This window comes from Gorilla gorilla, chromosome 17 (assembly GCF_029281585.2).
Source record: "Gorilla gorilla gorilla isolate KB3781 chromosome 17, NHGRI_mGorGor1-v2.1_pri, whole genome shotgun sequence".
NCBI classification, from domain to species: domain Eukaryota; kingdom Metazoa; phylum Chordata; class Mammalia; order Primates; family Hominidae; genus Gorilla; species Gorilla gorilla.
In genome coordinates this window covers 26,227,733-26,351,999 of record NC_073241.2, presented here as the reverse complement: position 1 = coordinate 26,351,999, position 124,267 = coordinate 26,227,733, and the positions used below count along the sequence as shown (strand labels likewise).

The 124,267-nt window shown below is 47.2% G+C and overlaps 2 protein-coding genes and 3 pseudogenes across 2 annotated transcripts; 4 read left to right on the top strand and 1 right to left on the bottom strand.

The window, feature by feature from the left end:
• Positions 1-10,576: 10,576 nt before the first annotated feature.
• LOC129528193 (immunoglobulin superfamily member 3-like) lies at positions 10,577-49,963 on the top strand. The gene is made up of 10 exons (XM_055368010.1): positions 10,577-10,948; positions 12,827-13,237; positions 18,680-19,069; positions 26,016-26,417; positions 29,690-30,094; positions 40,885-41,295; positions 46,671-46,740; positions 48,684-48,752; positions 49,077-49,250; positions 49,886-49,963. The coding sequence occupies exons 1-9, from the start codon at positions 10,750-10,752 to the stop codon at positions 49,147-49,149; spliced, it is 2,430 nt and encodes an 809-aa protein (XP_055223985.1). The 5' UTR covers positions 10,577-10,749; the 3' UTR covers positions 49,150-49,250; positions 49,886-49,963.
• LOC129528197 (N-lysine methyltransferase KMT5A-like) lies at positions 21,448-22,856 on the bottom strand (annotated as a pseudogene).
• On the top strand, positions 49,262-67,348 carry LOC129528198 (glutathione hydrolase 1 proenzyme-like; annotated as a pseudogene).
• Positions 67,349-79,851: 12,503 nt separating this feature from the next.
• LOC134757413 (eukaryotic translation initiation factor 3 subunit F-like) lies at positions 79,852-82,429 on the top strand. The gene is made up of 2 exons (XM_063699357.1): positions 79,852-79,871; positions 81,370-82,429. Exons 1-2 carry the CDS (start codon positions 79,852-79,854, stop codon positions 82,265-82,267), a joined length of 918 nt encoding a protein of 305 aa, XP_063555427.1. The 3' UTR covers positions 82,268-82,429.
• A 25,697-nt stretch (positions 82,430-108,126) lies between these two features.
• On the top strand, positions 108,127-109,356 carry LOC129528195 (putative vomeronasal receptor-like protein 4; annotated as a pseudogene).
• Positions 109,357-124,267: the final 14,911 nt, after the last annotated feature.

Genomic DNA, 124,267 nt, shown 5'->3' with positions numbered 1-124,267 from the left:
ACCTTTTATGAAATTAGGTGAGGCCCTTGCTTAGAATTTTTTAAAAGCTTAATATGAGTTTATATCTCTTTAAATATCAGTTTCTAATATTTTTTTAAAGGCCTATGTTTACAACAAATTTGGGAGATACCTATATGCACTACTAACTAGTGTTCTTTTGTGGTGCTTTAGAAATTCTGGCTTACTTGTATTTTTGCTGGCCTTCTAATGATTTCACTCATCAATCAGAAGATATTTGTGTCCACCTCCCTGCTTCCTCTCCGGTGATCTTGTCTATTCTTGGCCGTTTTAGAGTTGACTTAGCAGCCTTCACAAAACTGATTGGAATTTCCACTGGGATTAAATTGATAGGTCATTTTTGGGAGACCTTTGCAATACTGAACTTTCCAATCCATGAACTTTACTTATCTGCCCATTTATTATGTTTGTTTTTGGTAGATTACAAAATTATATGATCACTCCAAAAATTACCTTGCCTTTTATAGTAAAACCTTCCATTGTAAACTTCTGGCAATCACTGATCTGTGTTCCTCTAGCATTGCTTTTTTTTTTCAGAATTTTATACAAATGGAATCGTTCAGGATGTAGCCTTTTGAGTCTGGCTACTTTCATGTACTGTATCAACAGTTATTCCTTTTTATTGCCAAATAGTAATCCATTGTATAAATACTACATGGTTTGCTTATTGGTTTGTCATTGGAGGAATATGGACTATTTTCACTTTTTGGTAAATTATAAGTGGATTGGAATTCACAAAGTGCTTTTTTGTCTGAGCATAGGTTTTCATTTCACTTGTGCAAATGCCTAAGGGTAGGATTGCCGAGTCACATGGTCCATGTACGTTTGACTTTATCAGAACCTGCCAAATTGTCTTCCAAAGTGCTGTGCCACTTCTGTTTCTTTAATAAATACAGGGGTATTCAAGCTGTCTGTTTCTTCTTGAGTTTTGGTAGTCTGTCTTTCAAGGAATTGATCTATTTCACCTAATTTGTAGAATTTAGAAGCATATAGTTGTTTGTTTTGTTTTTGTAGTATCCATTATAGCCTTCTAGAGTCTACAGGATTTGGAATAATATTCCTTTCATTTCTGGTATTGGCAATTTGTGTTTTCTCTTCTTCCTTTGTCAGTCTGCTAGAGGCTTCCTCATTTGATTGATTTCCACCTCCCACCACCCCTGCAAAGAACCAACTTTGGATTTCGTTGAATTTTTTTCCTTTACTGTCTTTGTTTAAATATTACTGATTTACTCTGTTTTTCTTATGCCTGATTTGAGTTTATTTGGTTCTTTTTTTACTTAAAGTAAATGCTTACATTATTGATTTGATGCTTCATTTCTCATAATTTAGTGCTATAAATTGCCCTGTAAGCACATATTTTGATAAGATGATGTCATATTTATTAAGTTCAAACTGTTTTCCAGTTTGTCTTAAGATATTCTCTTTGACCTATGGGCCATTTAGAAGTACGCCATTTAACTTCTCATATTTGGGGATGTTCTAGAAATGTTCTAGATTCCTAGTTTAATTCTGTCATCAGAGAAAATAATTCACTGAATTTTAATTGTTTAACTTTAGGGTTTGTTTTATGACTTTTATGACGCAGAATATGATCTCTCACCACCGCCATCCAGATAATTCTTCAGGTTTTGACGTTTCCCAACCTGTCTGCTGGTTACTTTTCAGAGTACTTGGGTCATTGCTATTTATATTTTGTCCAGAGTTTCAAATTGTGATCAGTGGAAATGACAGGCCGTAGCATGCATATGCCATCCTGGCCAGCATCACAGGAGGTCAGCATATCTTTCTGTTGTTGTTTTGAGACAGGGTCTCACTCTGTTGCCCAGGCTGGAGCACAGTGGCATGATCAGGGATCACTGCATTCTCAACCTGCTAGGCTCAAGTGATCCTCCCACCTCAGCCTCCCAAATAGATGGGTCTATAGGTGTGCTGCCATGCCCAGCTAATTTATATATATATATATATATGTATTTTTTTTTTTTTTGAGACGGAGTCTCGCTTTGTCACCCAGGCTGGAGTGCAGTGGCGCAATCTTGGCTCACTGCAAGCTCCGCCTCCCAGGTTCACGCCATTCTCCTGCCTCAGCCTCCCGAGTAGCTGGGACTACAGGCGCCCGCCACCACGCCCGGCTAATTTTTTGTATTTTTAGTAGAGACGGGGTTTCACCGTGTTAGCCAGGATGGTCTCGATCTCTTGACCTCGTGATCCGCCCGCCTCGGCCTCCCAAAGTGCTGGGATTACAGGCGTGAGCCACCGTGCCCGGCCCAATTTTTGTATTTTTTATAAAGATGGGATTTTGCCTTGTTGCCCAGGCTGGTCTCAAACTCCTGAGCTCTGGCCATCCTCTCACTCGGGCCTCCCAAAATACTAGGATTATAGGCATGACCACCACACCTGGCCAGTACATCTTAAAAATAATTGCTGATCCATGTTGAATAATGATGGCCTGTAAATATTTTTTCTTGCACTTGCCTTGCTGGGTTTTGAATCAAGGTTATTTTTATTTTAACCTTGTAAAATGAACTGGGGAGTCTTCTTTTTTTATTCTCTGTTTGTGTTGGTGGCAGAGTTTTTTTTTTTTTGTTTGGTTGGTTGGTTTATTTCCCTTGTATGTTTCATGGAACTTTTTAGTGAAGGCACTTGGGCCTGGAAATTTCTTTATGGGGAGTTTTTTCATTACTGATTCAATATAGTTAATCTATGTAAGTTTTTTTTCTACTTTTTGAGTCAATTTTGATTTTTTTCCCTAGAAATTCATATCTCACCAAGTATGGTGGATTATGCTTGTAATCCCAGCACTTTGGGAGGCTCAGGTGGGAGGACCACTTGACTACAATAGTTCAAGACCAGCCTGGGCAATATAGTGAGACTCCATCTCTACAAAAAAAAATAAAAATTAGCTTGGTGTTGTGGTGGGTGCCTGTAGTGTGAGCTACTTGGAATGCTAAGGTGGGAGGATCATTTGAGCCTGGAAGGTCGAGACTGCAGTGAGCTGTGATTGTGCCACTGCACTCCAGCCTGAGCGACAGAATGAGACCTTGTCTCAAAAAAAAAAAAAAAGATTTTTCATCTATGCTTTAAAGTCTGTTGGCATAAAGGTATTCATAATTTTACATTATGAATTTGTTTATTTGAGACAGGGTCTCACTCTGTTGCCCAGGCTGGAGTACAGTGGTGCAATCATGGCTCACTGCAGCCTCCACCTCCCAGGCTCAAGCCACCATCTTGATTCAGCCTACCAAGTAGCTGGGACCACAGGCACGTGCCACCATGCCCAGCTAATTTTTGTATTTTTGGTAGAGACGGGGTTTTGCCATATTGCCCAGGCTGGTCTCAAACTCCTGAATTTGAGCATTCCTTCCACTTCGGTCTCCCAAAGTGCTGGGATTACAGGTGCGAGCCATCGTTCTTGGCCTGCAAGTTATGACTTCCTTTCAGAGTCTTTCTATCTGTAGTACAGTCCTCCTGTGCAAGATTGTTTTTTGAATGTTTTTTCTTGACAAATCTTGCTAAAGGTCTGTGAATTTTATAATGTATTTTTAAAGAACCAGGTTTTAGTAGGGCATGATGGCTCATACCTGTAATCCCAGCACTTTGAGAGGCACAGGTGGGAGGATCGCTTGAGCCTGTAAGGGGGAGGCTGTACTAAGCTGTGATTGAGCCACTGCACTCCAGCCTGGGCAACAGAATGAGACCCTATCTGAAAACCAAAAAAACCACAAGTTTTAGCTTGGCTGATTCTATTGTGTGTTTCTTTTGTATTTCATTTGTTTGTTATGTTTTTCCTTTTTCTTTCTTTGAATTTAACTTGTTCTTTGTCTGATTTATTGACTGATGCTTAGTTTTTGTTTTTGTTTTTTTTTTTTTTTTTGAGACGTAGTCTCACTCTTTCACCAGGCTGGAGTGCAGTGGCACAATCTCGGCTCACTGCAAGCTCCAGCTCCCAGGTTCAAGCGATTCTCCTGCCTCAGCCTCCCGAGTAGCTGGGACTACAGGTGTGTGCCACCACACCCAGCTAATTTTTGTATTTTTAGTAGAGCTGGGGATTCATCATGTTGGCCAGCACAAAGTGCTGGGATTACAGTCATGAGCCACTGTGCCTGGCCAGTGCAAGTGTCTTTAGCCAGCTTCATTTACTCCCTAACTCCTTGCCTCAGGTTCTGCATCCGTAAAGTGAGGTCACTAGGAGTATTTACCTCAGAGGGCTGTTGCCACGGAATAAGAAAACTTTTAGTCACATTCTGTGTCATGAGAAGGTTACTTAACCTTGAAAACCATTTCCTTGTCTGGTAAATGTGGCTGTAATGAAATCGACCCCATTCACTGTTGTGAGGATTAAATGAGATGATGTATGCAGAGCAACTAGGACAGTGCCTGGGAAAGTGCTAATCATGATCATTTATCTTCAGTTTAGAACAATATATACTTGCTTATTTAAAAAAGGAGATAATAGAGAAAAAGTATTGAGAAAAATAGGAGAGGAGAAAATCACTCATATTCTCACCATTCAGTGATTCAGCCCAGTATCATCAATGTTTTGTTTGGTTGTTTTTGTAGGTGTAGGATTTTTTTTTTTTTAAACGTAATTTTCCTGCATATGCAGTTTTGCATTTTTAACCCAAACTTAATGTTCTTTTTAATGTTCTTGTACTTACAAAGATTTATCCTGTTTTTAGATTGATATCTCACCTTGACAGAAATGAGATAAAATTTTAAAATATTCATTTGGTGGCTTTCACAGTATTATTTGATCTCTAGGGTCTCCTGTGAGTTTGCTATCTTATAGATGAAGAAAGATACTAGTGTGGCTGAGTCACATGCAGAATTTGGAGGAGCATGGTGCTGAATGGGCTTTGATGATTGTAGGGGCCACAACTGGAAAAGTAGATGTAAAATGGTGAGGTTGATCCCTCTGACACTTTCACATGCTCAGTCACGCATCTAGAACATGTAAGTTGGATCCTGTGCCTAGAGAGGTAGGTTTCTGAGCCAAGGCATATTCCAAAAATTGCATGAGAAGCTGGCTTTCCCAGGCACAGTGAGCCCTCCCAGCTCACTAACTCCTGAATCATACCTCCTGCCCCTAGCCAGGTTTATCTAGGACTTGAGCACAAAGAAAAAGTGGGAGCATCTGTGAACAAGAAATATCTTGAAAAACTAGTTAAGTGGTATCATATATTTGTGGGATGGGTGATTTCAAAACCAAGTCTAAAAGGACAGGACCTTGCTCATTGACAATTTATTGTCTGATGCAATGTTTCTTAATCTTTTTGGGTCTTGGCCTTTGAGAATCTTTTGAAGTTTATGGACTCTTTTCCCAGAAGAACACTCTCATGTGTATGTAACACAATTTTGCATCCAATCTTAGGGACATTAGTTATATATTGGTGTAAAAAAAAAAGCCCCAAACTTAAGGCTTAAAGGAACAATAGATGTTTATTATCTCACAGTTTCTGTGGTTCAGAAAGTCAGTAACATCTTAACTGGATACTTCTGACTCAGAGTCTCCCAGGAGGTTGCAATCAAGATGTTGTTGGGGGGAAAGGGGCAGGTTCAGTGGCTCATGCCTGTAATCTCTACACTCTGGGAAGCAAAGCCAGGAGGATTACTTGAGCCCAGGAGTTTGAGACCAGCCTGGGCAACACAGTGAGACCCTATGTATTAGTCAGTTCTCACATTGCTATAAATACATGAGACTGGAGAATTTATAAAGAAAAGAGGTTTAATTGTCTCACAGTTCCACAGGCTGTTCAGGGAGCATAATGCTGGCATCTGCTCGGCTTCTGGGGCAACCACAGGAAACTTTCAATCATGGTGGAAGGTGAAGGGGAAGCAGGCATGCCTTACATGGCCAAAGCAGGAGCAAGAGAGAGAGGGGGGAGGTGCCACACACTTTTAAACAATTAGATACTGTGAGAACTCTAATGAGCACAGCACCAAAAGGGTGATGCTAAATCATTCATGAAAGATCCATTCCTGTGATCCAGTCACCTCCCACCAGGCCCCACCTCTAACATTGGGGATTATAATTGAACCTGAGATTTAGGTGGGTACACAGACCCCAACCATATCATCCCATCTCTATAAGAAATAAAAAAGTTAGCCAGGCATGGTGGTGTGTGCTGGTGGTCCCAGATACTCAGGAGGCTGATGTGGGAGGATCACTTGAGCCTCGGAGGTCAAGGCTGCAGTGAGCTATGATTGCAGCACTGCACTCCAGCCTGGGTGACAGAGTGAGACCCTGTCTCAACAACAACAAAAAGATGCCTGGGGTTGACATTATCTGAAGGCTTGACTGAGTTGACTGAGGCTGGAGAATCTACTTCCAGTCACATGCTAGCAAGTTAGTGCTAGCTGTTGGCAGGAGGCCTCATGCAGTCCTCCCCATATGGCTGCTTTGATGTCCTCATAACATCATGCTTGTCTTTTTATGACCTAGCCCTGGAAGTCACATTCCACCATTTGTGCGTTTCCTATTGGTCACATAGGTCAGTCCTATTTAGTGCATAGGGCAAGGTCTGAGAGGGGAGTAGTGCTGACTGCCCATGCCCTCTCCTGGTGCACGCCGCTTCCAGCACCCAGAAGCTCTCCTAACTCCATTATTTAGGGTTTTCATATGGGATTTCATTACATGGGTATGACTGATCAAATCACTGACCAATGCTGATTGGATCAATCTGCGGTCCCCCTCTTGTCCTTGGAGGTCTAAGGGTGGGGCTGAAAACTCCACAACTCTAAGCGTGGCCAGCTCCTTCCTTGAAACTGCCTCCGTGCTCACCTTCAGTCACCTCATTAGCATAAACTCTGGGATGGCCAAAAGGGGCTTCTTATAAATAACAAAAGGTATTCCCATTGCTTAGGAAGTTCCAAGGGGTTTAGGAGCTCAGTGCCAGGAACTGGGGACAAAGACCAAATATGTATATATATATATAAATACTACAGTAGTGAATTTTATATAGCAAATATGCATTATTTTTCTTTTTGGCTAAAATTTTTTTCTAGTTATAAAACTGGTACACACTCATTGCAGAGGACTGGGGGAAGGAGTAAAATATTAAGAAAAAATAAAAATCACTTGCTATCCTGTCACCTAGTATTTTCTTTCTAGTTCTTTTCATGCAGTTATATATAACATTTTGATCTTTCTTTTTATGTTACAGAAGTCATATTCGCTTATTGCAGAGTAATCCAAAGAGTACAGAATGTCTAAAGTTAAAAAAGTTATTTAAAAAAAAGATCCTTGCCTGGGAGGAACTTTCTATTGTAGGTTGAGAGGGGAGATAGAGGGGCTGTGGGTCAGAGGATGCCCTGGTCAGGGTTGGGTGCCTGTGTCTCTTTGGAGGCAGCAGAGGTCTGCACAGCAGTGTATTACCATTATAGGGAAATGGGGGGTGGGGTGGGATGTGTGGAAGGGGAATTAAACTGCCAAGAAGAAAACAATTATTTTTATGTTGAGAAGCATTATTTTCAGGGGTCAGAAGCCCTTTGTGGGGCAGAGGGAAATTAAGGAGGTATTTGATAAACAGGTGCAGCTGAATGTGTGTGGTTAAAGTGCAATCCAGTAGTTATTTATTTGTCCGGATTGTTTATAACCTGCTTCCAGCCTAGACAAGTAGATTTGACCCTTCTGTCCTGGCTCATTCAGGCCACTTAACACTGTTTACCTTTGGGTGGGGAGGACATGCATGATCCGCTGGCCGAGTGCCTTTGTAAGGTCTGTAAATAGGTTGCATTCTGGTTAAACTCATTATTGCATCACAAAAGCCAGTATCTGATGGGTCTCAGCTCTTTTCTTTTGCACTGGGGAAGACTGGAGGAGAATGAAACTTCCTTGAACCAGTGATTGGGTCTCTACCAAAGAGAGAAACTTAAAGCTAGTGAGAGCCTTAAGATATTTCATTTGAGCACTTGGCCGGCACCATGTAGGTAGAGACACTTTAAAGTAACAGTGCTTTGCTACACCTGATTTGAATCATCTGTGGAGCTTCAAAAAAATCCTAATTAATCCTAAGACCAGTTATGTCAGGTGGGGTCCAGGCACTGTTATTTTTTTAAAGCTCCCCAGGTGATTCCAGTGTAGGTCCAGGACTGAGAAGCAGTCCTTGAAGATGCTGGTGTACCCTGACCTGCCTCCAGCCTTCTTTGCAGGAGATGGATGGGGGTTGGTTGTAGTTGCTCTGTCATAGAACACTGCAATTCAAAGGATACCTAATGTTATGAATGTAGGTAAAAGGTTTGCAAAATGTTCTGTGTTTCAGGAATACTGCAATCATTTGATTCAAATGTCACCATATGTGTGTGTGTATACAGTCATGGGTCACTTAATGATGGGGACATGTTTTAAAAAATGTGTCGTTAGGCAATTTCATTCTTGTGTGAACATCATAGGGTGTATTTCAACAAACCTAGATGGGATATATATTTTCATTTATATATTTTATTATGGAAAATCAAATGTCCCAGCACTGTTGCTAAATAGCAGTCATTTCCCCTACTTGATCTGCCACGCCAACATTAAGTGCCATATATTAGATCTCTATATATGCTCCATTATAATCTTACAGGATCACTGTTGCACATGTGTTTCCTCATTGACTGAAATGTTATTCAGTGCATGACTGTACATATAGTAAAAATGTTATGCAGCATATTTTAACATACTGATATTACTAATGAGTTGTCCTCATGGTGACTTTAAGTATCATAATTAATGCCATCAACCAGAATATATCAAATAAATTCAGATACCACTTGTTCTGTTTATTTCCTTCCCCTGCCAATTTTTTATTTTTCCTGATTCTGCTGAAGCCAAGATGGGGTTCTGTGTAAGATTTTGTTTGTGAGGAAAGGTTCTGCATGAATTAAAGTTTTGCAAGCCATGGGCATTTCATTGTATGGGCCGTTTTGAGGTCTGTCATCTTGCAGATTAGATTAGCTTACACTGAGGCACAGTCACCTGCTGGGCTGGGCAGAGAGCTGCACTCCACTAGTATTTGAGCTGTCCCGGCTGTTCACCAGCTGGATCCACTTCAGATAGGCATAGCCAGGGCAGCCGCCATTCCCATTTGTGGGGGAAAAGGGAAGCTATCACAAGAATGGGCTGCAGCTGTGGGATGAGGTGGGCAGCCCAGCGATGGTGTCATTGTCAAGGGGCCATTGAAATGTCCTTAAGCAGTCATTGGCCAAATCCTGTCCTCTATGGATCCAGAGCCACAGAATGTTCCAGCAGAAATATGTCTTAGCCAGCAGCTCTTTATTGAGGACTGATTGTGGGCTAGGCTCTGTGCTAGGGTCTTTACAGATGTTACTAAATCTTCTCAATAACCCTATGAGACAGGCATTATTATCCCAATCTTACTGATGAGAAAACTGAGGCTTAGAGAGGTTAAGCAGCTTATCCAAGACCACAGTTAATAAGTGACAAAGCCAGCATCGGAACCCATGCTAGTCCTCTCTAAAGCCTTCTTAGAAATCATGTGATAGATGAGAAGATCAAGGTCTGGAGAAGAAAAGCAAGTTGTCTGAGATGACACAACCAGCTCTAATTGGTGGCAAAGCTGCGCCTATAACTCACCTGCGCTTTTCACAACCTGCAGTACGTGACCACTGCCGAAATGAAGAGGCAGCGGTGTGCCCCTCCCACCTTCTGAGTGGCTCAGGCACAATCAGTGTTGAGTTGGCATGAAATGAGAACTTAAACTCACCATGCCACTTTAAGAAGAACATGGAGAAGGCAGGCAGAAGTGACCTTGGAGAACAGTATCTGAGCCAGAAGGCAGGAGGTCAGCGGGGGAGTCTTGAGTGGGAAACTCAAGGGTAGCCTGACTGTCCTTGTCACAGGTTTAGCTGGGCACTGTTAGTTCCCCCCTTTGTCAGTTTGTGGGAATCTGGGCATCAGGGATCTGTTTCAGCCCTTCACATTTGTATTTGGGTGTGCTCAGCTTAAAACGATAGCAGCCTGCAGGAGCTCAGCTCTGCCTCCATTTATGGAGGGAAGAGAAACTAAGGAATGCTCCTTGGGGTGGTGTTGGGGAGCAGCTACATGGGAAAATGAAGGGTGCAGCACCAGTAAAAAGGTGCTCCCAGGACTCCCTCCCAACAGCACTCGGACCAAGGAAGAAGCATTTATTTTCAGCCAGATTTCTAGATGGTTGCTTTTATTTGTTTTCATCTGAATTTGTGCCAAGGATTCAACTTTTCCTGCTTATTTTATTAAAAACTTTATACACAGCATTAATAAATAGATATAAACTGCCATATACATGACAAACAGAGGGGCTAAATGAAATTCCCAAGGGTCAGCTGTTGAGTAAGTAACAAAAGCACATCTTGGCATGATCAAATTCCCATATATGCAAATTAGGGACAGTGCTTTACCACAGAGTGTTTTAATTAATATTTATAAGTCACAGAGTGCCTTTGAAAGGGCCAGTAAGCTGTTTATATTATTATCATGTCACACAAATAACAAACCCTTTGGAGATTGCTGCCTACTTTGCATTTTGGTCTGAGAAGTAAGTCAGCATGTTGCGTGTGTTTCTCTCCCTTGTAGGTGTGGTATCAGCACAGCGGCAGGTCACCGTTCAGGAAGGACCCTTGTACCGCACGGAGGGCTCCCACATCACTATCTGGTGCAATGTGAGTGGCTACCAGGGACCTTCTGAGCAGAATTTCCAGTGGTCCATTTACCTGCCTTCGTCGCCAGAGCGAGAGGTGCAGATCGTCAGCACCATGGACTCTTCCTTCCCCTATGCCATCTACACCCAGCGCATCTGCGAAGGGAAGATCTTCATAGAAAGAGTCCAGGGGAACCCAACCCTATTGCACATCACAGATCTTCAGGCCCGGGATGCCGGAGAATATGAATGCCACACACCCAGCACCGATAAGCAATACTTTGGGATTTACAGTGCAAAGATGAACCTAGTGGGTAAGGAGAAGCTGTCTTCACGTTGCCAGCGTCTGGCCTGACTCAGTTCTTTAGTAGTGTAATTTTGCTTTATGCCATGCATTTGACTTTAAAAAAAATCCCAAAACTCCCAACATATTTTAGGGGTCAACAGATAGCACAAGGAAACTAAATTTCTGTGTTCACTTCTAAATAATAGGTGGTTGAGGGTGAAACTTTAAAAAGATCTAATACAGATGTTAAGAATTTCATAAGTCAACTAACTCTGTAACTGGTGAAAAGGGATATGAAAATATAAGGCAAGGACGTTTGTGGTTGATGATCTGAATGACAAGGAAGGTGAGACTTATGACATCAGTTGGAAGAGAGGAGAAACCTCTCGGAAGGATAGGCCTTTGGGTAGCTCTGAGACCCACGGGGCACTGCTGAAGCAGGAAGCACATGTGGCTGCGGGTCCTTGCTCAGACCTTGTACATTGAAGGTCCTTTGGCTCCATGCGTAAGGAACTATGAACTGGCTGTCTCCCTTGTTGCTCCTTAATGCTGAAGGAAACATGAGGAAGAGGGATGCAGGAGCTTCCAGTGTGGGCAGCACTGGTCACAGTGTTTGCCAGTGTCAAAGGGTTAACCATATCAAGGCTGTTCTGTTTTTCTGCCTATCTTAATGTCCAGTTTTTATTATCACAACTAAGCAGTGGGTGTTGCTAGTTCTTTTATTAATACACATACTATCATTTGTTTATTTTTTCCTTTCTCTAACTAGTCTGTGTCCCAGCAGGAGACCTTTTATTTTTCATGTGTGTGTGTGTGTGTGACAGAGTTTCACTCTTGTTGCCCAGGCTGGAGTGCAATGGGGCTCACTGCAACCTCCACCTCCCTGGTTCAAGCAGTTCTCCTGCCTCAGCTTCCCGAGTAGCTGGGATTAGAGGCATGCACTACCATGCCTGGCTAATTTTGTATTTTTAGTAGAGACGGGGTTTCTCCATGTTGGTCAGGCTGGTCTCGAACTCCCGACCTCAGGTGATCCGCCTCCCTCAGCCTCCCAAAGTATTAGGATTATAGGTGTGAGCCACTGCACTTGGCCGTTCCCAGCAGGAGACCTGTAAGACCCAATCCTTGGGTGAGAACAGGGAGAAAACACATACTAGTTGTGACTAGGGTACTCTCATCATACAGAGAGGTGGTGCTATTTAATCTCCAGAAAGGTGCAAGCAAGGATCAGGGTATGATTCTGACCAAGGGATCACGGAGAAAATCTCTTCTCTTGCCTGAATCTCTCCAGACTGTGGCTTCCTTCCAGTGAGGACCCCTTTGATCGATGAATTACGTGAAAATTAAACCCACTAAAAATAGGGTATGATGATTATTGTTTCTACCAAAAATGGTTTTTTAAAAAAATCATCTTCCTAGGGCTGCATTGCTGAAGTAAGTTACAGGATGGGGATGTGGGAAGGAAAGAAAGGATGTTGTATAGAAATGTAAAACTAAAAGTTCCAGGAGGTATTTCCATTAGAGGATCAGTCAGAAGTGAAGTTAAAGTATCTCAAAGCAGTGCCAGAATCAACAACAAATGTTCTTTGACCTATAAGACAATTGTTTAAAGACAGTATTTTCAGGGAGTTCATTTATTATGTAATATGAAATACACCCCATGTTTTATCCAAGTGTTATTAAAATTCGAGACAGGTAAGTGTAAGCACCAAATAATGCATTTCCAAATCTGAACAGAAAACTTTCTGTTTATGTGCATTTGGGGCTGTCTGTGGCCTTGAATCGATGGTTCAAGGATGACTGTTAGGGACGCAGTGCAGTGACACCTGCGTGGAATGGGAGCTTAGCCCCGGGAGTCTCAGATTCTGTGGCTTTGTGACTGCAGTCTCAGGACATTTCTGTGTTGCAGTGATCCCAGACTCCCTGCAGACCACTGCCATGCCCCAGACTCTGCACAGAGTGGAGCAGGACCCACTGGAGCTCACTTGTGAGGTGGCCTCGGAGACCGTTCAGCACAGCCACCTGTCTGTGGCCTGGCTCTGGCAGAAAGTTGGCGAGAAGCCCGTGGAGGTCATCTCCCTGAGCCGAGATTTCATGCTTCACTCCGGCAGCGAATATGCCCAGAGGCAGAGCCTGGGGGAGGTGCTGCTGGACAAGCTGGGGAGGACCACCTTCCGCCTCACCATCTTCCACCTGCAGCCTTCTGACCAGGGCGAGTTCTACTGCGAGGCCGCCGAGTGGATCCAGGATCCGGATGGGTCATGGTATGCTATGACCCGAAAGCGTTCCGAGGGAGCCGTGGTCAACGTCCAGCCAACTGGTCAGTCCCTCTGAGCCTCTTGTCCTGTCCTTTACTTGGTGGTGAAAGCTGTCAGATACTGGGAGAATGTGGAGACTCCTTCTTTGGGCACCTCTACCAGGATGGCAGGTTTTCATGTGAAGTTAAAGCCGGTCTTGTGTGCGGCCGGAGGGAGCTGAGGGATGTGCGGGACATAGGTATCCTAAGACCTGAGTCACAGGCAGGTGCCACACAGACTGAATCCTGCTTAGAGACATGCTTTCTTCCACCTATGTGGTGTTTACACTTTTATGAATTAGAAACTCATTTTAAAAATTGGGAGATTTCTGAGAAACCATTTGTATCTTAAAACTCTGGGCTTTCATTCCCATTAGCCACAGTTGCTGCCCCGTTTAATGATGTTGCCTTCCTTGGGTACCCATCTGGTTTCATTTGCAGAAGCCATTTGAGATAATGAGACTTCCATCCAAGGTCTAACATTATGAACTAGAGAAATTTTGGCTTAAGTTATTATTTTTTATCTAATAATAGTCTTTGGTGATATTTTGTAATTTCCAAAATGCTTTATCACGTATTACTTCACCATCCCCCAGACGTTCTGTGAGGTGAGTAGGTGGTAGTACTCCTATTTTGCAGGTGAGGATGCTGAATGCAGATTACTTTATGTTGGGGCTCAAGAGGAGTCATAGGGCATGTTGATGAGGCCAGTCTGAGAGTACCAAGTTCCACTGTAGATGTTTTCTTAAGTGAAGGCCTGGAAGCGGTCCTTAAGAGGTTGCATGATGTCTTTAGACACCATCATTTGTCTTGAGGCAAAATGATGGTGGCACAGCCAGCTGAAACCCTCCCTGACTTCTCTTGGTATCTCCTGTGGCCCCAGACTCTACTCCCCAGTCTCATGAGCCCACCAGGCTCCAGGCCAGAGCTGACAGCTGTTGCTGGCTGCCTCTGCTGGGCTGAGGGCAGGTTCTCACATGGGCCTTCAGTTCCCCCAGCTTTGATTGGAGCGTGGTTGTTGTGCCATCACTAAGTTGGTGATGAGTGGCCTGAAAGCCTTTCCTTGTGCGTATGCTCACTTCCAGTGAGGACTGTGGTGGTTCTGGTGAGTGAGTGTGGCTTTGTGGGAAATGAGCTGGTGAGTTGCAGTACAGGTGGGGTCCTTCTTCAGGACCTGTCTCTTGGGCTCCCTGTCCCATTTGCTGCAGTTAGTTGTCTGGGTCTTTGCATACTTTCTCTGCCATTCTAGAGTAATGCCTCAGACCCAGCTAACAGTACACATTTTGGGGCTTCTTCCCAGAAGTCTTCAATTGGAGGCTCCTGGGATGGGACCTGGGAAGCTGGATTTCTGGCATGCTTCCCAGGTGATTCTTCTGCTATCTACATTTTTTTCAAGCAAAGCTTCTAGGGCAGAAGCAATTCTCTGGACATCACTTTAATAAGTCATCTAATGGATGTGAAATCTTTTACCATAGGGGTTGGTAGGGATAGGGAGCAATTTATCTGCTCTGTAGGATATTTAGCTGCTTCTGGATTTTTCAGTATTAAAAAATCTATCCAAGGGGCTTTATTTTATATTTATCCTTTCCCTTCCTGGATAGTTTTAAGATCAACTTCAAAAATTTGGGCCAAATTTTGAGTCTTAATGCTTTTAAATTAGGTTGCATCAGTTAATCTTCTTTATTTTAATCTTACCAATTTGGAATTAGAACTTTTTGAATTTACCCTGAAAGTGTATCTAGACTAAGCCATCAAAAGGAAAACTAAGTGAAAAAAAGTTGATGACTTCACTCTGCATTCCTGTGCTGTTTAGGTTCAGCAGTTGCATCTCCAACTCTACCCTTCTCAGTTTATTTCAGTAAACATGTAGCCAGTCTCCACAGCATTGAAGGTGTGATGGTGATAGGCATTAAGGGCTTCAAAGATGACTAGCACTGGTCCCTGCACTTAGGCAGAGTCTCTGAGAACCAATGGACAAGTAAAATGTGCTAAGTGCATTGATAGCATTTGTATAGAGTGCTCTGGGAATACCGGAAATAGGAAGTGTTCTTGCAACGATAGTTTTCTCTGAATGGGATGGTTGATAAGACAAATCCAGGAACACCAATAAGTTTCTTGACTTGAACTGAGTCTGGAAGCTTGAGGAGTCAGCAGTAGAAGAAGCATAAAAGTGCAAAAGTGTTTGATATGTTTGGCAAGCAGAAAGGAGTCAAGTATGACTAGTTCCAGATGTTGAGTTCCAGATGTGTGTGATGAGAGGAAAGGGAGCCCAAAGCCCCAAATGCAGTGATATAGAGCCGGGGCTTGACTCTGTGGGCCAAGAGTTTTCAAGCTGTTCTTGGAACCCTGGAAGCCCCTCAAAGGTGCCTAGGAGGTTAGACATGGGTGTGTGTTGGTGTTCATGTGCACGTGTACATACCCAGGAGTGCAGGGAGAAGGCATGCGAGGGCCTGGGTGGTCCCCCCTTGCTTCAACTATGTTTGGCAGCAGAAGATTTTATATGAATAAAAAGTCCCCTTCCTTTGTCCTCTTCTTCATAAAGTTTGAAGACCTCTGCTGCAGACAGCTGGAGAGGAGGTAGAGATTTTTAAGCAGGGAGTAAGACAATCAGATCAGGGTTTCAGAAAGAAAAACCTATGGAGGCCACCTGGAGGTTGATTAAATCCGTTGCATCTGAAGCCAAGAGACCAGCTAGAAAAGACCTAATAAGAGCCAAGGCTAGGTCAGTGGGTGCCAGAGGTGAAAGAATAAAGAGCACAATGGAAGGAGGGGTCCAACTGTCTAGAAGCCCAGGGGCTGGGGCTGTGGCTCTGGGGGTTCCTTGAACTGTGGGAGGGAAGGAACAATAATGAGGACATGCTGGACCTTTGCATTTGTGGCAGCATTGGCTGCCTTTTCTTTTTGTAAATTCCAATGAAAGAGCCCATCCATCAGATAGACTCTGATAGAGATGCTCAGTATGCGAAACACCCAGTGGGTCCTCAGACATAGGGGTCTGGGGCTCAGAGACCGAGCCTGAGAGTGATCAGGGCCCTGGAAGAGCCCATGGGGTTAAAATGGGAAAGGCCCTGGGAGAACAGCAGCAGTAAGAGGTGACCAGAGAAACAGGTGAGAGAGTGGAACAGAGTGGGCAGGCCAGCAATAAGAAGAGCAGGAGAGAAGGGATCATAGAGCAGGCTCAGAGGCCTCAACCTGCTTGAGGAAAGCCTTTGGTTAGGATGGGGGTAGGGGTAGGGGTAGGGTGGATCATTCGTGACATTTGCTAAGTCAGTGAAGCCTAATTTCAGTGAAATGAAGTGGAAGGGGTATTGGAAAAAGCACAGGTCAGTTTCTAGAGAAGTAATTGACTGGGCATAACCAAGGGCAGAAACGGGGGTGATGCGGGTAAATCTTGTGTCTTCAACCTGGGAACATGAAGGTGTCACCAAGGCATGGGGGGATTCCCCTGAGATAAGCAGAGTCTTTGGCCGCTGAAAGAAGAAAGCCAGAGTTACAGCCAGGCTAACCTGGAGCAATGGAAAGGTCTGAGGTCTAGGGTACCCCTTGCACAGCTCCAGTGGTGTTTATGTGGAAGGAGTGCTTTTCTGCCATTGATGTCGGGTTATAAATGACTAATTGGGTTGACCTGAGAGATAATATCCAGCAGATAACACGGGGACTATCCCATATGGGTGTGTTCATCCAGGCAGATGGTGGCAGAGTGAAATGTGCTTCCTTCAATCCATGCCTCTTAAGACTGGTCTCTTGGGAGCTGGAAGCTGTGACGGCAGCTACTTCATTGGAGGGGAGGCCCTGGAGTTGATGACGTGGTTTTCCCTGTCAGGAAGTTTGGCTGCTAGAGGAAGTAGTTAGGTCACTGGAAAGGGGTGTTTGCAGCAGGACACTGGCCTATATCGGGGGGAGGGGCTGGAGAGCCTGAGGAGCGGGAGGGGTAAAGCTGAGCTGGGGCTGGAAAAGAGGAATGTGGATGCTGCTCATGCGTGACTCTTATGTTTTCTCGGGGAAACAGAAACCTCGTCTGCTTGAAGAGTGCCTAGGACGGGATGAATGGGCAAGATCTTGAAGATAGTGGGAAAGACTAGACATGCCAGTCTAGGGAAGGCAGACAAGGTCAGAGCTAATGAATCTACATGGAATTCAAACATCTCTGCCATGAGATTTTTTCCACCTCAGTGTTCTTTTTAGAGGAACAGAGCTAGAACTGGGCAGTGGTCACAGCTCCAGTCTCTAACCCTTAACTCCGTTTTCTTCCCCCTGACTTCTGCCCTGGGTGCCTATGAGATACGATAGCTGTCTAATGGGATTAATAGCCACTGTACACTGGTACATAGGTTGTGGTGATGCTGTTAGTGGTGATGAGGCCCTCTTTGGTCACCCCCTCACGCCTGGTTAAACACCCAACTCAACAAAAATTAGCCAGATATGGTGGCTACTCTGGAGGCTGAGGTGGGAGGATGGCTGGAGCCTGGGAAGTCGAGGCTGCAGTGAGCCATGATCATGCCACTACACTCCAGCCTGGGCAACAGAGCGAGACCCTGTCACAATAAATAAGTAAATAAATAAAAATTTAAAAAACACCTAGCTCTTTGGAGGCTGCTTGGGTTTAGTAATCATTTCAGAGGCTGTCTGGCTTTCAGCAGAAGTAGGTACTTTCCTACTAAAGTACCTACTAAGTACTTCCTAAGTGGGAAAGTACCTACTAAGGTTTAACCAGGCGTGAGTACTTTGTAGGTACTTTCCCACTAAAGTAGGTACTTTCCTACTAAAGTAAGTACTTAGTAGGTACTTCAGTGGGAAAGTACCTACTTCCATTGAAATCTGCCTAAAGATTTGATCTGACAGGTGGTAAACTAGTGAACAGACATTAGTTTTTATTTTTTCTCTGTAATTCTGTTAGGGTTTTGTCATAGCTACATCTTATTTCTAGTATTCACATGGCGGGGGGTAGAGAGGGAATTTTAATCTTTGAGCATTTGTTAGGATTGGGCCAGCACCTAGGCCACTCTGTAATTTTTTCCCACAGACCTCAGTGGGGTAAGTCTTACAATATCTGCTGAAAATGTTTATAATGTTGTTGCTTAAATAGAGTTCTGGGTGCATATATCAAGGCTAGATATTTGTAATCCACCATTTGAGTGATATTAGTAGCTTCTCACTGAACTGGGGGTCTCATGCAAGACATCTAAAGCTTCAGACTGAGCCCCATTGGTTTAACTGGGGTAACAGTTTGCTTAGACCGTCTGGGCTGAAGTAGTTTTGAATTCTGTCTGTGATATTCAGGCGTTTCTCTGGACCTCAGATAACCTGGGTCTGAGTTGGATTTTACTCTCAAGCCAAGTGCTGTGGTCCTCCCCGCAATTAGTATTGTAAAGAAGAGGAAGGATAGTGGGAATGTGCTAATGTGGTTTAGTTGGCTGGGGCCCTCATTCACCCAGAATGTGTCTCTTTTCTTAATTGTTCTCTCAGACAAAGAATTCACTGTTCGGCTGGAAACAGAGAAGCGGCTGCACACGGTGGGTGAGCCGGTGGAGTTCAGATGCATCCTGGAGGCTCAGAATGTTCCCGACCGTTACTTTGCTGTCTCCTGGGCCTTCAACAGCTCGCTCATCGCCACCATAGGCCCTAACGCTGTGCGTGTCCTCAACAGCGAATTTGCTCACCGGGAAGCCAGGGGACAGCTTAACGTGGCCAAAGAGAGCGACAGTGTCTTTGTGCTGAAGATCTACCACCTCCGCCAGGAAGATAGAGGGAAATACAACTGCCGGGTGACTGAGCGAGAGAAAACCGTGACGGGGGAATTCATTGATAAGGAGAGCAAGGGTCCCAAGAACATCCCCATCATAGTCCTCCCCCTCGGTAAGTGGAGAGATGTGCTGCTTTCTTCTCCTTTGGCTCAGCATCATTTAGGAGAGGTAGGGGGAGAGAGAATAGTGTGGTGAGGGTGAGGGGAGACAGATGGAACCCTCGAGGTTAATGCAGAGCTGGGGGAAAAACCGTTGAGCCTCTCTTCCCTGTTGTAGCCCACCTGCCTACATTTAGCAGTCTCCCCATAGCAGAGGATCAGGATCAGGGGTGTCCAGGATCAGGGTGCCCAGATAGGGCTGGGCATAGGCCTATCTGATTGCTAGCAGCCCTGTGCTTACACAAGCAGTGCCAACTCAGCTTGGAGGGAAACCAGGAATCCCAGAAAGCTGTTTGCTCTTGTGTGGGAATCAAGTCCCAGAAGAAGTGGGTAGATAGATGCCTGCCTTGAAATCTCACTTAAGGAGAGCTGGTCTTTTATGGGAGGATTTTAAATCATAAAGTGCATTATTAAGGATTTGCCATCTGGGTTTTTCAGGTATAAAGGCTGGCATTTCCCTAAATGGCTTTTCCCTGTTGAAATTGTGTTTCTAAAAGTCAGTGGATGGGACCTCTCACATCTTCCTGGAGCATAGCCTTTTAAGCTTAGCTGATTTCTGAGGCTGCCTCAGTGGGCTCCCAGCCTTCATGTAGACTGGCCTTGTGTGGGTGGGTAGTGGCCATTGCTAGGGATTCCAGAAACTACCGGTGTTTGCTTGTGTTGTGTTTAAACATTCATAGTATCAAGATATTCTTACTAATCTCATTCTCCCATAGTTCTGTTTTTAGTAAAGAGAATAAAAACCTATGATGCTCTGATTTTAAACAAGTGGTAAAGTTTTAAGACTAACCTTTAACCTTTTCTCAGCTGCTAAAACTATTCTTTCTCTGAGCCTTGTAATAATTTCCTTTACTTTTTATTTATATGTTTTAATATTTAAAATATTTCTCTTCAAGTGTGAAGTAAAAAGTAGCCATAGGGGTCCTCTTGCCAGTCTTTTCTTCTTTTCTCATCAACTGGATTATTTTCTTTTATGCTTATTATTATTTTGTTAAAAACCATGCACACACATACCTAATTATCTTTTTTTTCCTGGCAATACATATTTTAATTTGTTTCATTTTTATGATGACAAATAATTTTCAAGTTTATTTCCTTGTTTAAATACAAAGCTAAACCACAAACAGGTATAATCAAGACATTGTGTCTCACATTTATACTCCCGTCGGATCCTCTTCCAATTTGCTGACCACTGACCAGGCTAGCATGGGGGAGGGGGTGGGAGGGAAGACTTTCTTAGGTAACACCGTCGTAAGGCCCGAGGTGGGGTTGGGGGGAAAATCAAAGATGAGGACAGGCTCTCATACCTGTCTCCATTCACATTTACCTGGGACCAGGGTGGGCAGGAGACACCAGGTCATGGCTCCTGAGCCCCGGCCCCCTGGACTGAAGGGACAGTGTGTGAGAATCAGTTCTGTGAAGGGCGGGAGGAAGCAGCCACCTATTCCTCCTGCCTTCACTGTTAAGGTGAAAACCTTAGCCCTATCCTTGATTCCTGGGGGCTGCCGGGCCCTGTGTGCTCCCCTGCACACCTGGGTGCCTTTCTGAGGCTGGCAGCAGCGGCTGGGGTCAGGGATCCTGGGCTCCTAGGCTCACACCTCAGCTCAGTTCCATCCTTGCAGGAGGACACTGGGTATCTGACAAACACAAGGCCTCGACAGCAGGTCTGGAACTTTCAACCCCAGCAGGATGAGGGGGAATGGGGGTGGATGTCAGGTAAGTAATTTCTGGTTCCACTACAAAACTTTATTTTTGATTAGAGTACCATTCTCAATCTCTTCTACAAAAAGCCAAAAAAAGCAAAAAAAAAAAAAAAAAAAAAAAAAAAAAAAAAAGCAGCCACTTCACTCACTTCAAGACCTGTATACATGTAAGTTGTTTTCTGTGGTTTTTTTTTAAATTATTTTTAATTTTTATTATTATTTTTAAAATAAATTCAGTGTTCACATTTCTATAAAGAATTAACCTAGTTTCAGGAAACCCTGCCCCAGCAGGGCAGGTAAGCAACACTCTCCCTGCCCACATCTAGTTTGATTTCACGCCCTGATGCTTCAAGGTGCCCAGAAAAGCGGCAGCTTGTGGAATAGGAAATCTATGCCCGGCCCGTGCTTGGGGCCAAGGGCTCAGTAAGCTTTCGAGAAAACAGAGGGGAAGACTAGCTTACTGCAAAAACCTTTTTAAAAAATATTCATACACTTCAGTGAGCGCCTGTCGAGACGTTAGGAGAACAAGAGCTTGGAAACATCCCGTCCAGGCCATTGGGAGGCAGCGTCTTCCTCACACCCCGTCCCTGGATGTCGGGGGTGCAGGAGGAAGGTCCTGGCTCTTCCACTGGAGAAAGGAGACTCACCTAGCTTCCTAGTTCATGTTTGACTATTTCCTCTAAAACCTGTGCTGAGTCTTTGACTGCATGCACGGGAAGCACAAACGTTCGGCTTGTATGCAAAAGAAAGTACAAAAACAACTAGAATATAAAAGTTTTGGTAATATAAGGCCATCTGTTCAAGTCCACCTTGGAAACCTGTAACAGATATTTAAATACTACAGTGAAAAGGCATCTTAATATACTTTTTAAAAACATCTGAAGTAATCCGCTAAGATTAAGTGTGTAAAAAAAAATTCAATTCCCTTTGAGGGCACTTTGTCCTTTGAAGAAGGGAAAGTGGGGCGGGGAGGGCGCGGGGCCCACCGGTTAATGCTTCAGCCACGGGTGGGCTTCAATGGAAGCCTTGCTGCGGTCCCCATAGTCATACAGGAGCTCCTCCCCAGCCGCCATGTCTTGGGAGGCGATGAGGGTGAGGTGAGGTACGCCGTCGATGTCGTGCAGTTTGGTTTGGCAGTTCCCACATTTGCTGTGATTGATCGGTCTTCCTAGGCAATTTGTCTCTCTAGTTGCATCCACGCAGTAGGTTTTGCTCAGATACTGAAAATAGTACATGTAGCAGCACGTGGAAGGGTCCTGTGCGTACAGAGCCTCCCGTTTCTTGGAGTCGGTGATCTCGATGAGGTCCCCGTGGTATTCCACCACAAAGTCACCCCGGGAGAACTGCTTGGTGGCAATCACACCCCTGCCTTTGCCATCGATGAGGTCAATCTTCATTCCTTCTTCCTTCCCACTTTCAATCAATTCATCTATTCTTTTCCTTTCTTCAGACTGCAACTCGGCTTTGCTCTTCCTGGAGCTCCTTTGGACAGGGTAGAAATCCGTAAGTTTGCGATTCTGTTGCGTTTTTCCTTGAGCTTTTTTTCGGGGGGCCTGTTTGCCCTTGATGGGCTTTTTCAGGGCTTGCTTGGCGATGTCTGCATTGGTGGAATCACAAGATGAGGGTGGAGTTTTTGGAGGTTCTGCTGCTTCAGATTTTTGGTTTGGAAAAGGTACCAGGGGACCTCTCCTGGCGTCTTTGATCTTCTGTTCCTCGGACTTCATGGCGCTCCGTACTGCGTTCCCAGCATTTCTTTTCTCTTCTCGTTTCCTGTAGATTCCGGCTAATGGTTTCCCCTGGCATTTGACTTGGTGATGTGTAACTGAGTTCTCTTCCTGAAGGGGGAAACGCATTCCAGAGCATTTGTTCGGGCTCATGTAGGAATAGATCTTTGACTGCCCGGTAAATACCTTCTCCCGTCGGTGCGGGACCTCCCCGGGCCCCTCCGCTCCACCATCTCCGGGCCCGGAGCCGTCGCTGCCACCGCCACCGCCGCCGCCGCCGCCGCCGCCTCCACCGCGCGGGGCTTGGACATCTTCCTGCCTGCAGCCCGGCCAGGCCCATGGCAGCGCGCCCCGCGCCCTAGCTGCCGCCGCTACCGGGCCACCACCGCTGCCGCTGCCGCTGCTGCTGCTGCTGCCGCCGCCACCAGCGCTGCCGCGGCGCCCCGGGGAAGGGCCGGCAGCGCCCCATGGCGCCCCCTTCCCCCGTGGCCGGCAAGGCAGGGCCCGGCACCCGCGCACCGCGGCAGCCCCGGGCCGCCCGGGGTGAGGCACACAGGGAGGGAGGCGCAGGCGGTGCGTCCTCAGCAGCCCGCCCGCCCGCCCGCCCGCCCGCTCCACCTAATTATCTTGAAATTCTTTTGTTTCTTAGCCTTTTCCGCCCTGCAATGCCTTGCATGGTGCTTTGCATAGAGTAGGTGCTCGCTGAATACCGTACAACTGAAATTATTGAATTGAATGCCCACTGTCTTTACTATTTTCCTGTCAGTCTGTGCTTGCCTTAACCACGGACTCTCTACTTTTAAATCTGCAACTAATTCCTCATTGTTTTCTAAGGATCAAGTGAAGGGCAGCCACGCTGTTTACTTCCTATATTTTTTGTACTAAGATTTCCCCCAACCCCTTCTGAGAACTGGTTTGATTATCTGTGGCCTGCTATATTGCTTTTCCAGCAGATAACTGGGTAGTTAAAATCCCCCAGCACCACCAGATGCTGTCCCAAGGCCACTTGGGTAAGTCGGCTGAAGAACAACAACAATCACATCGGTAATGGTGATAATGCCTTGGATTTTAATGGCGCTTTTCCTCCTAAGAGACCAAAGTGCTTCTGCATATATCATCTTCTCCGCTCCCACCTCTCAAATCCTCGTAGAGGCCAATATGATATCCATCGAATGAATGAAGAAATCAGAGCACCACACAGGAAGTGACAGAGCTGATTGTTCAGTTAGTGGTTGAGCTTGCATTGCATTAGGAAATATTTGCTTCTAACTCCACACCCACCGCCCTGCGCTTAGCCTGTGCTACACCATCAACTTCCTGATTTGAAATTTCATTTGCGAATGTGTACTCAGATTTTTATTAGTTCTGTCCTAGTTTTCACTTAATCCAGAGAGTTTAAAATTGTCGGCTGCCTTTTCTCAGGCCTGGAGATTCTTGTAAATAGTGTTAGTGGGCAGTGAGGCACCAGGTCTGTAGTTGCCTTTGCCTCAGCTGCTGTAATAAAATAGCATTTCTTCTTGTAGCCCCACATTCTAACTATGTGGGTTTCCAGGCTTGCTCAAGCAACAGAGCACCACCAAACAGTAGCCCTTTCAATAAATGAGCTAGGACTTGCGTAAGAGTCCACTGGGATGACAGTAGGGGATGAGAGTAAGGTCCTGCAAGTCATTCTCCTACTTAAGACAAGTGAAAGGATTTTCTTCCTTGATGCTGCAGTTGCCCTTTTAATCCCTTATTTTGAATTGGTAACAGTGGGGATGAGTCTTTAATCTAAAGAGGAATATTGTTGTTATTAATGATGATGAAAAATAATTACCTCATCTAATCCTGTCAATGTCATGCCCTAAGAAGTAGGCACTATTAGTATCTCAATTTTTCACATGAGAAATTGGAGCTTTGGTAGGTTAAGGAAGAACCACAGGATTACAGAGTTAGGAAGTCTCCAAATGCATCCCCTTAACCATTAGTGCTATAGATGGTGACTGTTCAGGAGCCTGATTATCTCTATGAATCATCCTGGTATGACTCCTGGGGGAGGTTGCCCTCCTGGGAAAATTGCTATTCCCTGCCCCATCCAGACCTTTTATTTTTCACATAAAACACGCACATCCAGAATGGCTAGCAGGCATCCTCACTATAATAAGAGCTACATTTTGAGGCTCAGTGCTCGTCTTTGTTTCTGCTTGTTGGGGAAATAAAGGAGAGAAAAGATTTGATTCAAATGCATTGTTATGTGTATGTGTGTGTTTTCTCTAGGTAATTGGGTGTGCCTCTTAAAATCTGGGATTTGATTTAATTAATTGGTTTAAATTATTGCATGTATTTAATGTGGGTGGTAACCCAAAATTGGAGCCAAATTAGTTACTTTGTGTTCTTTAATACTTACAGACCTTCTGAACTCAATATAGATAATTATACAAAATACTACAGGCATAATTAAAACATATTAGGCTATCTGTGATGCTTATAAAAACAAAGAGTTATGTGGAATAGTAAAATTAATCATGATCATGATGACCAGTTTTTGAAAACCTACTATGTGTTAGGTGAATCTATACGCATCATCTCATTTACTTTTTAATATTTAAAGAATTCTACAATTAAAGGTGGCTCTCTACCTGTCTTACAGAAGAAGAGGCTGAGGCATGTCGAGTTTAAATAATTTGATTGAGTGAATTCAGATAGTTAAGTGAGCAGCAGAGGCTAGATGAGACAGAGAAGGGAGTGGAATCCTTATCCCAAACTTTTGATTGGCCGAATGTTTCTAGAAAGAGAGCAAAGGAGCCCCAGGGCTTACTGGACAGGCGGGAGAGTGGTGGATGACGAGCTGCTGGCTTTGTTTTCTTCCTGTGTGTTAATGAAAGAATGAAAGCCTGCTCCTCATGCACTCTGCGAAACTAGACCATCTGTGCTCCCTTATTACCCACACTTAAGCACACGTTATCATCCAAATACTTACTGTCAGTTTTTTTTTTCATATTTCCTAAATTGTCCTGAAGGACTCAAATGGCACATTATGGATGTTCAGCTTTTATTTGACTGCTGTAGTATCGAATGGTAGGAAGAGGGAAGTGAAGTAGGATTTTGGAGTTACTCTTCTTGCTGAAAATTCAACTTGAAAAACCCTGAACTCCAGCTGAATAGATTACCCAATAAATTGTTTTATGCCCTAATCATCATGCCACTATGTTGTATTTCTTAGGTTCTTATTCAGGCTCAGGTCTTAGAACCTCGTTATCACAGTTCTCTGCACACAGCAAAGAACATCCTAGATTATCAGATCTAAAACCACAGGGAGCAATGCCCAGAACCAGCCAGGGCTTACATCAGCTAGGGTCAGAGTGTTTTTGACCCTCTGAGGCTCACCGTACCTGAATATGATTCCATTTACACCCCTCCTCCTGTTTCCTCTGTGGGGAGGGCGCTGTGGAGACCATAAAGCCTCCAGGGTGTTTCTCTCTCCCTCTTCCTAGAGAGCAGCATCTCCGTGGAGGTGGCCAGCAATGCCAGCGTCATCCTTGAGGGCAAGGACCTGCGCTTCTCCTGCAGCGTCCGCATGGCAGGCAGGCTGCAGGGTCGCTTCTCTGTCATCTGGCAGCTTGTGGACAGGCAGAACCGCCGCAGCAATATCATGTGGCTAGACCGGGATGGCACCGTGCAGCCAGGCTCGTCCTACTGGGAGCGCAGCAGCTTTGGGAGCGTCCAGATGGAGCAGGTGCAGCCCAACTCATTCAGCCTGGGCATCTTCAACAGCAGGAAGGAGGACAAGGGCCAGTATGAATGCCATGTGACTGAATGGGTGCGGGTGGTGGATGGCGAGTGGCAGATTGTTGGGGAGCGCCGGGCCAGCACTCCCATCTCCATCATAGCTCTTGGTGAGTGAGCGGTGGGACTGGCAGTGGGTCTGGCATGGAGACAGCTTCAGTGTCAAACACCTTATCCTGACTTTTGTCTGTCAGAGTTCTAGCAGGAAACTATGGCCAGTCTTTTACCTATACAGTTTGAAGTACTTTCCTTTATATCTATTTTGTTTCTTATAAGGGTTTAATTAATTAAGATAGTGCTAGCAAGGACTAAGGGACCCACAGTGGATGATGGGGCTCCTGAGGGATAGCAATAGCTGGAAGCTGTGACTACTCCTCGTCTGGCTGGGAGAGAGTGATGTTATCAGAACTCCATCCATGTTAGTGAAGCCACCCAGCCATAGTGGTGGCCCCAGGTGGAGGAGCATGGCCACTGCCAGCCTGGCCTTAAAGAGAGCAGAGTGGCTGAGCACTGTGTGGCATGTCTTTCCTGCCCTGCTGCTCAGGGGCCAGCCTTCCTGAAAGAGAGCAGAGAAGGGTATAAAATTATCTGTTGTCATTTATTTAGCATTTACTATGTTCCTGGCTAATCCTTAACACTTAAGCTCAGTTGTCCCATTGAATCCCCACCTAGCCAAGTGACAGACACTTTCATTTTATGGAGGAAACTGAGACTGAGACACATTAAATACTTTGCCTAAGGCTAGAAGTTTCTACTACCTGATGGGGCCCATACCTAACAAAGCTATTCCCTCATTAGCATGGAATGAAAAGATACCTTGAGATTTGCTAAAACCAAGGAAGATTAGATTTGCTTCTCACTGGGGTAAAGAGGCTTCTATCAACATTTATCTGCCTCGATATAAACAGTATATTAGATTTTAAATGACCAGTCTGTGACTTTGCTGGGAAAGAAATTTGTTATGTCAGGTCTTCCTGTTTATCAGGAGACATCGGTTGTCCTCAGCAACTTTATGTCCCACTCCCTGGGACTGTGTCACCACCTTCCTTGCAGGTCGGGATGGTGGTGCTTTTGGATACTTCCAGTAAAGACGGCAGCCCCGAGTGGTTTTTGTCCTTGACAGAGTCCTCCATTTTCTTACCCCTTTGAGATTAGAATTACATTTGTTTTCTAAAGCTTAATCCTAAAGATTGACCTGCTTTTTGCAGTAATTATACGGCTCAGATTTCTGTCTTAGAAACTTCCTCCAGTGATTGTGTTTCCTGATCAGCTCAGTTCCTGTGTCCATACTCAGCAACTATGTGGACCCAGTGAGATGGAACTTGGGGGACAACTTTTGGATGTCCAGTACTGGTTTTTTTTTTTTAACCATCCTGGAAGGTTAGGAATGTCCAATGAGTGATTAGAGTTAGTGATGATTGTTTCTCTAGAAGTAATTTATGGTATCAGATTATCCCCTGAATTTTTTCTTACTCACCATATGTCTGGTGGTTCTCACAGCCAGGGGCACTGAGGGGCTCTGCCCTGGGATCTGGAGGCCAGCACTGTTCACCTGATCTCCACCACTGAGATACCTCTGGTTACAGCCATAATCAGGTGGCCCAAAGGACTAAACAAGGAAGAATGGGAGGGCACTCTAGATTAATTGAGGTTGTCTTTTCAGTCTAAAGTTAACAATGACACACATGAATTTTCATATCAGTATAATTAGATGCGGGTCCCAAATGTACAATGGGCCATTATGGCTGTTCAGTTAGAGCAGCTTGGGTGCTCTGTGACTGTGGCATGTGTCTGTGTCAGGACTAGACAAAGTCATTTGCTTGGGGAAGCTCTCTCCCCTTCAGGTGTGAGGCCAGGAGCACCTGTTGTGGGTCCTGTCCCTGAGGTTCTGTCCTACACCACCCTTATGCAACACCTACTACACACAGATGCACAGTGACTGTCAGAGATGCTTCATGTTTAAGGATGGGCCTCCGTGTCATAAACTTTTTTAAAAGGTATATAGAGATAGCCCATGAAATCCAAATCAAAGGTCCAGAGTTTTCAGCAAATTGTACCTACCTATTTGCCAACTTAACCTCCCCATAGAAAGCCAAAAGATTCATCCTGTGTCCAGTCTTTCACATTACAGTGTTTAAAGTACTTTTTTAAAATTTCTATTTCATTTTTTAACAAAATATTTAACAAAATATAGTATATCTCATGTGCCAGGTACTATTTGTAATATTTATAAACACTGATTTATTTAATCTTCACAGAGACTCATTTTACAGATTGGAAAACAGAGGCAGAGAGAAGTTAAGTAACTTTAATGTCACTTAGCTGGGAAGTATCAAAGGCTTGGCTGCTGGCTCCAGAGTCTGGACCTTTAACCACCGTGTTATGCTTTCCATGGGTAAAGTAACCTAAAAAGGCCCCTGGAATCAGTTACATGTGGTTGGAGACTAACTCTGTCATTGACTTACCAAATGCTTGATATTGAGCAATTTATCTAACCTCTCTCTGCATCAGTTTCTACATCTGCAGGAAGAGATGACAAGCCTGCCTGTTCTACAAGGTTGTTTTGGGGATTCAGTGGAGCATGATGAGAGCAAAGCAGTTGGCACCATGCTTGCACCTAGATAGTGCTCAATAAATACTGGCTACTGTTAGCTTTATGATTGTGATCAATGTATGAATATTAAACAGTATTTCCCGGCTGAAGGAACTCTGAGGTACTCATATTGAGGAGTCAGTATTAGAGCTTAGCAGTGCTGCCCATTCAATAAGGAATATTGAGAGACCCACAGCCACTGAGACTGCAGAACCCTGCATTTAGGACAATTGTCCCACCCCACTGGAGGTCCCCACCTGCTCTGTTCTTGGATTTCATGAGGGACGTGAGAAAGGGACTGGAGGCCGACTCCATCTGCTTCCCTTCTCGGCACCAGTGCACTAAGGGACCAGGAAAAGAGGTGTTGGGGCTGTGTGGTTGTGTTTTCCTCCTGTGCATTGGAGGAAATTGGCTTTGGGGTTTTCTTTTCCTGTTTTCTCATGGAATCTCAAGATTTCTAGGAGCAACCCTGCCTACATGCAATCAGTCCCTGAGAGGATTGTGATGTCTAATTCCAGGGGAGGAGCAAATGCACGAGGATCTCATTGGGAAGGGTTAGGCTAGTGCTGTTCAGGGGGAATTGTGGTGGGCCTTTCTTTGGAGTCTTGGAAACTCTTGGACTGGGCTTCAGCAGGATAGTAAAAGCAACACTAGCCTGAGAACCCAAAAGGGGCCCCGAGAGCCTCTGCTCCACACTGCTTGCTTTGCCAGCTGCCCCATTGCTGATGTCATACTGCCCTGAGAAAGCCACATGCCTCCTCTGGTTGAATCTCTCTGCTCTCTCTCCAGAAATGGGCTTCGCAGTCACAGCCATCTCCCGGACACCGGGGGTGACCTACAGCGACTCCTTTGACTTGCAGTGTATCATCAAACCCCACTACCCTGCCCAGGTCCCCGTGTCAGTGACATGGCGGTTCCAGCCGGTGGGCACGGTGGAGTTCCATGACTTGGTGACCTTCACCCGGGATGGAGGGGTCCAGTGGGGGAACAGGTCCTCCAGCTTCCGAACCCGAACTGCCACCGAGAAGGCTGAGTCCGGCAACAACGTCCGCCTAAGCATCAGCCGAGCCAGTGACACGCAAGCAGGCAAGTACCAGTGTGTGGCAGAGCTGTGGCGGAAGAACTACAACAACACCTGGACACAACTGGCAGAGAGGACCTCCAGCCTGCTGGTGATCAGGCTGCTGCAGCCAGGTGAGTGCTGAGGACCTGTGGGCTATGTGCCCATGCTGCCTGAGCAGACGTGAGGGAAAAAGAAAAGTGTGCATGGAGCCCTTAGCATCACTTCCCCCTTTCCCAGCTCTTCATTTAGAGACATTGCAAATCAACAGGAAGTTTTAAGAATCATGCAGTGGACACTTGTATTTCCTTTCCTTGATAGCCAGTTGTTGTCTGACGGCATTTGTTTTCTTCCTCTGTGTGTATGTTTGTTGTTGTTTTTGAGCCATTGGAGGCAAAGCTGTGGACATTGGGACACTTCCCCCTAAGTACTTCAGCATGTAACTCCTAAGAACCTACCCACCCACTGCACCATTATCACACCCTTGGGGTTTTACGTTAGTGTAGTCCTATCACCTACATTTCCCCAGTTGTCCCAATCATGCCCTTTATTTTTCCCTTTCAGATTAGGATCCAACCAGGGATCACACATCACATTTGTTACCCTGTCTCTTTAGACTCCTTTAATCTAGAACAATTCCCTAACCTGTGTGTTTGCGTGTGTGTGTGTGTGTGTATGTGTGTGTCTGTAGACATGGACATTTGTGAAATGCACAGGCCAATTGTTTTAAAGAAAGCCCTTTTCTTTACTTAACCTCATCTCCTGTAATCCTCATACAATTATGTGGAAGTGATATCATTGTCTCCTGTTCATAGACAAGGAAATTCTGAGTAAAGAGGGAGGGTAATGGGCACCTATTGAGCATCTTCTTTGCATGAGGTGCTGAAGGTCAGTTATTCTATTAGAATTGCACAACAACCCCAGGAAAGATTTAAGTGACTAGCTTAAGGTCATGTACCTAGTGTATGGTGGAGCCAGGATTTGAACTCCGGTTGTCTTTCTCCCACAATGTTGCCTGCACCCAGGCCCTGTCCAGTTGTATGGGCCCTGAATTTGAGCTCCTTTCTCTATGGAGGCTGAGTCTGTCTCAAAGCGGATCATCAGGATGGATTAATTTGGAGAGCATTAGTCAGTAGGGCTTTCTGCAAACACTCTCGCCTTCATCAGGCTCTTCCGCTGACATGCGGGAGGAGTTAAGTACATGCAGCTCTTATGGTTTTCCTCCATCTGTCCTTGTCTCCTGCCAGGTTAGAAGCTGGTGGAGGGTGGAGCCCAGGCGGTAGGCTCCTGTGTTCCTTCCCTCACCCAGCCTATGCCTCGGCTAGGACAGATACCTGTGCAGGCAAGGGCAAGGGTTTGACTTTGCAAAGATGGTTGGAACGTCTTGCCAAAGGGATTTTTCTGTCCACTAACAGCCATGGTTAGGGCCTGACCTGGTCTTCCCGACTACTTTAGGTGGCCACAGTGTTGTTTTCATCAACATGAGGTTAAATAACGGTAACCTTTGGGTTTCTCCTTCACCTCTTCCAACCCCATAACAGAGTTCTTTTCTGTACCAGATTTGGAACAAGTGAGTTGTATAAATGATGAGACTGTTCCCTTGGCCAACGAGAGCCTAAACTTTGACTGACAAGAGGCCCAGAGAAGAGGCTGTTTTACTTAAGTGGATTTTCAGGTTAGTGGAAGGTTAAGCAGAGACCCCATTTTATGTGAACCCTTGTTGTGGAAAATGTCGACGTACCTACTTGCCTGCGTTATTGAGTGGGACATTAGGATTGTAATTGCACCTTTTTTGGTCCCCTCTGGCTCTCAAAGTCAGTTTTCTGAGCAGCATTGCCCATCACATGGTTCTGCAGCTGTAGAAGGTAGAGGAGATGCTGACCTCAAGACCTTGTCTGACATTGCCTTTTTGAATCCATCCCTAGTATTTGCCTGTTTCTGGTACTACTTGGAATCTAAGACTGGAGTGCCTAAGGGAAGAATACAGAATGAGTTCATTGAAGGTTCTAATTATTTGGATTAATTTATGGTGTTACTAAAGGCAGACAGGGAAAAATATGTATGAAGTACCTCTTGGATGCCAGGTTTGTGCTTAGTGCTTTACTCATGTTTTCTTTTTTAAATTTATCCAACAACCTAATAATGTAGGTGTTTGTATCCCTATTTTGCTAATGAGGAAACCAAGGCTCAAAGTGGTCAGGAATCTTGATGGAGGCAAGCCAGCTGGTTAAGGGGCAAAACTGAGATTTGAACTGAGATTGGAGCCCAGGTATCTCTGACTTCCATAGAGCAAACCTTTTCCTTTATACCATAATTGCCTCCTGGGTAAAGTAGCTGGAGGGTTGGGAGACCCCAGATCTGCTCTGAGGTTGTCTTTGTGTCTTGGGTGTCTCGAGTTGGTTTCTGTTGTGTTTTCACTGTAAAATGAGAATGAACAGTGGTTGGCAGAGGAGACTTATGAGTATCACTGTACTTGGGCTGTTATGAGGCCTCTACTTAAAGGTGCACAGTAATATACTTTTATGGCCCTTTGGAGGCTAGGAAGAGCAAAGGTGGGTGCTTGAGGCCGTGCAGGACTCCCAGAGGACAGCTGAGGCACCAGGAGAGTGCATCCCCTTAAGTGTTACTGTCTCTCCTCTATTAAATATTTATGCATTTAGCACTTAATATTTTCCAGAGAGCTTCATAAGAGTTTTTACTCTTTCCTGTATACTTTGGTGCTGGCGCATTGATTTTGGGGAAATAGAAGTGGAAAAATACATGAGAGCTGACTGTGTGCTGGAGACTGTTGGACACTTGGTGTATATTATCTCACTTAATCTTCACTGCAACCCTGGGAGGAACATATTGCTTTCCCATTTTATAAATGAAGTAACAGAGGCTCTGAGAGGTTCTCAGTTCCTCAAATTAAACACCTAGTGAGTGGGGGAATTTGGGATTTGAATCCAGGTGTGCCTTGTTTAAAAGTAATTGCGGTAGGGAGACTTTGACCTTTTTAAAGGCTATGCAATCAGAGATTCTTCTTTCTGCATTCAGTTAATGCTGTCCTTTACAGAAGAATTTTCTCCTTGTAGATTGATGATGTGGAGGAGTTATGGCACTAGCGTTACTGGTAGTAACAACAGTAGCAGCTGATATTCACTGAGCATTTCTTGTAAACCACTGGGAATGCTTTACACATAATAACTTAGTTCCTTGTTTCTTAATCCATGCAGTGCTGTGAGGGGGACCGTTTTACCCAACTTCACAGATGAGGACACTGACACAGAAGTTACATAAATTGCCCAGTGTGCCATAGTAAGTGGCAAAGCCAGGATTCAAGTCCAGACAGGCAGTTTGGCTCCAGAGTCCAAGTTCCTAATTTTATTATTATATGTTCTAGGCAAGTGCTTTTCTTCTCAGGAATCTTCTTTGGTACCGTATGCTTGTATTTAAAGTTTCCTCTCTCTGGTTAACCACTCCTGATTTCCTAATCCCCTTTAGCAAATCCTTAAATTTGTTTTTTGGAAGTTGGGGTCATAAGACACTGGTAGAGGTTCCTCAAGACACAGTTTGCTGATGGTGTAGAAGTTTTATCTTGTGCCTCTTTTAACTCCTGATTCTTCCAGCTTCTGCCACAAGGTGGCTCTAAGACCTGGGGATACCAGCGCTATCCTCTCTTCTTTTGCTCTCCCTGCTTACCTTGCCCCTCAAAACACAGATTCTTAGCCCTGCTCTGTTGTCTTCCATAGAAGTGTCCCCTGCTACCCCCGTTTTAAAGAATATTGTGTTAAATATTCGTATTCCATCAGAATCAAATAGGAACCCAGGGACTGTTGACTCACTCATGCTGGTCCATTTACCATCAGCCTTCCACTGCTTTGATATCATTTATCACAGCAAGCTTCTTTGTGGTCTGTGCCCCAGACTCGTCCCTGCTGATCCTGCCCCCATATCAGTATTCATCAGAATCTCTGGTTGGATGGCACAGTTGACTTGTGGATCTGTTATTTGATCATGCCCTCTGTGTGCTTCCTGTTGTGTATGCACATCCCCAACAGAATCTTCAAGGAATGCCATCACTGTCATATTGCCATTGATCTAGCTTCGTCTGATCCCCATTGATCACATAGTGTGACCCCTCAAGGGGTGCTTAGGCAAGACTTTCAGCCAGTTCACATATTTGATTGTTAGCTCTTAATCAGTTTTCTCTTTTAATTGTAAAGCATAATTGCCTTGCTTCCTTCTGATTTTCTTTAGCTCAAAACGCCCTCCAATTACACATCCCTAAATACAGAAGCAGTAAGGGAAATGTCAGCACTCATTTTTCAAATGTTTACGACAATATCTTGGTTTGGCTATTAAAATTGACAAAGCCATAAACAAGCTCCCATGAGGACAGCCTCCAGTGGTGGAAAGCTGACTTGTCAGAGGGTGTATTCTGCTGGGATTTTACTGATGGGCACTCAGGATGAATATTTAATACCCTCTGGATGTTGCCAAATCGGTTTTCTTCTATTTCTTATTGCTGACCTGGCAGATTGGGATAGCAGAGGGCTTTTCTTTGACTTCCATGACTCCAGAGCATGTGAACACTGGCTCTCCTTTCACATTCTGAGGGATGACTGCCCCATCCCTCAGAGGACTGGCCTCTGCCTTCTTTCAGGGGAGTCTGGGGTTCTCCTTCTTCCATCCCAGGTGGCTTCTGCCTGTTGTCTGTGCCAAGATAGAATGGGCATGAGTGCAAGAGCCCTAAGATGAGAGCCCAGCCCCTCCCAGATGCCTCAGGCCTGTTGTCATGGTAACACCGGGGCACTTGTTATTGGCATCAACGAGCCAGGGTCACTGCCCTGTCTGCAGACAGGTAAGGCAGGGTAGGGCACATCTGGGTAACCTTCATTAGCTATTTCCACCTGCAGACTCTTGCTGCTTTCCCCTTGCCCCTCCCTCCCTGTCTCTCTGCATGCATTGAGCACCTACTAAGTGCCAGGTTGCCATGCTGGTGAGGCTGCTGAGATGGGTGTGTCACATTCCTGCCTTGCAGGCTCTGTGGGAGGCAGGAGGCCTAGGGACAGAGGAGAGCAGAAAAGCATTACAGGTGTGGAGGCAGAGCCAGCACAGGGCATGAACACGGGGCAGGGGGCAGGGGGCGTGAGGAGGGAATGGGGTAGGGGTGAGGGTGGGAGGTTGGGAAGGAGGAGTGGAGCATTTCAGGCTCAGAGAAGAGTGTGAATAAAGATAGTCATGGAGGGTGGGAGCAGCATGCTTATCTTGAGATGACTAAAGCATGGGGTCTGGGAGGGGTTCACCCCCAGGCAAGCTGGCAGGGATCAAGAAGTCCCTTTTGCACATGGGAGCATGGGGTGAGGGTGGGCATATGTAATAGCTAAAAGCAAGAACAGACCAGACGGCCTCGGTTTGAATCCCAGCTCTACCACTAAGCCAGCTGTGTGACCTTGGGCAAGTGTCTTTATAAAATTGGGAATAATATTTATTTCATAGGATTGGTGAGGACCAAATAGTTAATATCTATAAAGTGCTTAGAATAGTGCTGAGCACATAGGACCAGATGAAAGTTTGCTAAATAAATAAGAACATCCTAAACTCAGAAATTAGGACTTTAGCTCATACCCAGATCATATACTCCATTTTTGTAATAATTTATAATATTCCCTTTACCCAGAAATGAAATTCATATACAATATAACATTCCTAATCATATCTTTAAAATTTGCTATACTGTCCTAGTTGTGGGATAAAGAAAGTATTTTTTTTTATAAAGTAGTTCATAGTAAAATAATGTGTTTCAATGTGTAAATGCTCAGGACAGCTATGCTAGGAGGCACAGTCAGTCAACGCTGTCCCTAAATGCACACTAACAGTCACCGTATCAGACTTGGCACCATGAGCAGGACTGCCATCCTGACAGGGTTTCTGAAGTCCTGAGTAACTCTTGCTACAATTCTGAACAAAACAAAGGAAAATCCTCTCTTGACTGACCTGGCATATATTAAAACCATGCAAAATAAAAGTATTGTGATTATAGTAAAATGAAAGTAGGTTCTAGGCTCAGAGGCATAATTTTTGCCCACATGAATGTCATTTGAAAGTCACACAGGACACGAGGCAGAGTTTTGTTGCATGGAGTTGTCCCAGATATGATTTTACATCTTTAATGGCTTTATTCTATTGAATATATACCCCTCCCCAAATCAATATGGCAACCAGAGACCTGCTTGCAATTAGCTGCCTTATTGAGAACTGCTGTCATGGACTGTGGGGTGGGCAGCTGTGGGCAGTAGCATGCCCCATTTGCCATTTAGGGAAATCCCCTGGCTGTGGCTAGGCCGAGAGGGAGGGAGTGTCACATGCAGGCCAATTATAAGAGCCTGAGAAGGAGATCATTGAGGGCCCAAATAGGGAATGGTCATGTGGAGAGAGCAGGGAGCCAAGGGGTGTTAAGGACAGAGGGACTCAGGGGTAGTAACAGTTTGACTGGCAGGCGCCTGTGCCACTGGCTTCCCATGCAGCTCACCCTGCATTCTTTCCTTGTCTCTCATCTGACTTGCTTCTCTCCACTTGAAACATCTCTCCTGCCGCAGACACTGGCCGCCTCTATCTCTAGCATTACTGTCTGTTGTCTTTAATAAAGAGCAGTGTCTTCCTCCCTCAGTGCCCATCTCTTTGCACCTGCCACTCTGGCTGCTGCTCACACCACTGCACAGAAACCGCTTTCTCCAGACTTACCGGCAACCACCTCAGCAGCACAGCTGTTGCTTCTCAAACTTGAATGTGCATCAGAATCAATTGGAGGGCTCATGAGCCTGCAGGTTCCTGAGCCTTATTCGCAGTTTTTCTGACTTAGCAGGTGCTGGCAAATTCCCAGGTGATGCTGATCTGCAGATCCATGGCATGCACCCTGAGGGCCACAGGTGGTCAGGATCAAGTACAAGCTGCAGGCACCTTGCAGTGTGGCCGAAGCTTACCTTTCTAACCTCATCCACTACACCTGAGCACTTGCTCCTCCTTGAATAGAGTGCACAGGGTAGTTGTCATCTTTCTTCACTTGTCCCCTCTCTCTGGCATGCCCTTTCACTCTCCTTCTCCGCTTGTTTCTCAGGGCCTAGCTCAGAGGCCACATACCTTTTGAAATGTTCTCTTTTCTATCAAAATCAGAATTGCCCCTCCTTTTAAAAAGTAACCACAGTTATTCAACTATTCATTGATTAGTTTAACAATCATTGGGTCAGAGTCCCTGCCCTGCATATGCTTAGAATTTTGTAAGAAAGAGAAGACTTTAAAAATTACCTTCGTTGTAAGGCAGCAGTAACAGCTATAGTGGAACATAAGGGAATCCTTTATTGAAGAAATAAATGAGTTTTGAGTGAGAAGAGCACGCACAGAGTGGAATCTGAAGGGAGAGTAGGCTGGCTGAGAAAGCTGCTGCTGGTCTCCGCTGTGGAGTTCTTCCCTCTTCCTGATGTCTCACCTTGAAACCACCCTATCCTGGCTTGTAACAAACGCAACAGCCTCTCCTACCATACAAAACACAGATCTTCCAAGTTTTAATCACAAGCCTGGGAAGGAAACTCTCCAGCTGCAGAAAGAAAGGGCCACTCCCTCAAAGCAGGGCCTGGCCCCTGGGGGCTGCTGTGAAGGCAGCTGCTGGCGTGAGCAGGAGCAGCTCTCGGACCCTCTTCCTGTCTCTTGCTGGATTCTTTCTTCCTCCTGCCAATTCACTGTTGGGGGTTAACCAAGCCTCACTCTTTTCTTTCACGTCTGCATTTATGGCCTCTCAAAGCCCGTTCACTCACACGCCAAGTCCAGGGTTTCTCAGGCTTGAAGCTACTTGTGAATCACCTGGGGATCTTGTTAAAGTGCAGATTCTGACTTACTGGGTCTGGGGTGGGGCCTAAGAGTCTGCATTTCTAACAAGCTCCCAGTGCTGCTGGTCTGAGAACAGCACTTTGAGCAGGAAGATTACCACTTATGCTTGACAACTCCCAATCTAAGTGTTGAACTTTGAACTTGGGACAAGGCACAGAAACCAAAAAGGAATGAAAATAGCTAAAATTCACTGGGTGTTTGTTATATACCAGGTTCTGTGCTAAACTCTTTTTATAGACAATTGCTTTTAGTCTACACAAAACTCCTAATGGAGATAGAGACATTGTTCTTATTTTGCAGATGAAAACACCTGTGGTCTCTAAGCGGGCAGGGCTCTCCTAGCTCTGTGGAGGAAGGTGGTGCACGCAAGCTGTACACCACCCAGGGCAGGGCTCTGGCAGGACATGGGAGGGCTCCCTAATTATATGTGGAGATTCCAGTCTCCCCTGTGCCTCAGGAAAGGTCCTACCTGCCCTGGAGATGTGGGAGGAAATCCAGAGCATAGAATAAGAGCTGACCCCTTGCCCACCTGTCAGACATGCACCAAATTTAAAAAATGCCTCTCTTTCAAACTTCTCAACACTTCACAATATTTTGACACGGGAAGGAAAAAAAATGGAAATGCTTTGGAACATTTCTCTTCCTTGAATTCTTGTTCTCAGACCATGTGACTGAATAGAAGTTTACTCACAGGATTCCAGTTTAACATATGCAGTTACTATAGCAATTGAGGTTTCCTTAGTAACAGTTGCAAAAATAATCCAGACCCAATTAATAATACATTTTAAACCTCTTTCTACTCCATGCTGAACAACCCAGTTTTTTTGGCCAAGTACCAGATAATTCAGATGGTGTCATTTGCACTGATATAGATATCACTTGCATGCGGTGAATTGGGTTGGAAAAGAATGAAAAGGGAGCCGGTTGTTTCAAGTATTATAGGAATCCAATCTGAAAAGTCGACTGGCAAGTGAATGCAAATCTAACTTCGAGAGCTTGGGAGCTTAATGGTAAACCCTGTCCTGGATTCCTAGTGTGCCCTAGAGGACTTTCTGCATTTGAAGAAGGGAGAAGGCAGAAGATTGGACTTGCTAACAAAAAAGATGAACCCGGGAGGGTGGGGCCGTGGCACACAGGATTTCTCTCTAAGTGGTGCCTGGTGTGTTCTTGATGGCGTGAGAAGGTCTGTGGGTTTGTGAATTCAACAAGTCTTCCTGGAGAGAATGTCTGATTCACCGCCGGGAGATGCTTCGCAGTGTTGCTCAGTCATGGCATTGGGAATTGGACTTTGCCACACCTTGGCTTGCTAAATCCTTCCATCCATTCAGAACATTTGTCTGTATGTTACAGGGAGACCAAGTGGCAGTCTGTGGCTTTCACAAGTTTTGGTTCTGTGATGCATGGGACTCAATCAACCCTTGATGCTGCCAAACCAAGCTTAAGCCAGCTGGCAGGCCAGGGTCATGACCAGTGGGCTGGGTCCTGGGTCTGGATGCAGTTCTTGGGGTTGAGCTGGACTAAAGAGATAAGAGTCTGTCCAGCAGAGTGCTGGAGCCTGGCCAGGCATCCCTGCCCTGCCCCTGCCCCTGCCCTCCACACAAGCTCGGTTGGAGGAGGCCTAGGTTGCTGTCCCTGGGTGAAATCTGCACCTTGCCCCTGCTTTCCTTCTCAGCTGGGAAGTGGTTTGGTCCCTGTGGCGGAAAAACTAAGTGTGAAGAGAGTGGTGGAGGTGGAACAATGCTTGTGCTATTAGTTCCCTAAGAGGAACTTAGAATTGTTTTTTTTTTTTTTCATTTTTAGTAGCATGAGAGGCATGGGTGGGGGAATGCAGAGCCAAGGTTAATGATGATAGGGTGGGTGAGATCTCAAATCACCTTCCTAAGATGGATTTCATTAGACCTTGGCTTCTTGCCACTGGCAAGGTGAACATCGTCATTAATTAGCTGCTGGGGAGGCGCTCCACAGGCTGCCCTCTTGTCTGTTTTTGGAGCGGGACAGTGAGGAGAAGGGAGGATTGCAGTTGGCTTTGCCTTGTCCCGTGGTTTACTGTCTTCTCAGCCTTCTCTCTCACTCCCCTAGAGGAAGCCGCCTCTCCCCGCCCCCGCAGCATCCTCTAATTACCTGTTGCCGTGTTTCTCCAATGTGCTCTCATTCGCTCACCCACTCATTCACCTATTTCAGCAAACACTGATCAAATGCTTTCCTGGCCCAGGTGTTGTGCTAGGCTCTGGGGGTGCAGCGATAAGAATGTCCGCTAGGCCTTCCGCCACATGAGGGCTGGGACTCTGGCTTACTCTTCAGGGCATCCCCAGCACTTAGCATCCTGTGGGAAACTGAGTGGGCACTCCGTAAATACTGGTTGATTGAGTGGAAAGAGCTTGATCCCTGCCCTGCGGGAGCTCACCATCTAGGATATGGGAGAGAGATGTGAGGACACACAGCCCAAAGATATATAGAGGGTGCTGAGGAAGGGTATGGAGCCCAGGGGGATGGGAATGAGGTATAAGTGGAGAGAAGGGTGAGGGTGGGAGGTGGCAGAAGGAGACTGGCAGAGAGGACAGCAAGGGCAAAGGCCAGCACTCAGGGAAACTGCACCAGGGGCGTGCACTTGTGGAGGGTACCTGAGGGTGAGTCGTGAGAGATGAGTCAGGACACTTGGGTGAAGGCCAGATCCTGAAGGCACTTTGTGCTGTGAAAAGGAATTGTTTCTCTCTAGCCCGTAAGTAGTTCAGAGCCATTAAACTTTTCAAGCAGAGACCTGATATAGCTAGATTTGTACTTCAGCAGGATCACCCTCAGAGGCCCTGTGATGGTGGGCTGTGCAGGCAGTGGATAGGGGAGAGATGGTGAAGGCCTAAGCCAGGCACATGGCAAGGAGGAGACAGGGAAGGATATTTAGCGGTGGCCTGGGCTCCGTGCTGCCTTCCTCACACTGAAGCCAGTCGGTGTTAAATCCCCCAGGAACTGTGCTGGAAGAAAACTGACTCAGAGCCTCAAGGTGGATGGGCCACGTTTCTGGGAGTCTGTGGTGATTCCTGTGTTCCCCTTTCCTTTGCAGTGACAAAGCTACAGGTGAGCAAATCGAAGAGGACCCTCATCCTGGTGGAAAACAAGCCCATTCAGCTGAACTGCTCAGTCAAGTCTCAGACCAGCCAGAACTCCCACTTTGCGGTGCTCTGGTACGTCCACAAGCCCTCAGATGCCAACGGCAAGCTTATCCTGAAGACCGCCCACAACTCCGCCTTCGAATATGGTACTTACGCGGAGGAGGAGGGCCTGAGAGCCAGGCTCCAGTTTGAGAGGCCTGTGTCGGGGGGCCTGTTCAGCCTCACCGTCCAGAGAGCCGAGGTCAGTGACAGCGGCAGCTACTACTGCCACGTGGAGGAGTGGCTGCTGAGCCCCAACTATGCCTGGTACAAGCTGGCAGAGGAGGTTTCTGGGCGCACAGAAGTCACTGTGAAACAGCCAGGTAAGGCCGCAGGGCACGGCTGTCCTGGGCCAGTGGGTTTAGTGCAGAGACTGCCTGGGGGTTGGTGGGGCTCTGTGGGGCTGGTGTGGAGAGACTGTCTGCAAGGTGCATGCTGAGTGTGGGTGCAGATACACAGACCATCACCCTAGCACACTGCAATCCCATCCATTTTACCTGCAGTGGGTACTGATGCTGACGGCAGACTCATGGAAGCATCCTTGACCCTGCTTCTGTAGATAGCATCTTCACCAAGGAGCAGGGCAGCTGTGGTTAGCAAAATGTGGCAAGGCAGGGTTCATGGCAGCTCCTGAATCTTCTTCTGGGTTTGCAGTTTGCACCCTGAATCTTGGGCTGACACCAGCTCCACACCCAGAGTTCCTACCTAGAAGGCATTTTCTGGTCTTATGCATCTGCATCCCCCTTCTTCCTTAGCTCCCAGCCCAGCCCAGACAAGCCTTTCCTGTCTCCAAACTGAATCATTCCTCCTCTGGCCCTTCCTCGACCCCATGGTGTAGCCCTTATTCCTCTCCCTCACAGGTGGCACTCAACCTCTGCCAGAATGCTTCCAGGGAGGGAGAGCTACTCACTCTGCAAGCCTCAGTTCCACTTTTGGGCAGCTCTGATTGTTGAAAAGTTCACTTTCCTGTAATTTCCCTTTTGAGATCTGCCCATGGAAAAAACAAAGAGAAGTCTGCGTCATTTCCTTTCAAATACATGAAATGTATGCCCCTTCTCTGTTAAAAATCTCTAGTTCTTTCAACTTCTCACATAGTGTAGCCTTAAGTGCCTCTCCATCCCTCATTCTCACATCCCTACAATTCGTTGTTGTCTCTGCCTGTCCTTCCTGATGGGCCATGGAGGGTGCTGTGTTGCCACTCTTAGCCTTGCTAAGAGTGACAATTCTGGCAGGCTGCAGACCATGTGTGGACCTTGATCTGAGGGCTTAGAGGCTTCGGCCTGCCAGCCCTGTGGGGGCACCCACCCTATCTCATCTCATTGAATGGGGCAGAGCAGGTGAGGGCATGATGGACGGATGGGCCTCATCCCCCTGCTTCCGTTGCCTGGGGTCCTCGGTCAGCCTGTCTGCTCAGACCCCTGAAACTGGGGGTTGAGGAAGGACCCTCCTGGATCACGTGACTCCGTTCAGTCCAGGTGACCAGGGTCCTTGGAGTAACAGCTCCTAGAGCCCAGCCTATAGCCCTGAAAGTTGGGGAGAGGGCCTGTTAGGAGAAGCATCCCCTGCCTTGGGGTTGTAGAGGTGATCTAGGCTCCTCAGACCTTGTGGGGCCTCAGATGCTTACATCTCCAGCTCCTCCTGGCATGGGCATCTGGCTGCAGCCCAGCTCTGTGGCCCCATCTCCCAGGGAACCTTTGGTCTAATCTGCCTCCCGCTGAAACCCAGCCTCATTCAGCCCCACCGAGGCTTTCAGAGTTCAGGTCTCTCATTCAGGGTTTGAGACCCCACTGGGCTCAGAGAGACCTGCAGCCTGCAGCGGTCCCAGATCACACAGCCCCAGGGATGGGACCAGGAGCCAGCCCACATCCCACCTGCAGCAGTTCCTGTGCCTTTAAAGCCTCCCCTCCCCCCTGCCCCGCCCCCAGTCCACTGGGGGAGGGAAGGAGGAGCTGGGTCACAGCAGGGAATCTTAGCTTGGTTTTAGTGTGCTGCTGGACGACCAGACCGGGCGTCGGGTGAGCCCAGAAGTGAGAGCAGTTGGCTGCGCCCCAGTGCTGTGTGACCCAGAGGAGCCACTCACCCTCTCTGAGCTGGTGGACATCATAGGTGGGGAAGCTCAGGTCAGGGCACTCCCATGAGTGTCTGGAGTCCTGAGTCCCATTCTCAGCTCTGCCATATGCTTGCTGCGCTCTAGAGGAGTTCCTCTTCCTCTCCGAGCCTCGGTTTATGTACCCGTGCAGTGGGAGTGAGTTGCACTTTGGGGTGAAGGGGGCAAGACTTGTGTGGGCGCATCCTGCAGAGGGATCCCACAGAAGGGGAGAGCCCTGGGTTCTTTATCCGACTGGGTCTGGGCTGGGGGGGGCTCTGTTTCTTGGCTGATGAGTTTACGTGAGTTTGAGTGAGGTATGCGGGTGGGTGAAGGAGGGCTGGGGGAAGTCACCTGACTTGTGCGAAGAAGCTCTTGAGAGAGCCGTGGCTTCTTGGAATTAAGAGGAAAGAGTGCAGCATGAACAAACAGGCCCTGGAGGATCTGGCAGCCCTGAGTGGGGGTGGGGGGCCAGCTCTGGAGTACAGCCAGAGCTGTGATGGGGTTGGGGGACCTTGTGTCCTTGGGCCATGCTTGCCTCGCTCCTGGGTTCTGTTTGTGGCTGTGGATTGGTGTGGGGCAGGGCCAGTTGTGCGAGGGGTCATTGCCCAACTCCAGGGGGCACCTGCTACCTCTCAGCTATATATATAGGGATATATATAGTTCTTTCGACAGGTTTCCAGCAGGTAGTGGTTATTAAATCTTACTGAAGGGGTGTTTTTTCTGATTCTCAACTCTGTGCCGCAAGGGTGGAAACTGTGAGAGACAGATTCCATCTCCACATCTGGGTAGTAAGCATCCAGTCCAGGGGTGTAGACGGTCCTGGGGAAGCAGCCAGAGATCTGTACATTCTCATATCCAGGGATAGCGACTCCAGGCTGGGGGCTGGCAGGGTAAGGGGTGGGTGGGTCCTGGGCTCACCCGCAGGTCTGCAGACTTCCTGGAGCCAGCTGACCTTGGTAAATCCCTTTTGTCTAAGCTTCGGTTTCCTGCCTGTGAATGGGGTTGGGGCTGTGCTCTGGTTTCACCTTTGTGGCTCTGGGGTTGTGGTGACAAAGCCATCAAGCTGGGCTGAAGGATTAACCAGGAAACCTCAGACTGGCTGCCGTGTCTACCTCTTCCTCGTACTCCTCTCTCTGCTGCATCCTGGGAAGCTGCTCTGCTCAGCCTAGATGAGGCTCAGTTGTGTGTGTGTGCACGTGCTTGCACGTGTGTTGGAAGTGGGTGGTATTGATACCAGAGTCAGTGTCTCTGGGTGAGTGAGGCTTGCACATTTCTCGGGAAAGGGAACTCACTACCTTATGTGCCCAGGACAAGAGCTGTGGGGTCTGGAGAAGACTTCTAGGCCAGCCCCTGCAGTCTTTCCTCAGGTGACATGGCTTCTCCAGACCCACTTACCCCTAGGTGCCCTCTCTGCATTCAGGGGGTAGAGGGCTGACTTGGACAGAATGTGACACACTCAGCATGTGAGGAAATGCCTCCTTCATTCTGTAGGCCCTACCTCTATTAACATGTCCTTTGATAAAGTGCCTCCCCTCCTGTCTCCCCTCTCTGGAATCCTCAGTTGCTGCCAGGCTTCAGCTGTGCCCTGTTGAAGGCAGCTCTGTCTCCCTACTTTCCGCAGCCCAGGGTTTTCCTTTTGGGGTCAGCTGCAGGGATCTGGGCCATCCTTTACCCACTCAGACTTTCTTCCTGCCCACCTGCTGCTGTGAATCCTGTATGTCATATATATGTGTGTATATATATATATAATTATTATATTTATGTAATTTATATAATATATTATAATATATAAATATATAGTGTTATATATAAAATTATACTTTAAGTTCTAGGGTACATGTGCACAACGTACAGGTTTGTTACATATGTATACATGTGCCATGTTGGTGTGCTGCACCCATTAACTTGTCATTTACATTAGGTATATCTCCTAATGCTATCCCTCTCCCCTCCCCTCACCCCACGACAGGCCCCAGTGTGTGATGTTCCCCTTCCTGTGTCCAAGTGTTCTCATTGTTCAATTACAACCTATGAGTGAGAACATGCATGTCTTATATGCTCTCAGGCAGAGAGGAAACTGCTGAGCAGGGCAGGGGACAGAGCCCTGTGGCTCTCCACTTTAGACCCCTCCCAGCTGACTGCCATGGAATGCAGCCACTCAGCAGGGCCAAATCCCCTGATGTTCCTGTTGGCTGTCTAGCCTTCAGGGACAGGTCATGGGGCCTTGGTTCCTGCCCTGTCATCTTCCCAGTCACCCTGATCTTCAGGGGGAGGAATAGCCTGAGAAAGGGCTTGTTCATAGCACCTCCATCCTAGGGCTATTGAGGATCTCACAGTTGTGTGTCTGGTGGGTTCTGTCCAGAGCCCGTTTGAGAGCAGTGGATGACAGGACAGGCCTATGTGACCCAGGCAGGCAGCAATATTGGGTCAGCCTTCATGTCCCCTTCTGTCAGCTTGGGGCAGCCTGGAAGGATGATTGTGGGGTAGGTGTTATGGGCACGAAATAGACCTCAGGTGGAGGCTGCAGGGGCTCTCCAGCACTGTAGACACAGCAGGCCAGGATCAGGGGAGGAAGCCATGACTCATGGAGACTCTGGCCCATATCCTTGGCAGATGAGGGCCACAGGGGAATGGGCAGCACTGTCCAAAGTCCCCTGGGCTGGGTCCGCAGCTGTTCCTGGCTCAGACTTCTTGGTGGGCTGGTCAGAAACATGCAGTAACTTGGGGCAGTTACTAGGTGGCCAAGTCTGCACTGCTGGGCTCTGTGAGCTTGGGCCAGCTCAGGCCCTCTCTGGGCCCTGCCTTTCTGGGCCGTTCAGGTGGTTCCTTGGCTCTGGGGTGCTAATGTTTCTGGATGGGCAGCAGAACCAGTCTGCACTCAGGGCCCCAGGCCATGTTCCCGGAACACACTTTTAGCATTGACAGCAGCGTGTGGTGAGGCCCCTTAGTCTGGGTTCTGGTCTAGTGACAGGGGCACCACTATTCCACCACCTCCAGAGCCATCTCTGGGACACTGGCTGTGAGTTCAGATGTTCTGAACAGGGACAGGGAGAGCCAGAGGGACCGAGCCTGGGGCTCACTGGAGGGGCTCGTGGGCAGACAGTGCCCTTTGGAGGGAACTGAGTCTGAAAGGAAGGAAACCCTTTCCCCGGCTCATAGCACCTGCCATCCAGGGCCCTGCCAGGGCTGCGTGAACTTTAGTCATGTGGTGACAGGCCGAGTCACCGTGCCAAGTCACTGTGTGCCTCCTTGCTGCTGTGACGTCAGCTTCCCTATCCTCCCAGCCAGGCTGGATCTCTGTGAGAGGCCTGCCTGTCCTGCACCCTGTGCGGATGCCTCCCACTGTCCACCAGGGCTGCTGGGCACCCCCTGGCTGGTCTCTTGGACTAGGTAAGCTCATGGGTCCTCTGGCCGCTCCTGCTCTTTCCCTGCCTCTGCTCCTCCTCGGAGGTGGCCACCCCCAGATCCCACTCCCAATTCGGAGGCCCCCTGAGGAGTGCTGCAGGGGGCCGCAGGCGTGGCTCTGAGCCACTCTGGAGAGTGGGGGGGCCCAGCCAGTTCTGTGGCTGGGACTTTCCCAGGCAGACAAGTCTGTCTCTTCCTCCCCAGCGGGTGCAGCCCAGAACTGTCTTCTGAGGAAGAGGTGCTCTCCTGGGCCCCCACTGTCCCCAGGCCTCAGGTAAGCCCATCAGGGTCACAAGGAAGGGGTTCTGGGTTTGAGGCCAACCACGGCAGCTGACCTACTTTCTAGCCTCAGTTTCCCCTAGTGTGTGCAGCTCTCACACTGTTTGGGTGAGAACCAGGCCTCTGGGCTTGGACATTCTTTCAGTGAGTTTTGAGGGTGGAGGGATGGGAAATGGAAGCCCAGGACCTCAGCAGGGTGTCTTCCTCCGAGCCGGGGACATCTGCCTATGGGAGGCTGGGCCCACCCTCCCTTGCTGACCTGCCCTGGGAGGAAGGGACAGGGCCCAGCACTGCCTACTCCCCTCCCTGTTCTTCCCAGCAGTATAAGCCTGGCTGGGTGCCCCCTGCTCCTCCAGGTGCCTACTTGGGCCTTTGGGTAGACAAATTAACAGACAGGGGAGGCTGGGTCATGGTTGGACCACCCCAGGACCCTGACCGGGGGCTCAGCTCATGACCCTGAGCCTGGGAGAGATGAGGCCATGCCCTCCAGGGCACTCAGCATGACCCGGCCCAGTGGACGGGACTGGGTAGCTTCCTTGGTTCAGGGGGCTGTCATGCTAGGACAGGGTCACTCACCAGGCCAGGCCCCTGCCCCATGACTTGTGGTGGAAATGTCCTTTTGTTTTTGTTTTTTGCTTTTGTTTTTTTGAGACGGAGTTTTCCTCTTGTTGCCCAGGCTGCAGTGCAGTGGTGCAATCTTGCCTCACTGCAACCTCCACCTCCCGGGTTCAAGCAATTCTCCTGCCTCAGCTCCTGAGTAGCTGGGATTACAGGCACCTGTCACCATGCCTGGCTAACTTTTTGTATTTTTAGTGGAGATGGGGGTTTCACCATGTTGTCCAGGCTGGTCTCCAACTCTTCACCTCAGGTGATCCACCTGCCTCTACCTCCCACAGTGCTGGGATTATAGGCGTGAGCCACTGCACCCGGCCATGTGATGGGAATGTTCTGTGTCCATAATAGGTGCTGCATATTGCTGGCCCAGCTCCTGAGGCTCTTTGGACCTCCAGGAATCGGTGTCTCTATCAGGAACCCTTAATCCTGACCCGGACTCCCGGCTGGGACCCAGGGTGTTGGAGTGGCAAGAGCGCTGTCAGGCCTGGTGAAGGGTGTGAGCTGTCCAACGGGGCAAGGAGGAGGCAGGGCCTGTTCTGTAGTTGGACAGACAGAACCCTCTAGCTGCTTTCTGGAAGACTGAAGGGAAGGCGATGTTGGAGGGAGGGAGTGCAGGCAGCGGCTGTGAGGGAGTTCAGGTCAGAAACAGGTGGCACCTGGATTCACGCTGTGGTGGTCACGGTGGGGATGAGGGGCTGCTTTGGATTGTGCTGGGGATGTGGGGTGGTGTGCTGCTGCATGACTACTGCCAGGTCTCTCTGCTCTTGGTGTCTGCATCCAGGGCTGGGAGGCGGTCAAATGTATCACACTATCGGCCCCAGGCCCACCAAGCCTGGGGAGGTGGCCACACTTCCACGATGGCATCTGGATGTTCCCTGTGTGTGGGGAGGGCACAGGGACTCCATTCGTAGACCACCTCTTGGACAGTGTGTCTGCCTCTGAGGTCAGACGCTCTGCACTGGGACAGGGTGGAGTGGAGGGAAACCCAGCTTGGGGCTCATTGGAGGGGCTTGCTGGCAGACACCGCCCTTTGTGGGAAACTGACTGTGGGAGAGGGGAACTCCAACCTCTGTCACCACATCTCTCTTCCCTGTTGTCACACCTGTCACCTGCTGCCATAGCCATGAGACTTCCCAAGGGTCACTGCTGCCACTCACTGCACAGCCTGGAAGGGAGTCCACAGGGGACATAGAGTGAGCAAGAGACCTGTGCCACTCAGGCCTCCTGGGGGTGTCCCCAGTGCAGCCATGATGATAATCACAGCTACCATTCACCAAGTCCTGCCCACAGTCTAACCTACTCTATTCACAAAACTCCCAGCAGCAAGGCAAGTGAGGTGCTGCCGTCATCCAGGCTGGACAGTTCAGTGATTTGCCTGAGGCCCCACAGCAGGTGAGTGGCAAGTCCAGCGTCAGAGCAGGGCAGGCTGGCAGTGCCCCCTGAGCCCTCTTTGCCATGCTTACCACATGCACATCCTGGGCTTCTGCAGGAATGCCCTGTCCCCTACCTGCCCTGCTCCATGCAAAACCCTCTTTGAGCTGTGCCTGGGAGACGTGCTGAGAGAATTCATGGAAACAAATGTGTTACTGACAGCCTCTTTGCCTCCAGAGTTCAACTGGAGACAGAGAAACCAGCCAGAGGCAGAGGGAGGTAACACGGAGTCCCCCAGAAAGGTCTGGGCTGCGCGTGCTTCAGGTAACCTCCCTTGACCTTCAGGAGAACGAGAAGGCTGCCTGATCAGAGAGTCTCTGAAGAAGATCCTGTGGCTACAGGCTTCAGCAGAGTGTGAGGGAGACCCCAGTTATTTCCTCAGGTGTTTCCACCAAATCCTCCTGTCTTTCATGGCCAACACCCCAGGCAAGGCTTGGGGTCCCCGTCTGCTGCTGGACGGTAAGTCCTGGCCCCGTGGCAGCGAATCTGTGGGGTGTTCTGATTGTGGGCACTATGGAAGCTAAACCCCATGCTCCAGGTGGGGTGGAGGGTCTTCAGAGGACTCCTGGACAGTGCCTGGCTCTAGACTGAGGTGGGGGACACAGGAGAAACCAGGCCAGGCCCATCCCTACTGGAGCTTCTCCCTAAGCAGTGGAGGCTCAGCCACTGTGAGGAGGTAGGCAAGGCCCTGCAGAAAGAGGGGTGAGGAAATCTGGGGGCTCCCAGGAAGGGTCGCTGCTGGAGATGGGGTTCTTACCAGGATGGGCTCTGAAGATAAGCAGGGAGGATTTGGGAGGGCAGAGATGAGGCCCAGAGCTTCTGGCAGAGAGCATGGCCTGCGCAAAGGTCTGGGGGCCGGACAGCCTGTACGTATTCTGGGAAGCAGGAAGGAGACACAGGCCTTGTGTTTCTGAGCCCCGACTTTAGACTGTGCCCTGTTGGGGAGGGGCCAGGGAATGTCTGAGGCTGGGCCTGACCCTGCTCCTTACCCCGTGGGAGCAGCAGAGCCATGAAGAAGAAGTTAGTGGTGCTGGGCCTGCTGGCCGTGGTCCTGGTGCTGTTCATTGTCGTCCTCTGTCTCTGGCTGCCCTCAGCCTCCAAGGAACCTGACAACCATGTGTATACCAGGGCTGCCGTGGCTGCGGATGCCAAGCAGTGCTCGGAGATTGGGAGGTGAGTGGGGCAGGGCATGGGACATGGGCCCTGAAAACTGGGCAAGTGGACCAGAGCAATACCTTCACCCCTCTGAGACTCAGTTTCCCCACATGTAAGCTTTGCTTAGACTCTCTCAGTAGCCTTTGGGAAGGGGACGGTGACTCCAAGAGCAGGATGTGGGTCTCCTAGAGCCAAACAGGGCCCCTTTTCTCAGTTCTAAGAGTCTCTGTCTCTTTGGATAAACTCCACTGTTTTGTTGTTTGGTGGCTATTTTTACTTATTTCTTCCTATCTATCTATCTATCTATCTATCTATCTATCTATCTATCTATCTATCTTTCTATCTATCTATCTATCTATTTAGAGATGGAGTTTTGCTCTGTTGCCAGGCTGGAGTGCAGTGGTGCAATCTCAGTTAACTGCAACCTCCGCCTCCCAAGTTCAAGCGATTCTCATGCCTAAGCCTCCCAAGTAGCTGGGATTACAGACATGTGCCACCACGCTCAACAAATTTGTGTGTGTGTGTGTGTGTGTGTGTGTTTCTGAGACAGAGTATCACTCTGTTACCCAGGCTGGAGGGCAGTGGTGCAATCTTGGCTTACTGCAGCCTCCCCCTCCCAGGTTCAAGTGATTCTACTGCCTCAGCCTCCACATTAGCTGAGACTACAGGCATGTGCCACCATGCCCAGCTAATTTTTGTATTTTTAGTAGAGACAGGGTTTTGCTATGTTGGCCAGGCTGGTCTTGAACTCCTGACCTTGTGATCTTCCCACCTCTGCCTCTCAAAGTGCTGGGATTACAGGTGTGAGCCACTGTGCCTGGCCTAATTATCGTGTTTTTAGTAGAGATGGGGTTTCACCATGTTGGTCAGGCTGGTCTCGAACTCCTGACCTCAGGTAGTCCACCCACCTGGGCCTCCCAAAGTGTTGGGATTACAGGTGTGAGCCACCATGCCCAGCTTATTCTTTTCTGTTTTTTTTTTTTTTGGATAGGAGACAATTTCTTTCTTTCTTTTTTTTATTTTATTTTATTATTATTATACTTTAAGTTTTAGGGTACATGTGCACAATGTGCAGGTTTGTTACATATGTACACATGTGCCATGTTGGTGTGCTGCACCCACCAACTCGTCATTTAGCATTAGGTATATCTCCCAATGCCATCCCTCCCCCCTCCCCCCAAGGAACGCTGTTGCCCAAACAGGGACATGAAGGGCTTATTCTTTTTTTAAGGTGGAGTCTTACTCTGTCACCCAGGCTGGAGTATAGGGGAGCGATCATAGCCCACTGCAGCCTCAAACTCTTGGGTTTAAGTGATCCTCCCGCCTCAGCTTCCTAAAGTGCTGGGATTACAGGTGTGAGCCATGGTGCCTGGCTTCTACTGTTTTATTCTATTTTAGACTCTTATCTCATGTTATATATAAAGATCAGTTCCCTTCTAAAGACTTAAACAGAAAAAATATTATGTTTTTCATATTTTGAGACAGGGTCTTGTTCTGTCACCCAGGCTGGAGTGCAGTGGCATGATCATAGCTCACTGCAGCCTTGAACTCTTGGGCTTAAGCGATCCTCCCACCTCAGCCCCCTGAGTAGCTAGGACTACAGGCGTGCATCACACCTGACTAATTTAAAAAGACTGTTTTGTAGATATGGTCTCACTCTATTGCCCAGGCTGGTCTTGAACTCCTGGCCTCAAGTGATCCTCCACCTTGGCCTCCCAAAGTGCTGAGATTACAGGTGTAAGCCACCATCTCTAGCAGGGGAAAAAAATGTTATTAATGAAGTATAGCAATTTCCCTTTTTGTCCCAATTATAAAAATCATGTACATTTGTTTGCTTCATAAAGAGGAAACTGTCTGGGCAAGGTGGTCTACACCTGTAATCCCAGCACTTTGGGGGGTTGATGCGGGCAGACCACCCGAGGTCAGGAGTTTGAGACCAGCCTGGCCAACATGGTGCACTCTGTCCCTACTAAAAATATAAAAAGTTAGCGGGGCTTGGTGGTGTGCGCCTATAATCCCAGCTACTCAGGAGGCTGAGGCAGGAGAATCGCTTGAACCCAGGAGGCAGAGGTTGCAGTGAGCTAAGATCACGCCACTGCACTCCAGCCTGGGCAACTGAGTGAAACTCTGTCTCAGAAAAAAAAAAAAAGAAAAGAAAAAGAAGAAACTGTAATCCCAGCACTTTGGGAGGTTGAGGCGATAGGATTGCTTTAGACCGTGAGTTCGAGACCAGCCTGGGCAACATAGAAAGACCCTATCTCTACAAAAAAGACAAAAATTGCCCGGTGTGGTGGTTCTTACCTGTAGTCCCAGCTACTCAGGAGACTGAAGTGGGAGGATTGCTTGAGCCCAGGAGGTCAAAGCTGCATTGAGCCAAGACTGTGCCACTGCACTTCATCCTGGGTGACAAAGTGAGACCCTGTCTCATAAAACAAAGGCTGGGCACAGTGGCTCATGCCTGTAATACCAGCACTTTGGGAAGCCAAGGTGGGTGGATTACTTGAGCACAGGGGTTCTTGACCAGCCTGGGCAACATGATGAAACCCCATCTCTACAAAATACACAAACAAACAAAATTGGCTGGGCATGGTGGCATGTGCCCATAGTCCCAGCTACTTGGGAGGCTGAGATGGGAGTGTCATTTGAGCCCAGGAGACTGAGGCTGCAGTGATCTGAGATCACACCACTGCACTCCAGCCTGAGCAACAAAGAGAGACTTTGTCTCCAAAAAAAAAAAAAAGATGCCAAGGCAGGCGGATCATGAGGTCAAGAGATAGAGATCATCCTGGCCAACATGGTGAAACCCCGTCTCTACTAGAAATACAAAAATTAGCTGGGCATGGTGGCATGCACCTGTAGTCCCAGCTACTCAGGAGGCTGAGGCAGGAGAATGGCTTGAACCCGGGAGGCAGAGGTTGCAGTGAGCTGAGATCGTGCCACTGCACTCCAGCCTGGCAATAGAGCAAGACTCCATCTCAAAACAAAAAAGAAAGAAACTAAAAACAAAAACCCCAAAACTCGAATGGACTTCTCTTCCATCCTCCTTTGGGCAGGTGGGCAGCAGGGTGTGTATGAGGGGCCAGGGTGGAAGCCTGCAAGTTCTCATGCCTTTATGTGCCACGTGGCAGGGATGCACTGCGGGACGGTGGCTCTGCAGTGGATGCAGCCATTGCAGCCCTGTTGTGTGTGGGGCTCATGAATGCCCACAGCATGAGCATCGAGGGTGGCCTCTTCCTCACCATCTACAACAGCACCACCCATGAGTGCCTCGGAAGAGGAGAGGAAGAGGGGCAGGGGTTGTGGGTTGGGCCGAGGCACAGCTCCGTGGCCCCCAGGCTCACGTGGCATAAAGGGTTTGGGTGGGTGGGCCTGCCTACCTGCTTCTCCTTCTAGGAAAAGCTGAGGTCATCAATGCCCGCGAGGTGGCCCCCAGGCTGGCCTTTGCCAGCATGTTCAACAGCTCGGAGCAGTCCCAGAAGGGTAAGCCATGCTGCAGACTTGGGGCATGGGTGCAGAGCTGGCTGAGCCACCGGGAAGGGGCCTTGCCCACAGGAGCCTGCTCCCGTCAGGGTTCAGGGGCAGTTCTAGCACCCCCATCCCTTCCTGGCCCCATAGCACCGTCCCACAATGAGTGGTCAGGACCATCATCACCACGGTAAAGGGCCGGGAGCTTCTGTTATTTCTGCTAAGGCCTCCGGGGCCACTCTGTGCAGCACATGGAAAGAATAATTATTATGCTAGCAGACCTCATGGACCAGGGCTCACTGGGGCCCACGCTCTGCTCTGCGCTTTTCACCCACGAGCCTCTCACAACCCTCCCTGCTCCTTTGGGCTAGGGGATGCTGTGTGGATTCCCATTTTACAGGGTGGGGATGCTGAGGCTCAGACAGGTCATGCAAATCATCTGAGGTCACACAGCTGGGAGGTGGTGAAGCTAAAATTGAACCCAGGCTGTCTATATCCTGCCTTTTCAACAGGCATCCCATTCACTCATTTGTTCATTTGTGGGGATGGCGCTCTAGAATGTGAGGTGGAGTCTCTCTTTTCTAATCTGGTCTTAAGTGGAGAGGAGGCCCCCAAATTCCCCAGGTACCTGAAGGGAAGCCACTGTCCACCCAGGAAGCCACTGTCTGTCCCCAAAGGAGGCACAATAGATTGTGAGATAAAAGTTGGAGGATGGGAGGGTCTCAACAACTCAACGCCTCTAGTCCTAGCACTTTAGGAGGCCATGTCAGGAGGAGCACATGAGCCCAGGAGACCTGCCTGGACAACATAGCAAGACTCCATCTCTACAAAAAATGGGAAAAAAAAAATTAGCTAGGTATGGCGGTGTGTGCTTATGGTCCCAGCTACTCGGGAGGCTAAGGTGGGAGGATCACTTGAGCCCAGGAGGTTGAGGCTGCAGTGAGCCATGATTATACCACTACACTCTAGCTTGGGCAACAAAGTGAGACCCTGTCAAAAAAAAAAGGCTGGGCCTTTTTTTCACAGGCTCACGCCTGTAATCCCAGCAGTTTGGGAGGCTGTGGCAGATGGATCACCTAGGTCAGGAGTTCAAGACCTGCCTGGCCAACATAGTGAAACCCTTTCTCTATTAAAAGTACAATAAGTCGGGCATAGTGGCACAGGCCTGTAATATCCCAGCTACTCAGGAGGCTAAGGCAGGGGAATCGCTTGAACCCAGGAGGTGGAGATTGCAGTGAGCCGGGATCATGCCACTGCACTCCAGCCTGGGCAACAAGAACGAAGCTCCGTCTCAAAAAAAAAAAAAAAAAAAAACAAGTTGGAGGATGGAGGGGCAGGACACACTCACCATAGCAGGCCTTAGACTTCAGGTGGGGGTCCTGGGTGGCGCCCTTTGGAGTCTTCTGCAACATACTCAATCTTTGATTTTTTTTTCTTTTTTTTTTTTTTTGAGACGGAGTCTCACTCTGACGCCCAGGTTGGAGTGCAGTGGTGCGATCTCGGCTCACTGCAAGCTCTGCCTCCTGAGTTCACGCCTTTCTCCTGCCTCAGCCTCCCGAGTAGCTGGGACTACAGGTGCCTGCCACCACACCCGGCTAATTTTTTGTATTTTTTAGTAGAGACGGGTTTTCACTATGTTGCCCAGGCTGGTCCCTCGATCTCCTGACCTCGTGATCCCCCTGCCTCGGCCTCCCAAGGTGCTGGAATTACAGGCGTGAGCCACTGTGCCCCGCCAATCTTTCATTTGTTTTTAATACTCATTGAGAAACTCAGCATCTGTAGACATGAAGTTGCTCAGGGTAAGAGAATGCGGGAATCATAGGCTTGGCACCTTGTGGATGCTTAGAATCATTTATTTAACTAGAATGTATTGAGCATTGTCTTAAAGAATCAGCTGTTGTTCCTGAAGCTGGGGTGAAAAACAAAGATGGCAGATGAAATCTGTGACACTCCAGGTGGGAAAAGAAACTAGGCAGGTGCGGGTGTGTTACGGGCTGTAGAAAAACAGACCTGGAGGGCCTCAAAATCTGGGACTCTATGGAGGGTGACCCAGTCAGGGAAGGGGACATCTGAGCAAAGACCCAGAGGCAGAGATGGGGTCAGGGGAGTTATCTCCTGGTCTGCTATCCAGGTGTGATGGCAGGGACAGAGCCCTGTGGGGAGCTGGGGAGGCTGCAGCAAGTGACCCAAGGGAAATGGCCCAGGTTGTGTGGGATCTCTTAGGTTATGGTGAAGCCTCTGCTTCCTGTCTGAGGGAAGTGGGGGCTCGTGGAGTGTGTGAGTGGAAGGGGATGGATCTGGCCTACGGATTGCTGTGTAAGGGGCAGGGAGCATGTGGGGACCTGTCCAGAGGTCACTGCAGTAATTCGTGGAGAGGGTGCTGGGAAGTGGCTGATGCTGGACAGACACACTTGGAAGTGGAGCCTGTGGATTTGAGGATGGGTTGGGTGTGATGCTTGTGTAGGGAGTCCCCGGGGACCCCTGATCTTTTGTCTGTACCTGGAAGGATGGGGTGACCCTAATGGAGACAGGCAGGGTTCTCAGGGAGCAGGTTGAGCAGACACTCAGGAGCTCGGTTTTGGGCACGTTGAAGTTTGAGATGCTTTCTTCGAGCAGGCAGGTAGATACTCAGGTCTGGTGATCAGAGGAGCAGTCCAGGCCAGCAGGTCAATTTGGGAGTTAGTGCATAAGTGGAGGCTGAAGCTCAGATGTCAAGCAGACCACGAGGAGAGAGAACAAAGACAGAGGGGAGAGTAGGAGCTAGGATGGCAGGCGGGGGAGACTCGGGTGGAGCCAGGCGCTGGGATGCAGGGGCGGCTCTCAGGGAGAGTGATGAGCCCAGTAAAGCTGAGAGGGGCACTGGGTCTGGCAGTGTGGGGGTCACCAGAGAACTTGGCAAGTGTGGCGGCATGAGAGTCTGATTGGCCTGAGGTCAGGAGAAGATTTTTTTCTGATATTGATACATGATATTTTCTATATTTATGGGTACATGTGAGTGCTTGTTACATGCATAGAGTGTATAATGATCAAGGCAGGGTATTTGGAGTCTCCGTCACCTTGAATATTTTTCATTTCTGGGTGTTAGCACCATAGTCCTCTCTTCGTTACTTTGAAATATACAAAATACTGTTGCTAAGCATCATCACCCTGGTCTGCTATCAAAGATTAGAACTTCTCCTGTCTTGGCTGGGCACGGTGGCTCACGCCTGTCATCCCAGCACCTTGGAAGGCTGAGGTGGGTGGATGACCTGAGGTCAGGAGTTTGAAACCAGCCTGGCCAACAAGGCAAAACCCCATCTGTACTAAAAATACAAAAATTAGCCTGGTGTGCTGGCCTGTGCCTGTAAACCCAGCGACTCGGGAGGCTGAGGCAGGAGAATCGCTTGAACCTGGGAGGCGGAGGTTGTAGTGAGCTGAGATCATGCCACTGCACTGCAGTCTGGGAGACAGAGCAAGACTCCATCTCAAAAACAAACAAAAAACAAAACAAAACAGAAAAGAAGTTCTGTCTAACTACAAGGTGGAAGGAATCATGTGCTGGGTGTCAGACCTTCCGGGATGTATGTGCAGCTTCTAGGAATTGAAACCACCAGCTCTTGGAAACTTGTGCCAGGCTTCAGGGTGGGAGAGGCAGTTCTAGAGCCACAGCCGCCAAGCCAAGCCAAATAGCCCCAACATCTCTCGCAAGAGCAGGAGAGTACCTGGGGGCAGAGGCCATAGTTGTACCTTTCTGGGCAAAGGGTCAGTGTCTGTAGTGTCCATATGGGCAGTGGGGCTCAGGGGGAAGCAGGCCCAGGGGTCTGTTTCCAATGACCTCCTCAAAAGTCAGAACTGGAAGGCAAAACCCCTTATAGACTGGGTGCACCTGTAATCCCAGCATGTTGGGAGGCTGAGGTGGGAGGATTGCTTGAGGCCAGAGTTTGAGACCAGTCTTGGCAAAGTAGCAAGACCCCTGTCTCTACAAAAAATAAAAATAAAAAATTAGGCTGGGAGTGGTGGCTCACTCCTGTAATCCCAAAACTCTGAGAGGCTGAGGAGGATGGATCACCTGATATTAGGAGTTCAAGACCAGCCTGACCAACCTGGTAAAACCTGTCTCTACTAAAAATGCAAAAATTAGCAAGGCATGGTTGTACATGCCTGTAATCCCAGCTACTTGGGATGCTGAGGCAGGAGAATTACTTGAACTCGGGAGGTGGAGGTTGGAGTGAGCCAAGATTGTGCCATTGCACTCCAGCCTGGGCAACAAGAGTGAAACTCCATCTCAAAAAAAAAAAAAAAAAAAGCCACGTGTAGTGGGGTATGTCTGTAGTCTTAGGTACTTCAGAGGCTGAGGTGGGAGGATCGCTTGAGCCTGGGAAGCCAAGGCTGCAGTGAGCCATGATTGCACCACTGCACTCCAGCTGGGACAACAGAGTGAGACCCTGTCTCAAAACAGACAAACAAACAAAAACCCTTATAGTTGGATGGAGAAACTGAGGCTGCGAGAGGGGACAGGATGGAGGTTAAGGCTCAGTCTTGCCTCTCTGGGGCAGTAGAAAAGAGGAAGGGAGCCCTTTCTTGGGGCTGGCTGTGTCTTGAAGGTGGCCTGTGCTTGACCTGGGTCAGGGTGGGATCTGCTCTTGTTTTGGCACATTCTGGTGGAGCCCATGAGTCTTGCAGGATAAGCCCTTGTGGTCAGCGAGATGGGAGGGGGTCTGGCCTGGCACAGGATTTTAGACATGCAGGAAACTGCACAGACAGACACCTCATCCTGGGACAGCAAAACCCAGCCGCATGCTACTGCTTCCCCTCCTGTGCCCTCCTCAGACATCCCTGGTCCATGTACACTCCTACCTGCTGAGCCCCTCTTAAAAAAATTAAACATCCCCTCCTAAAAAAAAAATTAAAATTAAAAAATAAATAAAAAAATTAAAAATCCCCTTCTGCTGGGCGTGGTGTTCACGCCTGTAATCTCAGCTACTCAGGAGGCTGAGGTGGGAGGATTGCTTGAATCCAGGAGTTCGAGATCAGGCTGGGCAAGATGGAAAGACCCCAACTCAAAAAAGAAAAAAAAAATCTTTCCTCCTAAGCCTCATTGCCCCATCTGTAAAACGAGTCAGGGACTGTGCCTGGGATGCTGCCTGCGAGAGATCCCGATGTCCCCTACTCAGGGTCACTAAATGTGGCTCTCTCTCCCCAGGAGGGCTGTCGGTGGCGGTGCCTGGGGAGATCCGAGGCTATGAGCTGGCACACCAGCGGCATGGGCGGCTGCCCTGGGCTCGCCTCTTCCAACCCAGCATCCAGCTGGCCCGCCAGGGCTTCCCCGTGGGCAAGGGCTTGGCAGCAGCCCTGGAAAACAAGCGGACGGTCATCGAGCAGCAGCCTGTCTTGTGGTATGTCTGTGGGTGTGGCCCCCTGACCCAGGCAGGGCAGGCACAGCCCAAGGACCTTGCAGGCTGTAGCAGCAGTGGAGCGGCCCTCTGCCTTCAGGACCCTGCGCTGATAATGGGATGAGGAGATACAGACCCTTCCCACCACGTGTGGGGACACATTCTGAGCGTGGGGTCCCAGTGGCCACTGTGGCTGGCCATGTGTCCTGAGTGGCAAGGGACACTAGGAGGTCCCCGGAAGGGACACTAGGAGGACGAGTGCTGAGTGACGGGGCCACCCACCTGTGACAGGCGCCGCCCCTGCTTTGTGCTGGTCTCCCGTGTGGGCATGTGTGTGGTGTGGTCTGGCTAAGTCCACCCCACCTGCTGCCTCACATGAGCCCCCTCTGCCCCAGTGAGGTGTTCTGCCGGGATAGAAAGGTGCTTCGGGAGGGGGAGAGACTGACCCTGCCACGGCTGGCTGACACCTACGAGACGCTGGCCATTGAGGGTGCCCAGGCCTTCTACAACGGCAGCCTCACGGCCCAGATTGTGAAGGACATCCAGGCGGCCGGTGAGTGGGTAACCTCAAGGGCCTGGGTGAGGAACTCTGCAGTGGAAACCCTGAGCTGTAGCCCAGAGCCATGGGGTCCTCCTGTCTTGCCTGAGCCTGCAGGAAGTTCCTGGTGGAGGAGGGTCAGTGACTGGCCATGTGGGTCCACAGCTCCTGCTTATATCAAAACCAAGAGAGGCCACACAGTCCAGGAGAGCAAGTCCCTGTTGGGGTAAATGCAGGTGTAGGCAAGAGCCAAGGCTAGGGAAGCACTAGAATATAGCCTGAAGATCCAGGAGGACTTCTCGGAGGAGGTGGTGGCTGGGCTGCAGATAACTTCGTTAGGCAGAGAGAGGAAGGGATTCCTAGCAGAGGAACAGCTGGGCTAAGGCCCAGTAGAGGGGGCTTTGATTCACCAAGAGGGTTACAAGGGATGAGGGTCGCCTTGAGAGAGGCATGGGGAAGGGGATTTGTGGGGCAGGGGCCTGGAGCTTGGCTGTGGCTTTCTTCAGGTAATTTTTGTCACTGTTTCATGGAGGACGGTGATTAGCTTGTCGACCTTTACCACTGAGGCTGGAAATTGGCATGCCAATACCCTGTCTGTCTGGAGCTGACTCCAGGAGAATTAAGAGCCTCCCTCCCTCCCTCTATCCATTCATCGTGAGGAGAAGAGGCCAAGCAGCAGGGACGCTGGCAGGAATTCTCCAGTTAGAAAAGGCCCTCTGAGCCAGGTGCATGGCTCACGTCTGTAATCCCAGCACTTTGGGAGGCCCAGGCGGGTGGATCACCTGAGGTCAGGAGTTCAAGACCAGCCTGGCCAACATGGTGAAACCCTGTCTCTACTAAAAATGCAAAATTAGTCAGGCATGGTGGGTTGTGCCTGTAATCCCAGCTACTTGGGAGGCTGTGGCAGGAGAATCGCTAGAACCTGGGGGGCTGAGGTTGCAGTGAGCCGAGATTGCACCACTGCACTCCACAGAGTGAGACTCCATCTCATAAAAAAAAAAAAAAAGAAAGAAAAGGCCCTCTGAGGCCAAGCTTGGTGTCTCATGCCTGTAATCCCAACACTTTGGGAGGCTGAGGTAGAAGTTGAGGCCAGGAGGTCCAAGACAAGGCTGGGCAACATAGTGAGTCTACAAAAAAAATATTGAGAATCTACATAAATACAGTGGGGGTGGGGGTGGGGAACAAGAAAACAAAAAATTCAAAGCATAGTGAAAAGAAATATAGCAAAACCCGGCAGGGCATGGTGGCTCACGCCTGTAATCCCAGAACTTTGGGAGGCCGAGGCGTGTGGATACAGGGTCAGGAGATCGAGACCATCCTGGCTAACACAGTGAAACCTGTCTCTACTAAAAATACAAAAAAAATAGCCAGGTGTGGTGGTGGGTGCCTGCATTACCAGCTACTTGGGAGGCTGAGGCAGGAGAATGACATGAACCTGGGAAGCGGAGCTTGCAGTGAGCCGATATCACGCCACTGCACTCCAGCCTGGGCGATAGAGTGAGACTCCATCTCAAAAAAAAAAAAAAAAAAAAAAAAAGAAATATAGCAAAACACAACAAAAAAATTAAAATTTGCTGGGTGTAGTTGTGCCTTTAGTCTCAGCTACTGGGGAGGGTCTGCTGGAGGATCACTTGAGCCCAGGAGTTCAAGGCTGTGATTAAGCCACTGCACTCCAGCCTGAGTGACAGAGCAAGATCCTTTCTCCAAAAAAAAGAAAAAACAGAAAACACTCTCTGGCCACAGATGAGAGAAGGCAGACAGGAAGCCACTAAGCCAAGCAGGCAGAGGGCAGGTGGCCCCAGACTGGCTGTCAGGTGGTGAGCAGTGTCAGGGAGACAGGAGTGCCAGAGCTGGTGAGGTTCCCAAGGAGGTGAGGTTGCCTGTGGCCCCCTCCCAGGGCACAGTCCCACCCCTCCAGTAGTGCACTCTGTCCTCCCTGGTAGGTACAGGCTTTTCCCCACCACCATGGTGCAGCCATGCCTGCCCCCAACACCACTGGTGCAGCTCCATCCTCCACGCAGTGGTGCAGCCCCATCCCAGTGCCCATTCGAGCTGCTGTCCCATTGCAGGGGGCATTGTGACAGCTGAGGACCTGAATAACTACTGTGCTGAGCTGATCGAGCACCCGCTGAACATCAGCCGGGGAGACGCGGTGCTGTACATGCCCAGTGCGCCGCTCAGTGGGCCCGTGCTGGCCCTCATCCTCAACATCCTCAAAGGTGAGTGGTTGCACCACAGCCGTGTGGTAGGACCCATGACACTGCCTCTCTCTCCCCACGCCCCACCCCTGCTGCATCTCTGCTCGCCCCCCATGCCACATCTTTCCATCACTGAGCCCCCGAGGTGTGTCCCTGCGTCACAGCTCACCATGTCCTGAAGGAGGCAGTGCAGAGCGACAGGGCTGAAGCGGGCAATGCTCAAGGGTTGGAGGAGGAACAGGAGTCATCAGGAGGGAGAGAGGTGCAGGAGCTCAGGGCTGCAGGGCCTGGTCCAGAGGGTACCCTGGTCCAGTGGGTGACCCTGCCACTTGGTCACTGAATGGCCAGAGCTGATGCGTGACGTGAGGCCCAGGCTCGGGAGCCCTCACCTTACTTCACTCTCACCACAGCCTTCTGAAGCAGCTGCTGCTATTGGTTATTAAATGCTCCTTGAGGTGGGCAAAGTGGCTCAGGCAGTTGTTAACCCTCTCAGCCCCTCAGAGTCTCTGGGGCTCAGCAACATGCACCTGGCTCTGATCAACCAGGGTACAACTTCTCCTGGGAGAGCGTGGAGACCCCCGAGCAGAAGGGCCTGACGTACCACCGCATCGTAGAGGCTTTCCGGTTTGCCTACGCCAAGAGGACCCTGCTTGGGGACCCCAAGTTTGTGGATGTGACTGAAGTAAGGGGCACGGGCTGGCCCACTGTGGGTGTGGGGCCTGCTGTAGAGGCATCGGGTGGGCTCGCCAGGGTGGCTACAGCCTCACATATGCTTTATGAATCCATTCCTGTCACAAACTTTGATTGCGGGCCTACTGTGTGCTCAGATGGACTGGTGAGTGACCCCCAGTCTTGGCTTCTGCCCCACATAACTGACAGTGTGGGGAATTAGTGGTCACCCTCCTACCTCAGGTCCTTTGCACATGCTGTGGTTATCGAGTGCTCAGTGCTGAGATGAGGAACACATGGGGGCATTGCAGCCCTCGGGCATGGTGAGATGGATGGGTGAAAGGGAGAGGGCCAGGTGAACAGAGACCTCGGCCACCCACTCCCTGTCACTCCAAACTAACGCTTCCCAGATGCCACCCTCAGCCCTGCACCACCTGACCCACTCACTCAGTAGCTGCCCCAGCTCCACGCTGGGTCCCTATAAGACCCTGTCATATCCCTTCCTGCTGAGGATCCTCACATACCTCCTTACCTACTTGGGTCCTTGGCATTCCTGGGTGGATCTGCAGACCCCCCTACACTGACCAGTGGCCTCCCAGGAGGGGCGTCAGCTGCCGGGGTGGTGTCTTCTCTTTCCCCGTGAGCATTCTGCACCTCTGACTCCCGCTGCAGCCAGTGACCTGGTGTCTTGTCTCTCTGAGGGGACAGAGCCACTGCAGCGTGTCCCTCTGCCCTCCCTTTTGGCTAAGGCCAGCTCTTTCATCTACTTGCTGGCTCGGGGTGCTGTTCCCACAATGCTCCTTTCTGCCTCTGACGATTTACTTCTTTATCACGGATTATTCCCGAAAGAAAGGCAGCTGTTGTTGCTCTAGAAATTTCTATCTGCTGCCTCCTTCTGTCCTTTGCTCCTCTTAGAGCAAACATGGCTGGGCTATGTCCTCTCTCCCTTCAGGGTATCCCCTCCCCTGCTCTATCCCCATGCCACCAGATCTCCATGTCCAGCCTCAGTTTCCCCATCAGGCCCCACTCAGCAGCATCTCACACAGCTCACCACACTCTCCTCGAGTTTTCATTTTGCAAATTTTTCGCACCTACAAAAAATGTAAAAAAATCCCAAAACTGCCCAAGCATCAATGTTCCCTTTTCCTGGAGTCTGCAGTGTGGACGTTTCTGCCAGATTTCCTAACTCTCTCCGTCTCCACCCACATCTATTGGGATTCGTGTTTTTCTGAAGGATTCCACAGTAGGTTACTGATGTCACACCTCAGGGTGTGTCTCAAAAGTGAGACTTGAACATAGCACAGCAGGATGTTGGGGTGACACAACCTGCTGTCCCTTCTCTTTGCCTACAGTAGGCTCCCTTGGCTGTTTTGTTTTTGTTGTGTTTTTGTTTAGACACAGAGTCTCTGTCATCCAGGTTGGAGTGCAGTGGTGTGATCTTGGCTCACTGCAGCCTCAACCTCCAGGGCTCAAGCAATCCTCCCACTTCAGCCCCCTGAGCAGCTGGGACCAGAGGCACGTGCCACCAAACCTGGATAATTTTTGTATTTTTTTTAGAGACAGGGTCTTGCCCAGACTGGTCTCAAACTCCTGGGGTCAAACTATCTTCCCACCTCAGCCTCCCAAATTGCTGGGATTACAGGTGTGTTTTTTTGGTTTTTTTGTTTTTTTTTTTTTTTTTACAGAGTCTTGCTCTGTCACGGAGGCTGGAGTGCAGTGGCGCTATCTCAGCTCGCTACAAGCTCCGCCTCCTGGGTTCACGCCATTCTCCTGCCTCAGCCTCCCGAGTAGCTGGGACTACAGGCGCCTGCCACTGCGCCCAGCTAATTTTTTGTATTTTTAGTAGAGACGGGGTTTCACCATGATTGCGATCTCCTGACCTCGTGATCCGCCTGCCTCGGCCTCCCAAAGTGCTGGGATTACAGGCATGAGCCACCGTGCCTGGCCTGTTTTGTTGATTTTTAAAGCCCAGGGCAGTAGTCTTGGAAAATGTCCCACATCGTGGATTTGCCTTTCTGTTTCCTTGAGGGCAGTTTCAGACAGAACACCTTTCCCTGGGATTGGTCAACTAATCTGTGGGGTGTTGCTGAAACTTTATTTTATTTTATTATATTTTATATTTTATTTTTGAGACGGAGTCTCGCTCTGTCCCCCAGGCTGTCCCCCAGGCTGGAGTGCAGTGGCGGGATCTCGGCTCACTGCAAGCTCCGCCTCCCAGGTTCACGCCATTCTCCTGCCTCAGTCCCCCAAGTAGCTGGGACTACAGGTGCCCACCACTGCGCCCAGCTAACTTTTTGTATTTTTAGTAGAGACGGGGTTTCACTGTGTTAGCCAGGATGGTCTCTATCTCCTGACGTCGTGATCCGCCCTCCCAAAGTGCTGGGATTTCAGGCCTCGGCCTCCCAAAGTGCTGGGATTACAGGCATGAGCCACCGCGCCCGGTGTTGAAACTCTCTTGAGGCATTTTCTTCGGCCTTTGGATCCATCCTCTCTGTCTCCTCCTTGACCTCCTCATCTCCTCCTCGCCACTGCCTTGGGGACCTTGGCCAGGCTCATGGCATCCAGCAGCCACTCAATGTCAATACTTCCATGTTCATCTCTCAGCCTGCCCTTGCCTGTGAACCCATGTTTATTTATTTATTTTTTTTATACTTGCACCCATGCTCTTCAGGTCCGATGAAGTGTCCAATATCAAGCTTCTGACCATCCCCAAACCTGCCCCTTCTGCAGGGTTTACCTCGCTAGTCGGCACCATCCTTGATTCTTTTCTTTCTCCCACCGAGGCCATCATCTCTTGCCTGGTTGACACCCACAGCCTCCCCTTTGGGATTTATCCTTATCCCTGTCATAGCTGCCAGAGGGACCCTGTGAAAACACTCCCCAGCCTGCTCATTCCTCTGCCCTAAGCCTGCATGGCACAGAGCAAAAGCCAGTTTTTATGGGACCTAGGAGGTCCTGTGGGTTGGGCCCCAGCCTGCATCTTCATCCTCTTCTCCCCACCCCACTCCATTCACTCTCTGCCTATCGCTCACCAGCCCATACCACCTGCCTCAGGGCCTTTGCACTGACCATTTAGGCTGCATTCCAGGCTCTTTTCACACGTTGCCTCCTCTGAGAAGCCCTCCCTGACCACTCTGCCCATACCTCATGCCTCTTGATTCCCCTTACCTGGCTTGTGGTTTCAGCACTTTCCCTGTGTGTGTTTGTTTTTCTTGGCATGAGGGCAGGACCTAAGTGTCTGTTCCCTGTTGATTCCCCAATGCCAGGCATGCAGTGCAAACTCTAGAAATATTTTTTGCATGAAGGAATGAGTGATTGAATGCGGCAAGGGTCTGGAGGCTGAGGACCAGGCAGACAGACATTCAGAGTTGCTGAAACGCAACAGAGACAGGGAGTCAGACTGGTTGTGCAAGGTCCTGGGCCTGCCCTTGGGTCCTGGGGAGCCACGGAAGGTTGTGGGTGCTAGAAGGTTTTGGTCAGAGTCACAGTCAGGGGCCTTCTGAGACCTGTGCCCCCTCCTCACCCTCCCTCCCCACCTCATCAGGCCAGCTCTGGGGTCTCGACAGGTGGTCCGCAACATGACCTCTGAGTTCTTCGCTGCCCAGCTCCGGGCCCAGATCTCTGACAACACCACTCACCCGATCTCCTACTGCAAGCCCGAGTTCTACAAGCCGGATGACAGGGGCACTGCTCACCTGTCTGTCATCACAGAGGACGGCAGTGCTGTGTTCGCCACCAGCACCATCAACCTCTAGTAGGGGCTGCAGGGCCGCCTGGGTGGGAAAGTGCCAGAGGCGGGTGGCCCAGGGACCGCCCACTTATCCAGTAAGGTGGCTCCGTCACCTCTTTTCCTGGTGGGAAACTGAGGCCCAATCTTGGTAGCTTATCCTGGGCCTCTCAGTGAGTATGTTACAGCCTCATTGGGTGGATAGGGACCAGGCTGGGCCAGGCAAGGTCGGGCGCTGTCTGACCCGGCTGGGCGGTAGCTTTGGCTCCAAGGTCTGCTCCCTGGTCAGCGGGATCCTGTTCAATAATGAATGGACGACTTCAGCTCTCCCAGCATCACCAATGAGTTTGGGGTACCCCCCTCACCTGCCAATTTCATCCAGCCAGGTATGGGGTGGAAGTCCGGGGGTGGGGAACTGGGGTGGAGAGGGGCGGGTGTCCTGGGCAGGCAGCTGACGGGCATCCCTGTCTTCTCCCATCAGCCGCAGGGAAGCAGCCGCTCTCATCCATGTTCCCAACGATCATGGTGGGCCAGGACGGCCAGGTCCGGATGGTGGTGGGAGCTGCTGGGGGCACGCAGATCACCACAGCCACTGCACTGGTATGCGTCACCCCTTTTCTCCCTGGCCCTTCCCACTCCGCACAGCCCCCAAGCCATGCTGATCACACTCCCATGCCCCAGGCCATCATCTACAACCTCTGGTTCGGCTATGACGTGAAGCGGGCCATGGAGGAGCCCCGGCTGTACAACCAGCTTCTGCCCAACATCACGACAGTGGAGAGAAACATTGACCAGGTGGGCCAGGGGTTGGAGAAACTGAGTCACGGTGTGGGGCCCCAGGGCATCCTGGGCTGGAGGCCTGGATAATCACAGAGTGGACAATGGTTGGTGTCCTCTCTCTAGTGTCTGGGCCATCTGGAGCCCCTGTGCCATGAGGGCCAAACCCCCTGCTCCAATGAGACCCAGAAGGCCCCAACCTGCTCTTCTTGATGACCTGGCCTGAAATGGCACCACCTGGGCTGAGGCCTGTGACCACACAGGCGTGGTTCAGGTGGCATCTGGAGCCCTGCTCAGGCTTCCCCTCTCCTCCCACCCCCAGGCAGTGACTGCAGCCCTGGAGACCCGGCACCATCACACCCAGATCGCGTCCACCTTCATCGCTGTGGTGCAAGCCATCGTCCGCACGGCTGGTGGCTGGGCAGCTGCCTCGGACTCCAGGAAAGGCGGGGAACCTGCTGGCTACTGGTTGCTCCAGGCAGACAAGGCTGACAAGCAATCCAGGGACAAGATACTCACGAGGACGAGGAAGAGGACTTTGGGGGACGGGCTTCCCCTGTGAGCAGCAGAGCAGCATAATAAATGAGGCCACTGTGCCAGGCTCCAGGTGGCCTCCCTGGCCTGTCTCCCCACTCTCTGGGCCTCAGTGTATTGTGTGTGAAATGGAGCCATCTGGCTGGGGAGGAACAGAGAGGTGGGATTCGGAGATCTTCAAAATGCGGGCACTGGAACTAGCCTCAGCATCTTCAGCATGGGGGGAGCGGGGCACATGGCTGGGGGCCAGGGGAAGGTTCACACCAAGCCCTGCCCCTTCCCACCCTGATCCCTCGGACTTTGGGGCCAGGCCCTCCCTTACTGGGGCTGGGCAGTGACACTACCTAGGAGCAGCCACCAGGGGGTGTCACGACCCTGGCGCTTTCTTAGGCAGAGGGTGGCCAGCTGATGCTGGGAACTCGGGCGCCTTCTCAGACCCGTAGGCCTCCAGCTCACCCTGCCGATGACACTGGCGGTGAAGCTGAGGTCCGAGGAATGGGGACTGGGCAACAGGCTGGAGGAAAACATCTCGGTCAGAGCCACGCCCCTGGGGGATTCCCAAGAGCAAGCCCAGAGTGAAACCCAAGCTTGTGATCCTCTCCAGAGGGAGGCCTGGTTCTCAGGGAACAGCAAACGGGAAGATGTCCCCAGATCCCAGGGATCAGGGCTTGGTCCAGCCGGGGAGGCAGCCCAGAGGGAGTGGGTCCAGAAGGAAACAGCTAGACACAGCAGCCTTCACCATTGGCAGCCCCTCCAGGCCTCCCTCGGGGCCTGCTCCCTCCTCTGTGCACAGTTCCAACACCTGGAGCAGGGTTCTGGGAAGGGCTGGTGGAGGTGGGCTGGTGGGAGGCGGTGATCACAGCCCAGCACCTGGATATCACCAGGGGCACTGGGGCCAGGGGCCAGGTGAGGCCAGGTCAGGGCTATCCTTCAGGAGCCCCGAAAACCTGGTGATTCCAAAGGGCCCATAGACAAACAGGGTTTTATGCCTGTGGAGTCAAGTCCCACTGGGTCTGAGCTCTGGAGGGCTGTGTCTCTGGGGCTCTGCAAGGGTGAGGTGGAGGTAGGCTCAACTGGTGTACAAGTCACTCTTCAATCCTTATTTTATTTATTTAATTTTTTTTTAAAAAAAATTAAACCAATAGAGATGGGGTCTCACTATGTTGACCAGGCTGGTCTTAACTCCTGACTTCAAGCAGTCCCCACATCTCAGTCTCCCAAAGTGCTAGGATTACAGGGGTGAGCCACTGCACCCGGCCTCAATCCTTATTTTGGCCTGAGAGGAAAGGCTGTGACCCCATTTGCAGGGGAGAAGACTGAAGCTGGAGGGGCAGGCCTTGCTCTGGGTTGCACAGCAGCAAGAGAAGTGGGAGCTGGCCATGAGACTTCCTGGACCCGACATGCTGGTGGGGTACAGCCTGGTTCTCCAGGTCCCATGGGGCTCAGCCCAGGACTACCTCGGGAGGTGAGGGACTTAAATCCTCTCCTTCATTCTCATCACCCCTTCCCCCATTATTTCCTGAGGAAGGACATTCAGGGACCTGAAGGGGTGGCCTGCCCCTCCACACCTGTGGGTGTTTCTCATCAGGTGGGACAAGAGACTGAGAAAAGAAAGAGACACAGAGACAAAGTATAGAGAAAGAAAAGTGGGCCCAGGGGACCTGCACTCAGCATATGGAGGACCCACGCTGGCACCAGTCTCTGAGTTCCCTAGTATTTATTGATCATTATCTCTACCATCTCAGAGAGGGGGATGTGGCAGGACAATAGGGTAATAGTGGGGAGAGGGTCAGCAGGAAAACACATGAACAAATGTCTGTGTCATAAACAAGGTTAAGAAAAAGGTGCTGTGCTTTGATGTGCATATACATAAACATCTCAATGTATTAAAGAGCAATATTGCCACCAGCATGTCCCACCTCCAGCCCTAAGGCAGTTTTCTCCTATCTCAGTAGATGGAATATACAATCGGGTTTTACACCGAGACATTCCTTTGCCCAGGGACAATCAGGAGAGAGATGCCTTCCTCTTATCTCAACTGCAAAGAGGCCTTCCTCTTTTACTAATCCTCCTCAGCACAGACCCTTTATGGGTGTCGGGCTGTGGGATGGTCAGGTCTTTCCCTTCCCAGGAGGCCATATTTCAGACTGTCACATGGGGAGAAACCTTGGACAATACCTGGCTTTCCTAGGCAGAGGTCCCTGTGGCCTTCTGCAGTGTTTTGTGTCCCTGCTTACTTGAGATTAGGGAGTGGTGATGACTCTTAACAAGCATGCTGCCTTCAAGCATTTGTTTAACAAAGCACATCCTGCATAGCCCTAAATCCATTAAACCTTGAGTCGACACAGTACATGTTTCTGTGAGCACAGGGTTGGGGCTAGGGTTACAGATTAACAGCATCTCAAGGCAAAAGAATTTTTCTTACTACACAACAAAATGGAGCCTCTTATGTCTACTTCTTTCTACACAGACACAGTAACAGTCTGATATCTCTTTCTTTCCCCCACAGGGACCTTCCTGGCTGTGCCTCGGGTCAGGACCAGAATGACACCCATTCATTTCCCTGGGCCTTTGCTCGGGTGGTCCCTGCACCCTGGCCTCTGCCTGACGAGGATGGTGGGGAGAGGAGGGAGGACGTCCCCCACACTGCTGTCTCCACTGTTCCTGCTGCCCAGGCCTCTGGGCTTCCAGGACTGCAGCGGGTCGATGGGTGGGCTGGCCTGAGCCCAGGAATGCACTTCAGCTCCTGGTTGAGCAATGTCACTGAGGCTTGGGAGTCGCGTGGGGGCGGGAGGAGGCGTCCACAGGCCCCTATACCGTGAGAGGCAGCCGTGGGAACAGCCTACCTCTAAACAATCACTGCAGCCCAGGCTGACCAGGGGCTCTGGCCAGACATAGGGGCCTGGCAGGCTGTGTGGCCTGTAAGGACACAGTCTGTCTCTGTGCCTCAGTTTCTCTGCTACCCAGATGGAGGTGCCCGGACTCCAGGTGTAGACATCTGGAGCAGGCAGTGTTCAGCTAGGGAGGAAGCGGGGAGGACTGTGGGGGCCATGTGGGAAGGATTCCACCCCACATCACCTGCACCCCTGCTGAGGCTGGTCAACGGAGCCCCTCAGTGGGTCCTCACTCCCCTGGCTGCCTCCCATTTAGGCACCCTGAGGCCTGGGGAGAACAGAGCCAGGACAGTGTCCCCAGAGAGGCTGCGCTGCCAGCACAGTAGTAGCGGATTTGGATTCAGGGAAGCAGACCTGCAGCCAGGGTGGGGAAAGAGCTGCAGGTGGGGTGGGGCCCCCACATGGCACAGCCCCCCTCCCTGGAGGTCCATGCTGCATTTCCAGGACAGCAAGTCCCAGGGATGGATGGTGCCGGGTACCAAGGGCTAGAGGCATGGTCTGTCTGCATTTCCCACGTCAGTGTCTCGTAGTCACCAGCATTTGATGCTGTCAAGTCCCCCTGTCCTCTGTGCAGACTGGGAAGCCCTTGGCCACCCTGGGGGGGTTTGGGGACCCTGGCCAGGCTGCAGAAGCATAAGGACTTGAACCCGGGTCCCGAGTGACACCACCTTGGGTCCTCCTCCTTCTGCCTCTCTTCAGCTCCACCTTGATGCTGACTAGGCTGGGCCATGCGGAGAGGGTTAGGGGATAGAGATGGGAGCTGGGGAGCAGGGCTCCACTCTGGGAGGGGGGCAGCCTTGCCGGATCCAGGGCAGAGTTAAGCGGCCCCAGCTCTGCTTTCCCAGAGCTGCTGAGAACATGGGGAATGGTGTGGAGGTTCCAGGGAGCCCTGCCCCTACCTGGCAACAGCAGTGCAGCAGGCACCAAGTTCTCCTGCACATTGCGACAGTGTGACCATGGGCTCTGTCAGGCGGTAGGTGGGGCCTTTGGACCTACCAGCAGTGAGGGAGTTAACACAGCAGCTGACTTCTCTAGGCAAAGAAAACTCCCCTTAGACGCTTTGCTGCCTGGCCTCCTGCCAGGAACAAGCAGGAGCTGAAAACTAGAAGTTGAGGCGTGAGTTTGGCCACTCCGTAGTGTGCACTTGGTGAGGGCAGCAGCTCACCACAGCTGCCAGCCATCTGTCCATTCACCCATCTGTCCATCTGGCAGCCCGCTGTTCAGACCTGTCTGTCTGTCCGCCCATCTGTAAGCCCATCTCTGTCCCATTGTCTATCTGACCATCTTTCTCTTACTGTCCTCTTTTTCTAGCTATCTGGCCTGTCTGTCGATCCATCTTCGTGTCTGTCTTAAGCCCCCACCTGTTTGTCCATCTGTCCAATTACCTGTGAGTCTATCTATGCATCTTCTTGCCCATTCATCTGCCCAACCATCTGTCCCTCTGTCTGCCCACCGGCCTCCCCTCTCCTTCTGGGCCGCAGAGCCATGGCCCAGGACTGCGGAGCCATGGTTGACCTGGTCCTGCTGGGGCTGGGGCTGGGGCTGGCGCTGGCTGTGATTGTGCTGGCTGTGTTCCTCTCTCGACACCAGGCCCCAAGTGGCCCCCAGGCCTTTGTCCACACTGCTGTTGCTGCTGACTCCAAGGTCTGCTCAAATGTTGTACGGTGAGTGTGACGTGGGAGGAAGCTGGGTGGCCCTTGGCAGCCAGCCCCTCCTGGAGAAGGCGTGTGTGTGTGAGCATGTGTGTGTGTGTGTGAGATTATGTGTGAGTGTGAGTGTGTGTGGGTATATGTGTGAGTGTGTTTGTGGGGTGTGGGTTGGTGTGAATGTGTGTGATTGTGTTTGTGTGAGTGTGTGGGTGTGTGTGGGTGTGAGTATATGTGAGTGTGAGTGTGTGGGGGTGTGGGTGGGTGTGAATTTGTGTGATTGTGTTTTGCTGTGGGAGGGTGTGTGTGACTGTGAGTGTGTGAGTGTGAGTGTGTGGGTGTGTGTAAATGTGTGTGATTGTGTGTGTGAGTGTATGTGTGGGTGTTTGTGGGTGTGTGTGTGTGAGTGTGAGTATGGGGGGTGTGGGTATGTGTGAATGTGTGTGATTGTGTGTGGGTATGTATATGTGTGGGTGTGTGTGTGTGCGTGTGTGTGTGTGTGTGCACGTGCACTGGCCCAGGAAGCAGGAGCTGTGTGTGTGGGCTTCAGCACCTGCAGGGCTTGAGCGCAAGGAGACAGCCTCAGGGCCCTTGCACAGAACAGGTGGCAGGGTGTGCCCGTGGGGCAGATGGGGACTTTGGGACAATGGTGGTGTGTGAGTCCATACCTGGCTCCAGGATTCAGGAGGCCCATTTGCATATCCCAGGTGGGAACCTGTCTGGCCCCGCCTGACCCTGCTGGCTGGCGCAGGCCCCTTCAGTGAGGCCAATTCTCCAAGGCTGGGGTCTTCTCCCAGGGTCATGGGTGAAGGGGTTTGGAGGCTCCCTGCGTGGTACTGGCCTGCTGGGGTACACACAATGCTGCCATAGCCAGTCTGCCCCAACAACCAGCCCGGGGCCACATCTCAGATCTCTCAGTCCTGAGGAGCCCGGTGCCCCACCCCTCACATCCTCTCTTCCTGAGTCAGGGCCTGGGTCTCGTGAGCTGAGTGACTGATACTTGGTGTCCTGGATGAGGTCGTGATGGAGAGGGGCCACAGTGGGTGTTTCCTGATCCTCTTCCAGGAAGGTGCTGCTGCCACTGCAGGGAGGACACATACAGGATGCCCCTTCCTGCCCCCTGCCTCCCATTGGGCCCACAAAAGCCAGGGCAAGCCTCCCCTCCCTGCTAGCCACCTGGTCTGCTTCCCAGAAATTCTGTCTTGCAGGCTGTTGGGAGGATCTCAGTACTTTGTAAACTAAAGCAAGGGAAGAGTGGCCATTCTCTCTCTTTGTTCATTTATTCACCTTTTCATTCATTCCTTCTTCCCTCCATTCCCCCATCTGTCCATCCTTCCCTGTCCTGATTGCTCACGCCACCCCCCTAGCCCCTCCTGACCTGATCCTTTGGTTTCTGTTCAGGGCTTTCTGTCTCCTCCCACAGGGCTGAGAATGGCAGCTCAGGGACAAGTGGGGGCTGGGGACTGCTTAGTCTCCCCAGTGGCTCTCAGGGGATTTGAGGGTTTGACGCCAGCTGCCACCCCGGGCTGTGCCCCTCCTCTGCTCAGGAGGACATACAGGGATGCGACACCCACTTAAACTCGAAGTTGCAAAGATGCAAACGAGACTGGGGTATCAGGCACCAGAGATCACCCGTGGGCACGTGGCTTTTGGGAGTGGGGACCTGCTGCCACAGATCTCTGAAGAGTCTGGACCTGCTGGGTCTCACCGAGTGACTGTCTGGGGGTCTCCATAGCATGCCCTGCTGTGTGCGTGACGGTCACTGGTTGGGTAGGGGTCTCTACTCTAAAGCTCCCTCTGCCGGCATCCCCTCGAACTCTCCCTTGGTGAAGAGAGGATGTGGTTTGCCCCAGTGTTTTATCAAACAACTCTCTCCACTTCCAGTTTTAAGAAGCTGAGAGTGGAAGAGAGCCTGGGGCTGGCCCCAGTTGCTGCTGTGAAACAGGGGTCACTGGATGCTGGGACCCTGGCCGGGCTGGCTGGAGGCCTCAGGAAGAGGCCTGCTACAGCGTCATCCTGGCCAAGATTCCTCCCTGCAGAGGACCCTGGCCACGCTGCCACAGGGTCTGCTGGGGCCACCAGAAGCCCATGCTCCTGCCTCCATCTCTCCCCTCTGTGCTCACCTCTCACCAGGAGGCCCTCCCAGAGTTCAGTGTCCTGCTTTTTTTTTTTTTTTTTGAGACGGTGTCTCACTCTGTCACCAGGCTGGATTGCAGTGGCGCGATCTCAGCTCACTGAAACCTCTGATTCCTCGGTTCAAATGATTCTCCTGCCTCAGCCTCTTGAGTAGCTGGGACTACAGGTGCCAGCCACCATGCCCAGCTAATTTTTGTATTTTTAGTAGAGACGGGGTTTCACCATGTTGGCCAGATGTTCTCTATCTCTTGATTAGCCCGCCTTGGCCTCCCAAAGTGCTGGCATTACAGGAGTGAGTCATGGCGCCCGGCCTCATCTCCTACTCTTTCAGCACCAGGTTTTATTCTTAGGATTCTGCTACAGCCGGAGCCCCTGGGTGCGACCTCCTAAGATTTCTGTGAGTGTGGACCCAGCACCGTGCCTAGTAGACATACAAAAGGAGCATGGTGACAGTGAGGTCTGTCATCTCCAGCATAATGACTGCTTTGATCCTTGTGAAAAAGGTGATTTTTGGCTGGGTGTGGTGGCTCACACCTGTAATCCCAGCACTTTGGGAGGCCGAGGGGGTGGCTCACTTGAGGTCAGGAGTTGGAGACCAGCATGGGCAACATGGTGAAAACACGTCTCTACTAAAAATACAAAAATTAGCTGGGCATGGTAGCGGGTGCCTGTAATCCCAGCTACTTGGGAGGCTGAGACAGGAGAATCACTTGAACCCAGGAGGCAAAGGTTGCAGTAAGCCAAGATTGCACCACTGAGCTCCAGCCTGGATGACAGAGCAAGACTTGGTCTCAAAAAAAAAAAAAAAAAAGAAAGAAAAGTTTATATTTTTGTTCTAATGGTTATCTTAATATCTTCATTCTATAATTATATGTTTTATATAATTATAATAGCTATATAAGATATAATACCCCTAGTATGTTGTTTTTTGGATATTCTACTCATTCCTGACGGTTAATTTATGTGTCAACTTGGCTAAGCTATGGTGCCCCGTTGTTTGGTCAAATACTTGTCAATATCTTGCTGGGAGGTTATTTCATAGATGTGGTTAATACTGACAGTCAATTGACTTTAAGTAAAACAGATTACCCACCATAATATGGGTGGACCACCTCCAATCAGTTGAAGGCCTTAAGAACAAAAACAGGTTTCCCAGAGAAGCAGGAATTCTGCTTCAAGACTGTAACACACAAACCCTGCCTGAGTTTCTGGCCTCCTGACTGCTCTACAGATGTGAGGTTCCAGACTTCGAGATCAACTCTTACCTGAATTTATAGCCTGCTGGCTTGCCCTACAGATTTTAAACTTGCTAGTCCCCACAATCATGTGAGCCAATTCCTAAATAAATCTCTCTCTATGTATAATCTATTGGTTTAGTTTCTCTGAAAAGCTTTCACATCCAGTTTCCTGGATGTTAAAAATTACTGAAACTAGCTAGTAACTTTCTTTTTTTTTTTGAGACAGAGTTTTGCTCTTGTTGCCCAGGCTGGAATGCAATGGCACAATCTCAGCTCACCGCAACCTCCACTTCCTGGGTCCAAGCAATTCTCCTCCCTCAGCCTCCTGAGTAGCTGGGATTGCAGGCATGTGCCACCATGCTTGGCTAATTTTTGTATTTTTAGTAGAGACAGGGCTTCTCCATGTTGGTCAGGCTGGTCTTGAACTCCCAACCTCAGGTGATGCACCGCCTTGGCCTCACAAAGTGCTGGAATTACAGGCATGAGCCACTGCTCCTGGCTCCTAGTAAATTCTTCTTTTCCGTGATGTGTCTCTTACCGCTAATAATACTTTTCTTCTTAAAGTCTACTTCATTAAAAATAGTTATGCTGGGCATGGTGGCTCATGGCTGTAATCTTGGCACTTTGTTGGAGTTCGAGGTGGGTGGATCACTGAAGCCCAGGAGTTCAAGACCAACCTGGGCAACATGGCGAGACCCTGCCTCTATAAAAAATATGAAAATTAGCTGGCTGTGGCTATATGATATATTTTGTATCATATTTTAGATACTATATATCATATATGTTATATATCTTATGTTATATATCATATATTTTCTATAATATATATAATATTATATATATTATATAAGAAATATATTATATATGTGTTATATAATAAATGATATATAATATACAATATATCATATTAATATATTACATATTATATATTATATCATATATATTATATATGTAATATATAGCACATTATAATATGTAATATATATTATATATGTCATGTAATATAATATGTCATCTCATATATTATATATATGTAATATGACATATATTTTATATATCATATATATTATGACATATAATATGTATTATATGTTACATATATAATATATTATATCTTACATATATATTATATATGTATATAATTTTTTTTTAGACAGAATCTTGTTCTGTTGCACAGGCTGGAGTGCAATGGCACCATCTTGGCTCACTGCAACCTCTGCCTCATGGGTTCAAGCAATTGTCCTGCCTCAGCCTCCCAGGTAGCTGGGACTGCACCACACTGGGACTACACCAGCTGCCACCATGCCTGGCTAATTTTTTTGTATTTTTAGTAGAGACAGGGTTTCACTGTATTGGCCAGGATGGTCTTGATCTCCTCACCTTGTGATCCTCTTGCCTTGGCCTCCCAAAGTGCTGGGATTACAGGCCTTAGCCAAGATACATGTTTTTTAAATGAAGAAAAATTTCAAAGGTACTCTGCTTGGTACAATAATCAAATATGTAAATTGAGGAATAAAACATAACCATGAAACATATTTATAACTGCATATGGAAAATACAGAGGATAATTTTTTAAATAACATATTTTGAAAGCATTAACTATTAATTTGAAGAGTTCGCATTTGACAGGCCAGTATGAACATACCTTGAATGCAGCACACAGGTTCCCCATAAGAAATCAAAATCAGGGAAAATGAAACCACAAAGGTTCTATCTGCTCTGACCTTTGAAAAACTCAGCACAGACAGTGGCACTTAGCACCAAGGGCAGGAGATCCCTAATCCCATCACGATGGCGATAGGGCATAAACATTCCAGGGTGAAGGCACAATCCACATTGTGAAGTCCAACTGCTGCCATGTAGACAGGTGTGCTTTTACATGTATAGGAAGGTCATTGAAGGCTCAGTGTTTTGTTTCAAAAACTGAATCCCAAGCGCACTCATTATTTTGCTGTGCTTCTTAAAATAAGTTATGAGATGGGAAATAGGGCACCCCCAAATATAGCCAATAGTGGGAGTTTCAAATTGAAGAGTGGCACAACTGATACGTCGAGAATAAACAGAGATTCCATTCTGTTTTTTCTTTTTCAACTTTATGTTAGATTCAGGGTGTACATGTGGAGGTTTATTACCTGGGTATATTGTGTGGTTCTGAGGTTTGGGGTATGAATGATCCCAACATCCAGGTACTGAACATGGTACTCAGCAGTTTTTCAACCTTTCCTTCCTCCCTCCCCCTCCTAGCAGTCCCTAGTGTCTATTGTCACCATCTTCATGTCCATGGGTACTCAGAATTTAGCTCCTACTTATAGGAACATGAGGCGTTTGTTTTCTGTTACTACATTAGTTCACTTCCTGGATTCCAGCTCTATCCATTTTCCCTCAAAGAACGTAATTTTATTCTTTTTTGTAGCTGCATAGTATTCAATGGTCTATATGTACCACATTTTTATCCAGTCCACTGTTGATGGGCACCTAGGTTGATCCCATGTCTTTGCTAACGTGAATAGTGTTGCAATAAACAAACCAGTGCATATGTCTTTTTGGTGGAATGATTTGTTTTCTTTTGGATACATATTCGGTAATGAGACTGCTGAGTTGAATGTTAGTTCTGTTTTATGTTCTTTGAGAAATCTCCGAATTGCTTTCCACAGTGGCTGAACTAACTTACATTCCCACCAAAGGTGTATAAGCATTCCCTTTTCTCCTTATCCTTGCCAGTATCTGCTATTTTTTTTTTTTGACTTTTCAAAAATAGTCATTCTGACTGGTGTGAGATAATATCTCATTGTGGTTTTGATTTGCATTTCTCTCATGATTAGTGATGATGAACTTTTTTTCATGTTTGTTGGCTGCATGTATGTCTCCTTCTGAGAAGTGTCTATGTCTTTTGCCCCTTTTTAATGGGGTTGTGTTTTGCTTGTTGAATTATGTTCCTTATGGATTCTAAATATTAGACCTTTGTTGGATGCATAGTTTGTGAATAATTTCCCCCATTCTGTAGGTTGTTTACTCTGCTGATGTTTTCCTTTGCTGTGTGGCAGCTCTTTAGTTTAATTAGGTCCCATTTGTCAACTTTTGCTTTTGTTGCAATTTCTTTTGAAGACTTAGTCATGAATTATTTCCCATAGCCCATATCCAGAATGGTACTTTTGAAGTTTTTCTTCTCGGATTATTGTTGTTTGAGGTCTTAAATTTAAATCTTTAATCCAACCTGAGTTAATTTTTGTATATGGTGAAAAGGTGACCAGTTTTTTGTTTTTTTGTTTTTGTTTTTTGTTTGTTTGTTTTTTGAGAGGTAGTCTTCCTCTGTCACCAGGCTGTAGTGGAGTGGTGCCATCTCAGCTCACAGCAACCTCCACCAGTGGGTTCAAGCGATTATCCTGCCTCAGCTTCCTGAGTCGCTGGGATTACAGGCACGTGCCACCACACCCAGCTAATTTTTGTATTTTTAGAAGAGACAGGGTTTCACCATGTTGGCCAGGCTGGACTCGATCTTCTGACCTTGTGATCCTCCCACCTTGGCCTCCCAAAGTGCTGGGATCACAGTCATGTGCCACTGTGCCTGGCCAATAAGGTGCATTATTAACATCAATAAAGCTCTGGAACCAGCTTTCACCATATTTGTGTTTAATTTACAGTTTTTCTCAGAGTCTTTGGAATAGATTCCTCCCTCCATGAGCCAGAGAACTTACAGTGTTCACTGCAGTGTCTTTAAATGTAGCAGTAGCAGCTGTGGGTTGAGAACACAAGTCTTCCACTTTTCCTTTTAGAGCCAGCCATTCACGGTGCTCTGTGTTCTTATTCAGCATTGGGTAGGGGCATCTGGGTGCTGGGCATAGCACCAGTGCCCCATGGAGGAGGGAGGCAGGAAGCCCCTTTCTTCCTTCTCTAAAACCTTTTTTCTTTATGTAGATCCAAGTTTTTAGCCTATATCATTTTCTTCTCTCTGGATAACTTCTTTTAATATTTTGACAGATCTACTGACAGCAAATTTGTGTTTGTCTGAGAAAGTCTTTATTTTTCTTCACTTTGGAAAGATAATTTTGCAGGATACAGAATTTTAGGTTGGTGGAATTTTCTTGCTTGCTTGCATGGGTTCTGAAGAAAAGTTTGATGCAACTTTTATTCTTATTCTAACATGTGTTAGGCCCTGCTAAAGCCCAAGGTGGTTAGACTCTTGTGAAATAGTTTCCCTGGGGCAGGCTTTTGCTAAGGAGAACGGAACACCCAGGGCGTATTTCAAAGTAGTTACTTTTCCCCTTCCCTGTGGGAAGCAGGAGGGAATTTTTCTGTGGTGTGCATAACAGCGTCTGGCAGAGCTCTTGGAGGTTCATGAAAGTGTAGGGCCCCCTAAGACTGGGCTCCCTTAATTCTTAATTCTCAAGTTTATGCGCATGGAGCCTCCAGCGATTTGTTGTTTACATGTAAGTCTTCCCACCGTGGTTCTGGCTCCAGTGGCCAGCCTCCGATCCTGTTAGGCTAGGACTCACTGCCTCTTCAATTTGGGGGATAACGGTTTGCCCCGTTAACCTCAAGTCTCTGATGGATCTAAGAAAAGTTGTAATTTTCAGTTTGTTCAAGGTGTTTTTTGTTGTTGTTGTGAGGACAGGAGTGACAGCTTCCAAGCTGGAAAACATAAGTCACATTTGGGTTTTGTTTCAAGATATTTTTCCAATGACAGAGAATGATGCCACACACATTTCCATAGATGTCTTTTGATGCAGATGTGTGTGCGTTTCTGTTATCCTAAGAGTGAAATACCTGAGTCCTAAATGTGCTCCTTTCTAGAACCATTATTCAATGCCAAACACAGTATCCCCTCCAGCAGTGATGAGAGTTCTTGTTGCTCCAGATTCTCTCCAACACTTGGTGTTCTATCTTTTACATTTTAGCCGTTTTGGAGGATATGTTATCCTGTTGTGATGTTAATTTGCATTTACATGAATATTAAGAAAGCTGAACACATTCAAGTTTTGCTTTTATAAATTACACATTTAAGTGTTTTACCCATTGTTCTTTCTCTTAGTGATTTTTAAGAGCTCTTTACATATTGTTGATGTGAGCCCTCTGTCAGTTCTATGTGTTCATAGATCTGTTTCCACTCTGCAACTTGTCTTGTCACTTAGTGGTGTCTCTTAATAAACAGAAATTCTTAATTTGAATATAGTCTAATTTATCAATTTATTCCCTTAGAACTATGGCTCTTTGTGATCTGTTTAAGAAATCTGTCCCCATTCATGGTCATAAAAATCGGCTGAGCACGGTGGCTCACACCTGTAATCCCAGCACTTTGGGAGGTCAAGGTGGGCAGATCACCTGAGATCAGGAGTTCGAGACCAGCTGGCCAACATGGTGAAACCCTGTCTCTACTAAAAATACAAACATTAGCCAGGTGTGGTGGCAGGTGCCTGTAATCCCAGCTACTTGGGAGGCTGAGGCAGGAGAATCACTTGAGCCCAGGAGGTCAAGGCCGCAATGAGCAGTCATTGTACCACTGCATTCCAGCCTGGGTGACAGAGCAGGATGCTCTTTCAAAAATAAACATAAAAGTAAATCTAATGAGCTCTAGGATTTCTAATTTGAAGATAGAAGCAATAAACAAAATGAGAAACCAAAATACATTCGTTTTGATTAAAGCAGAGGTCAGCCATAACTCTGAACCTAAAAAGGAGGTCACCTGAAGCAGCTGTGAGTGAGCAGGGTAAGATAGGAAGCAGAGAACCGATGCTCATTGCCAGATCTTAGGAAAAAAATAATAAATTAGGATGACATACTTTTGCAAAATTAAAGAAATCCCCTGAGGTGCTAATACAAAATTTCATTTGTGATAGGACTAATAAAGAAATTCAGCTAGTAGTGCGATCTGTCATGGACTGAGCTTGATTCCAAGAACAGAAGAGGCAGGACCAGTGAGAAATAGCACAGACATATTTGCAAAAGCAGCCCTCCCACGTTAGGAAGAAGGGATACTTTTGCACAGTGAACAGCACTACAACTGCTCATCTCTTTCATGTACTATCACACATGGAATGACTGAGATAATCCTGTGTTCCACACATAGTCCTCCCCGCCCCTACTGAATAGAGAAACCCAATTTCACCTTGGCTATCTCTAGATCAATTACCTGTTAATAGGCCTGCTGTTTTCTTTACCGTTAGTTTCCAGAAGAACTAAATATCCCCAAATGGTATTTCAGCTTCCACTTAATGAAACCTGTCATCTAAAGCCAGACCCTGGCCTCAGTGCAAGCTCCAGCACAGACCCCAGCACCCGCTCTGCTTGGTCCTGCTCTTCCAGGGCCCTTCCCTGGTGGCCGTGTGGTCAGGCTGCATCCAGTCATTTTGGCCTCCACTGTGGACAGCTACGAGAGACGCAACAAGGGTGCTGCCCGAGTTATCGGGACCCTGTTGGGAACTGTCAACAAACACTCAGTGGAGGTCACCAATTGCTTTTCAGTGTCACACAATGAGTCAGATGAAGTGGCTGTTGACATGGAATTTGCTAAGAACATGTATGAACTGCATAAAAAAGTTTCTCCAAATGAGCTCATCTTGGGGTGGTACGCTGCAGGCCATGACATCACAGAGCACTCTGTGCTGATCCATGAGTACTGCAGCCGAGAGGCCCCCAACCCCATCCACCTCACTGTGGACACAAGTCTCCAGAACGGCCATATGAGCATCAAAGCCTATGTCAGCACTTTAATGGGTGTCCCTGGGAGGACCGTGGGAGTGTTCACACCTCTGACAGTGAAATACGCATACTATGACACGGAATGCATCAGAGTTGACCTGATCATGAAGACCTGCTTTAGCCCCAACAGAGTGGTTGGACTCTCAAGTGACTTGCAGCAAGTAGCAGGGGCATCAGCTCGCATCCAGAATGCCCTGAGCATAGTGTTGCAATATGCAGAGGATATACTATCTGGAAAGGTGTCAGCTGACAATACCATCAGGAAGGTGGGCCACTTCCTGATGAGCCTGGTTAACCAAGTACCAAAAATAGTTCCCGATGACTTCGAGACCATGCTCCACAGCAACATCAATGACCTGTTGATGGTGACCTACCTGGCCAACCTCACACAGTCACAGATTGCCCTCAATGAAAAACTTGTAAACCTGTGAAGGGACCCCAAGCAGTATGCTTGCTGGTCTAGGTCTTAACCCCAGGACTCAGAAGTGAAGGAAAAATGGTTTTTTTGTGGTCTTGAGTCACACTGAGACAGTCAACTGTGTGTGACTCTAATAAACGTAGCCTACCTTTTGTAAATTAAAAAAAAAAAAAAAGTTAGTTTCCTCCCTGGGGAATCAGTATCTCTAAATGAGGAGAACCCAAAGTTTCACAAAAGGGAAGAAAAAGTCTGCAAGGGCAAATTAGGCATAATAGTGCAGGGAGCCCCCTCCCCTTGACTTTCAGATTCATATGTTTATGTTGTAAGATAAATAACACTACACGGTGGTCACTGACTCTAAGTTTATACCACACACTGTAGGACAACATCCCAACCTCACTATGTGTTGTTTACCAGCTGGGAGCATTAACTGAGTTACATGATTCCATTCCATCATGTCAGATTCTTCTAGGTGATGGGGATTATGTTGTAAATCCAATGAATTGCACAAACATGAGCCTAATACCGTATTTTTTTTGCAGTGAAATGAATTCCTTAGTCAAAAACAATGTTGTATGGGATATCATGATGGTGAATAACAAATTATTTAAGTTCACTCATGGTAGTACCAGCAGAACAATTGCAAATGTAAGGGGTGAGTTCGTACCCAGAATAAGTGTCTATTTCGGTGAGAACAAAATCCCTGAGGGATGGGTTTCAATGTCGTCAATCTGCAAGTTGACTGGGTAGCCCCTGAGGGAAGGCTGTCATATTAGCCTTAGTTGTTCTACATTGGTCCAGATACAATTTGATTATGTAAAGTCGTGAATACCTTCTAACCTTAATATTATGTGCATTTGTCCATGAGCCCATTGAACAAGTATCAGCTGACTAACATCTATTATATAACATGTCATTGTATGCATATGATTACTCCTCTTCAGTGGATTCCCTCTAATAAGAATTTACTTGGGCTACAAGTATTTTCATACTTTGTGTCTATTTTAAGAAGTCATCTTCGGCTGGGCGTGGTGGCTCACATCTGTAATCCCAGCACTTTGGAAGGCCAAGGTGGGCGGATCACGAGGTCAGGAGATCAAGAACATCGTGGCTAATACGGTGAAATCCAGTCTCGACTAAAACTATAAAAAATTAGCTGGGCCTGGTGGTGGGCACCTGTAGTCCCAGCTACTCAGGAGGCTGAGGCAGGAGAATAGCATGAACCCAGAAGGTAGAGCTTGCGAGCTTGCAGTGAGCTGAGATCGCGCCACTGCACTCCAGCCTGGGCGACAGAGTGAGACTCTGTCTTGAAAAAAAAAAAAATCCAACTATTCAAAAGTAAAGAAAAAAATATGTCAATCCCCCATGTGTCCACTGCACAGCATCACAAATTTTAAACCATGCATGAGCTCACATTTTGAATAGAAGGATCTTGGGGACAGGGGATACTAAAAGCCCCAAATATGATCCTGTGTGGCATAATGGTTTTTTGGTAAATGCTATACTGCAAACAATGGTGGTCGCTTAAGATAACAGAGCTGAAAAATTCTTACCATCTAGTAACACTGTGGCCATGATGACATCATAGCACAACGCATTACTCATGTGTTTGCAGTGAGGCTGGTATAAGCAAACCCACTACATTTGTCAGTGGCATTAAAGGTTAGCACATCTAATTATGTACCATATGTCATACTTGGTAATGATAATAAATGACCATGTGACTAGTTTATGTACAGTTGCTCGTTGAACAGCATGGATTTGAAATGCACAAGTTCACTTATATGCAAATTTTCTTCTGCTTCTCCCACCCCTTAGACAACAGGATCAACTTCTCCTCTTCTCTTCCTCAGGCTGCTCAACATGAATATGCAGACGAAGACCTTTATGATGATCCGCTTTCACTTAATGAACAGTAAACATATTTTCTCCTCCTTATGATTTTCTTAATAGAATTTTCTTTTCTCTTTATTATAAGAATACAGTATACAATTAACAAAGTATGCATTAATTGTTTATTTGATCAGCAAAGCTTGCAGTTAATAGGCTATTAGTAGTTAAGTTTGGGGATAGCCCAGAGTTATATATGGATTTTCAACTGCACAGGAGCTGGTCCCCTAACCCTTGCACTGTCCAAGGATCAACAGTATTTACAATACTATACATTTTATTCATATTTTAGAGTGTAGTACTTCTACTCATTAAAAATAATTAACTATAAAACAGCGTCGGGAAGGTCTTTCAGGAGTTCTTCCAGAAGAAAGCCTTGTTATCATAGAAGATGACAGCTGCATGTATGTTATTGCCCTTGAAGACCCTGAAGACCTTTCACTGGGACAAGATTTGGAGATGGAAGACAGTGATATTGATTATCCTGACCCTTACAGGGCTAAGCTAGTGTGTGTGTTTGTATGTTTTTAATACAAAAAAGTTTAAAACATAAAAAATAAAAATAAATAAAGCTTATCGAATAAGGATATAAAGTATTTCTGTACAGTTGTTCAATGTGTTTTTGTTTTAAGATGTGTTATTATAAGAATCAAAAAGTTAAAAAAATTAAAAGTTTATAAAGTTACAATAAGCTAAGATGAACTTGTTAAAGAAAGAAAAATTTTAAATACATTTAGTGTAGCCTAAGTGTACAGTGCATATAAAGTCTATAGTTATGTACAGTAATATCCTAGGCCTTCGCATTTACTCACCAAGTACTCACTGACCCATCAGAGCAACTGCCAGTCCTGCAACCTCTGTTCATGCTAAGTGTCCTATACTGGTGTACCACTCTCTCTAACTTTTGTAATATATATATATTTCTTTCTTTCTTTCTTTTTTTTGAGAAGGAGTTTTATTTTGTTGCCCAGGCTGGAGTGCAATGGTACGATCTTGGCTCACTGCAACCTCTGCCTCTGGGGTTCAAGTGACTCTCCTGCCTCAGCCTAACGAGTAGCTGGGATTACAGGCCCACGCCAGCACGCCCAGCTAATTTTGTATTTTTAGTACAGATGGAGTTTCTCCATGTTGGTCAGGCTGGTCTCGAACTTCTGACCTCAGGTGATCCGCCCGCCTCGGTCTCCCAATGTACTATGTTTTTACTGTATCTTTTCCATGTTTAGATATTACTATTGTGATATAACTGCCTACAGTAGTGGTCCCCAAAGTTTTGACACCAGGGACTGGTTTTGTGAAAGATAATTTTTCCACGGAGTGGGGATGGCTTTGGGCTGAAACTGTTCCACCTCTGATCATCAGATCATCAGGCATTAGATTCTATTTTTTCTTTTTTTTTTTTTAGATTGAGTCTCCCACTGTCACCAGGCTGGAGTGCAGTGGCACAATCTCGGCTCACTGCAACCTCTGCTTCCCGGATTCAAGTGATTCTCCTGCCTCAGCCCCCTGAGTAGCTGGGACTACAGGCATGCGCCACCACACCCAGCTAATTTTTGTATTCTTAGTAGAGACGGGGTTTCCATGTTGGCCAGGATTGTCTTGACCTTGTGATCCACCTGCCTCGGCCTCCCAGAGTGTTGGGATTACAGGCATGAGCCACAGCACCCAGCCTAGTTAGATTCTTATAAGGAGAACACAACCTAGATCCCTTGTATGTGCAGTTCACAATAGGGTTTGCGCTCCTGTGAAGGTCTAATGCTGCTGCTGATCTGATAGGAGGTGGAGCTCAGGCAGTAATGCTCGGCTGGCCAGCCACTCATCTCCTGCTTTGTGCCCAGTTCCTAACAGGACACGAACCGGTGCTGGTCCATGGTTTGGGTGTTGGGGACTACTGGCCTACTGTATTCAGCACAGTGACATGCTGCACAGGTGTGTAGCCCAGGAGCAATAGGCTGTACGATATAGCCTAGGTATGTAGTAGTCTACACTGTCTAGGTTTGTATAAACTACACTCTATGGTGTCCGCACAGCCACAAAATCACGTAATGATGCATTTCTTGGAATATGTTACCATTAAATGAGATTTACCTGTATTAGTGTCATCTCAGGTTTATTGTCTAGTAATTTTAAAAGTATTTGTATATTCTTTCCCAGACACATCATCATACTCCGGTGCATATCTCTATTTTATTCCCTAGACCCACTCTTAATTTTTCTACGTTCTGCTTTTTTCCTTAGGAGACTCACCTGAATTGGATACTGCAGAGATCTCCCTTACCCTCATGCTTTTACTGGGGTTCAGCTAATGGAGGGGGTGACAGAAGATAGGTGAGAGAAGAGTGTGTTTATCCCCCACCTCTGCCCCTGCAGGGTCAGCACAGGCAGACTGTGTCCCTTTGCTGAAGATCACAGCTTCTGTCTGGGGCCTTCTTGGCAAGCTGGCACTGTCTCTAGTCAGGTGACTGCTTGGCCCCTTACTACTTACACTCTTCTGTCTGGTTCCTTTGTGTCTTTCCTGCTGTGCTGTAAGTAGTCCCTTTATTAGAATCCATCCACATTACCCAGTTATATAAAGACAAATGGTTGGTCACTGATCTAGTTCACTCCCTGAGAATCAGCCTTCATCAAAGATCCCTAGCAGTCAGATATTCTGTTGGCCACTCCATTCCTGCTCCCCATTATTCTAGTTGTGCCTTCCTTGTCTCTAGTGCAGTCACAAAGCATAAGCGCCTCCACTGTCACTTGTTCTTTGCAACTCTAGGATCACATCATTCCCCTTGAAATCAGAGAAACCTCAATCTCCCCAAGCCCACAAAATTCAGCCGTCACAGTACTTTTCAAGCATGCCAGCAGCCCTCCCCAACAAACGAATCCTTGATTTCTTAGAGAAATATCTTCTGGGGCTTCCTGTGGGACACAGTGGGGGTCGGCTTGGCATGTGGATCACACCTGATATTTTTACCCCCACCTCCTACTATTCCTATTCCTTTGTATGCACCTCTCTTTATTATGCTAGGAAAGCTCTGGCAACACAACCTCAAAATAAGCAGGCCAGTGTGGATTCACAGTTTCTGTCAGACAAACTTGAGCACCCCTTCTAACTTCCTGGGCTAAGACTTTAACTTCAGAATCTCTATGTATCCATGTTAATAAACTTAGCCTATGTCAAGATTATATTCTGCATGCCTTAGTCAAACACCATGTAAACCTATGCCTCATATATTCTCTAGGCTTTAGCTGATAGGGATTAGCAAAGTAGTGTGGTTGTTTTGGTCTTTAAACAATGTCCATTTTGTACCAGCTTTCCATTGCACTCTTTTTTTTTTTTTTTTGAGATGGAGTCTTGCTCTGTCGCCCAGGCTGGAGTGCAGTGGCACAATCTCGGCTCACTGCAAGCTCTGCCTTCTAGGTTCACGCCATTCTCCTGCCTCAGCCTCCCGAGTAGCTGGGACTACAGGCGTGTGCCACCACGCGTGGCTAATTTTTTGTATTTTTAGTAGAGACGGGGTCTCACTGTGTTAGCCAGGATGGTCTCCATCTCCTGACCTCATGATCGGCCCGCCTTGGCCTCCCAAAGTACTAGGATTACAGGCGTGAGCCACTGCGCCGGGCCGACTCCATTGCACTCTTACAGACCATGTTGACAAAATTATAACTGCAACAGTCAACTACAATAGCAATTTTACCTCTCATATACCACTTGAAAAAACACATCATTCCCGATAACCACATTTGATGATTTAAGTAATCGCAATACCACCGTACACTACAGATGATCAGGTTTCTGTCTCCTCCTGACAAGAAGGTCAGGAATTCATTCTGACTAAAACAGGTCAGCAAACCAGTTCCAGATTCTCATCTGTAAAGATCTATTTCTAGAGGTGTCCACCTGGAGCCTGGTGAACATTGGACATCAAACACCAGGTTGACACTGTTTCTTGATCTTCAACAAAAGCCACACAAACAAGCTTTGGAGAAAGAACTCCCTCCTCTCAATAGATGGTGCTGGGATAAAATGGCTAGCCAGTTGCAGAAGAAAAACTGTGGGCCCCTGTGTCTCACCATGTACAGAAATTAACTCAAGATGAATGAAAGCTGTAAATGCAAGACCTCAAACTATTAAAAGCCTGCAAGGGAACCTAGGAAATACACTTCCTGACAGAGGATTTGGCACAGCATGGATATGCCTAAGTCCCCAAAAGCAAGTGCAACTAAAACAATTATTGACAAGTGGGACCTAATATACAAAAGAGCTGCTGAACAGCAGAAGAAATTACCAACAGAGTAAACAGAAAGCCTACACAATGGGAGAAAATGTCCCCACATATGCATCTCATGAAGTCTGATATCCAGGATCTACCTCAAAAATGTTAAGCAAATAAATCAGCAAAACGAAAACTCAGTGAAGAAAGGGCAAAGGGCATGAAAACACACATCTCAAAGGAAGGTTTATAGCAACCAACGGACAGGACATTTTTCTACCTCAGTAATCATCAGAGAAATGCAAAGCAAAAGGCCCATGAGATAGTATTTCACACTGGTCAGAATGACAATTATGACACAGTCCACAAGAATGAATGCCAGCGAGGCAGAGGAGGAGAGGATGCTGGTCTGCTGTTGGTAGAAATGCAAACTAGTTCAGACACCATGGAAAACGATGTGGGGATTTCTCAAATAACTTTCTCGACATCACCAATCCTCACAAAAATGTCCACAAAAACCACACTAAGAGTCCATCTCATTCCACTCAGAATGAATACTACCAAAAACAAACAAAACACAAATTTTTAAAGGTGACAGCCAGTGTAGACTTACAGAAGAGAAACCTCTTAAATGCTATTGGTGGGGATGTAAATTAGTATACACACTATGAAAAACAGCTAGAGGTTCCTGAAAAAATTCACAGTACAACTACCATGTCAGCTAGAAGCCCCATCACTGGTTCCACAATTAAAGCACTTGAAATCCCTAGGTTGAAGAGAGTTACCCGCCTTCCCATGGGTACTAAAGCACTCCTAACTGTGGCCAAGGTACAAAACCAACCTACCTGTCCGTACACAGCTGCAGGGATGAAGAAACTGCCATACAGATACACCACGGAATATGTTTCAGCCATAAAGCTTTGGGAAATCCTGCCATCTGCAGCCACATGAAGAAACCTGGAGAACATTAGGTCCAACAAATGAGCCTGGTAGAGAAAGTCCCATGCCACGTGATCTCAGACATGTAGACTGAAAAAAGCTTTATCTCCTAGAAGTAGAAAGTTCAATAGGGATTACCAGAGGCTGCTGGGGAGGTGGAGAGGGTCTGGGAAGGAATCAGTAATGGGTACAAAGTTACTCTTAGATGACAGTAATCAATTCTGGTCTTCTATTCTACAGCAGAGTGACTAGCCTTAATAAAAATGTATCATATATTTCAAAGTAGCTAGAAGGAAAGATTCTGAATGTTGTCACCACTCAAAAAGTAGTAACTATGAGGTGAAGAGATGCTAAATAACCTGATTTTTTCATTACTCAACATATATATATATCGAAATCTTCCTTGTACCCTCTACTTATATACACTTAGTATACGGCAAATAGTGTTTTAAGAAATACAAAGAAACAACGCCAAAATTTATGTGGGAATATGAAACACCCTGAATTTCTAAAGCAATCCTGAGAAATACAAACCATATGGGCTGCATCACACTCCCTGAGCTCTAATTAAATGAAAATCCCTAGTTAACCAACCCATATGTTACTGGCATACACAGAGAAACACAGACCAGTGAGCAAAATGAGGGCGCTCAATAATAAACACAAATTTACACAGAGTGAACACATTTTTCGAAACACCACCAACACAACACAATGGGGAAGGTTTCCAAAACTAGATATCCATATGCAAAAGAATAATACAGGACTCTTATTGTACTAAATAATACAGGACTCTTGTGGTACCAAAAAAAAAACCACTTTAACTCAAAAGGATTAAAGATTATTCACAAAACTTGCAACCATAAATCTCTTATAAACACAACCTCGAGTGTGTGTATATTTAGGGAAACTTGGATGTATGCTTACGGTTTGCAAAAAGTGTGGTACTAAATAATACAAATAGTGTGTATTAAATAATAAAAAATATTTTTATTTTGTATTATTTTGTATTTATACTAAATAATACAAAATATATTTAGTGTACTAAATAATACAAAAAGTGTGGTACTAAATAATGCAGAAATAATTCACAAAACTTGCAACCATAAAGCTCTTATAAACACAACCTCGAGTGTGTGTATATTTAGGGAAACTTGGATGTATGCTCATGGTTTGCAAAAAGTAACAAAAATACAAGGGAAAAATCACTGACAATGGACTGCTTTGGCAGTGATTTTTTTTTCTTGATTAGTAACCAATAGCACACTAACCAAGAAATTATACACATGTGGGACCGCATCAAACTGAAGAATTTGTGCCCAAAAAAGGAAAGAAACAACGAACAAAATGAAAAGGCATACTAAAACTTATAAGAAAAGTTTGGGCAAACATACAGTGGATAACAGGTTACTTTTGAAAAGGCACAAGCCAGTAACACTAACAGCTGGCATAAAACCAAAACAACAGAGAAATAACCAGACCAAAATTGGGCAAATAACCTGAGTAGATATTTGTGCAAAGAAGACAGAAAACGGATTCAACATTTATAAAAACGTGGTTAACATTACTACTCATGAGAAAAATGTAGATCAAAACCACACTCAGATCTTATCTCACTCCAACTAGAATGAACATCACAAAAAGATTAAAATATTTAAAAAGAAAATTCCTGGTATGAATTTCCAGAAAGGGGGACTGTTTGTGGAAATGTAAATTGGTATTAACACTATAAAAAACAGTTGGGGGTCCTGCAAACAATAGGAAAAAAAAGAAATACCATACCATCTAGCAGTCCCACTACTGGCTATACATTCAACCTACCTGTTCACCCACAGATAAAGAGATCAAGAAACTCTCACATACATACACTGGGGAATATTCTTCGGCTATCAGAATAATCAAACAGTGTCATTTAGAGCAACCCAGATGAACCTGGAAAACATTATGTTAAATGTGATGAGCTAGGCCTAGAAAGACAAACACTGCATGATACCACTCATGTGAAATCTTAAGATGTTTATCTTAAAGAAGTAGAAAGCACAATATTGGTTACCAGAGTCTGGGAGACAGAAGGGGAATGGAGAAGGATTGGTTATGGAAACAAAGTTATCTTAACATTAAAGGAATAAATCTGAGTGTTCTCCTCAGCCTGGTGACTGGACTTAACCGTATTACATTTTTCTAAAGAGCAAGGAGAATTTTGAATGTTCTCTTTACACAAAAATAATACCTGTATGAGGGAATAGAGATCCTAAGTACCCTGATTTGATCATTACCCAATTTATATGTATAAAAATGTACCCCTAATTATGGCCCTTTATGTTGTAAAAAAATTAACAGAAATAAATACATAGTGCTAAAAATCACAGGGGACCACAAAAGCAATGAATATCTAAAGGAATCCTGAGAAATACAATCAAAGTGAGAACCCACAATCCTTGATATCAAATTAAATTGCCAAGTTGTAGTTATGCAGTAGATATATGGTACTTGCATAAAAAGAAATATCTAGAACTATGGACAAAAACAGGGAGGACAAAAACAACACAAATATGGACACAGTCAACTGACTTTGATAAAGAACACCACAACGTGGAAGGCAGAGTCTGATCAATGAATACCTTTGAGAAAAATGATATCCGGATGCAAAAGCCAGAAACAGGACCCTTATTTTACACGATGTATGAAAATCAACCGCCACCCCCCCCCCCACCAACTGAAGGCCAAAACAAAATACCATAAACCACAAAATGTTTTTAAGTAAAACACAGGTTGAGCATATATTTTGGGTCACTTGAATCTCTGCTAACCTTTGCAAAGAGGAAAAGAAACAAACACCCTGGAAGAAAAACCTCATTGAAAATTAAGTGCTTTGTTACTGATGCATATTTTCTAATATGGGTGACCGTTATGACACGCATAAAACGCAAAAAAAAAAAAAGCATATGAGACTACATCAAAGTGAAAAGTTTCTGCATAGCAAAGAAAACTACTTTCCAAATAAAACAGCATCCCATAGATTACGCAAAAATTTCAGGCAATCATGTAATTCACGAGGAGTTGTCAACTAACTTGTACACAAAAAACACTACAAAGTAGAAAAAGAATCCAATCTAATATTTCGCAAATAACCTGAACAGACAATTCTGCACAGATATAAAATCGAACAACAGATAAGAGATAAGGTCCTCAAAATTAACTATTCATTAGAATACTGTAATTCAAAACCACACGCAGATAATCTCACACTTATTGAATATTCCTAGAAAAATTTTTTAAAAATAGGAGGGGCTGGGAGCCGTGGCTCATGCCTGTAATCCCAGCACTTTGGGAGGCCAAGGCGGGCGGATCACCTGAGGTCACGAGTTTCAGACCAGCCTGAAAAATATCGTGCAACCCCGTCTCTACTAAAAATAAAAATACAAAAATTAGCCAGGCGTGGTGGCGGGCGCCTGTAGTCCCAGCTACACAGGAGGCTGAGACAGGAGAATTCCTTGAAACCGGGAGGTGGAGGTTGCAGTGAGCTGAGATCTTGCCACTGCACTCCAGCCTTGGAGACAGAGCAAGACTCCGTCTCAAAATAACAAAAACAAAAACAAATTGGAATGGGGGTTTGGTTTTGGAGAAAGGGGAACTCATACACTGTAGGTGGAAATGAAAATTAGGGTACACACCATGGAAAACAGTTAAATAGCTGGAAACTCCTCAAAGAATTGAAACTACAGATGTCCCCTGCTCTAGCGAGGTCTCTTTCTAAAGGTCCTGTGGCATAAAAAATAACCCTACACCCCAGCTCAGAGGCCCGTGGGGCTCGGAAGGACCCAGCCCAGCGCTTCACCGCCGGCTCTGGGCCAGGGCGCTCCTATAGGCTGGACGCGGGTCGGACAGGGGCATAGCCTTCCCGGCGGGGGTGTGGACGCTGCCGAGGCCAGGATCCCACAACCGCCCCAACGCTGATGACTCGGGCCCAGATGCCCACTTAGAAGTCAGGGCCCGAAAGCAGGGAGCGGCCGAGAAGGAGTAGGGAGACCCAGAGGGTTCCAGGTGGGGTTCATCCCCCTCCACTTACCGCCGAGGCCTGCCACCTCCTCCACCAACAAACGGAAGCCACCACATCTTCTCCGAGACTCGCTCTGACCACGCCGCCGATGCTGCCCGGGCCTCGCACGAAGCGCAGTCTCGGCTTCCGTCGGGGCCTGCGTGCTGGCAGCGTCCCTGGCGCCAGGCTGAAGCACCACCCCCTCTTAAAGGGGCCGCGGCTGGGACTGGGCAGAAGCGGCTTCGGGTTGCACAGGCTGAGCGTCTGCCCAGCCCCAGGGGTGGACGAAAGGCCCCCAGTCTCTCATCCTCCCGGGCACTAGGGCCCTAGAGGTCGCAGAAGCCCCTCCTGTGACCCCAGCCCCTAAATCGGCTCCCTTTGCCTGAGGAGCGCCCGGGACCTGCCCCTGCCCTCCTCGGGACCTCAGCTTCACATCCGCAAAGAAAGCGGCCTGGTTGCAGCTCTGGGGTCCCTCAAGCTCGGCGCCTCAGGATCCAGGGTTGACTCCCCTGCCCCTCTGCAGAGGGGACCCAATAGCCACGGAAAGCTGGGGGCTGGAGGGACAGTCCCGAGGGCAGCAGGACGTCCTTGGCCTCACCGTCTACATTCGTCCTGTGGGACCCCGGGGGCGTCGCTAGGGCCCAGACTCCTGCGGCCTCACCAGGGCTGCCTGGGTCGCCGGGCTCCCCAGGAGGCAGGCAGGGACCCTGGGGTCCAGCGGTGCCCCCACCTCAACTCCATTCTGCGTCAGCGTCCGCGAGGGGGTCGTGCGGACTGGACCCAGACCCACTCCTTCCCGGGGAGCGGGACCCGCATCGGTCTCTGTGACACCCACGGGAGGGGCCGTGCTGACCTCTCCCGGGGATCTGGGGGCGAGGTGGGGGAATCTCGGCCACCTCTTGAAGCTTGCTGAGCCCCCCACCCCAGAGAGCGCTCAGGAGCAAAGGAAAGGACGGAGAGCCCACACATTTTCTATCTTTCATTTCCGTTTTTTCTTTTTTCCCCACTCCAAAATGAAAGACATGTGTAGCTTTGTCCCCTGTACACCATCCATTCCCCAGGGCCGCTGTGCGGATCCAGACCGCTGGTTGCCTCTAGGGTCCTGGGCGCCCGGCGGTCCGCATGCAGCCCGGGGCCTGTCCAGGTGAGGTCTGCGGCCGCCACAGCGCTGAGGTCCCGCCTGGCCGGGGCGCACGGGCCGCTGGGGATGCTGGCTGCGAGGCTCCGGGGAGGTGGAGCGGGAGGTTGCCCCAGGCCCTGGCTGCAGAGCTCTTGATGTCACGCCTGACACCCTCCATCCACCGCCTCGGGGCAGCGCTTCAGAGCCCCGGCAGAGGCAAGAAGTCGATCACTTCGTTCTTCATTCGTTGGAAAAATGGAAAAGCACATTATAATCCCTGGAACAACCACTTCAGAGATAGAGCAAAACATTAAAATAGGATTGTAAATGACACACTGAAATAAGTTTATTTTAAAAATGGTAGTCAATGGAAAAACAGGATCAGAAGACAGGAGAGACAGGGAAAACAAGTAAGTTATCTGACTGAAACAGAATTAGAAACTAACAACAGTAAGAAATATTGGACATCTGAAAATATGTGAAAATTTAACAACCCACCTCTAAATCATTGGATCAAAAAAAATCACAAGATAAATTGGAAAGTATTTTGAGCTGCACCCCATTTTGGGTAACAGACTGAGACATTGTTTCTAAGAAAACAAAACAAACTTCAAAAAGCTATAAAATTAAATGCCAACTTTCCCCTTTACCCAAACTCTCCGTGGCTCTCCTTTGCCCTCAGAGTCAAGCCCATGCTTCTCACTGTGGGCTCCAGGACCTAGGTGGCCTGACCAGTGCACACCCTATCACAATCCCCTCCTCTGCCCACTTGCTCACTCTGTCCAGTCACACACACTCTATTTTTCCAAATGCCAAGCTCCTGATCACCGCTTGGCCTTTGCCACTGCAGTTCCGCCTGCCAGGACCAGTCTTTCCCTAGACCTTCCCATTCCTGCCTCTTCCTGGCTTGGCTGCCTCTTTCTGGTGCTTCAGGTCTCAGATCAAATGTCACCTCTTCAGAAAGGACTTCATTGAAATCTCTGCCTAACACAGCCCGTATCAAGGTCAACACTTTTCTCTTTTTAGACTTAGGTTTTGATATAAAGAAGTTTCATAAAAATGACTTGGGCAGCTATCATCTGTTTAAAAGGTCCGACTTTGTTGAAATAATTTGGGCTTTCCTGTTCTTTGAGTTTTGATAAAACAACTGTAAAACCATCTGCCTTTTTAAAAAAAGTTGAGATTGATGTATACTTTCCGTTATTACTTTTTTTTACATTCTGTCTCCCAGGCTGGAACACAGTTGCTCATAGCTCATTGAAGCTTCAAATTACCTTGCCTGTGTAACAGTAGGTCCTCATTCACCTTTCCCATCTACAGATGTTGGTTTACTTAAGCTTTCTAATTACTTGGAGGTCAGCTTAGCTCAGTGGTTAGCACAAGTTGCTAATAAATGCTCGAGTATGAGGGTGCAAAGAAAGGGGTAGGGAGGTGCAAGACTCTTGGCTTCAAATGCCCAGTCCCCTACTCATCTGCTCAGGCCCCTGTCTAGCCTCTGTATCTAAGCCAAACTACACGCCTCCTCCCCTGAGAAGCCCTCTTGGATTTCTCCTGTCCCATCTTCCCTGCTCTATCCTCGGGTGAGTGGATCCACCCATCTGCCTCTGTGCTGGGCAGATGCCACTGCTCTCTGCTTTCTGGCTGGACAAGGCAAGGGGGCAGGTGGGTGTGTAGAAGTCCCCCTAAACCTTGGCCTTTGCCTCATGCCTGGCACATTCAACCTTTGCTGACACCTCCATAGAAATACCAACCTCACCAACATCTGCAGAATGGGCCGCCAGGGTCTGTCTGGAGCTTGGGTGGGATTGTCACTTGACTACAAATACACACACATACACCCTAGGCTTCCAGGTCTGCATTCCTTGGCTGGCTCTTCACACTTGAGTCCAAGACAGGTCAATGGTTAGTGGCTGGATTTGCAAGCATGTGTGTTTCTGGGCAGGATATCAGCTGGGGCAGTCTGAGAGGAAGCTGTCAAGGGAAGCTAAAGAGGAGGGAGTCAGTCACGTCTCTCTTCACCTGTTGCACTTTCTAAATTTTACTGTCCACTCCTAGGCCTGATCTAGAGGGCTGTCTAGTCTAGGGGAGACAAAGTTGGATATATCTACTGCCAGCCCCATGGGGTCAGAACTACAGGGGAAGGATGGGGACTGTGGGATTCCAGAGGAACAACAGGGAGGGCTTCTTGGAGGAATGCTTGTTCTTGAGCTGAGTTTTTTTTTCCTCTGTAGCTCAGTCTGAAATGCAGTGGCACAATCACTGCTCACTGCAGCCTTGACCTTCCATGCTCAATTGATCCTCCTACTTCAGGGTGGGACTACAGGCACATGCCACCACACACAGCTAATTTTTGTATTTTTTGTAGAGATGGGGTTACATCATGTTGTTCAGGCTGGTCTCAAACTCCTGGGTTCAAGTAATCCTCCTGTCTTGGCCTCTCAGAGTGCTGGAATTACAGGCATGAACCACCTCGTCTGACCTGAGCTGAGTTCTGAAGTATGAATAGGAGTTGGCTAGGTGAAGAAGGGAAAAAAGGACCTTCTAGACAGAAATATTTGTCAAAGATAGAGAGAAGTAGGCAGGAGCTGATTAGGGCAAGGTGTTTGAATGTCAGGCTGGATGCAGAAATTTTCTTACAAGGCCAATGTGGAACCATGGAGAATGTGTGAGCAAGGGAGGCCATGATTAGAGCTTGATCTCTCAGGGGCAGAGTAGGGGACAGCTTGGTTCTTTGGTGATGGGATCAGGAGAGTTCCAGTGTCATGGGGGGTCAGGAGAGTTAAGCCCCGCATCAACTCATCTGCACCTGTCACCTCGCACCAGAGTTGGTGGGGGACCTCCTGATGTTCTGGAGGGCCAAATAAGCCGTGGGATCCAGTGACTTACAGTGTGAGGTACAGACCAGCACAGAGAGGGTACCGCCACAGGCTCTGTTCAGATGGACACAGCCCTGACCTCATCTCCAGCCTCCTGCCATCTCCACCCCAGCCCTGATAGTCCTGCTTTCCATGGTAGCCATGAGCTGCGTGTTAAAATGATAAATCAGCCCCATCCCTTCTCTCCTCAAAACCCTCTCATAGCTCGTCTTTGCTCTTAGACTAAAACCCAGAGCCTCCTGCAGCTCAGAAGGCCCAGTGTGGCCCAGCCTCTGCGGCCTCTTGCCCTCCCCACCCACTTCAACCTCACTGCTGTTTCTCTCCTCCTTGGGATCCTTGTAACTGCTGTTTCTTCTGCATGGAATTCACTTCCTGTCTCAGCTCTAGGACATCAGTCCAGAAAGGCCCCCAACTTCCTGCCTCTCGGGGTTCCCCTGTCACGTGACCTCTGCACAAGCCATAGTGTCCCTATAACTAAAATTGAGACAGATTGAGAAGGGGCTTAGTTGAGCCTTCTATGCTCAAGAGACTCAGGCCCAAGCTCAGCCCCAGTCCCTGCTCTCATGAGACCACAGGCATAGGGGTCATTTGGGGGATTATCTTGGCACTGGGTCCTGTGGGATGGTGTCACCTCCAGCCTCCAGGGACTCATCCTAGCCATGGGAATGTGTCCAATTCCTGCCCAGGATTAAAATTAGCCCTGGAGATTACATTTAGTAAGTCAAGCTGGAGGTCAGGGGCTGGAGCCCACAGCCTGGGCTCTGCAGAGCTGTGGCGGCTCAGAGACTCAGCCCAGAGAATATGGAGGTATGCTTAGGGTCACACAGTGGGCCACAAGTGCCACCTGAGGTGTCAGATACTTGTGGGCCTGGGACACCTGGATGATGAAGGGTCCAGCATGGGCTGGAGCAGTGCCAGGGGTTGGGGTTCTGAGAAGCATCTGTGGCCACTCCCAGCGAATGACCTGAATTTCCTGAGAGTTTGTTGCCAGGCCTTGTGGTGGGCGCTTGGCATTTCATGCCTGCCATAGAGGTCTGTTACCTGTCCCATTCACAGAACAGCACATAGAGGCCTAGAAATCAGCCTCCTGTGCTGAGAGCCACCTCAAGGGTCATAGAAGAGGCTGGGACCCAAGCATAGGCCCATGTGACTCTGGGGAGTCACTCATCTGAAGCCTCAAGTCATCTGTGACATGGCAGAGGCTGGGAGGTAGAGTGTATTCACACAGTTGGCAGAGCGGGGATGTCCCCTGGGGGTCTCAGGGGCCTGGGATGGCATGCCTGCTGTGCAATGGGCAACATGATTTCTTTCTATGGAGGAACCTTGCATGGGGGTGCCGGAGAAAGCCTTGTCCCTGCTGTGGCCCAGCAGCCTCCTGCTTCTGAGACCCCCACCAGGGGATCCAAGGTTCCTTGAGGTGGGGTCCAGGGTTTCTCCTGAGTCACCAAGTGGACCCCTGGACCTAAACTCTGGTCTGAGGGCTCTAAGCCAGAGTCTTTCCAGGGAATCCCTGTAGTCTCCCACTGGAACAGGGTGGGTTTCCATCATTCTCTTTTCAAAAACAAAAAATAATTAGCAGAAATAATTCACTGGTGGTTGGGGGGAATTGGAAGATTCAGATAATCAAAGAGTTAAAACAGGCTGGGCATGGTGGCTCATGCCTCTAACCCCAGCACTTTGGGAGGCTGAGGCAGACTGATCACCTGAGGTTGGGAGTTCGAGACCAGCCTGACCAACATGTAGAAACCCAGTCTCTACTAAAAGTACGTAATTAGCCAGGTGTGGTGGTGCATGCCTGTAGTCCCAACTACTTGGGAGGCTGAGGCAGCATAATTGCTTGAACCTGGGAGGTGGAGGTTGCAGTGAGCCAAGGTTGTGCCATTGAACTCCAGCCTGGGGGACAGAGCAAGACTCCATCTAAAAAAAAAAAAATTGGAAAAGTTGTTGGGAATATAATCCACACAAAAATATCCTCAATCACATTAGAGTGGTCAACATGCCAATTCAAGAAATTTAGAGTACCTTTGTGAAGTACTATACAGGACAACAATCACCAAGACACAGTTATCAGATTCTCCAAGGTCAACATGAAAATAAAAGCCTTAACAGGAGTTAGAGGAAAGGGTCAGGTCACTTTCGAAGGGAACTCTCTTAGGCTAACAGTAGACCTATCAGCAGAAACCTTACAATCCTTAAAATCTTAGGAGCCTATTTTCAGCATCCTTAAAGAAAATAAATTCCAACCAATAATTTCATATCCTGCCAAACTAAGCTTCATAAGCAAAGAAGAAATAAAATCCTTTCCCGGCAAGAAAATGCTAAGAGAATTTGTTATCATTACACTAGCCTTACAAGAGGTTCTTTAGGGAAATGAAAAATAAAACCTGCTAACATAAAACACACTTTAAATACATAGCCCAAAGACCATGTAAAGCAACTACCCAGTTGAATCTACAAAACAACCAGCTAACAAAACAATGACAAGATACAAATCTCACATATCGATATTAACCTTGAATGTAAATGGTCCAAACACCCCACTTAAGAGGGACAGAGTGGTAAGTTGGAAGACTCAACCATATACTATCTTCAAGAGACCTATCTAATATGTAATGCCATCCATGGGATGAAAGGAAAGGGTTGGAGAAAGATCTCTCATGCAAATGAAAAACAAAAAGACCAGAGGTTGCTATTGCTATGTCATATAAAACAGACTTTAAACCAACAACAGTAAAAAAAATAAAATAAAAGTCCTTACATAATGATGAAGCATTTAGTTCAACAAGAAGACATAAAAATCCTGAAAATATAGGCATCCAACATTAGGGCACTCTGATTCATAAAACAAATACTTCTAAACCTACAAAAAGACTTAGACAGCCACACAATAATAGTGGGGGCGAGTTACTGGGTGCAGCACACCAACATGGCACGTGTATACATATGTAACTAACCTGCACGTTGTGCACATGTACCCTAAAATTTAAAGTATAATTTAAAAAAAAATAGTGGGGGATTTGAACATCCCACTGACAGCTTTAGACAGATCAATCATTGTGATGAAAACTAACAAAGAAATTATTTTTTAAAATGTATTATTATTATTATTATACTTTAAGTTTTAGGGTACATGTGCACAACGTGCAGGCTTGTTACATATGTATACATGTGGCATGTTGGTGTGCTGCACCCATTAACTTCTCATTTAGCATTAGATATATCTCCTAATGCTATCCCTCCCCGCTCCCCCCACCCCACGACAGTTCCCAGTGTGTGATGTTCCCCTTCCTGTGTCCATGTGTTCTTATTGTTCAATTCCCACCTATCAGTGAGAACATGTGGTGTTTGGTTTTTTGTCCTTACGATAGTTTGCTGAGAATGATGGTTTCCAGCTTCATCCATGTCCCTATAAAGGACATGAACTCATCATTTTTTATGGCTGCATAGTATTCCATGGTGTATATGTGCCACATTTCCTTCATCCAGTCTATCATTGTTGGACATTTGGGTTGGTTCCAAGTCTTTGCTATTGTGAATAGTGCCACAATTAACATACGTGTGCATGTGTCTTTATAGCAGCATGATTTATAATCCTTTGGGTATATACCCAGTAGCAGGATGGCTGGGTCAAATGGTATTTCTAGTTTTAGATCCCTGAGGAAAGGCCACACTGACTTCCACAATGGTTGAACTAGTTTACTGTCCCACCAACAGTGTAAAAGTGTTCCTATTTCTCCACATCCTCTCCAGCACCTGTTGTTTCCTGACTTTTTAATGATCGCCGTTCTAACTGGTGTGAGATGGTATCTCATTGTGGTTTTGATTTGCATTTCTCTGATGGCCAGTGATGATGAGCATTTTTTCATGTGTTTTTTGGCTGCATAAATGTCTTCTTTTGAGAAGTGTCTGTTCATATCCTTCACCCACTTGTTGATGGGGTTGTTTGTTTTTTCTTGTAAATTTGTTTGAGTTCATTGTAGATTCTGGATATTAGCCTTTTGTCAGATGAGTAGGTTGCAAAAATTTTCTCCCATTCTGTAGGTTGCTTGTTCACTCTGATGGTAGTTTCTTTTGCTGTGCAGAAGTTCTTTAGTTTAATTAGATCCCATTTGTCAATTTTGGCTTTTGTTGCCATTGCTTTTGGTGTTTTAGACATGAAGTCCTTGCCCACGCCTATGTCCTGAATGGTATTGCCTAGGCTTTCTTCTAGGTTTTTATGGTTTTAGGTCTAACATGTAAGTCTTTAATCCATCTTGAATTAATTTTTGTATAAGGTGTAAGGAAGGGATCCAGTTTCAGCTTTCTACATATGGCTAGCCAGTTTTCCCAGCACCATTTATTAAATAGGGAATCCTTTCCCCATTGCTTGTTTTTGTTAGGTTTGTCAAAGATCAGATGGTTGTAGATACGTGGCATTAATTCTGAGGGCTCTGTTCTGTTCCATTGGACTATATCTCTGTTTTGGTACCAGTACCATGCTGTTTTGGTTACTGTAGCCTTGTAGTATAGTTTGAAGTCAGGTAGCGTGATGCTTCCAGCTTTGTTCTTTTGGCTTAAGATTGACTTGGCAATGCAGGCTCTTCTTTGGTTCCATATGAACTTTAAAGTAGTTTTTTCCAATTCTGTGAAGAAAGTCATTGGTAGCTTGATGGGGATGGCATTGAATCTATAAACTACCTTGGGCAGTATGGCCATTTTCACGATATTGATTCTTCCTACCCATGATCATGGAATGTTTTTCCATTTGTTTGTATCCTCTTTTATTTCATTGAGCAGTATTTCGTAGTTCTCTTTGAAGAGGTCCTTCACGTCCCTTGTAAGTTGGATTCCTAGGTATTTTATTCTCTTTGAAGCAATTGTGAATGGGAGTTCACTCATGATTTGGCTCGCTGTTTGTCTTTTATTGGTGTATAAGAATGCTTGTGATTTTTGCACATTGATTTTGTATCCTGAGACTTTGCTGAAGTTGCTTATCAGTTTAAGGAGATTTTGGGCTGAGATGATGGGGTTTTCTAGATATACAGTCATGTCATCTGCAAACAGGGACAATTTGACTTCCTCTTTTCCTGATTGAATGCCCTTTATTTCTTTCTCCTGCCTGATTGCCCTGGCCAGAACTTGCAACACTATGTTGAATAAGAGTGGTGAGAGAGGGCATCCCTGTCTTGTGCCAGTTTTCAAAGGGAATGCTTCCAGTTTTTGTCCATTCAGTATGATATTGGCTGTGGGTTTGTCATAGATAGCTCTTATTATTTTGAGATACGTCCCATCAATAACTAATTTATTGAGAGTTTTTAGCATGAAACGTTGTTGAATTTTGTCAAAGGCCTTTCTTGCATCTATTGAGATAATCATGTGGTTTTTTCATTGGTTCTGTATATATGCTGGATTATGTGTGTTGATTTGCATATGCTGAACCAACCTTGCATCCCAGGGATGAAGCCAACTTGATCTTGGTGGATAAGCTTTTTGATGTGATGCTGGATTTGGTTTGCCAGTATTTTATTGAGGATTTTTGCATCGATGTTCATCAGGGATATTGGTCTAAAATTCTCTTTTTTTGTTGTGTCTCTGTCAGGCTTTGTTATCAGGATGATGCTGGCCTCATAAAATGAGTTAGGGAGGATTCCCTCTTTTTCTATTGATTGGAATAGTTTCAGAAGGAATGGTACCAGCTCCTCTTTGTACCTCTGGTAAAATTCGGCTGTGAATCCATCTGGTCCTGGATATTTTTTGGTTGGTAGGCTATTAATTATTGCCTCAATTTCAGAGCCTGTTATTGGTCTATTCAAGGATTAAAGTTCTTCCTTGTTCAGTCTTGTGAGGGTGTATGTGTCGAGGAATTTATCCATTTCTTCTAGATTTTCTAGTTTATTGCATAGAGGTGTTTATAGTATTCTCTGATGGTAGTTTGTATTTCTGTGAGATCGGTGGTGATATCCCCTTTATCATTTTTTATTGTGTTTATTTGATTCTTCTCTCTTTCCTTCTTTATTAGTGTTGCTAGTGGTCTATCTATTTTGTCGATGTTTGCAAAAAACCAGCTCCTGGATTCATTGATTTTTTGAAGGCTTTTTGTATCTCTATTTCCTTCAGTTCTGCTCTGATCTTAGTTATTTCTTGCCTTCCGCTAGCTTTTGAATGTGTTTGCTCTTGCTTCTCTAGTTCTTTTAATTGTGATGTTAGGGAATCGATTTTCGATCTTTCCTGATCTCTCTTGTGGGCATTTAGTGCTATAAATTTCTCTCTACACACTGCTCTATATGTGTCCCAGAGATTCTGGTATGTTGTGTCTTTGTTCTCTTTGGTTTCAAAGAGCATCTTTATTTCTGCCTTCATTTCGTTATGTACCCAGTAGTCATTCAGGAGTAGGTTGTTCAGTTTCCATCTAGTTGGGCAGTTTTGAGTGAGTTTCTTAATCCTGAGTTCTAATTTGATTGCACTGTTGTCTGAGAGACAGTTTGTTGTGATTTCTGTTCTTTTACATTTGGTGTGTAGTGCTTTCCTTCCAACTATGTGGTCAATTTAAGTATAAGTGAGATGGGGTGCTGAGAAGAATGTATATTCTGTTGATTTGGGGTACAGAGTTCTGTAGATGTCTTAGGTCCACTTGGTGCAGAGCTGAGTTCAAATCCTGGATATCCTTGTTAACTTTCTGTCTCGTTGATCTGTCTAATGTTGACAATGGGGTGTTAAAGTCACCCATCATTATTGTGTGGGAGTCTAAGTCTCTTTGTACATCTCTAAAGATTGGCTTTGTGAATCTGTGTGCCCCTGTATTGGGTGCATATATATTTAGGATAGTTAGCTCTTCTTGTTGAATTGATCCCTTTACCATTATGTAATGGCCTTCTATGTCTCTTTTGATCTTTGTTGGCTTAAAGTCTGTTTTTCCTGAGACTACGATTGCAACCCCTGCTGTTTTTTGTTTTCCATTTGCTTGGTGATCTTCCTCCATCCCTTTATTTTGAACCTATATGTGTCTCTGCATGTCAGGTGGGTCTCCTGAATACAGCACACTGATGGGTCTTGACTCTTTATCCAATTTGCCAGTCTGTGTTTTTTAATTGGAACATTTAGCCCATTTACATTTAAGGTTAATATTGTTACGTGTGAATTTGATCCTGTCATTATGATGTTAGCTGGTTATTTTGCCCATTAGTTGATGCAGTTTCTTCCTAGCATCGATGGTCTTTACAATTTGGCATGTTTTTGCAGTGGCTGGTACTGGTTGTTCTTTCCCTGTTTACTGCTTCCTTCAGGAGCTCTTGTAGAGCAGGCCTGGTGGTGACAAAATCTCTCAGCATTTGCTTGTCTATAAAGGATTTTCTTTCTCCTTCACTTATGAAGCTTAGTTTGGCTGGAAATGAAGTTCTGTGTTGAAAATTCTTTTCATTAAGAATGTTGAATATTGGCCCCCACTATCTTCTGGCTTGTAGAGTTTCTGCTGAGAGATCCACTGTTAGTCTGATGGGCTTCCCTTTGTAGGTAACCCGACCTTTCCCTCTGGCTGCCCTTAACCTTTTTTCCTTCATTTCAACCTTGGTGAATCTGACAATTCTGTGTCTCAGGGTTGCTCTTCTCATAGAGTATCTTTGTGGTGTTCTCTGTATTTCCCGAATTTGAATGTTGGCCTGCCTTGCTAAGTTGTGGAAGTTTTCCTGGATAATTTCCTGAAGAGTGTTTTCCAACTTAGTTCCATTCTCCTCATCAATTTCAGGTACACCAATCATAAGTAGATTTGGTCTTTTCACATAGTCCCATATTTCTTGGAGGCTTTGTTCATTTCTTTTTACTCTTTTTTCTCTAAACTTCTCTTCTCACTTCATTTCATTCATTTGACCTTCAATCACTGATCCCCTTTCTTCCACTTGATCAAATCGGCTACTGAAGCTTGTGCATGTGTCACGTAGTTCTTGTGCCATTGTTTTCACCTCCATTTGGTCATTTAAGGTCTTCTCTATGCCGTTTATTCCAGTTAGCCATTCATCTAATCTTTTTTCAAGGTTTTTAGCTTCCTTGCGATGGGTTCGAACATCCTCCTTTAGCTTGGAGAAGTTTGTTATTACCAACCTTCTGAAGCCTACTCCTGTCAACTCGTCAAAGTCATTCTCCATCCAGCTTTGTTCCATTGCTGTGGAGGAGCTGTGACACTTTGGAGGAGTAGAGGTGCAGTGGTTTTTAGACTTTTCAGCTTCTCTGCTCTGGTTTCTCTCCATCTTTATCATTTTATCTACCTTTGGTCTTTGATGATGGTGACCTACAGATGGGGTTTTGGCGTGGATGTCCTTTTTGTTGATGTTGATGCTATTGCTTTTGTTTGTTAGTTTTCCTTCTAACAGATTCCTCAGCTGCAGGTCTGTTGGAGTTTGCTGGAGGTCCACTCCAGACGCTGTTTGCCTGGGTATAACTGGCAGAGGCTTCAGAACAGCAAATATTGCAGAACAGCAAATGTTGCTGCCTGATCCTTCCTCTGGAAGCTCTGTCTCAGAGGGGCACCTGGCTGTATGAGGTGTCAGTTGGCCCCTACTGGGAGGTGTCTCTCAGTTAGGCTACTTGGGGGCCAGGGACACACTTGAGGAGGCAGTCTGTCCATTCTCAGAGCTTAAACTCCATTCTGTGGGAACCACTGCTCTCTTCAGAACTGTCAGACAGGGAAGTTTAAGGCTGTAGAAACTTCTGCTGTAGAAAGTTTCTGCTGTCTTTTGTTCAGCTATGCTCTGCCCCTAGAGGTGGAGTCTACAGAGGCAGGCAGTCCTCGTTGAGTTGTGGTGGGCTCCACCCAGTTCAAGCTTCCCTGTGGCTTTGTTTACCTAGTCAAGCCTCAGCAATGGCAGATGCCCCTTCCCCAGCCTGTCTGCTGCCTCCCAGTTCGATCTCAGACCGCTGTGCTAGCAGTGAGCAAGGCTCCATGGGTGTGTGATCCTCCGAGCCAGGTGCGGGATATAATCTGCTTGTGTGCCATTTGCTAAGACTGTTGGAAAAGTGCAGTATTAGGGTGGAAGTGTCCCAATTTTCCAGGTACCATCTGTCATGGCTTCCCTTGACTAGGAAAGGGAAATCCCCCAACCCCTTGTACTTCCTGGATGAGGTGATGCCCCACCCTGCTTCAGCTCACCCTCTCCGTGGGCTACACCCACTGTCCAACCAGTTCCAGGTACTTCAGTTGGAAATGCAGAAATCATCTGTCTTCTGTGTTGATAGTGCTGGAAGCTGTAGACCAGAGCTGTTCCTATTTGGCCATCTTGGTGCCTCCCCTTGTTTTTTTTTTTTTTTTTTTTCTGATTTCAACTTGACAGCAGAACTCAACCATGCTGATGGTGCAGACACATGTTGGTGGGAACTTTTCATTGTTTGATTCTGACATTTATGATCCATGGATTCACTTACTAAAGTTTTATAGAGAGAGTAATAACCATTTAATCACCTAGATGATATTTCCTTTATAAAATCAAACATATCTGGTGGTTTTAGAGCAATATTTTTTACCTCAGTCACTTGTGTTTATTAGACAAGAATACTAAGTGTCAAGATGTTTGCATTGCCTTTCATATTTTTATTTAGGGGACAATGTAATGATAAATGACTTTGAATATATAACCAGACACACCTTCATACACCCCCAAATCTGTGCTAATTTACTGTTTTTTATATTTCATGCATGAAGCTAAATTGTTTTTACCCATGGATTAAAGCAAAATGATACAATGATACCTGAATCCTGGCCAAATAACATGAAATGGCAACTGCAAAATTGTTCTGCAAAATTTTACAAGGTATTATGGTATTGAGGATATCCCAAGAATACTTGAGAGGCATTATCTTTCTCATTGGAGACTGACATTCCTGTATCAAGTAAAGTCTCAGGAAAAAGAACCATGTGTGACTATTTTAATGCAACCTCTTGGTTGAAATAAAATGATTAAAAGTAGTGTTTATCTTGTTGATAACTGAGAGGCAAATATTAAAAATTTTGTTCTGAGATGAAGAGAGTTCACATGATAAGTCTCTGGGGTGTGAACTAAACTGGGAAAGCACCAGGACCATTTCTAAGACATACAGTCAGTTAGGGTTTGGATAAACAGAATAATGTTCCCCACTCCCTAAAAAAGATATTTGCATCCAAGTTCTTAGATACTGGAAATACATTACAATTCATGGCAAAGAGAATATAAGGTTGCAAATGGGATCAAAATTGCTGATATGCTGATGAAAAATAAGAAGACTATTATGAATTATCATGGTGGGCCCAGTAGAATCATAAGCATCAAAAACCATGGAAGAGTGAAGAATAAACCGTATCAAAGTGATAGATCATGAGAAAGACTCAATTGGATATATTTTTAATTGTTTGCTTTAGTGAGTCTTTCCACTTTAGCATACATTTTATTCAATTCAACTGTGCAAATGTGATTCATTTTATATGCCTGTCACTGAATTGGGTGCTAAAAATAAAATGAGAGAACACAAAATAACAAAAATTGATTTCTAAAGATGGAGGGCAAAGGGCATTAGGAATATAGATAGTGTGCACCCTATACAGGCATGATTGTAAATGTATTCATTATATATAGAGAGTAATAATTATATATATATATATAATTATTTGGCTTAGAAAAGAGTGCAGGGGGTATATTATCAAGAATTTAGCATCAAGGTTAATCAAGAATAAGTGAGTAAAATAAAAATAATAATGATGGTAATAATTTCAAACACTGAAGAAAGAACATTGATGATATGAAGTCATTTTTTTTCAGATCTACAAAATATGTTTCTTCTATGCCATTAGGATGAACACAGTTTTCACTTATGTTATCTTTTAAAAATGCCTTTAATTGTCAAGCTAGCATTAGAATCTCAGCCAACATCTTCCATCTTCTCTTCCACATTTTTACATTCTTTCAGGATCACAGGCCTAAGACCCATGACCTGGTCACCTGTCATTTGGCCTTTGTCCACCTAGTAATGCTCTTCACTGCAATGGAGTTTTTGTCTCCAGACATGTTTGAGTCACTGAATTTTCAGAATAACTTTAGATGTAAAGCTTTCTTTTTTTTTTTTTTTTGGAGATGGAGTCTCACTCTGTTGCCCAGGCTGGAGTGCAGTGGCACGACCTCAGCTCACTGCAAACTCCACCTCCCGGGTTCACGCCATTCTCCTGCCTCAGCCTCCCATGTGGCTGGGACTACAGGCGCCTGCCACAACGCCCGGCTAAATTTTTTTGTATTTTTTAGTAGAGACGGGGTTTCACCGTGTTAGCCAGGATGGTCTTGATCTCCTGACCTCGTGATCCACCCGCCTCGGCCTCCCAAAGTGCTGGGATTACAGGTGTGAGCCACCGCGCCCAGCCTAAAGCTTTCTTCTATTTGCACAAGGTGATGAGGGGCCTCTCAATCTGCACCACCTGCCTCCTGAGCATGCTCCAGGCCATTACCATCAGCCCCAGCACCTCCTGGTTGGTGAGATTTAAACATACATTTACAAAATACGATATCCTGGGCTTATTCGTTTTTTGGTTTAACAATTTGTCTTTCAGTAGTGACATGATAATCTACACTGTAGGTTATTCCAATGACCCAGATGATTTTGAATATCAGCAAATATTGCACATTTTTCCCAATGAATGTCCTCATCAGGGCGCTATTTCTTATGCTGTCATTATCCAGAGATGCCTTCTTCATAGGAATCACGCTGCTCTCAATTATATACATGGTCCTTCTTTTGTCCAGGCATCAGAGGCACTCCCAGCACTTTCACAGCAGCAGCCTTATATTAAGGACCTCTCTAGTGAAAATGGCCACCAAGACCATCCTGATGCTGGTGAATTTCTTTGTGCTGATGTACTCAGTGGACTTCATCCTCTCATCATCCGCAATGCTGTTATGGGTAATTGGCCCTGTCACCTATGGTGTCCACAAGTTTTTGGTCAATGCCTATGCCACTGTCAGTCCTCTGGTGCTAATCAGATCTGATAAAAGAATCATCAATATTCTGCAAAAGTTGCAATGGAAGTGCCATCTATTTTTAACAAGTTGGTGATAAAATTTTCTAAAAATTATTTCTTTGTGATCAATTAAATTATACAAAAAGCACATAATTTTCTTTCTGATTTAAATAAAACATGTGAATTGTACTTTTATAATATCTCAATATCTTTTAATTTTTTGGTGCCAAGAACTTTGTGCTTTCCTCAATTCAATGTCCACTATGATTTTGTATTCTCAAGGTCTGTCTCTCACCCCTTCATTTTAATTTTACCTTTATACAGGAAAATGTTATTTTCTTCTTGAGTACACTCTTACGCAGCTCCTATTGGCAAGCAAATCTCTTAGTTTTAATTTTTGAAATTATTTTAATTTTTCTTATTTATTGAAGATATTTAGCTATATTCAAATTCTAGCTTGAATAAAAAATTTTTTAAGCATAATTTTAAAATTTGTTTTTAATTGAAAATAACATTGTGTAAGTTTATTATGTATGTTTTGAATTACATATAGATTATAAAATGATTAAATCTAGCTAATTAACAAATGCATGATCTAAAAGTTATTGTTTTTTGTGGTGACAACACTTAACATCAACTACCTTTTCATTTTTCAGGACTGCAATATATCATAATTAAGTATGGCTGCCGTGCTGCATAACAGATCTTGTAAAATATATTGCTTCTATCTAATAATAATTATGTTTCCTTTGACCAACATCTTTCCATCCTGTCCTCCCCACTAACCACCGCAGGCTCTGGTAACCACCATTCTACTCTCTACTTCTAAGAGATAAGCTTGTTTAGATTCCACATTTAATAAATTCCTGTGTTATTTGTCTCTCTATGTCTGGCTTATTTCACTTAACATAATGTCCTTCAGGTTCATCTATGTTGTCTTAAATGGCAGAATTTTATTCTGCCATTTATTTTATTATGCCATATATTTGTGGCCAAATAGTATTTCATTATGTTTACATACCATGTTGTCTTATCCATTTATTCTTTGATGGGCACGGTGATTGATTCCATATCTTGGCCATTGTCAATAGTGCTGTAATAAACATGGGAGTGTAGCTATCTCTTTAACATACTGATTTTATTTCTTTTGGCTATATGCCTAGTTGTGGAATTGCTGGAACATACAGTAGTTCCATTTTAGGTTGAGAAACTTCCATACTTGTTTTTCATAGTGGCTGTATTAATTTGTATTCAAACCAACAGTTTATAAGAGTTCCCTTTATTCCACATCCTTGCCAACACTTGTTCTCCTTTGTCATTTTGATTATAGCCATTCTACTTAAGATAAGGTAATGTCTGGTATTGTTTTGATTTGCATCTCCCTGGAGGTGATAAACGCCAAGACAGAGAAACTGGGAGATACAAGAGGACAAAAATGACTCAGTGATAGACACCATGGAGTCTCATCCACAATCGGCACACTCTGATCCTCTAACCAAATGACAAGCCACAGTTCAACTACTCCTTTTAAAGAAAAATGAGAAAAAAAATCTCTAAAATCGAGGACAGGCAAGGAGAGTGTCCCCCTTTGGGCACCCCAGCTGGTTTTATGTGTGATAATTATAGCACCTCTTCTTGCAAACATTTATGTAAAGGGAGGATTTTACTAAGGACGACCAACATCTAAGGTTCCCAAAGTGAAGAAATTTAAATATTCCCAAACTGGTCTTCTCGTATGCTAAATTAGAGAAGTTAGGTTTCCGCATCAAGGAAAATAAATGAGGGTTGTATTTTAGCTGGCACCTAAAAACATCCAAAAGTAGAAACGATAAACTTATTTCTTTCCAGAAAGGTAACAACAAAATATTTGAAACTACCTCAGAATTAAAGAAAAGTAGCAAAATCAGCTTCTAAAATCAGGAAGCTGCCAGAAACTGTCTCTTCTTTTTCTTCTCCTAAACCTCTGCTTTCTAAACTTCCTTGCCTGGATGATTTCATTTTTTTCTCTTTCTCCTCCCTGTATTCCTTCTTAAACCACAAAGCGTCCAGAAATAGCTACAGAAGACAAAATAGTAGTCATTTCTTTTAAAACAAAACCCACAGGAAGAGTGGGTTCAAACATAAGATATACACTTTACACCAAGTCCGAATTAAGTGCTCTGATGTTTGGATTTCCTGATCTGACTCAAGACACCTTAGGTTTGCCAAGGAATTCCAAATAATGCTTAAGACCTATGATTCAGGGTTTTCAAACCAATATCAGCTAACTGATTTACTAGTCCTCCAAAACAAAGCCAAAGAATGCTACAAAGTAGTGAATTAGAAACAGCTTTAGCAGATTTTAACAAACTAAAGTGCAAATGGGAGAGAGAAGTGTAGGGAGTTTTGCAACTGCCTCTGTGGGAATTTACCACAGCTATTCCCCCTAATCCTATAGACTAGGCAAAATACAACAATGTAATATATACCCCAGCAAAACCATACCTGATTATTATATCACATTTATTTTTATTTTTTGTGGGTATACAGTAGTTGTGTGTATAAATGGGGTACATGAGATACTTTGATACAGGCATGCAACGTGTAACAATCACAGCATGGTAAATGGGGTATCCATCTCCTCAAGCATTTACTCTGTATTACAAAAATTGAATTATATGATTTCAGTTATTTTAAAAGGTACAACTAAATTATTATTGATTATAATAATTGTCAATTATTGACAATTGCAGTGTTGTGGTATCAAGTACTACTGTTGTGCTACCAGTACAAACTGTGTTATCAGTACAAATACTACTGTTGTGCTATCAGCACAAATACCCTGTTGTGCAATCAAATAGTACCTCTACCTCTTATTCATTCTTTTTAACTATTTCTTGTACCCATTAGCCATCCTCATTTCCCTCCATGGCCCTACCAAACTGCCCCCCTACTATGCTTCTCAGCCTGTGGTAACCATCCTTCTACTCTCTATCTCCGTTGAGTTCAACTCAATGGGATCCTTAGTGCCCATAAATAAGTGAGAACATGCAAAGTTTGTCTTTCTGTGCCTGGCTTATTTCATTTAGCATAATAACCCTCATCCATGTTGTTAAAAATGACAGAATCTCATTCTTTTTTCTGGCTCCACTGTGTATACATACTACATTTTCTTTATCCATTCATCTGTTGATTGACACTTATGTTGCTTCCAAATCTTGGCTATTTTCAACAATGCTGCAACAAACATGGGAATGTAGACATCTTTTCAACATACTGAGTTCCTTTCTTGTGAGTATATACTTAGCAGTGAAATTGCTGGATTATATGGAAGCTCTAGTTTAGTTTTATGAGAAACCTCCAAGCTGTTTTCCATAGTGGTTGTACTAATTTACATTTCCACCAACAGAGTACCAAGCTTCCCATTTCTCCACATTCTCACTGGCATTTGCTGTTGCCTGACTTTTGGACAAAATTCATTTTAACTGGGGTAAGATGATATCTCATTGTAGTTTTGATTTGCATGTTTCTGATAATATAACTGCTTGCAATTCATATGCCTTCTTTTAAGAAATGTTTATTGAAATATTTTGCCCATTTTAAAGATCAGATTACTAGATTTTTTTGCTATACAGTAGTTTGAGCTGCTTATCTGTTCTAGTTATTCATCCTTTGTCAGGTGAATAGTTTGCAAATATGTTCTCCTATTCTGTGGGTTGTTTCCTCACTTTATTGATCATTTCCTTTGACATGCAGAAGATTTTTAACTTGATGTAACTTCATTTGTCCATATTTGCTTTCGTTGCCTGTGCTTGTGGGGTATTACTCAAGACATTTTTGCCAAGACCTGGAGAGACTTTCCCCAATGTTTTCTTGCAGTAGTTTTTTAATTTGAGGTCTTAGATTTAAGTATTTAATCCATTTTGATTTGACTTTTGTATATGGCAAGAGTTGGGGTTATAATTTCATTCTTTTGCATGTAGATATCCAGTTTTCCAAGCATGATTTATTGAAGAGATTGTCTTTTCCCTAATTTAAGTTCTTGGCACCTTTGTTGAAAATGAGTTCAGTGAAAATGTATAAAATTTTTTTCTGGGTTATCTGTTCAATTCCATTGGTTTATGTGTCTATTTTTATGCCAGTACCAGGCTGCTACAGTTACTGTAGCTTTGTAATATAATTTGAAGTCAGTTAATGTGATTCCTGCATTTAATCTGTGAATTGCTTTGGGTAATATAGACATTTTAACATACTAACACTATCGATCCATGAACATGGAATATCTTTCAATTTTTGTGTCTTCAAATTATTTTATGATTGTGTTATAGTTTTTGTTGTAGAAATCCTTTACTTGTTTGGTTGATTTCTATGTATTTAGTTCTATTTGTGGCTATGATAAATGGTATTTCTTTTTAAATTCTTTTTCAGATTGTTCACTCTTGGCATATAGAAATGCTACTGATTCCTGCTGGGCACGGTGGCTGATGCCTGTAATCCCAGCACTTTGGGAAGGTGAGGTGGGCAGATCACGAGGTCAGGAGATCGAGACCATACTGGCTAACACGATGAAACCCCGTCTCTACTAAAAATACAAAAAAAGTTAGCCAGGTGTGATGGTGGGTGCCTGTAGCCCCAGCTCCTTGGGAGGCCGAGGCAGGAGAATGATGTGAATCCAGGAGGCGGAGCTTGCAGTGAGCCAAGATTGCACCACTGCACTCCAGCCTGGGTGACAGAGCAAGACTCTGTCTCAAAAAAAAAAAAAAGCTACTGATTTTTATATATTGATTTGTATCCAGAAACTCTACTGAATTTATCAGTTCTAGTAGTTTTTGTGGAGTCTTCAGGTTTTTTACAAATATAAGATTATATCATCTGCAAAACAAGGATAATTTGTCTTCTTCACTTTAGATGCCCTTTATTTCTCTCTCTTGTCTGATTGCTTTTGCTAGGACTTCCAGTACTATGGAGAATAACAGTGGTGAAAGTGGGCATCCTGGTCATGTTCCAGATCTTAGAGAAGGGGATTTCAGTGTTTCCCTTGTCAGTATGATACTAGCTGTGGGTATGTCATATATGGCTTTTATTATGTTAATAATGTTCTTTCTCTACCCAGGTTTTTGAGGGTTTTTAATCATGATGGGATGTTGAATTTTAGCGAATGCTTTTTTTAAAATGCCTTAATTTAAATGATTATATAATCTTTTCCTTCATTTTGTTGATGTGATGTATCATTTGGATTGATTTGCAACCATTCTTGCATCCTTGTGATAAATCACAAGGGTGTGATAAATCACACATGATCATGAAGAATGATATTTTTAATGTATTGCTTAAAGGTTTGCTAGCATTTTGTTGAGGATTTTTGCGTCAATATTAATTGGAGATATTGTAGTTTTCTTTTTTTAAAGTGTCTTTGATTTTGGTATAAAGGTAATTCTGGTGTTATAGAAGGAGTTTGGAAGTATTCCCCATCTCTATTTTGTGGAATAGTTTCAGTAGGATTGGTGTTAGTTCTTTAAATATTTGTTAGAATTCAGTAGTGAAGCCATAGAATATTGGGGCTTTTCTTTACTGGGAGACTTTTTATTACAGCTTTGATCTCATTATTTGTTATTGGTCTGTTCATGTTTTGTATTTCTTTGTGTTTCAATTTTGTGTGTTTCTTGGCCCTAGTCTGGTCCACTCAGACCTGCTCCATGCTCACCATCAGGCAGCTGGTGGTCCTTCTTGAAGAGTGAGTGCAGCAGGGACCAATGGTTGGGCTGAAGCCCCTTCACCTCATGGGGACTCTCCAATACTCATTGAACTTCATGGTGAGGGACAGAGGACCCACCCTGGCTCTCAGCGGGTGAGCAGGGAATTCTTATTCAAGGAAGCCCCTGGGGCAGCCGCAGGAGGCAGCCCTTGGGAAAAAGCGCCCAAGGCCCCCCTCAACCGGCCATCCTGCCTCCTCTGCAGGACCTTCTCTTCCCCTCTTTCCCTCCCTCCTGAGGTGAAAAGGAGGGGAGGAGACCACGGAGCCCGCTGTGTCAGGGAAACCTGGCCCTTCCTTTTGAGCGTCCAGGGGACTCGCATGGGTCTCGCCCCTTCTCCAGGACCTGGAAGCTTCTCTCTCTGAAGAGCCCTGAGTTCCAGTCTCAAGTGTCTCATTCCCCATTGCCTCCTGCTTCTCCTTTCATCCCTGCCACCACCACCTGGGGCTCACACTCCCTGCCTTTGGGCTTCAAATGTTGTACTACGTGCTTGACCCACTAGCCTGCTTAATCTTCAAAATCACTCTATCAAAAAGACATTTTAGGCTGGGCATTGTGGCTGAAGCCTGTAATCCCAGCACTTTGGGAGACCCAGATGGGCTGATTACCTGAGTGTATGAGTTACAGACCAGCCTGGGAAACATAACAAGATCCTGTCTCTACAAAAATAGAAAAAAAATTAGTGGAGTGATGTGGCACATATCTGTAATCCCAACTACTTGGGAGGCTGAGGTGGGAAGATTGCTTGAGCCTGGGATGTCGAGGCTGCAGTGAGCTGAGATCACGTCACTGCACTCCAGCCTGGGCAACAGACTGAGACCCTGTCTCAAAATAAAAATAAAAATAATTTAAAAAGCAAAATTGCCGAAATCATTCATTTAACCAATAAGATGAGCACCTACCTATCAGGGACAATAAAAGTTTAAAGGGGCCAACAATTATGAAGGCAGTATTGAATTCACTTGAAATATGAAGAACACCACATTGGGTGAATTTAGATAGGAAGGCCAAAGAGATATTCCTAGGAATATCATTATATATGAAAAACACTGAAAAAAGACACTGCGGTGTTTGAGAAAATAATGGCCATAGAAAGAGATTTCATGGGCCTTCCAGCTTATGAAAAAATCAACTGAAATTGCTCGACATTAGGTTAGAACATTAAAAAGGAAAAATAAGCCATTATAGAAGGAGAGAATTGGAATAGGGGACAAGAATGACCCATTTCCCAGTCTCTTCCTAGAACAGGGCTGGGGAAAAATCTGTGGTCATCACATTCACCATTGCATAAACACATATTCTTTCTATATGTCAGCAAGGAGCAAGGGCTACCAAGACAAGGCAAGGAAAAGGAATAGAGAATATTGCTGGGTGCTTTTCTGTAGGGTGATCAGGAAAGGCCTCACTGAAAAAGAGACATTAGAGCAGAGCAAGTGAGAGAGAGAGAGTCATAGAGAGATCTGTGGGAAGAGCATTCCACGTGAGGGCAACAGACACTGCAAAGGCCCTGAGGCAGGGAGTGCTTGGCATGTCTGAGGAGCCAGAAAAAGGCCAGTGGGGCTGAAATGGAATAAGTGAGGAGTAATAGGGGCAGAACACATATGGCCTTAGAGATCATGGCTCTAGGTGTTTTGTTTTATTTTCCAATTTTTAAAATTGTGTTAAAATACACATAACATAAGCGTCTGGGATCCCACAGGACGCTGGCCCCAAACGGGCCAATTTGTCCTGTCTCTGTGGGATTTCTTGGTTCTAGAAGATCAGATTTGGTCTGGGTCAACCAAATCTGTCTGTACCCCAACCTCCACTGTCTGCTCTTACCTCCCTAGGTGCTGGCTCAGGTACTGGGCAAACTTTACCAGGAATATATACATTGTGTGGAATTTCTTAGCTTCCATTTCAACAAAGTTGAAACTTGGGGGAAATGATTTGCCAAGGGTTACAACTTGGGGAAAATGATGATAGTTTGCTTTACAAATTGTTCTAGTTAACCAATAAAAGTATGGCATGCGTACCCAGGTACAGTGGAATTCGAGGTAAACAGCAGAACAGATGCATGCTCAGGTACACTTGAATTCGAGGTGAACAGCAGTATGCGTGCGTGCCCAGCTACACTTGAATTCGAGATAAACAGCAGAAAAGATGCGTGCCCAGGTACACTTGAATTTGAGATAAACAGCAGTATGGATGCATGCTCAGGTACACTTGAATTCAAGGTGAACGGCAGCACGATGTGTGCCCAGCTACACTTGAGTTTGAGGTAAACATCAGCACGATGCATGCCCAGATACACTTGAATTCGAGATAAACAGCAGAACAGATGTGTGCTCAGCTACACTTGAATTCAAGGTAAACAGCAGAACAGATGCGTGCTCAGGTACACTTGACTTCAAGGTGAACAGCAGCACGAGGCATGCCCAGATAACACTTGAATTCAAGATAAACAGGAGAACAGATGTGTGCTCAGCTACACTTGAATTCGAGGTGAACAGCAGTATGCATGCATGCCCAGATACACTTGAATTCAAAGTAAACAGCAGCCCAGGTACACTTGAATTCAAGGTAAACAGCTGTATGCATGTGTGCCCAGCTACACTTGCATTTGAGATCAACAGCAATATTGAATTTTCTACCAAAAATGCATACGCTCTGTCTCCGAATAAATGTGCAAGAAATGAAAGTTCTACATGCCCAACAACTCTTTGCTTCCATTTCCTTACGGTCATGAAGCCACACCTGCCTGGAGCTACTAATCTATTTCCTGAGCATCAGAACCCTCTTGCTCATTTGGGGAATCCGTCTCCCTGCAGTTGACCTGTGGACCTCCAGCATCCCTGGGCAGCCTGAGGACCCTAAACCCTGTAGTTCAGTTTATGACACGCAGGCTTGGAGGAATTTCCCTCCATAAGGCTGCTGTGAACTCCCACGCCAGGAGAAATTAAAATTTGTAATACAGCGGAGATCCCTGAATGAGCTTTTCTCCCTGATACATGTCAGCGAACTCAGTGTGTCTTTGGAAATCCGGAAACCTCCTTTTCTCAGTTCAGGCTGCCTGCATCATGCTGGTTTGCTTCCTGCAACAAAACAGATCATCCAGACATCTCTCTGTTTTCCTTCGAATATTCCCCACGCTACCACACAATTCGTGGGCAGGACCTCAGTGCCTGAGGTCAGAATAGAGACACCTCTGACATCCCATGGCTGTACCTGCAAATAACCCTTCCTCGGCAGTCGCTGAAGCCACACCTCTACACAGCTGTCTGTTGTCTTACAGTGGCATAAGCATAAAAGAGATTTTTTTTGACATGTATTATAGCACCTGCTGGCTTTGTTTCCCTCCCTTATACCATAATATTGCTTGTTGATTTGTATCAATGGATTTGCATCTTCTGCTCACCACACACAGACACACACACACACACACACACACACACATCCACCCCACTCCCCCCACTAGTGACTAGGTACACTTGAATTCGAAGTAAATAGCACACACAAGAGATATGTCCAGCACGTGATTCTCACAGGCCTGATTTCACAGCGGTGCTGGAGGCAAACCTCGCAGCCTCCAGCCTGTGCAGACGGCATCATGACAAATTGTATAAATATGTGCAAATTGTCCAAATGATGTCATGTGTGCCCCAGCCTGCTCTCCAAGCGGGCAGAACGCTTCAGCGGAAGGTCAGGGCAGGCCTTGCTCTGAATTCAATTGAGGTAATTGCATTCAATTTGCTTAAATGTATCACAGAGAAAAGCCCTGTCTGTTGATCTCAATCGTATTAAGAAGTTTATTTTCCACCGGGGCCGGACTCCACGGCCTCACGGAGAGGAAGCCTTCTCTCGGTTATGTCCTTCTTTCTCCTGCTTGATTCCAGGTCCTGGGGGCAGCCCTGGGAATGCCAGGGAGGGCCCCCCGCCCCCGCCACAAGAAATACCTTATGGCTCTCTCCCTAGCCACCTGCAGGTCTCGGAATGGCCGCAAATAAGCATGAGGATTTCTGTGCTTAGGGAATGGTTTGCCAACTCTTTGCAGGTGTGGTTTGACGACGCCAGTGAGTGAACAAAGCGTGAGGTTTCACCCCAAAAGATCGTTCTGTGGTTTGCCTACCATGATTCAACAGCCCAGGATCTGCTCGGCACAGACAACCTGAAGTGTAAAGAGGCTCCTGAGAGCCGGGTCCCACCTCGGCCCCAGACACCCCCCCTGCACCGACCCAGTGAGCCCCCAAAAGTCATCTCTACCAGAGGTTCTCCTCATTTCTGAGAAGAGGGAAGCAGGGCCCATGCGTTTTGAGATTGCCTCTGGCTCCAACGCGGTGTCACGCAATGCCAGCCTCATGAGGGTGAGAGTCCTCTGAATGGCCCACGCTCTCTTGTGACAATGCCACTTGTCTGTGAAGGAGAAGGCCAAGCTGACTCACACGCTGAGTGACCCAAGGATGGAGGGGGTCCCCGGAGTGGGTACCGCACCTCCCTCTTTGCAGACAAGGAGGGGGCGGCTCTGAGACCCACAGGGATGTACCTGAAATCATATCAATTATTTTTTCTGACCGGAGTGGAAGAGTATTAAAAAATCAGTAACAGGAGGAATTTTTTTCCCGACCGTCTTTGGCTCCCTCTCTCGCCACCCTTTTTCTTCCTCCATCTACGCCAAAACATTTTCCCCACCATTTTTTCCCCACTGCCTTTTTGCAAAACCTTCTATACTTTACCGCTCACTTCCGTTTTCCCCACCCATCTACCCCAAAACTTTTCCCCACCGTCTTTTCTCCCTCTCTCTGGCCACCCTTTTTTCCCCTCCCGCTCTCATCACCCTCTTTTGCTCCTTCATCTCCCCAAAAACATTTCCCTCATCTTTTCCCAAAGCCTTCTCCCCACTCCTGCTGCTCGCCACCCTCTCTTTCCCCTTCCGTCTACCCAAAAACTGTTTCCCTATCACCTTTTTTCCCTTCCTCGTTGCCACCCTTTCCCTTCTCCACCTACCCAAAAACATTTTCGCGCCGTCTTTTTGCAAAGCCTCTTCTCTACTCCTGCTCACCACGCTCTTTTAACCCATCTACCTCCCCAATTTTTCCCTGCCATCTTTTCACAAAGCCTTCCCCTCTTCCCGCTCGCCCTCTTCTTCCTCTATCCTGCTTGCCACCCTCTTTTTGCCCTCCATCTACCCCAAAGTATTTTCCCCATCGCCTTTTTCCCAGTCCTCTTTCCCCACTTCCTCTGGCCACACTTTCTATTCTCCTCCCGCTTGCCACCCTCCTTTCCCCCTCCATCTACCCAAACACTTTTTACCCACTGTCTTTTCTTTCTACACTTTCTTTTCTGCCTATCGTCTTTTCGCAAAACCTTTTCTCTTTCCCGCTCGCCACCCTCTTTACCCTTCTCCCACTGGCCACCCTCTTTCCCCCCTCCATCTACCCAAAAGCTTCTCTCCTCACTGTCTTTTCGCAAAACCTTCTCTCCCTCCTGCTCGCCACTCTCTCTTCCCCCTCCCTCTCTGCACCCTTTTCTCCTCCCACTTGTCACCCTTTTCCCCCCTCCATCTACTCAAAATCTTTTTACCCACAGTCTTCTTTCCCTTTCTTCTCTCCCCACCATATTTTTGCAAACCTTCTCTCCTTCCTGCTCATTCCCGTTCCCCCCTCACAACCCTCTCTTACCCCCTTCCATCTACCCAAAAACTTTTTCCCCACCATCTTTCTGTGAAACCTTCTCTCCCTCCTGTTCACCACCCTGTTTTTCCCCCTCCATCTACCCCCCAATTTTTTTTTCCCAACATCTTTTCCTCACCGTCTTTATGCAATGCCTTCTCCGGCTCGCCATCCTTTTTTCCTTTTGGCACTAACCACCCTCTTTACTCTTCCATCTATCCCCAAACTATTTTCCCCTTCCTACCTTTCCAGCCACACTACAGTGTCTGTCGCCACCAACTGCAAGGAGGCCAGCCACGGTGCAGCAGGCTACAGCCTCCAGTCTGTCCTGGTCCTCTAAGCCGGGCTCGGAGCAGCTCGGTGAGCAGACACAGAAGAACCTGGAATAGCCTGACTCTTCTTCAGTACCATTTATGTACTGAAGTTATGCATATGCGGTTCATGGACTACACGTTCCAGCATTGGATAAGAGAAAGCCCGGAGGCCTACTCTGATTGGACTTTGTTATCATGTTCTGATTGGATGAAAGAAAGTCTTAGGACAACCAATCAGAGTATGAAAATAAAGTCCAATCAGAGAAGGCCTAGAGATTTTCTCTCACCCAATCAGAACATGTAGTCCAGAAACCATGCGTGTAACTCCATGTGCATGCTGAGGAGGCCTCACGCCAGTTTAGGGTCTCCGGTATCTCCCACTGAGCTGCTCTGTTCCCTGCTTAGAGGACCAGGAGAAGGGGGAGCTGGAGGTTGAAGCCTGTAACATCGTGGCTCATCTTGCTCTGGATGGTGGTGGCAACAGAGATGGCAGCACGGCTGGAGTGTTAGGAGGGCGGCCTTAGCAGTAGGAGTGGGGCTGGAGCAGTAAGATGGCGGCCAGAGCGGTAGGAGTGCGGCCTGAGCAGTAGGAGGGTGGCTGGCAGCTGGAGCTGCTCTTGACTGGCTAGAGGTCTAGGAGAAGGTGGGGACCGTGCCCAACGCTGGTGGCTGGAGCCTTGGCCACCGTGGCTCGCCTGGCTGTGGTTGGTGGTGGCGACGGAGACTGCATCTCTGTTAGAGTAGTAGAAAGGTGACAGGGTAGGTGCGCTCTCTGCGGCCGCACTGCCCGCTTGCGGGGTGGTGGGGGAGCGGGTTTGGTGTGCTTTTGGAGCTGCACTGCCTGCCGTGGGGGGCTGGTGGGTGGCACTATCAGGTGTTGAATTGCTGGCAGTGGGGCAGGTTTGCTGCGCTATCAGAGTCTACACTGCCTAAGGTGGTGGGGGGTTGGAGGCAGGTTGTGTGTGACATCGTGCACTGCCAGCGGCGGGTGGTGGGGTGTTAGGGGCATTATTAGCTGCTACACTGGCCGATGCAGGGGGCGGGTTGGGTGAGCTATCGTGAGCTACAATGTCAGCAACAAAGCCAACTGGCAGGCAGTCGGGGGTGCTTTAGGGGAGCTGTGAAATGTTGCATTGTCCGTGGGGAAAAGGGGAAGGTGGGGTCGGGGGGTTAGTTGGGTGCACTACCCCGGGCGTTCACTGCCCGCGACAGGAGCAGACTGGGGGCGCTATCTGGGGCTATACTGCTTGTGGTCCGGGTGGGGGGCGGGTTTAATGGGGTGCTATTTGGTGCTGCAACACCCGTGGCAGGGATGGGTTGTGGACACTATCGAGTGTTACACTGCCAGGAGCAGAGGGGTCGTTTGGGGGCTCTATCAGGGTTACACTGCCTGCAGCAGTCTCTGGGTGTGTTGTGGGCACAATCCGGGGGCTAAGCTTGTGGTGGAGGGGGCAGGTTAGGGGCGCTATGGGGGGAAGCTGCACTGCTGCTTCCAGCGGCAGGTTGTGGAGGTGGCCACGACCGTGGTGGCCTCTGAGGAAGGGGCCCTTCTCCTCTTCCCAGACTCAAGGCTCTAGAGGGTGAACAACTTCTGCTCGTTTTGGAGCGCGGAGGGTGCACAGAGTTTTTCCGGCAATCCTCTGACCACCGCAGTACCCTCACACCCACCATGGTTACCCAGCCCTTGCCCTCTTGCTCTGTGTTGTGGGGACCATCTGGGAGCCCCAGGCATGGAGTAGTGGGCACCACGGGGGCTCAGGTTCCTGTGGGTGGAGGAGTCAGGAATGGGAACTGGTACTTGGGTGGGGAGGACTGCCTGGGTCTGAGTTTCTGCTGTTCTTGCTCCCCAAGGAGCCGCGGACACTGTGGTGTCTCCAGTCCCCACCCCAGGTCAGGAGGCCAGCTTGGTCTAGGAGGAGAGGCTGGACTTTGGAGGGTGGGTGTGAGTGCCTTCGCTGAAACTGGCCCCAGCCACCCAGTGGGCAGCATGACAGGGTGAGGCTCTAACACTGCCACTTTCTGCACCCTATTGTAGGTTTTTCTGGCATTGTCTGCCCAGCTGCTCCAAGCCAGGCTGATGAAGGAGGAGTCTTCTGTGGTGAGCTGGAGGTTGGGACCTGAAGATGGCACAGCTCTGTGATTCATCTCCTGTGGTTGTGGCGGCCACGGTGATGGGGACGGCAGCTCAACAGGAGCGGTAGGAGGGTACCCGTGGAGGCCAAGTGGTAGGAGCCTTGGAGGGTGGGCAGGTGCATGGAGGGTGACAGCAGCGCTGATTCCTTTGGCGTCGGTGCTAATGGTGGCAGCAGCAGCAAGTCTAGGGGCCAGGAAGGAGAAGTAGGAGAGCTTTGGGGCCAGGCCCGGCCTGGGGTGGGTAAGAAGCTGCTGGTTCTGTACTGCAGGCCTCAGTGACAGTGGTGGAGGTGCAGCCAGGGCAAGGAGGAGTCCTCCCCCTTCTCCTGTGGTCTCTGGTCTCTGGACGGTGCCGTCCTTCTGCTGGCATCTGAGCCAGATGTGAGTGGCAGCATTGTTTCATTCTTAACAGAATTTAGGGGCTTACTATTTGTGTATCTTTTTGTTTTTGGTTGTGATAACCCTTAAGGGACAAAAGGCTTCCTTGGCTGGGTTTTGGTGTCATGGGATCCCCCCATGTAAGACACAGGGTGCTTTCCTGGCAAGCTGTGTGTTGGAGGGAGTTCATCAAGTGGAAGAAAGGGAACCTCTCAGGAAGGTGGCTGCTGTGGCAGGTCCCCTGTCTCTGGGCACTCTTTGGGACACCTAGTTTCCCCTGTAGAAGAGGGGAGGCTTAGACCGGTGTCACTTGTATCATCAAAGAGGCATCCTGGCTGGGCCAGTTGATTTGACCTTCCCACTTCTTCAGCTCACCTGGCCATGGTGTCACCTGGGGAAAGTGGAACCTCAGGCCACAGGGGCAGAGGCTTCTCCGGCAGACTGATTGCTATAGCAGATTCTGTTCTGCCTGCTGCTCAGGAGGGCTTCTATGGCCACCGATCACTGCAATCTCCACCTCCTGAGATCAAGCGGTTCTCCTGTCTTAGCCTCCCAAGTAGCTGGGATTACAGGTGCGCTACCATGGCCGGCTAATTTTTTGTTGCTGTTGTTTGTCTTTTTTTGAGATGAGTCTCGCTCAAGATGAGTCTCGCTCTGTTGCCCAGGCTGGAGTGCAGTGGCGTGATCTCGGCTCACTGCAAACTCCACCTCCTGGGTTCACGCCATTCTCCTGCCTCAGCCTCCCTCCCGAGTAGCTGGGACTACAGGCGCCTGCCACCATGCCCGGCTAATTTTTTGTAT

Coding starts and splice junctions, on each gene's coding strand:
- LOC129528193 (XM_055368010.1), top strand. CDS start 10,750: ATGGACTCTTCCTTCCCCTATGCCATCTACACCCAGCGCATCTGCGAA. Junction 10,949..12,826: donor TGCAAAGATGAACCTAGTGG/GTAAGGAGAAGC, acceptor TCTGTGTTGCAG/TGATCCCAGACTCCCTGCAG. Junction 30,095..40,884: donor GATCAGGCTGCTGCAGCCAG/GTGAGTGCTGAG, acceptor TTTCCTTTGCAG/TGACAAAGCTACAGGTGAGC.
- LOC134757413 (XM_063699357.1), top strand. CDS start 79,852: ATGTCTTTTGATGCAGATGT. Junction 79,872..81,369: donor ATGTCTTTTGATGCAGATGT/GTGTGCGTTTCT, acceptor TGTCATCTAAAG/CCAGACCCTGGCCTCAGTGC.